Raw genomic sequence first — 123,726 nt, forward strand, 5'->3', positions numbered from 1 at the left:
GGTTGATAGAAGAGATAGAGAAGATCCAACGGAGACCAGCGTGCTTCGTTACAGGATCATTTAGTAATCGCGAAAGCGTTACGGAGATGATAGATAAACTCCAGTGGAAGACTCTGCAGGAGAGACGCTCAGTAGCTCGGTACGGGCTTTTGTTAAAGTTTCGAGAACATACCTTCACCGAAGAGTCAAGCAGTATATTGCTCCCTCCTACGAATATCTCGCGAAGAGACCATGAGGATAAAATCAGAGAGATTAGAGCCCACACAGAGACATCCCGACAATCCTTCTTTCCACGAACAATACGAGACTGGAATAGAAGGGAGAACTCAGGGTACCCTCCGCCACACACCGTCAGGTGGCTTGTGGAGTATGGATGTAGATAGATGTAGATGTAGATGAATGTATCTTAAATTCAGATGTTAAAATTGCTATTCAGTATATTATTCCACAGAAGTGTCATGTAGTTTCCTCTGTGTGACAGCATATCAGTCCTTGGCAAGTGTGTTTTGGCGCGTTGCATATCAAATCATATGTATTTTAATAAAGTGTATATACAGTTCTTGACTCCTTTAAAGTGTGATACAAAGAGTGAAGATTGCCTATGGTCAAGTGCAGCTAAACCTGTAAGTTAGATCAGTAGTGCCATGTGTGTTTTGTCATGCTGTACAACAAACATTATCTGTTTTTGTACAAAATACAGAACATTTTTGATTTGTTGAACATGTGGTACAATGATCAAACTTTGTTCATTGCGAAGTCCAGCTTAACCTGTAAGTAGTGCCAGTAAGCAAGCCATGTGTTTTCTTTAGTATTATAGAATTATTATGTTACAACTGTAGCGTCATGTATTTTGTACTCATATAAAAGAAATTATTGTGTATTTTGATAAAAAATATGTTATTTTGGTGCAAGGACTAATTTTCTTCACAATCAGAGATCTGTGTAGAACTTACTCCATCACTGACTTTGACTGAGCAGCGTTTGCATGTTGTATTTGGTCTCTCTCAAAGTTTTGTAACTTCGAAAGTGACCAAATACAACATTTTGAAAATATATAGTCCAAATGATACAATGCATCAAAGACTTTTACTATGGTTTGTTGTGATCAAGTGTTGGAAATTGTGACATTGGTAGATAAACATGCCAGTGGAAGAAAACGACACATAGATCTGACATCAAACGTAATTTTAAAAAAGCGATATTAGTCAGTAATATTGTTAATTACATTTTTTATTGACTCATTATCTTCTTCCCCCCTAAAATGGTGCTGGACCAGATGGTGAAAGTTTGTTATTGAAATATAGCTTCATTTAAGCCTAATAGGGAATGTCAACTGTTACCAAACTGTCTGCTTAGAATATTATTTTAGCCATATGTGTTTTGTACTGTTATAGAACAATAATACTGACAGTTTAGTTGTGGAAATATAATTGTGTCACTTAATTTGAGAGTAAAGTCATGTTATGGACCTCAGTTGTATTTTAACCTGTAACTTACACAATAATTGAACTTCTTAAATGAATGCAATTGTGAATCAGGAAAACCATCAGCTTTAGAATGGAATGACACAATGAAAATTTGTGATGGACTGAGTCTCGAACCCGGATTTTCCACTTTTCGTGAGTGGTCGCCTTGCCATTTGGCTATTCGTGCATGACTCACAGCCAGACCCAAACTTCCATATGTCGTCAACCATGCATCTATGATCTGTTCAAAAAATGGTTCAAATGGCTCTGAGCACTATGGGACTTAACTTTGAGGTCATCAGTCCCCCAGAACTTAGAACTACTTTAACCTAACTAACCTAAGGACATCACACACATCCGTGCCCGAGGCAGGATTCGAACCTGCGACCGTAGCGGTCGCGCGTTTCCAGACTGTAGAGCCTATGACCTGTTCTCATACATCCATTACATATATTCCTGTACTGGTCAGACATTGTATTTGAAAGTTTCTTGCCTGGTTTTGGCAGATAGATACGATATTGCAGTGCTGTATTATTCTGATTATGATGCAAAGTTCCTCTGGACAAGTGTGCAATCAAAATAACACAGGCACTGCAATATCGTATTTTATAATTGAACTCTCCAGTAGCTGACAAATTATTGTAGTCAACAAGTGTTTTTTATAGTTATAAAACCATAAGACAAACAGTTTTGATATGGAAATATTTAATTTGGGCTCCACTGTGCACATTGTATCTGACGTGGTACAATACTCAAGTGCCCTTCTTCCCAAGTGCAGCTTAAGGTGATATTGTGTGTCCTATGTCGACAATGTTAAATTATCGAATTTTGTGACCAATTATCTTGGACACTTTTTAAGACACCAATTTAAAATTTTCTATAATTATTGAATGCACCTTACTAGATTCACTGAACTAGAATTATTACTAAAATTGTATTGTGGGGCATGTTATCTTTTTTTTTTAACACTCAATTTTTTGACAGAATTTTGTAAATAAATGAACATAAAAGCAAAACAACTAAGGATATTTTAATTACTCTAGTTCCATATGTGTTGAATCTCACACTTGGCATGCTATGAAAAATTCATGTCTCTACCACCAGTACTTTTCTAGAAAATGGGTCATTTATTGCAAAAAATGTGGTTCAAAGATATTGAGGTTTAAAACCTTTTTGTTACAAATTCTTATACAGACTTACATCTTTTATGCACTAGAATTGCCCTGCCCCATAGTCTGTGTCTTCTTCGGTGTTACAACAGACCAGTGCTTGCCTCCTCCATTTCTTTCTTGCTTCTTTTGTCATTTGCTGAGCAGCTAACTCTGCTTCACGTACACGAAGCTCATCCAGTTCCTGCAGTCCTTTAGCTGTGTTCTGTCCAAATATTAACCCTAATTTCTCCAGAATCAAAGGTTATTATAGCATCAGACACTGCTAACTTAAGAGTCATAAGGCCAACAAATACATTTTTAGGGTCTAGTGCAGCAGGGGATACAACCCGTCGGCTTTGAACAATGACGTCATTCCTTAGTCATAGATCGTAATGTCTTCACTTCGAGGCATAGATAATAAAGCAGTTCTGTGTTCTAATAAGCACTATCATTAAAATAATTGAATGTAAATCTAAAAGCGATCGCTTGATATTGGGTATATCATTTTACTGATTGCTTAATGAAGTAGGATCAGTTTATTCTATCTCGTGAGATTTTTTTTTTAAAAAAGCCAAAAAACTCTTATTACGTACTGAAGGGAGCTAGAACACTAAAAAGAATCGCTTCTCGGCTTTTGACAAGATATTGCTTAATAAAGTAGGATCAGTTTATTCTATCTCGTGAGATTTTTTTTAAAGAAGCCAAAAAACACTTATTAGGTACTGAACGGAGCTGCTTAATGAAGTAGGATCAGTTTATTCTATCTCGTGAGATTTTTTTTAAAAAAAGTCAAAAAATCGTTTCTTTACTGATTGCTTAATGAAGTAGGATCAGGTTATTCTATCTCGTGAGGTTTTTTTTTAAAAGCCAAAAAACTCTTATTACGTACTGAAGGGAGCTAGAACACTAAGAAGAATCGCTTCTCGGCTTTTGACAAGATATTGCTTAATAAAGCAGGATCAGTTTACTCTATCTCGTGGGTTTTTTTTTAAAAAAGCCAAAAAACACTTATTAGGTACTGAAGGGAGCTGCTTAATAAAGTAGGATCAGTTTATTCTATCTCGTGAGATTTTTTTTTAAAAAGTCAAAAAACACTTATTACGTACTGAAGGGAGCTAGAACTTTAAGAACAATCGCTTCTCGGCTTTTGACAAGATATTGCTTAATAAAGTAGGATCAGTTTATTCTATCTCGTGAGATTTTTTTTTTTTAAGTCAAAAAACACTTACTCTTTTGACAAGATCAATGTTTATCTCTCTCGCATTCCTTTGTTTCTCAACATTCTCCTCAGCTCTTTCATCTCTGTAATACATGCTCTCTGGCGACTTGTGACGTCATTGTTCAAAGCCGACGGGTTGTATCCCCTGCTGCACTAGTCCCCATTTTTAGGCACACAGCACCACAGAACATTATTGACATTCTAAGTCTTCCCATGTAAACACTTCTTTAGTAGCTCATGATTTGCCAAAGCTCTGTAAATAGGTTTGATTGCCTCCATTAACGCCAAAGGAAGAGAATGTTTATGTGTAAATTCATGCAGGGTGCCAGAAAATTCAGCTTGCCTATATTTACACCAAGTGTTTGGTGGAGATGGACACAAAGCATGACATGGCTTTTTATCAGTTGATATTCGATGAAAGAAAGTGCTCCACACAGCTCTTTTCGTCTTCTCTAAATTGTCACAGCTATCTCTAATGATCTATGCTTAGACATTTTATTTACGTATAAAAAGGAATAGAAGATAGCTTACTAAAAATAGGCGATAATCACACTACTTTCAACGAAAACTAGTATCATAAACAAAGGACTGATTTGTTTATTCGTAATGCCAACTTCTGAGACGTAGCAGTAGGCACAAAACAAAGCAATTCACAGCCTTCTAGACTGTGAAGTTCCCAAGATATGACTGCTCAACTGTGGCAGTATATGCATAGCCACGAAGTTTGAGTCACACATCAACATTCAAAACAATATTTGAAGGTCTCACAATTGTTTGATTTTTATGTATTATACACCAAAATGTTCAGGAAAGCCCAAAGGACATTACAGACTATAAACGAGAAAATGTCAAATTTCAATGAATTTCACGTAACCAGTAAGTTAGATCAATAGTGTCATGCATCTTTTGACAGACATTTTAGATTTGTGAAACTGTAAGTTATATCAGTCTTGTCAATATCTTTACATATTTTGATATATAATTTAGAAATTTTGTAAATGTTAAAATATTTAATTTGAGGATTAATCGTGCCTTGCACCTAGTGGGGTAGAAATATCAAACATTGCTCATTGCCAATGTGGAGGTACAGAGGACAAGATGGGATACATACGGATTATTTTTGGAAGATCTAAATGTGTGTGTGTGTGTGTGTGTGTGTGTGTGTGTGTGTGTGTGTGTGTTTGTGAGTCAGGTTTCTCTTTCACACAAATCCAGACTTGACAAGGCTCTGATTCTACTGACAAAGCATGCTGATGCACTTCCACCTCCACATGCCATAGTTCACTGTTGACAATCACATGCAGATGTTACTCCAGGATAGATCCTGATTGGGTGTTTCATTTATGCAGTTGAGGTTGTTCAGGTGCTTTTGAACATGGCCAAGATAGCAGCTTTTGGGCTGTATATTGATTGTCTGTTTTGTTTATGCATTTCACGTTGTCAGATAGTTTTGATTAAGGCAGCAATACAACAAGATGTCAGCTCTGTGGCTACATACCAATTGACTGTTTCGTTTAAAATACTGGGCTGTGATTGGAAGACCTAAATATGTGTGTTGGCTTAAGAACTCTATGATTGGCAAAGGGGCATAGCTTGATATATGTTGAAAAATGGTGCCAGAGGGGGATATACAATGATTGGCTGTTTTGCTTCAGTGGGCAGTAAAATAATGGGCTGTCAATGGAGGAGAGGGAAGGAGAGAGCACGATGGCTTAATGCACACAAGGTTAAGGTCAAGTTCAAACGCCAGTCACCACGTTCCAAATGCCCATTTCCCTCATACTAGTTTGAGTATATGGCTTACAAGGATGAGGAATATGCAAGCATGTTAGTGTGTTTTTACGATGTGAAATTCAAACTTAACTGTTTTGTGAATGGCTGTAATTCTACTGGGCCCCTGAAAATTCTGATGTTCATGTGAGCAAGACAGTGAATCTACGAGGACTTAATGTACAGCTGATCTGTCATAGTGTGGTTTGATCGGTCTCTTCTTCTTCAAAAGTATCGTAACTGGTCAGGAGTATCTAGATATTCGGAAAAAATTACATACTGTCCATGTAGATTAAGCAGCTGATTGTTCTTCATGTTTTACAACATAATTTCATGAGCTTTTCACATTGTAGAAACTAGCCAGCCATGGCCTTCAGACTGTGAAAAGATAAAAAGAGATGACAAAGAATCATTATATAACCTAAAAAGTCTGTCAAGTAACAATTTATGCCATGATAAAAGAGAATGAAATGTTTTGTATTCCAGTCTTTGATCACAATATCAGTTCTTTTGATGATGACCGGTTTCAGTCCGTAATGACCATCCTCAGATCTTTTCTACACCACGTCCTAAAGTGATAAGGCCATAATGGCATCGTCATACCATATAAATATAATCAGCACAGCATCGTCACATAGATCTAAAATAAGGTGTGGAATAGGCCACATCGTCCACACAGTCATTATTGCAACTGGGTGCTGAAGTACTGGTACGTCATCAGAAGTAAGAGGCACTGGACTGACATGTGGTTCTGAAGGCCTGGCAGAGTCTTGGGCGGGCAGATCTAGTGTTTGGTGGTTGGAGACAGCTGCTGCTGAGTGATGTGCAGCAGTTGTGGGGGTGTCCTCATTAGCTGCTCATGTGCCGGCACTGGTGTGACAGAGGTCGGTGTACGCAATAGTCGCCGTTTTAAGCTCCTTCAACAATACCTGGCACTTAAACGTGAGGTCCAGTGCTGTTTCAGAGGTAGGAGTAGCAGGTAGTGGAGTCTTGTCAGTCGGTAGGTGATCACTGTTTAATCCACTGATCAGCATGCAGCCATCGCGATGTAGTAGTAGGGCCATGTCCAGGTCCAGCAGCAAGTTGTAATCCCTCAAAAAATCTGCACCCAACACTGGCTCTACGGTGTCGGCCACAAAAAACGTCCATGGGCGAGGGGTGTGGTTGTCCACTTTAACTGTAATAGAGGATGTGCCTATCATGGGAATCACTGAATCGTTTACAGCGCGTTGTTGTATAGCGGATGGTGTACGTTTACTAGGTGCCAGCTTAGGTGGCAGCGTGCTAACTTTGGCACCTGTGTTGACAAGGGAGTATGCTCGTAAATGAAGAGCCACACGCTGTTAGAATATAGACATGGGATATGAGTGTTGTCGCCTTGAAGCAAAGAGAGATCTGATGCGCCTGCTATAACTGCTGTAACAGGTAGCATAGCTGAGAGACAACAGCAGGATGCATCGGCACTGAAGCGTGCGTGGAACCAACAGGGATGGTGCATCCAGGTAGGTGCAGCACCCTGGCTGGGTGAGATGTTGTGACTGTTAGGTGTGGATCGACGGCCGGGCATGAATGCAGCTGGTGGTTGTTTACATTCCTCTACAAACACGGCATCTGGGTCCATCATGGTATCTGATTGTTGGTGACTCGCTGCAGCGGTGTCTTGCGAGGCTGCCGCGTGCACGGCGTGGAAGGGCTTGGCTGAGGTCAGAGTGGCTCGGCGACTGTCGGTTAACTGAGCGCTGCGCAGTGAGCACTGTGTGTGGTGGTATCCGTGGGTGCGGCCAGTGTACAGGCTGACACGGGCTGGTCGTAGATGCGAGCAGTGTTGGCGTTGGTACCGCAGCCAATGTGAGTGTTTATCAAGATGTGATATTGAATGAGGGCAAGCATCCAGTTGTCAAGGTGTGTCGGTAATGTGGGTATCATGATCGATTGTCACAGGACGCATCGTGGGTGTCATGGCTGGTGCGTCGGTGTCGTGGAAGACGGTGTTGTAGTGGGGTACCGAGGAACGTGGCGCGATGGATGGGTCTTGGTTGGTGGCAATCGTGACAGATGGTGCATCAAGGTTGGTCACCCAACGTGGCAGCCGTTGTAGGTACTCCTTGTGTTTCCGCAGTGCGTGGTTCGCTGTTGCGGTCAGGCTCACCGTATTAATACGCTGAGGTCGTGAGGTGTGAAAACCTTGCCCTGTTGGAGGTAGGGACAGAGTGCCTACTTGTTGAGTGACGTCACGTGGCAGGCGTGGCCCGGAGCGCGGCGCGCCTGTTGTCGGTGTGACGTCGTCGCAATAATGTGACGCAGGTCGCGGCGCGGCCTAACAAGTGTGACTTCACCTGTGTGATGTACGGTATCGCGCGGAACGTAAAGTTCTGGCGTAGGTCGTGGAAAAACATGATCTGGTACAGGAAGGTCACTTGTAGGACGGATTTGTTCGCAAAAACCCGGCAAGTATCGGTTCTCTGCAATGGAAGGCGGTCGTATATGGTGGCGACTGTTGTCAACAATTGCGATACTCTGAAGGGTATTCGTAATTTGGTATGTTGCACATTGAATGTCGATACGCGCTGAGTAATTAGAATGTAAATGAGTGCGGTGTAGTTCATTAACAATGTCACTGATAGGTATGTAACTGGTTAGGTGGGAGGTGGGGACGTGTATGCTCACTATTGATGTAGCACCACCTTCACGGATAACATCGTACGTGATTTGCGATTTAGTGTTCGTCTGTTTGGTGAGAAGTAACCATGCCCTCGTTTGGCTGTTGTTGTAACAATGGGAACATTATCGACCGTTCGAGAACCACAGTTGCACTGTTTATATCGTTTGGGAATCGGCGAGAACACCACATAGATGCACAAATAAATCTCCTGTAGTGATGCCACTTCGCGGCACTGGTGAACGGCAGCGTGCCGGCGCAAATATAACTATTTCTCGGCGCGGTTGAAAAGAAAATACCAGAGTGTGGCTAGTGGGAGTAGTAATTACTACGAATACTTTTATTCTCGCAGCGTATAAGCAAAGCATGTAGCATAGAGCACATGCTACAGAGGACTGATCTGGCAAAGATACAGTTCTTATTGTTGTGGTAGGGCAGCATTATTATTGGGGGGTAGAGCCAGTGGTTCTACGTCCCCACACGGGTATTGTTGTCAAGGCTTAATGAATAGTTAATTAATAATTAAACTTAGACCCTTTGTTCTCATTTATCAGTTGTTAAGATTAGTTCCCCGTTTTCATTTGTACTTTCATTGCACATCTTGAGTTCTGTACTGAGAACCATTTTATGAGAATTGTAAGATACTATCTTGCATTGCACATTCAAAGGATGGCAAATGAAATTTGATTTTTGACAGTTACATCATTATTCCTAATAGCAACAAGTTGCAGAGCAAATGGGCGTTCCGTGGGTAGGCCAACAAATTTAATTACCATCAAAGTTCATGTACACTGTAAGGCATAGCAATTTTCGGAGCGTGCAGGTGAAAATCATATCATTTAAGAGTCTTAATACCAGTAGACAATTTCAGTAAAGTGCTATGTTACGAATTTTCAAGCAGTTTTATCGGAGAGTCAGATGCGCTAATTTTTATGTTCATTTGCTGTGTAATTACAGTAACAGTTCTGGAACGATGAATGTTTGCAAGACTAAATATAAAGATTAGCAATATTCAGAGCCAACATTTTAATCTGTCATTTTGTTTCGCAGTCAGATGGCATATGTAACTTTCGTGGAAAATGGATTGCTTTCTCTCAGACGAATGGTTTGATGTACCAGCTAGTCTGGATTTCGCATCGTGTAACATGAACTCCACATATTTCCGTACAAATATAAAATTTTCACGTAGTTCTGTTGCCCTGCAATGTTCTTGATACCACACATTTCTTGGATATCAACTTGGCACTTACCAACACGAGCTAAAAAAATATAAGAAACTTTCACATCGTTCCTTCCAACCCTAGGCACGCAGCATGGCCACATGAACCAGGCGCCTCCTACGGAGGTCTACACGCAGCAGTATTCACTGAACGGTCGTTGAGGAGACACTGTTGGTAGCCCCCTGATTCATCTGGGTGGTCTGTTACTCAACAGTCACACGTCTGTTCGCCCGTACACATCTCCACAGCTGTTGTTCATCCCTGCTGTTTATGACCCGTGGTGCACCACAGTTCAAAAATGGTTCAAATGGCTCTGAGCACTACGGGACTTAACAGCTATGGTCATCAGTCCCCTAGAACTTAGAACTACTTAAACCTAACTAACCTAAGGACATCACACAACACCCAGTCATCACGAGGCAGAGAAAATCCCTGACCCCGCCGGGAATCGAACCCGGGAACCCGGGCGTGGGAAGCGGCACCACAGTTCTCTCGGCCCAAGTTTTGGAAGAACCATTTTGCCATTCATGGTACACTTTAACCATGGTGACATGCAAACAGTTTAAAAACTTAGCCGTTTCGGAAATGCTTCCATCCTTGGCCCAAAATCCAATGATCATGCCCTTCTGGAGTCAGATAAAACGCTCCGTTTCCGCATCACAACAATGACTGCACTGTTTTCCAAATCCCCCAACACATTTTATATACTGTTCGTGCTGCCTCCTGCCATCTGCGACTGGTTATTGCACGGTGACGTCGAACATAGATGTTGGTCAAATTAATGTGACTGGGCTCTGTATGTTGTTCTTTCGAAATACGTGTTCGATTTTGTCGGACGCCCTACATATAGCATGATAGTAAACTTAACTTTCTTCCGTGGATCCCGTATTTGTAAAAAGTTCTTTTTCGTAATTTGCTACCTGTGGATCATGGGGTCTCAGGTTCGATTCCTGGCCGGGTTGGGGATTTTCTCTGCCCGTGGACTGGGTGTTTGTGTGGTCCTCATCATTTCATCATCATTCTCATCATTAGTGACAGTGGATAGATTGCACTGTAAAATGAAATGATCGTACGGCATTGATGACCGGGAGACCCCATGCGGTGTGTTGGACCGCCGAAATTGCAAGTCCTTTCTAGCTGACGCCACTTTGGCGACTTTCGAGTCAATGATGATGAAATGATGATGAAAGAGACACAACACCCAGTCATTTCGAGGCAGAGAAAATCCCTGACCCCGCCGGGAATCGAACCCGGGACCCCGTGCACAGGAAGCGAGAACGCTACCGCAAGACCACAAGCTGCGGACTGTGAAAAAATTGAACTGTGAAAAAAATTGGGACTTTGTACGGGCGCTGATGACTGCGCAGTTGAGCGCCCAAAAAACAAACATCATCATCATTTTTAGTAATTTTTTGCATAGTGTATCTTGAGTTATTCAGACACGGATTTTGGCTACTATTAAGGCCTTGTATATATATGAAATGTTTTACATGCAACAAGACAGATCCCTGCTTTACTACCATAGAATTGTCAAGTTGTACGTGGACGACATACTACCTGAGCCTAGGTTGAAGAGGTCCTATTGAGTACTCACCTGGCACTCCTGATTTAACGTCTATGGACTTCCACCCATGGGGGATCATCAAGGATGACGTGTATCAACGCAAAACATCTACAGTGGACTAACTACATGAAAAAATCATAGCGTCATGTGTTGTCACTACAGGCAGCTGGAATTTGGTGTGCAGTTTGGGCCATTAGCGTCGCTTAGAAGGTGTTGCTGCTCATTTCAAACATATAACGTATATCTCTGATTAGAATGTGACTCACAATAATTTTATTACCTAAAGATTTAATACGTAACAAGAAAAAAATCATAAATGATCTTACATTTTTTATCTACTTTTACACAGTCACCAACCTTCTCAACACATCTGTCCAATTGTGGTATCAGTTTCAATATGCCCTGTTCATAGTAGTCCGTTTCATTGAAGGATAGTTGTCTGTGAACTGCTGATTTCACTTCCGCATTTGTTGCAAAGCGTTGGCCGGCCAGGAATTTCTTCATGGTACCAAATAAATGAAAGTCTGACGATGCAAGGACCGGGCTCTGTTTTTTTTTTTTTTTTTTTTTTTTTTTTTTTTTTTTTTTTTTTTTTTTTTTTTTTTTTTTTTTTTTTTACAGGGGAACCAGCATATTTCCACTCCACAGAGCCCTGCTTAGTTTTGGGCGTTTAGTGGTATGCCGAAGACTCGTCACCAGTGACGATTCCTTTCAGTAAGCCATGCCCTCCAGCAGTGTCATGACTTAAGTGAACCAGCCCAGTCGTCACTAATTTCAATGCGTCGTTATGAACAATGTCGTACATCGTACCATAGTAAATGTTGACTTCTGTGATAAGGTTCGCAGTTTTACACGCTGGGCATTCAAATTTGCTGTCTCAACGGCTCCAACATTCTGCGGGATGCAGCTGTTGCCGGCCACCTGGAGCATCGCGAATCGCTAAGGTTTACATGGCCGATGTCCACCGCCTGGAAATATTGCTACGCTCCATACAGTCGCTACATACACGCCAAACATGTCCCTGTGAATTTCACTCGGTTTGCGCCCTTTGCCCCACAAATAACGAACTATACTTCGCTGCTCTTCACAAGTTGACAACAGTAACATGCGCGTCATGTTTGTTTCGAACTTCAGGCTTCTCTCGCTAGTATTGCAAACGAAAACAAAATACCCTCTGTAGCGCAAACTTCAAACTACACACACCAAAAAAAGTTTTGCATCACCTCGGTTCCGAGAGTTCCGGAACCCGTTCAGAAAATTGGAACAGAGATCAACATAAACATCATTTCCGCCCTTTTTATTGCTCATGAAAACCACACATTGCATGTTGTAGCACCATACAATGAGACCTTCAGAGGTGGTACACACCGTTACCTCTAATACCCAGTAGCACGTCCTCTTGCACTGATGCATGCCTGTATTCGTCGTGTCATACTATCCACAAGTTCATCAAGGCACTGTTGGTCCAAATTGTCCCACTCCTCAACGGCGATTCGGCGTAGATCCCTCAGAGTGATTGGTGTGTCATGTCGTCCATAAACAGCCCTTTTCAATCTATCCCGGGCATGTTCGATACGATTCATGTCTGGAGAACATGCTGGCCACTCTAGTCGAGCGATGTCGTTATCCTGAAGGAAGTCATTCACGAAATGTGCACGATGGGGGTGCGAATTGTCGTCAGTTAAGACGAATGCCTTGCCAATATGCTGCCGATATGGTTGCAATATCGGTCGGAGGCTAGTATTCACGTATCGTACAGCCGTTACGGCGCCTTCCATGACCACCAGCGGCTTCCGTCGGCGCCGCATAATGCCACCCGAAAACATGAGGGAACCTCCACTGCCAGCGGCTGTCGCCGAGCGGTTCTAGGCGCTTCAGTCCGGAACCGTGATCCTGCTGCGGTCGCAGGTTCGAATCCTGCCTCGGGCATGGATGTGTGTGATGTCCTTAGGTTAGTTAGGTTTAAGTAGTTCTAAGTCTAGGGGACTGATGACCCATAGTGCTTAGAGCCATTTTAACCATTTGAACCTCCACCTTGCTGCACTCGCTGGACAGTGTGTCTAAGGCGTTCAGCCTGACCGGGTTGCCTCCAAACACGTCTCTGACGATTGTCTGGTGAAGCCAATTGCGGCACTCATCGATGAAGAGAACGTGATGCCAATCCTGAGCGGACCAGTCGGCATGTTGTTGGGCCCATCTATACCGCGCTGCATGGTGTCGTGGTTGCCATCGGCGTTGAGAGTAAAGTTGCACATCATGCAGCCTATTTCGCACAGCTTGAATCGTAACACGACGTACTGTGGCTGCACGAAAAGCGTTATTCAATATGATGTCATTGCTGTCAGGGTTCCTCCGAGTCATAATCTGTAGGTAGCGGTCATCCAATGCAGTAGTAGCCCTTGGGCAACTTGAGCGAGGCATGTCATCGACAGTTCCTGTCTCTCTGTATCTCCTCCATGTCCGAACAACATCGCTTTAGTTCACTCCGAGACACCTGGACACTTCCCTTGTTGAGAGCCATTCCTGCAACAATGCGGACGCGATCGAACCGCGGTATTGGCCATCTAGGCATGGTTGAACTACAGACAACACGAGCACGAGCCGTGTACCTCCTTCCTGGTGGAATGACTGGAACTGATCGGCTGTCGGACCCCCTCTGTCCAATAGGCGCTGCTCATGCTTGGTTGTTTACATCTTTGGGCGGGTTTAGTGACATCTCTGAACAGTCAAAGGGACTGTGTATGTGATACAATGTCCACAGTACCGTCTATCTTCAGGAATTCTGAGAACCGGGGTGATGCAAAAGGTTTTTTGATGTGTGTATATCGTCGCGAAATTTCAGCATTGCAACTGCAATAGCGGAGGAGAAAAAATTGTTGTACTTTACTTTCTGATCCTCGTTAATATAAGTGAAATGTTTAAGAATGTGTGAACTACCAGTGGATAAATTTTCTTAAGGAGTCCCACTGTATTTTAACACGTTACGAATTTCGACAAGACACTGCTTGACGCTTTCGATGAGATGTGTGTAATGTCTGTTGTGTGGCAGAGTATGCGAGGCAACATCCGGTTCTACAAGGTGGGATTCCGGCCGGGCCCGCCGCAGCTGCGCGAGTTCTCGCTGCAGCTACGTGAAGGGCAGAGCGTGGCGCTGGTGGGGCCCCCGGGCTGCGGCCGCTCGCTGCCCGTGCCGCTGCTGCTCGGCTTCTACCGGCCCACCTGCGGCACGCTGGTCAGTCACTCATCTCGCCCTAACTCAACACCAACACAAGTACACTTACCAGTAGCTAAGATAAGGGGATCCAATACCGACCCCGCTTCTAATGTCGTCCCCCCAAGAAATTTTCGGTTTCCACAGTTAATAACAAAGGTTTAGCTGCGCGTATGTGCGTATTGCGTGGCCTCTGTCCATTGTACGTATTGTTGAGAGAGCTTGTTGTGTAGAGTATGTGTAGCTTGCGTGTACGAAGGAATGCACTGTTTTATCCTGAGGGGAGTTAGTGTAACAATCAAGTTAATAGCCCGCAATTGCTAGTGCGAGCACTGAATTTTGTTCAAATATTGGGCTATATTTCAGTCGTGTATTGTAGCAGCAGAAATGATGAGTTCTAGTGCAGCATTACAAAGTCAAACAGAGTCTATGACAGTTGGCATCGAGAGGAAAAAAATCAACGATTTGTAAACATCAAGGATCACATGGAAAAACATCCCACCTACAGTTTCATTCCTGACAAATACACGGCAGAAATTAAGGCAGTATCAGACTCCGAAATTCGCTTTAATTATTTGAAAAAAACTGAGAAGTTGGTGGAATTCATCCTTATCCGTTTGATAAGTCCATTGATCATAGTGACATCTATGAAATGGCTACAAAAATTTGCAGGTACATTTCAAATGGACCATAAGATACTTCAAAACGAAATTATTACTCTGCACTGCGACCTATTTCTAAAAGCAAGGTCATCCTTTGGTCTAGATATATTAGCACTGCTTTCCAATGAGAAATATCCAAATTTTAAGAAATATGTTGAAAAACTGCATTCGTGTTTTGGTTAAACATATTTATGTGAATCAGCATTCTCCTACTTAGAACAAACAAAAAGTAAACCCCTTTCCCGCTTGATAGACGCTCATACATTGGATTCTTTAAGTTTGGCAATTTCCAACTACAAACCTGATTTTGCTAATCTAGCGGAAGATGCTCAGCCACAGTGCTCACACTAATATGAAAAAGTATTTATTAAGAATAATTTTCAATTTATGTTTTGCCTCCTTATAAGATAAAAAATACTACCTAACTGTATACCGAACTATTCTGTTTCATTTAAAATTTCAAGAAGTGTGTAAGTGGTCGATCGGACAGCGTTTCGTAAGTAAACACTAGATCATGGGTATAATCAAGGCGGCCATCCCTCCCTTATAGGATCACTTCGTTGTCCGTTGTCTGTCTGTCTGTCCGTCCGACTATTAAAAACCATTTTTCTCAGGAACAGATTGACGTAAAGATTTCAAATTGGTGTCACGTATTAAGGTCCACGGTCTCTTATCGTGTTAAAAACGTAACTAAGCTAACGCAGTCAAAAGATGTGGCCATTAAAGTCACTTACCCATGCAAACATTTAGGGTACTTCCCCTTGACATAAAATCGTGAAATTTGGCAAGAAGCAAGATTTCATAGTACAAGTTACGGAGAAAACCGAAACGAAAAAAAATTTTTGTCATTTGTTATCCGACTGCCTGTCTGTCCGTCTGTCCACCCGTCCGTTAAGGCCCATTTCTCAGGAACGAGTAGACAAACCAAGTTGTAATTTATATCGGATACTATTGTCTCTTGGAGGTGTAATAAATACTATAAAACATGCGGCCATTTATTCTCTTGTTTTGATACTCGCAAACTCAACAGCGAAATCTATAGGGCCCTTACCACTGACCTAGAATCATAAAATTTCGTAAACAGCAATGTTTCGCAATACAAGCAAAGAAAAAATCCGAAAAATGTTAATTTGTAGTTATTTCACACAAAAAATGTATTTATTTGGTCATTTGTTATCCGACTTCAAACTTGAAACATTCCCGAAAGTCTTCTGGAACAGATATTTTGCCAGTATCAGTGTCGAAAACGGACAAAAATGGTCGAGATTCTCGGTTCCCAGGACGGATGCATTGTCTATATACATAATTAAGTTTGTGCAGAACCCATAGAGTGCGAATCCTGTCTACACCTGGCCAATTTCTTATCGTGTTGCGCCCAATCCAATAACACGCCATCTGCACGGTCAAATGAGATCCACTGACGATATAAACACGTATTCTACATAGATACCCCGTACAAGAAACTCTTCGCACCTGGGAACAAGCTGTGCTGCCATCACCAATACTTTACCTATTTACGAACTCTGAACACAATGCTTTGGCCAATAATGCTGAAAGGCGACTCGCAACTTAATGGAAGAACTGGAGCCGAACAGGTATATGGAAAACATTAAAAGTTCCTTACTAATTTCAGTAAAGCAAATAATATGTTCTAACAACAAATTGTAACAGTGACAGAATAAATAAAGTAAAAGGTAATTGGCTAGTTAATTCTACTGTTTAAAATTGTGCCGGTTACCCTTCCGTGTAGCTGGAAGATGCACTTACTTATGATACCTTCATAGCACTTTCAGCGAGATGACGTCAGGCAGCTCCTCACCTTCTCTGATATCGTTTCCCCACTAAATTCTCCGGAAGAAAGTTTGCAGTTGTGGCGGAGCCAGTAATTTATAATGACTTTGGAGATAACTGCTCAATGGTTCAATATTAATGTCACTAATATATTCCTTGCAAAAATAATAGCTTACTCAAATGATATTCTAAAGCATTGCAGTAGCGTTAAAATCAGTGAACAAGAACGTCCTTCCAGGAAGTTTTTGGTGGCACGTGGTTCATTTTACAAGAAGGTGGTGGTCCTTTCCTTTATGAGCCGCAGCAGATGACAGCCATATCTTCTACTGAAAGTAGGACCCATCTAATCCTTGCAACATAGGTGACACTACAGCAGAATTAGCTCATAATACCGGGCCACTGGATGCACCATCAGCGATGACAACACCAGTCTCATTTGCCGGAGTGTGCCAATAAACTCCCACTGGCTGCCGCCGCCATTCCGCATCTCACCCGTACTCAGAGAACCCACTCCCGTGTCTCTTCCACCACTCTGCTATGCCCACCGAGAAATTTTCTCATCTGTCATCCTCCACCTTGCTTCTTCACGTTCGTATTTTAAATCTTTGCTTGGTTCAAAATAGTACGAAAATTTAGTAGTTATTATCTTAACCTAAAATAAATCATTACACTCGTCTTCAGTGATAAATATGATACTATAAGAGCTTGCGTAATATAAAAGAGTTGTCTGTTTGAATTTGGCTTTCAGGTTTCCTACCAATGACAGGCTTCTTGTTTCATCTTAACAGGGGACCTTACTGACTAGCGCTTTCCGATTTTCTTCATACTTGTAGGATTTGAGGTTCAATCCCCAGTATCAATTTCTTAAAGCAGTACTATGCAATTCTCAAAAAAAGAAAAAAAATCACCTTTGAAGATCAGAATATTTCCAAGCGCTACTACGAGGTTGATTCAAAAAGTAACAGGAAACTATTTTTGCGAAGCATATATTTCACTTACACATACAAACAAGACGCCGTTTTTCAACATAACTACCAACCATTTTGATACACTTCTCATACCATTGCACTAAATTTTCTATTCCATCCGAATAAAAGGTTTTCGGTTGTAGCCGCAACCATGAGTGCACCACTTCTTTGATCTCATCATCACTTTCAAATCAGTGTCCTCTGAGAGCCCCCTTCAGAGCTCCAAATACACGGTAATCCGAAGGTGCGAGATCAGAGCTGGAAGGGGGATGCAGTACGATTTGAAATCTCAATCTCCGGATTACGGCAGGAGTTGCAGCGGCGGTGTGCGGGCGAGCGTTGTCGTGAAGAAGAAGAACGCCTCTAGACAGAAGCCCTCCGCGATGGCTCCGTATTGCTGACTTTGCGTCATTCTCCAACATGGTGCTGTACCAGGCGCTATTCACTCTTGCACCTCTCTGCTGATAGTGCTCCAAAATCGACACATTCCTATTCCAGAATAGGGTGAAAAGGACGTTTCCATCAGAGAGCTGACACTTGAATTTCTTCTTGGCTGGAGAAGATGTATGTCGCATTCTGAAGACTGTCTTTTGCTTTCTGGTTCATAGTGATGGACCCAAGTTTCATTTCCCGTGACGATACATGACAGAAAGGAGTGTCCTTCAGTGTTATATCGCGCCAGAAATGATGTGACAGCCTGAAAAGGCACCATCTTGTTTTCACCAATGAGCAACCTAGGCACCCATCATGCACACAAAAAAACGGTACTTGAGAACCTCACTTACAACGATACGAGTGGTCCAACACTGATACTCAGTTCCCTGGCTAAAGCTTCTACAGAAATACACCGGTTCTCACGAATCATGGCGTCAGCGCCTCCAACATTCTCGTCTGTAACGGTCGTGTTGGGACAACCAGAGCACTGCTCATCTGTGAATGGCATACGTCTACTTTTAAAGGCTTCTACCCACTCTTACACTCTTGTCTCATTAGTGCAGCTATCTCCGTGCCTTTTCAACGTGCTTCTGTGGATCTGTCGACGTTTTACGCCCTCCGAGCACGAAAATCGTATTACTGCTCATTGTTCTCCTACGGTGCACACAGCTAGGGATGCGACCATTTTCTTTCAACTGCCTATCCTATTCAGCTTGTCATGCCGTCTGTCGGCATTTGCCTGAATTTCCTCAAAGCATGCATCTTCACTTTCTGGGAGTTTCAAATACTTGACGTGTTAATTGCATTTAATACTGATAGTTTCCTGTTGCGTTTTGGATCTCCCCCACTGCAAAACTTTTGCAATCAGTCAGCCATTTTGTCGGTACCTCAGGACATAAAATCCGGTTGGTCTAGTGGATGTTTGCTAACAATGCCCAGGAAGACTTCTTACCAAGCAATTCGGCAATACCGACTCAAAAAATCTAACTTCCCAAAGTCACGAATAAGAACTAGAAACTTCAGTAGCACACAGTCCTAAAAACAAATCGCCGGGCACTGATGCAATACGCTCAGAGTTTTATCAGATTCACTAAGAAAAAATGAAGACTAAATTATTATACATATACAGTGAATTGATTCCTTATGTAGAAATCCCAAAGGACTCTGTGAAATTAAATGTTGTTCTGGCACACAAAGAATCACGCAGTATTCATCGGAAACCTCAGACTCATAATGTTGCTAACAACGACTATAAGATTATCGCCCATATACTAACTCGAAGGCTCAAGACCGTTATTAATCGACACAGTATTATTGTAATTGGAGTCGTGAGTCAGTCGATGTTGCAGAGGGAAGAAAGGACGAGACAACTGCAGTTATGCAATGAAAATTGCACTAACCATAGTTATTGCAGTTACGAAGTGTATGGTCCATAATACAAGCAGCTGACCCCAAATTCTTCATCTGCTGTATCTGTTTCTCTGTTATTTTTTCCAATTTCAGCCGCCGTGTGAGTTTGCTTATAGCTGCCGTCGTCATGTGCTGCATATTCTTTTTCATTCTCCAGTCGACCAATACTCATATTCTCTGTTCCTTTTTCTCTGCGACAATAGCCCTTTTCAATACATTTTACATGTTCGCAAGCTTTTAACCAATCATGATAGGTAACCTTAGATACAGACTTTTTGATTATTTGTTTTTAGGGTATTTCAATTAAGAACCGTTTTTTCTACAATTTTTCGTTTCATTGAGGTCCAGATTAGCTCTATAGTGTTCAATGCACAGTTGCATGGTAGGAGCTTTAGAACAGTACATCACTCTATTCTGGAAGAGCCATTCGGTTCTGTCCCTTCTGCAAATTGCAGTAGTGGCGGCCTTATGTGTCTATAACACGGCACGTTATCAGAACAACAACTCTACCAGCTGGGACGATAGGAATCAATTTCTGCTCTAACCATTTCTCTTTCTAACCCATTCATGTCATCATGATAAATCTGTGATTCAGATTTCGAATCATTAATTAACTCTGCTCCCTCTATGAAACCCATTGCTCCTACAGCTCTTAAGGCCTATACTGCTACCAGCACTTTTTCAACGCACAATACGTGTGGACCGCCGGTTCATTTAGCCCGTTTCATTTATTTCTGGTGCTCTCAAGTATTTTGCATGCTTTGCAACGATGTCAGAACTTCCCACCATTTCTTCAATTTCCCACCAAAATTCGAAATTCCGCCAAAATTCGAAATTCCTGCCAATAGGGCTGGTAGGGGAGGGAGAGGGCAGGTGGGGATGGAGGAGGGGTTGGTGATTCACATGGCGGCAGGGGAAAACCCATGACATGATCTGATGGTGGGGTTGGGGGATGAGGGGTGTGGGTAATTAATTCATCAACTTAATTAATTTACATATCAATTAGTTATCAAAAGTGTCCTTGGAGCCCCATTTCCCCATTACTCAAGATCATCATCTGTATTCTGTGTTGTGGTATTTGTGTGGAAGACCATCCCATTCGGAAGCAATACCATACCTCAATTTATAAACCATGAACAGTTTTCAACATGGATATCATTACCATTACTTGTGGGTGGCTGTAGAACCTGGACCGATTTTCATGTTGGTTGAAAGTAACATGATCGTTGCGATCACGTTTTTAATATCGGGTCACTTATAAGACAGTCACATCTCTCTTCCTAAGAAGACTGGTACCACTCGCAAGAAAAACAAATGAGACATGTCTAGCCGTTGCAGATTTTTGCTCTGTATTGTTTCATGCTACCAGCATTCAGTTATTGGCGACGTATTATACGTAGTAGGTTATGTATGACAGAATCACTGTGATTGGCAGGCTAATAAAGTTTGTGATGGGGTGTACAGTTACTGCGGTCATTGTTCTGACATGTGCAAAGAAAATAACTATGCCCATTTGTAAGGGAAGTATGGATTCAACATGGGAGACTGCAATTTTAAAAGACTGATAGCCGTAAGAGGGATAAGGGATTTACGTGGAAAATTATGTCCTGTCACAAGAGGGATATAGATATTAATATTTCCACAGCCACAGCCTTCAGGAGGATCTATTCCCAATACTTCCCTCATTGCCGAATGTCATCAGATTGGGGCTGGAATCGTAATATTTAATTGTAATTACTGAGATAAATATATGGCTGGTTTCCTAGAATGACACCATTTGGAGTGCGGGGCACATGGAAAAGGTGGCCCATGACCAGAACAAATGGACATTTCCGGCTTAAGGCTCTCGCGAGTGCCGGGTGCGAAGAAAAGTTCTGGCCAGCCAGCTAGTTGATTCTTGCCCACAGCTGCGAGGGCAAGTCCTGGTAGCAGTACTCTCTCTAGCTGAACAGCAAACTAATACTCAGTATCCCTAAGGCAACCTTCATGATCATATGTGTTGTGATTATTCTCCTTGGAAAATTGACAAGATTCAATCAGGCGAGTGTTGGTGCTAGACGTACTTATAAAATCCGAATCCCAACCATTCCGGTCATCTTATACACCCTTCACGACCAGGTGGTCCTCTCTGAGAGGCTGAGATGAGCGTGCCAGGGCGGCGACTAGCGGCTAGTGACATCTGGTCTGGAGTGCATCGTGTGGACATGGGGACATGATTGCACAGTATGTTTGAGTGTTTCAGCTAACTCCAACACCCAGTCGTGACAACTGCTGTGGATTGTATCATGGTTTAAGTGTGTTGTTATCTCACTACATCGCAGTGGACTCTGTCTTGCAGTGGCGCTTGTTGTTATTGTCTCTATCCCATCACGCAGTAGACTCTTCCTCCTCATTCTGAATGTAATAGAGAGGACCAATTTAGGAATTCTATAATGCTTTAAAAACTCAATCGCAACATCAAATTCCCGACTAATCAGTTTATTGCTTCCAGTAGTGGTAATGCGAGTACTCATTTTTCCAGCCTATTCTCCAAATTGTTTAAGGACATAGCATGCAAATGAGCTGAAATTTGGAAGTTTCAGCTGTGCCCAGCGTAATGGACTTATTACCAAACGACTTAACTCTGCCAGCATGCACCAATGCGAGACAAGGGGAAAAAATTCAGAAGGGGGAACAGTAGGGTTTGGAAATTGGCCAGTTGTAGGATCGAATCTCACCAAATATACCAGTCCTAGTATCCGCCAATAGGGTGCAAGGAAAAACTGGCTGCACATAAAGGATATAATTTAATTAATTAGTCAATGAACCTGATAGAGTGAGGGAATATTTTCAAGACATCTACAGCTGGGGGGAGGAAGGCTTATCATGTATCCACTACTTCATTCAGGACAAAGGTGAGGTTCGTGTGGGACACAACAGAGGCTACCTACTTCTTCTCGAAAGTCTGTTCCATCCGCTACAGGTTTACATAGCAGTGGAAGTGTGAGAACAAAGGGAATTACTGACCACCAACGCCAGGCCTGCATGAGTGGCTAGGGGAGCAGGGGCAGGGGATGGAAGGGACGGGGGGGGGGGGGAGGGCACATCTTGGTATGTGTGTTTTTGCATATATTGGTTCACACAAACAGGAAGCATCCACTTGAAAGAGAGAGAGAGAGAGCATGTATTTCGACAGGTATTTCTCATGTACTAAATACCAAAGGTTTGCCACCACTTGAAGCTTTTCGGGCCTTAGTGCAACTTCGGCCTGTGCGCCACATGAGTCAGCTGGTTGTGTGGCAGCTATCAGCGGTCACGGGACCTGCAGTCGTGGGAATACATGAGGCAAGTGACGTGGTGTGGCCCGGAAAACGTTGTGTGCTTTGCGATCAAAAGCTTTTTAACACTGTAAGTACTTGTTCCAGAATTTAAAAAAAGCGCTGCAATTCCAAACAATGCCTTGTATCCCATAAATTGTTTGATCAGTATTCCACACTCCAGTCAATTTCCCGCCAATCAAATAACATTTCCAGTATCCACCATGAAAAACTGAAGAATGTTGTTGTTGTTGTTGTTGTTGTTGTCTTCAGTCCTGAGACTGGTTTGATGCAGCTCTCCATGCTACTCTATCCTGTGCAAGCTTCTTCATCTTCCAGTACCTACTGCAACCTACATCCTTCTGAATCTGCTTGGTGTATTCATCTCTTGGTCTCCCTCTACGATTTTTACCCTCCACGCTGCCCTCCAATGCTAAATTTGTAATCCCTTGATGCCTCAGGACATGTCCTACCAACTGATCCCTTCCTCTAGTCAGGTTGTGACACAAACTTCTCTTCTCCCCAATCGTATTCAATACCTCCTCGTTAGTTATGTGATTTTCCCATCTAATCTTCAGCATTCTTCTGTAGCACCACATTTCGAAAGCTTCTATTCTCTTGTTGTCTAAACTATTTAGCGTCCATGTTCCACTTCCATACATGACTACACTCGATACAAATACTTTCAGAAACGACTTCCTGACACTTAAATCTATACTCGATGTTAACAAATTTATCTTCTTCAGAAACGCTTTCCTTGCCATTGCCAGTTTACATTTTATATCCTCTCTACTTCGACCATCATCAGTTATTTTGCTCCCCAAATAGCAAAACTCCTTTACTACTTTAAGTGTCTCATTTCCTAATCTAATACCCTCAGCATCTCCCAACTTAATTCGACTACATTCCATTAATCTCGTTTTGCTTTTGTTGATGTTCATCTTATATCCTCCTTTCAAGACGCCATCCAATCCGTTCAACTGCTCTTCCAAGTCCTTTGCTGTCTCTGACAGAATTACAATGTCATCGGCGGACCTCAAGGTTTTTATTTCTTCTCCATGGATTTTAATACCTACTCCGAATTTTTCTTTTGTTTCCTTCACTGCTTGCTCAATATACAGATTGAATAACATCGGGGAGAGGCTACAACCCTGTCTCACTCCCTTCCCAACCACTGCTTCCCTTTCATGCCCCTCGACTCTTATAACTGCCATTTGGTTTCAGTACAAATTGTAAATAGCCTTTCGCTCCCTGTATTTTGCCCCTGCCACCTTCAGAATCTGAAAGAGACTATTCCAGTCAACATTGTCAAAAGCTTTCTCTAGGTCTACAAATGCTAGAAACGTAGGTTTGCCTTTCCTTAATCTAGCTTCCAAGATAAGTCGTAGGGTCAGTATTGCCTCACGTGTTCCAATATTTCTACGGAATCCAAGCTGATCTTCCCCGAGGTCGGCTTCTACTAGTTTTTCCATTCGTCTGTAAAGAATTCGCGTTAGTATTTTGCAGCCGTGACTTATTCAACTGATAGTTCGGTAATTTTCACATCTGTCAATACCTGCTTTCTTTCGGATTGGAATTATTATATTCTTCTTGAAGTCTGAGGGTATTTCGCCTGTCTCATACATCTTGCTCACCAGATGGTAGAGTTTTGTCAGGACTGGCTCTCCCAAGGCTGTCAGTAGTTCTAATGGAATGTTATCTACTCCGGGGGCCTTGTTTCGACTCAGGTCTTTCAGTGCTCTGTCAAAATCTTCACGCAATATCATATCTCCCATTTCATCTTGATCTACATCCTCTTCCATTTCCCTAATATTGTCCTCAAGTACATCGCCCTTGTAGAGACCCTCTATATACTCCTTCCGCCTTTCTGCTTTCCCTTCTTTGCTTAGAACTGGGTTTCCATCCGAGCTCTTGATATTCATACAAGTGGTTCTCTTTTCTCCAAAGGTCTCTTTCATTTTCCTGTAGGCAGTATCTATCTTACCCCTAGTGAGATAAGCCTCTACATCCTTACATTTGTCCTCTAGCCATCCCTGCTTAGCCATTTTGCACTTCCTGTCGACCTCATTTTTGAGACGTTTGTATTCCTTTTTGCCTGCTTCATTTACTGCATTTTTATATTTTCTCCTTTCATCAGTTAAATTCAATATTTCTTCTGTTACCCAAGGATTTCTACTAGGCCTCGTCTTTTTACCTACTTGTCCTCTGCTGCCTTCACTGCTTCGTCCCTCAGACCTACCCGTTCTTTTTCTACTGTATTTCTTTCCCCCATTCCTGTCAATTGTTCCCTTATGCTCTCCCTGAAACTCTGTACAACCTCTGGTTTAGTCAGCTTATCCAGGTCCCATCTTCTTAAATTCGCACCTTTTTGAAGTTTCTTCAATTTTAACCTACAGTTCATAACCAATAGATTGTGGTCAGTGTCCACATCTGCCCCTGGAAATGTCTTACAATTTAAAACCTGGTCCCTAAATCTTTATCTTACCATTATATAAACTATCTGAAACCTGTCAGTATCTCCAGGCTTCTTCCATGTATACAACCTTCTTTTATGATTCTTGAACCAAGTGTTAGCCATGATTAAGTTGTGCTCTGTGCAAAATTCTACCAGGCAGCTTTCTCTTTCATTTCTTACCCCCACTCCATATTCACCTACTACGTTTCCTTCTCTCCCTTTTCCTACTACTGAATTCCAGTCACCCATTACTATTAAATTTTCGTCTCCCTTCACTATCTGAATAATTTATTTTATTTCATCATACATTTCTTCAATTTCTTCGTCATCTGCAGAGCTAGTTGGCATATAAACTTGTGCTACTGTAGTAGGCGTGGGATTCATGTCTATCTTGGCCACAATAATCCGTCCACTATGCTGTTTGTAGTAGCTTACCCGCATTCCTATTTTTTTATTCATTATTAAACCTACTCCTGCATTACCCCTATTTGATTTTGTATTTATAACCCTGTATTCACCTGAGCAAAAGTCTTGTTCCTCCTGCCACCGAACTTCACTAATTCCCACTATATCTAACTTCAACCTATCCATTTCCCTTTTTAAATTTTCTAACCTACCTGCCCGATTAAGGGATCTGACATTCCACACTCCGATCCGTAGAACGCCAGTTTTCTTTCTCCTGATAACGACATCCTCTTGAGTAGTCCCCACCCGGAGATCCGAATGGGGGACTATTTTACCTCCAGAATATTTTACCCAAGAGGACGCCATCATCATTTAACCATACAGTAAAGCTGCAAGCCCTCGGGAAAAATTAGAGCTGTAGTTTCCCCTTGCTTTCAGCCGTTCGCAGTACCAGCACAGCAAGGCCGTTTTGGTTAGTGTTACAAGACCAGATCAGTCAATCATCCAGACTGTTGCCGCTGAAACTACTGAAAAGGCTGCTGCCCCTCTTCAGGAACCACACATTTGTCTGGCCTCTCAACGGATACCCCTCTATTGTGGTTGCACCTACAGTATGGCTATCTGTATCGCTGAGGCACGCAAGCCTCCCCACCAACGGCAAGGTCCATGGTTCATGGGGGGCGGGGGGGGGGGGGGGAACCGATTTAATTAATTAGTCAGTCAATTTGATAGAGTGGGAGGTCGGTTATTTGAACAATCTTAAGCAGCTCATGAATAATGAAAGTGGCACAGCAGGCTATTTCCTGCCAATAGTTTTGATCTATTTAATTAATTAGTTAATTAATTTGATAGCAAAAGTGGCTCAGGATTTCTCAGAGGGGTGAGAGACAATTTAATGTGGCCCAGAAACCCATTCAAATGTGCATGAAATTCAAAAAGTGGCGCTGAAACCAATGGGGGAGGGATGAGGGGGAAACCCCATGACATCATGAGGAGAGATGGGGGTGATTAATTAATTAATTTGGTATCAGCCTGATATAAAGTGGCGTATTACAATAGGTTAAGGACCTGTCAATCAAAAGGGAGCAATAGGTTAAGAGCTGATATGGAGAAGATCAATTGGTTTGATCCTGAATGTATGCCTGCCCCTGATGCAGGCAACCTGCACTAACAAGATGCCCTGATGCTTTTTTGTCCTACTACTTGGGTGGTTTCAAATCAACAGAAGGAGTCAGAAATCTCAAGGCAATTTCTGCCACACTTTCACATTTACACATTGACTCACCTTACTTTGATGATTTCCACATAACCGACTGGCATGTGCCCACCACTTTACTACCATGACTTACATCAGTATTGAAGGTGGACGTGATCGCCTGTTACCAGATATAAACCATCGACAGCGCTCCAAAGCAACCAGTGTGCTCTTTCAAGGCAATGACTGCAATTTTGCTGAGTTAGCTTAGCGTTCCTTGCAGGTGTAATTTGTAGCTGTGGAAGAACAGATTGGAGATCTCTTGTCGTTTACTTAGCTTGTGGACGAGGAGTCATCGTACTTAGCTATTTTTCCTTCCAGTTGCGTGCAGAGGTGAGTAGGGGAATTTGATATTGATTTATTGATACATCTTTAAGTGTTTTTCGTGCAAGTGGTATCGTCATTTTACATATATTGTATAGCTGCATAACAAGTGATACATTCTGAACATGAAAAGGAATATACACGATTTATACTACGCATTTGTAACGATCATTAAATATAAATGCGTCATGCAGAATGGAAAAATGAGAAACAGTATGTGTGACACAATAAAAATGCCGAGGGAAACATTTTAACAAATACAAATTAGATATGCTCGAACGTGTTAATCATGAAGTATAAATACGTCATGAAAATAAAGCACAACAGTCAGACACAATAAACATTTTAAGAAACGCTCAGATAATATAGTGGCCACGTCATACAACAATTTTAGTAGATTAAATCATTTTTATTGCACATTTTAAATTCTTGTATCGTATAGAAGGGTTTTTTTTTTTTGTTCTTGCCACCTTATTTCGATGTTTCTGAAGACGTGCTGTAATACACTGCATGGTGTAGTTGGTAACGTATTAAATAATTGTGTTCCTATATATGTGTTACCACTTTGTTTTTTGTTTTTTTGTTTTTTTGAGCCTAGTAACTGGGATGTCAATCATCTGCCTTTGGTGTATGTCATACTCATAATTCATGGCTGTCTTGGATTCCCTTGATATGCACCATGCAGCTGAGAATATACAAGGATGCGATCATCTGCATTTTGAGCTCTTTAAAGTATTCTCTACACTATATGAGGCTTTTTACTTTAGCAATGCACCGAATGGATTTCTTGTGGCAAACAAATTTTTTTTTTCACTTCAGAGTAATTGCCCAATAACAGTGCTGCAGCATGATAAGAGTTCAGCAGTAGGCTGTCAGTCACACAGGTCCTTAATTTACTCAGCAAATAGGTGGCTTGGACTAACTTTGGGCATATGTATTTAGTGTGACTTTCTCAAAGTAATTTTGGATCATAATGAATGCCAAGTTGTGGAATATGACGCATCACTGTACCTTATTTTCTAAACCAGAAACTTCATAAAGACTGTTATACTCTGGTGGTTGATGTAAGTCCATCAGCAGGATGGATATGCCATCAGTTGCTGCTGAGTTAGTACAGTGAAGTGATACATGTTGTGTCACCATCGGTTGCAGTTTTTCAACTTTGAATTTTAAGATGTAAGAACGACTGTTTATTTTATTATAAAATTCATGTATAACACAAATAGTCCTCAAACGTTTCTACATCCATGTTGTTGTTGTGGTCTTCAGTCCTGAGATTGGTTTGATGCAGCTCTCCATGCTACTCTATCCTGTGCAAGCTTTTTCATCTCCCAGTACCTGCTGCAACCTACATCCTTCTGAATCTGCTTAGTGTATTCATCTCTTGGTCTCCCTCTACGATTTTTACCCTCCACACTGCCCTCCAATACTAAATTGGTGATCCCTTGATGCCTCAGAACATGTCCTACCAACCGATCCCTTCTTCTGGTCAAGTTGTGCCACAAACTTCTCTTCTCCCCAATCCTATTCAATACTTCCTCATTAGTTATGTGATCTACCCATCTAATCTTCAGCATTCTTCTGTAGCACCACATTTCGAAAGCTTCTATTCTCTTCTTGTCCAAACTATTTATCGTCCATGTTTCACTTCCACACATGGCTACACTCCATACGAATACTTTCAGAAATGACTTCCTGACACTTAAATCAATACTGGATGTTAACAAATTTCTCTTCTTCAGAAACGCTTTCCGTGCCATTGCCAGCCTACATTTTATATCCTCTCTACTTCGACCATCATCAGTTATTTTGCTCTCCAAATGGCAAAACTCCTTTACTACTTTAAGTGCCTCATTTCCTAATCTAATTCCCTCAACATCACCCGACTTAATTAGACTACATTCCATTATCCTTGTTTTGCTTTTGTTGATGTTCATCTTATATCCTCCTTTCAAGACACTGTCCATTCCATTCAACTGCTCTTCCAAGTCCTTTGCTGTCTCTGACAGAATTACAATGTCATCGGCGAACCTCAAAGTTTTTATTTCTTCTCCCTGAATTTTAATACCTATTCCGAATTTTTCTTTTGTTTCCTGTACTGCTTGCTCAATATACAGATTGAACAACATCGGGGAGAGGCTACAACCCTGTCTTACTCCCTTCCCAACCACTGCTTCCCTTTCATGTCCCTCGACTCTTATAACTGCCATCTGGTTTCTGTACAAATTGTAAATAGCCTTTCGCTCCCTGTATTTTACCCCTGCCACCTTTAGAATTTGAAAGAGAGTATTCCAGTCAACATTGTCAAAAGCTTTCTCTAAGTCTACAAATGCTAGAAACGTAGGTTTGCCTTTCCTTAATCTTTCTTCTAAGATAAGTCGTAAGGTCAGTATTGCCTCACGTGTTCCAGTGTTTCTACGGAATCCAAACTGATCTTCCCCGAGGTTGGCTTCTACTAGTTTTTCCATTCGTCTGTAAAGAATTCGCGTTAGTATTTTGCAGCTGTGACTTATTAAGCTGATAGTTCGGTAATTTTCACATCTGTCAACACCTGCTTTCTTTCGGATTAGAATTATTATATTCTTCTTGAAGTCTGAGGGTATTTCGCCTGTTTCATACATCTTGCTCACCAGATGGTAGAGTTTTGTCAGGACTGGCTCTCCCACGGCCGTCAGTAGTTCCAATGGAATATTGTCTACTCCGGGGGCCTTGTTTCGACTCAGGTCTTTCAGTGCTCTGTCAAACTCTTCACGCAGTATCATATCTCCCATTTCATCTTCATCTACATCCTCTTCCATTTCCATAATATTGTCCTCAAGTACATCACCCTTGTATAGACCCTCTATATACTCCTTCCACCTTTCTCCTTTCCCTTCTTTGCTTAGAACTGGGTTTCCATCTGAGCTCTTGATATTCATACAAGTCGTTCTCTTATCTCCAAAGGTCTCTTTAATTTTCCTGTAGGCGGTATCTATCTTACCCCTAGTGAGATAAGCCTCTACATCCTTACATTTGTCCTCTAGCCATCCCTGCTTAGCCATTTTGCACTTCCTGTCGATCTCATTTTTGAGACGTTTGTATTCCTTTTTGCCTGTTTCACTTACTGCATTTTTATATTTTCTCCTTTCATCAATTAAATTCAATATTTCTTCTGTTACCCAAGGATTTCTACTAGCCCTCGTCTTTTTACCTACTTGATCCTCTGCTGCCTTCACTACTTCATCCCTCAAAGCTACCCATTCTTCTTCTACTGTATTTATTTCCCCCATTCCTGTCAATTGCTCCCTTATGCTCTTCCTGAATCTCTGTACAATCTCTGGTTCTTTCAGTTTATCCAGGTCCCATCTCCTTAAATTCCCATCTTTTTGCAGTTTCTTCAGTTTTAATCTACAGGTCATAACCAATAGATTGTGGTCAGAGTCCATATCTGCCCCTGGAAATGTCTTACAATTTAAAACCTGGTTCCTAAATCTCTGTCTTACCATTATATAATCTATCTGATACCTTTTAGTATCTCCAGGGTTCTTCCATGTATACAACCTTCTTTCATGATTCTTAAACCAAGTGTTAGATATGATTATGTTGTGCTCTGTGCAAAATTCTACCAGGCGGCTTCCTCTTTCATTTCTGTCCCCCAATCCATATTCACCTACTATGTTTCCTTCTCTCCCTTTTCCTACTACTGAATTCCAGTCACCCATGACTATTAAATTTTCGTCTCCCTTCACAATCTGAATAATTTCTTTTATTTCATCATACATTTCTTCAATTTCTTCGTCATCTGCAGAGCTAGTTGGCCTATAAACTTGTACTACTGTAGTAGGTGTGGGCTTCGTATCTATCTTGGCCACAATAATGCGTTCACTATGCTGTTTGTAGTAGCTTACCCGCATTCCTATTTTCCTATTCATTATTAAACCTACTCCTGCATTACCCCTATTTGATTTTGTGTTTATAACCCTGTAGTCACCTGACCAGAAGTCTTGTTCCTCCTGCCACCGAACTTCACTAATTCCCACTATGTCTAACTTCAACCTATCCATTTCCCTTTTTAAATTTTCTAACCTACCTGCCCGATTAAGGGATCTGACATTCCACGCTCCGATCCGTAGAACGCCAGTTTTCTTTCTCCTGATAACGACATCCTCTTGAGTAGTCCCCGCCCGGAGATCCGAATGGGGGACTATTTTACCTCCGGAATATTTTACCCAAGGGGACGCCATCATCATGTAATCATACAGTAAAGCTGCATGCCCTCGGGAAAAATTACGGCTGTAGTTTCCCCTTGCTTTCAGTCGTTCGCAGTACCAGCACAGCAAGGCCGTTTTGGTTATTGTTACAAGGCCAGATCAGTCAATCATCCAGACTGTTGCCCTTGCAACTACTGAAAAGGCTGCTGCCCCTCTTCAGGAACCACACGTTTGTCTGGCCTCTCAACAGATACCCCTCCGTTGTGGTTGCACCTACGGTACGGCTATCTGTATCGCTGAGGCACGCAAGCCTCCCCACCAACGGCAAGGTCCATGGTTCATGGGGGGGGGGGGGGGTCTACATCCATAAATAGAGTATTTAATGGACAATGTCTGATACTTATATTTGTAACTTCTTTTTTCAACCCATACAGGCTCTGATAATGTGTTGAAAAATTACGTATGACAGTAGTATCAGTTCCCTAAAGAACAGTTACCGTTGATGACCATGCAGCTTTGCTAGAAATGAAATGATAATTAAATGGACACCCTAGCTGCCAAGAGGCGTTGATATACTTCATTGGGGACATGTTGAAAATGTGTGCCCCGACCGGCACTCGAACCCATGATCTCCTGCTTACATGGGAAACGCTCTATCCATCCTTTTTTTTTTAATAATCTCATTTTTTCGCTTTTGTTCGTTGTATATGCTCGGGGCGGACGTCGTAAGACATCCGATTAAGTTCGTTGACGATCGATTAACTCAGTTTTTTTATCACAGAGGGTACGTAACCCTCTGACCGAACACGCTGAGCTACCGTGCCGGCAAGATAAACTTGAGGCAACAGCAAATAAGGTTTTAAATACCCATCTGATCTACCGAGGGCACAGAGGATGTTGCGCCTACACGGACTTATCCCTTGCACGCTCCCCATGAGACCCATATTCCCAACATGTCCACACTATCATTTCATTTCTAGCAAAGCTGCGTGGTCATCAACGGTAACTGTTCTTTCGGGAACAGATACTACCGTCATATATAATTAAAATATGGCTTCCTGGCCATTGACCTTCTAGTGCGACGCACACGCTATGCCCGAACTCGTACGGGACTTGGTAGATTAATCTGCCACGAGTAATGAGTATGATGGGCAAACATCTAGTAGGCGCACTACGAATGTAGTGGTGTGGACATGTTGGGAATGTGGGTCTCACGGGGAGCGTGCAAGGGATAAGTCGCTGCAGGCGTACTATCCTCTGTGCCCTCGGTGGCTCAGATGGATAGAGCGTTTGCCATGTAAGCAGGAGATCGCGGGTTCGAGTCCCGGTCGGTGCACACATTTTCAACATGTCCCCAATGAAGTATATCAACGCCTGTTTGCAGCTAGGGTGTACATTTAATTATCATTTCATATTGCAAAATGGCTGGGTGCATCACATTAACACTGCATGTTTATTTCTTATTATAATTATAAGGTTGAAAACGTAGAAACAGAAAAAAGCAACAGTACACAACTCTGAGCGCTAAGCTATATACATAAGGGGCGTTCAAAAAGAAACGAGCTGGAGGCATAATTACAGAAACCAGTACCTGTGTGTTAGAAGCATTGACCATGGCTGTTGAGACACTTGTTCCACTGTGACACAAGGCGGTGAATGATTGTCTCATAAAATTCCTGGGGCTGTGATGTTAACCAGTTCCGCATGTACAGCTGGACGTCGTCGTCCGAGGTGAATCGTTTGCCCCTCAGAGCCTTTGTAAGGGGATCAAGAAGGCCCCCTTCTGATTCCCTTCCTGCAGCATGGGACAACAGTGAATGCCCAGCGTTACTCGCAAACCTTGACCACCTTTGCCAAGTGATCAAATCAAAACGACCAGGCAATCTCACCCGTGGGGTCATTCTGCTCCACGACAATTCAAAGCCTCGTACGGCCAACACAGCACAGTCGCGGCCCTCCTGCAGAAATTCAAATGGGAGGTTCTCGGCCACCATCTATACAGTCCAGACGTCTTTCCCTATGATTACGCCACTTTTGGTCCCCTTAAAAAGGTGGTTCAAATGGCTCTGAGCACTATGCGACTTAACTTCTGAGGTCATCAGTCGCCTAGAACTTAGAATAATTAAACCTAACTAACCTAAGGACAGCACACACATCCATGCCCGAGGCAGGATTCGAACCTGCGACCGTATCGGTCGCTCGGCTCCAGACTGTAGCGCCTAGAACTGCACGGCCACTCCGGCCGGCCCTTAAAAAGGCTCTGAGTGGCAAACGATTCACCTCTGACGACGACGTCCAAATGTACATGCGGAACTGGTTAACATAGTAGCCCCAGGAATTTTATGAGACAGCCATTCACCGCCTTGTGTCACAGTGGGACAAGTGTCTCAACAGCCAGGGTCAGTACTTCTAACATACATGTACTGGTTTCTGTAATTATGCCTCTGGCTCGTTTCTTTTTGAACGCCCCCTATAAAAGCGTACAAAACTAAAGAACAGAAATGGAAGACAAAGAAAAGGCAAGGGTCGAAAAACGGCAAAAAATTGCGAAGAAGGAAGCAGGCCCTGCAAAGGCAAAACGTACAAATTATGAGATAAAACTTGGAATTTTTTCATCTGCATCGGAAAAAGACTTGGCCAACTTGTGTGATGACAGTGAACTAGATGATATGGATGCTGATTCGAAAGGAGAAGTTGTTCATGTTTGATGACTTAAAAAAAAAAAATGTTCGTAGAGACGCCTGTCCTGCTCGCACTAGAGCAACTTAGAGTGCAGTGGATGGGACAGTCCACATAATATAGTTCCTGTTGATATGTTATATTTTTGGATGAAGCCTAATTTGAATCATTTATAACGCTAAAATAAGATTAAATTGTAAAAAGAACCACATAAAGCAGAAACTTATAATGCGTTGTATAACCCCATTTGAAGTGAAGTTTTACCTGCCTTGTTCGAGAAAGATTGAGCAATGCAAGAATTCCGACAGATGAAGTGTCATATAAAAATCAGTCATCGAAAAATCACGTTACATGAGCATTTAATTTCGGATTTGTGTATGAATGTTTACAATGAAATTCGATTATTTTAACAATATACTCTTACGATTAATAATAAACTTCCCTTAGGTGCTCCAAATCCTTCCATCGTCCCCTAAGGGTGACAATCTGAGCAGTTCTCTTAGGTTGTTCGCAGATGATGCTGTAATTTACCGTCTAGAAAGGTCATCCGAAGACCAGTATCAGTTGCAAAGCGATTTAGAAAAGATTGCTGTATGGTGTCACAGGTGGCAGTTGACGCTAAATAACGAAAAGTGTGAGGTGATCCACATGAGTTCCAAAAGAAATCCGTTGGAATTCGATTACTCGATAAATAGTACAATTCTCGAGGTTGTCAATTCAACTAAGTACCTGGGTGTTAAAATTACGAACAACTTCAGTTGGAAAGACCACATAGATAATATTGTGGGGAAGGCGAGCCAAAGGTTGCGTTTGATTGGCAGGACACTTAGAAGATGCAACAAGTCGACTAAAGAGACAGCTTACACTGCACTCGTTCGTCCTCTGTTAGAATATTGCTGCGCGGTGGGATCCTTACCAGGCGGGAATGACGGAGGACATCGAAAGGGTGCAAAAAAGGGCAGCTCGTTTTGTATTATCACTTAATAGGAGAGAGAGTGTGGCAGATATGATACGCGAGTTGGGATGGAAGTCATTAAAGCAAAGACGTTTTTCGTCGCGGCGAGATCTATTTACGAAATTTCGGTCACCAACTTACTCTTCCGAATGCGAAAATATTTTGTTGAGCCCAACCTACATAGGTAGGAATGATCATCAAAATAAAATAAGAGAAATCAGAGCTCGAACAGAAAGGTTTAGGTGTTCGTTTTTCCCGCGCGCTGTTTGGGAGTGGAATGGTAGGGAGATAGTATGATTGTGGTTCGATGAACCCTCTGCCAAGCACTTAAATGTGAATTGCAGAGTAATCATGTAGATGTAGATGTAGATTGTAAGGGAAACTGGCGATCGCGGCCTCTCTCTTGTGGCTTAAGGTAATGCTTGCCGTGCTTGTGGCAGCTGCTGGACGGACGTGACGTCACACAGACGAGCCTGGCCGTGGTGCGCAGCCAGATGGCGCTGGCAGACGGCAACGCTACCTTCTTCCGTCGCACTGTGGCCAGCAACATCGCTTACGGTTGCTGGGACGCCCGCACTGATGACATCATTTCTGCCGCTAAGGAGGCCGGAGCGCACGACTTCATCACCGCACTGCCAGAGGCAAGCTGGTTGCCACTGGCGCATTTAAAAATTTATTTGTTTGTATGTTATTGGTTGGTGATAAGTTCACAGTATTTTTCCTAAATTTAATGAGCACAAAAGATACACGCAATAGAGACTTTAGTCATCAATAAATATATTCTACTTCCCCTATTTACTATAATCTGCCAACGCTGGGGCAAATTTTCGATTCTGTGGCTGTAGAAAACGCACGGTTTTGGATCGAAGAACTCTTCGAGCCATCATCAGTTGAAACTTCCGGGCTGAGAGGCCTTGGTCGATGTATAAAATTTCCACCTGACGTTTCGTCTCCATCTGCGGGAGACATCTTCTGAGGTCGTCCGGCTACTGGCGACCTCAGAAGATGTCTCCCGCAGATGGAGACGAAACGTCAGGTGGAAATTTTATACATCGACCACGGCCTCTCAGCCCGGAAGTTTCAACTGAAGACAACGCCGGCCGTGAAAGCCTACGTTATACGATCTTCGAGCCATGTTTGGAGTCCATTTTCATTCGAAAATAAAGTTCCTTGAAAGCTGTTCGATAGAGAGCGGAAAAGGTGAAAATCTGAGGCGCGAGATCAAGTGAATAAGGTGGGTGCAGAATAACTTCCCAGCCAAATTTCTGTACAGTGTTTTATGTCAGTCTAGCAGAATGCGAACAGGCGTTATGGGGGAGCAGCACCACCTCACACAGTCTTCCTCGTCGTCGCTCTTTAACTGCGTCTGCAAGACATCTCAGTTGTTGAAAATAAATGTCAACAGTGATATTTACACCTCAGGGAAGCAATTCGTAGTACTTAACACTGTTGCTGTTCCACCAGATGCGTAACATTACCTTTTGTGGATGTGCACAGGTCTTCGTATAGGGAGTTGCTGATTTGTATAGGCTCAACCATTTCTTTCTTTTCCTCATGGTCGCATAAAAACATTATTTCTCGTCACCAGCAACGATGCAGGATAGGAATGGTCAGTGTCATTCACTAGCCAATTGATGATGAGCAAATAGAAAAGCACAATGGTTCAAATGGTTCAAATGGCTCTGAGCACTATGGAACTTAACATCTGGGGTCGTCAATACCCTAGAACTTAGAACTACTTAAAACTAACTAATCTAAAGACATCACACACATCCATGCCCGAGGCAGGATTCGAACCTGCGACCGTAGTGGTCACACGGTTCTAGACTGAAGCGCCTAGAACCGCACGGCCACACCGGCCGGCAGAAAAGCATAGATGGTCACCACTGATTTTTGTGATTTTGGCTAAGAGAGTGTGGTATCAATACACTCGATTTTTGAACCTTCCCCATGGAATGCAAATGTCGCACGATGGTGGTTCGATCACAGTTCATCATATTTGCCAGTTTTCGAGTACACTGACGTGGATCGCTGTGGATTAATGCATGTAAACGATCTTCATCAAATCCCAAAGGTCTTCCTGAACGTGGGAGCCACTAATGTCAAAACGATCCTCATTAAAAGAGAGAACCATTTTCTTGCCGTGCTCTGTCTACTGGCATTACCGTCATATACGGCGCATATGTTTCTGGCTGCCCCGTTGCTGTCACTCTTCTATTGAACTCAAACAGAAGAACACGTCGGTAATATTCCAATTTCTCCACTCGCACTCCATTTTCTAGCGTTTACAGCTCCACTCACTACCTCAAAACGGTAAAATGACAATGTGTAAACTCAAATAGCATCAGTGAACTAAAAATAAAAAAGTTACAGGTAGTAAATAAGCCCACATCAACCGGAATACCAGCATGAAGACAAAAACGCTACAAACTTATGCACTAATCTATTACTTTATATCTTGTTATCTGTAATTTAAACACATTCTGTGTTCATTCTTATTGAAAATTTAACTATCAACAGTCCTTTATTCCTACAGATCAGCAACTAATGACACAAAATGCCCTTTTACCGATAACGCTCTACTTCTGCCCCATCACCACGAGTACTTCTACAATTAATAAAGACTACATATACCCAACAGTATCTACCAATACTACCTGTTTCATTCCTATCTGTCACTGGTATACACTACAAACACTACAGCTGATTGAAACAGATTATGACCGGTTATAATACCATAATTTGTCTGCCAGATTCCACAAACGCATTCCATCGCTCCTCAGTTCGTAGGCACACCTTTGTCGGTTCGTCAGGTGCTGCGGGGGCCGTTGTAGTTGCACCTGCCTCTACCGTTGTCTGCAAGCTCCCTGGTTGCAAGAGATGACTCTCGTGTTCTGAGGGAGCATTGTAGTTGCTCGTGAGGAACGTAACAACTTGATGCCTCAAGTTAACCCTGTTCTAGTTTCTTGGCTTCACTCCTACCCTGGTGTTGTTGTGATCGCCATGATTGCACGGTTGGCTGCTCATTTGTAGCAACAGTTAACCTCAGCTGTATTTGCTGAGTTGCTTCTCGATCTTCCATCGCAACCACACATAGAGTAGTGGACGGGAAGCGATTGATAAGGTGTAGTGCAACCTGAAGCTTTCTCAAAAGAGCGTCTGTGATATTGTCTCGCAACGCAGCATCTCAGTGACACTGACTCTTCTGTACCAATTCAGTCGTTTTGTAGTCAGTCATTAATCATAATCTGAGAGGAAACTTATTCGACCCCACACTCGAGATGAGGCTCTATAGTCCACCATTACCGTATAGATCTGGTGTCTGTCTTCTCCTTTTGAGGTCACGTTTCGTGCTTTAGTGTCGAATTTACAATTCCTGTATGTGTTCTGTCCACAGTTCGATACATGCACCTCTGGAATACCGTTATTTTATTTACAGATTGAGTTTGTAAAATATGGCATACACTGCCTGACAAAAAGTGAAGTGCTCATAAGACATGATTGGATGTCACTGTGGCATCATACACGTCCACATAATTACGAGTATGTAAATAATTAGAGTTGCAATTATTTGTGATAAGTAGAACGGCCGCTAGAGTGCATTGATACTGTTTGTGTTAAGTGTTGTTACCAGGCCTGGTAGTATAAATAAGGGGCATAAACAGTGTCAGATGTTCAGATGTTGAATGAACACTGTGAAGGAGACAGAGATGCCACATACTCGTGTGAGACAGCATTATCAACACCTGACAGAGTTTGAAAAGGGTGCTATTGTGGGTCTCGACTCAGCCAACTGGTAGAATTGTCTATTATCCAGATTTTTGGGGTATTTGGATGTGACAGTGTCCTGACTTTGGACTACAGAAGTTCGCCTGCCATCCGAGAAAAAGTAACGTACTCCTCAATACATTCCGTGTCATCCTACACAATTGGTCAGGAACTAGGAACTGCCAGTTTAGGGAATTACCGTCCTATGCGTAGGCTGCTGTTGACATCGCAACACAAACGTCTGCATTTGGAGTGGTGCAGTGACTAGATAGCACGGACAGCTGTTGAGTGGCGTCGCATTGTGTTTAATGATGAGTAGGCATTCTGCGGTACCACGGATGACCGTCGTTGGCGAGTACGGTGCCAACCTGGGGAGATGTCCATTTCTTCCAACGTTTCTAAGAGGCACAGCGATGTTACTCGTGGTCTCTAGGTGTGGGGAGCCACAGCGGATGCACCACAGGTCATGGCTGGTAGTGAGTTAGAAAACTGTGATGGCACAATAGCATGTCACGGACATCCTGCGTCCTCATGTGTTATCTCTCAAGTGACGTTATCATTGTGCTATTTTTCTACAGAATAATGCTCGTCCACACTTGGCACGTGTCTGTATTAACTGTCTGCGTCTGTTGAAATAATCCTGTTGCCAGCAAGATCCTCATGTTTGTTCCTGAACATATGTGGGAACAGCTCAGACATCAGTTCCATCCCAGCGCCAATATCCAGGATGTCAAGGACCAGGTACAACAGTTTTGGGCCAGTTTGCCTCAGGAGAGGATACAACAGCTTCATGGCACTCTTCACAACGGAATCAGTACATGCACCGAGGCAGAGGGTTTGCAATGTCATGCGGGCAGTTGAGCTCATACTGCCAAGCTCTTTGTAAATGTGACTCTATTTTGTAATCACTGAAACAACATTGCATACTCTCTCAACCTGCAGAGTTTCATTTCATTCCTCCTCCCCTTGTGTATGCTTCAACTTTTTTTTATGCTGTGTATATTCATAAATTCTGTTTATCCATTTCGATTCGAATTTCTAAGTTGATCATATGGCGCCGTCTGTGGGTGAAAAGCTATCTCTCGTCTAATGCTGCAAATGAAAAATGGTTCAAATGGCTCTGAGCACTATGGGACTTAACATCTGTGGTCATCAGTCCCCTAGAACTTAGAACTACTTAAACCTAACTAACCTAAGGACATGACACACATCCATGCCCAAGGCAGGATTCGAACCTGCGACCGTAGCAGTCGCGCGGTTCCGGACTGAGCGCCTAGAACCGCGAGACCACCGCGGCCGGCTGCAAATGAAACCCAGTGGTCATAACTCATCTGGATAGCATAGCTATTGGTAAGCTAACAACTACGAGCAGATTCCTTGGGGAAAATAAATAGGGAAACATATATACAATATTAGTTTTAAAGAGCTTTTTGAATGAGCTAGGGGTCACATAAGGTCCAGTCTGAAAATATGTGTACGTTAACAACGACGAATTGGACGCCATTCGCGATAAAGTATCAAAAATTGGCTTAAAGGTACACTTTCGCAAGGCACATCACCTTACAAACGGTGTTGTGGGTACCACACCGCTTCCTGCATTAAACATAAGTTCATACCCTGAAATTGCTTAGAACTTTATAATCTTGGACTTTAGCACGTTTACACGACCTGTTAGAAAACAGCATGCAAGAACAAAAGTCAGGTACTAATCGTCGCTGTTGGCGCAATAACGACGTTTTCTAAGTGTTAAGAGAATAGGTAGCTGCCTGTGTGTTAGGCATACCACGCTACATTTAATGTGAACTGATATTCTGAGATAGTCAGTGCGGCTCAGGGACCTGGAGACGAAATCAACGGACGATGTTGTTCATGTTTCGGTTCAAAAGCATGTAACTGATCTCTTATTAATAGTTGGTAGTGCAGGGTGTACAAAAAAAAAAAAAAAAAAAAAAAAAAAAAAAGAACTTATGACGTTTCTAACTTCAGCATTTTATTTACAGTGCAGCAATTCATTTCTGTCTGCTCTTTCTCTCTCTCTCTCTGTGTGTGTGTGTGTGTGTGTGTGTGTGTGTGTGTGTGTGTGAGAGAGAGAGAGAGAGAGAGAGAGAGGAAATGGAGGAAAGGGAGGGGAGAAGGACGGAGGTGAGTGCTTGTTGCCTGCAGTAATTTTCCAGGTCCCTGTGTCTGTTGCTTTTGTAAAAGGACATTAGCCAGGGTACCATTTCAACTATCATGCTCGGCTGTAGTGTGGGCTGCCTAACTCTGATGCGAAGAGTTATTCGTTTTCCAAGTAAAAATGGTTACCACCTTGTGCGAACGCAATGTTTTTCACTGCTTAGCATACAAAAGTGAAATACCCTGTTACACATAATTGGGTTCTGATCGGCTTGCAAAAATTCAAATGGCTCTGAGCACTATGGGACTTAACATCTGTGGTCATCAGTCCCCTAGAACTTAGAACTACTTAAACCTAACTAACCTAAGGACATCACACACATCCATGCCCGAGGCAGGATTCGAACCTGCGACCGTAGCAGTCGCGCGGTTCCGGACTGAGCGCCTAGAACCGCTAGACCACCGCGGCCGGCTCGGCTTGCAAATCCGCTATCATTTTTTCATCTTAATCACTTCAGTGTCGTACTCTACCTCAGTATAATAGGCTATCTCGATTCCAGCGTGTTCTCCGTGGTGCCGCGAACTGACGTCGAATATTTGAATAGCACACTCGAGGACAAAGACCTCCATTTGCACTTTCCGAACTGGCACGTTTCGGCAGCATTCGAGACCAAAATGAGAACAGTTAATCGTTGTTCTCCTAAAGTTCTCGATTCCCATATGTGTATTTGTTTCCTTTTGTTCCCACTCGCTTGTCACTACGGGAATTCGAGCAACGGCTTTCACTTGTTGTACAAAACAGTATGTTGCACTGAAATAAGTATTTTAAAAACGGTGTTATATAATGCTTACCGATATGCATGCGACAGCATGCGTACCTAACATTAATATGTTCCAAAACGCCACGCATAAAAACAGGACTTCCCGGTTCTCATATCTCGGTCCTGTTGACGATAAAAAGGTAGGGACAAGTGTTCTGAATAGCACTTGGGCTAGGAACCATTTGTATACCCAACAGGATGGTCTTAGACTCACTACCTTACAGTGCAGGGTCGAAGTATGAGTATTACTCTCTTCCTCCTGCTTGTGCAAATGGAAAAAAACCGGTTGGTTCTTTTTCCATTATATGTGGTCTACCATAGACTTGATTGAACTTATGGATACACCTTTAGTTCATTGGTGGTCCCTCGGAAAACTGCAAAAAAAATGGTTTTTACTATAGTTTCGCTGTCACCAGAGGACTAAAACCACAGACGAGGATTCCAAAACGCCTATGCACAGAAAATGGCTGAAGACTTTACGATATATTCCTAAGATGCAGATCTCGAACAACTTTGCAAATTTTATTGATATCTTCATCCGTTTCCAGGATACAGAGATTCAAAGACACGCTACTTGTACACGTAAAATCCAGCATGAAACGAAATCTCAATAATAGATAATCACACCAAAGTCCTCAAATTTTAACTATATATTCTTTAGGTATTTATGTAGAAGAGCTAACTCCCCGTTTTCAAAAATCTTTATCCGTTTTCGAGAAACACTCCAAAAAACTTTTTTTGGGTACCAAAACACAGCTATGTACAGCATGTACGGCTATGTACAACAAATGGTTGTAATTTTTATGGTGTATTCCTAAGATCCCGATCTCGAACATCTTTGAAAATTGTCTTCATATCTTTTTCCATTTCCGAGATACAAAGATTCAATGTTACCCTACTTGTACACGTAAAATACGGTGTGAGGCAAAAACGTACTGTATAAAATGACGTAGCACGGAGAAATACACTGCAAAGTGTCTTCTCTATCATCTAGAATCCCATGCCGTAATACTGAAGCAAATGCGATTATTTTTTTATATGGAGATAATGGTGGAAATATATATGTACACTCCTGGAAATTGAAATAAGAACACCGTGAATTCATTGTCCCAGGAAGGAGAAACTTTATTGACACATTCCTGGGGTCAGATACATCACATGATCACACTGACAGAACCACAGGCACATAGACACAGGCAACAGAGCATGCACAATGTCGGCACTAGTACAGTGTATATCCACCTTTCGCAGCAATGCAGGCTGCTATTCTCCCATGGAGACGATCGTAGAGATGCTGGATGTAGTCCTGTGGAACGGCTTGCCATGCCATTTCCACCTGGCGCCTCAGTTGGACCAGCGTTCGTGCTGGACGTGCAGACCGCGTGAGACGACGCTTCATCCAGTCCCAAACATGCTCAATGGGGGACAGATCCGGAGATCTTGCTGGCCAGGGTAGTTGACTTACACCTTCTAGAGCACGTTGGGTGGCACGGGATACATGCGGACGTGCATTGTCCTGTTGGAACAGCAAGTTCCCTTGCCGGTCTGGGAATGGTAGAACGATGGGTTCGATGACGGTTTGGATGTACCGTGCACTATTCAGTGTCCCCTCGACGATCACCAGTGGTGTACGGCCAGTGTAGGAGATCGCTCCCCACACCATGATGCCGGGTGTTGGCCCTGTGTGCCTCGGTCGTATGCAGTCCTGATTGTGGCGCTCACCTGCACGGCGCCAAACACGCATACGACCATCATTGGCACCAAGGCAGAAGCGACTCTCATCGCTGAAGACGACACGTCTCCATTCGTCCCTCCATTCACGCCTGTCGCGACACCACTGGAGGCGGGCTACACAATGTTGGGGCGTGAGCGGAAGACGGCCTAACGGTGTGCGGGACCGTAGCCCAGCTTCATGGAGACGGTTGCGAATGGTCCTCGCCGATACCCCAGGAGCAACAGTGTCCCTAATTTGCTGGGAAGTGGCGGTGCGGTCCCCTACGGCACTGCGTAGGATCCTACGGTCTTGGCGTGCATCCGTGCGTCGCTGCGGTCCGGTCCCAGGTCGACGGGCACGTGCACCTTCCGCCGACCACTGGCGACAACATCGATGTACTGTGGAGACCTCACGCCCCACGTGTTGAGCAATTCGGCGGTACGTCCACCCGGCCTCCCGCATGCCCACTATACGCCCTCGCTCAAAGTCCGTCAACTGCACATACGGTTCACGTCCACGCTGTCGCGGCATGCTACCAGTGTTAAAGACTGCGATGGAGCTCCGTATGCCACGGCAAACTGGCTGACATTGACGGCGGCGGTGCACAAATGCTGCGCAGCTAGCGCCATTCGACGGCCAACACCGCGGTTTCTGGTGTGTCCGCTGTGCCGTGTGTGTGATCATTGCTTGTACAGCCCTCTCGCAGTGTCCGGAGCAAGTATGGTGGGTCTGACACACCGGTGTCAATGTGTTCTTTTTTCCATTTCCAGGAGTGTGTGTGTGTATATATATATATATATATATATATATATATATATATATATATATATATATATATATATATATGTAGATAATGGTGGAAATTGCTTAATAATTGCTTGAATAATTGGAAAAAATTGATTGGAAAGAACATTTGAAAGAAACTTGAAGGTAATTTATGAATCCGTACATGATCCTGGGTGACTTTAATCGATACCAGTATTAACATACCTTCAGTACCAATACATTCAAGGTCAGTATTCATAATTTGCATTATGTACTGCTTCTCATTAATTCCACTGTGCGTAGTCTTGACTATAACAATGCCGATGCAGGACCGCTCGTGCGCTGCTCGCGCAAATTCCTCTTGTCTGCTCTGAACTTCCCGATGCAGGATCTCAGCGGAGGGCGAAATGATGAACAGACAGGGATGGACGTCCCAAATGTGCGAATTAATTTTACTTTTCCAATAACTTTTCATAACCCTTTCAATGTACGGTTGAGATACAAATTTTTTACAATGCTGGTGCAACAGACCCAAGCATGTGTCCGTATCACCACTTTCTGGAACAAACAGGTGAAGAAACAGGAATTAATAAATTGAAGAGCTTATTTCTAATTTTGTTTCCTACAGATATTTAACTTTGTATCAAAACATTAGCCTTGCCACAAAACAACTCGTTAATTTATCTTTGTCAGGTTCTATGACCCATTTAGTTTACACATAGTTTACGTGTATAAAAAGAAAAGAACGAAAAAAATAATATGATTCAACACAAGCTCCTTATCCAAATTTCACTGACCAATACATTTCTTTTCATAAGAGTTACATGCCCTGCTGTAGAAGTGAAAGGAAGCGAACCAGCTGAAAAATGCTCCTATCGGAGCACGAAAAATGCAGATATGTTCCTGTTTATTTAAAAGACTCTGGTTGAAAAGTAGGGTACCAGTTGCTGCATTCTACCTTCCTCAGCACCTTTAAAAATTTTCTCAAAAATTTTGGCATGGGAACATACTCGCAGGAAGATAGCAGATAGTGATTGTGTTATAGAAAGAGTGGACGAGACAATGGCAGTGTGAGAGAAAGAGAGGTACACGATGGCAGTGGAACATAATTGACAGTAACAGAATAGTGCTAGGAAAAGAGTGAAAAAGAGTGAAAGAGACAGTGCTAGGGGGGAGGAATGAAAGAGAAAGAGGAAGGCAAGAGGACGACAGTGACAGTGATTGAAGAGTGTAGTAGTAAGACAGAATGAAGAGGACTGTGACTGTGACACAGGAGACAATCACAGAGAGACACAAAGAGGTAATGACAATGAGTTTGACTGAATGAGTGAGGGAAGGGCAACTAGAAGTGGATGGGTATGAGTGACTTCCGATGACAGACTAATGGGTGCGAGCGAGTTTCAGTTAAGGGAGCTAGTGGGACTTTGAGGTGAGCTGGATGTTTAAAAAAAAAACATGAAATGTTCGCATGGCAAATTTGTTGGGAAAATTTTTAAAGGTGCCGAGGAAGATAGAATGAGGCAGCTGGTACCCCACTTATCAGCCAGAGTCTTTTAAATAAACAGGAACATATTCGCATTGTTTCTGCTCTGATGGGAGCATTTTTCCGCTGGTTTTGAGTACACTTTAACATTTTTCACTGAACAGTCTTCAAATTCCTTGTGGTAAGTTACTTCTATTCAAAGCATCATATAATGAAATCAAAAACTATAATAAACAAATAAATCAATTTTTGTTTTTCCATAAAAACGCATAAGAAAGACTGCATAACAAAAGAATGCTAATCCGAAAAGATAATAAAATATTACCCGAAAAATTTACTTCAAACATTAATGTAGCTCAGGTGAAACAGGCCACCCACACATCTACTGCCGATTCATAGTGTCAAAGAGCACAATATCTCGGCGCTCAGACGTGTCGCAATGGGCAGGTGCGCTGACGGGCTGACCTCCTGGGGGCGCTTTTTTTACATCCCTCCACTCTCCCCCCCTGCCATTCCGCACGCAGTCCGCGCTCGAGGGCGCGTGTCAGTGGCCGCGGAGGTGATTGCGTCGGCGTCAGTAGCTGGCAACGATCGCCAGGGTGCCTATTCTGTATCTTTCCGCCATTGTGCCGATCGTTTCGGTACTCAAGAGCACCGAACGGTCTAGTACTCGAATTAATGTCCCATTTTTATTCAGTATGCATTTTGGTAGCGATATCGTTAGAGTCTAGAGAATCGAAGCGCTGTTGTCGGTTCGCGTCGCGCAAGCCAATCAAAAGCAAGCGGCCGCACATCCGCGCAAGCGCACTGCAGCGCGCACAGCGCAACGAACACAAAGCGGCTAGCAGACGACACTGGTGCGCTATTCTTCGCAGTACCGAACTTGCGTTTTCGCAGTACGAAGTGTTGCTAAAATACCAGCGGAAATGTCGGACGAAAATGAGGTTAGTAGGTTCCCAGTTCAGTGACACTGAAAGAACGTTAAGGATTGCTATTGTGATTGTCGTTTATGGGTATTTTATTTGAAACAAAAACAGCAACCCTGGGTATGTAGAGGCACTTATTATTGAACAGTTTTGGCCAGTATTTGTAGCCTGTGCTAAAAATTGTAACCATTAGGTGATGACTGAGAGCTATAATTCGAGAATGGAACAGTAGAGAAATGGTCTGAAAGTGATTCGATTTCATTTGTAGTTCAGTCTTTCGATTTAGTGTTCTTAGACTGAAGTCATGGCATCGAAAAAACTCATTACTGTCAAAGCACGCTCTTACATGTAAATGAAGGGCACATATACTGTTCAAACCGAGACAGTAATGAAGTGGCATCTTGCCTCCTCCTTTAACAGTATCAGGCGCGGTATATCCATTTCCATGATTCTCAGCAGAAATGCATAGAAATTTTTACAGTTTCCCTGACCGTATGTTTCCATGCATGCATAATAACGATAGCGTTTTTGACTGTATTCTGCAGATTGTCGTAAATTCCGCATTGTGTCATCTTATTCTCATTCACACTGACATCGTGTTTTGGATTTTACATTTCGGAAAATGAGTTAGGAATAGTGTGTAGTACCACATTGCACTGATACATCTATAAAAACACCCGAAAAATTTATTGAAAGTTTCAAAGAATAAGAAGATAAACAGAATGTGGTTATAACTCGCTCCTAGAGATCCAAATGATTAAGTAGCCCATTTTCCTATATGATACGTCAACGATTTCGGTCTTAAAAAAAACTGAAAAAACGCATTTTCGAGAGCTCCTGCAGTTCGTCGAAGTTTATAACATGCATCTCATGAATGAAAATGTTTCGTATATGGTGCTACAGTCTAAAAATTACGGCGGAGATCTTTCATCTCTGTCTACTGTTGTTGGGGATTCGATCGCAGATAAAGACTTATGATAAGCAAGATTATGAAGATGGCTGCTGCTAGTTACATTCCCAGTAATTTAAGTTGTGCTCTTAGATTCCTATCTAACCGCATACTCGGAAATCGGTACATATTCGGAAAAAATGGTGAATTATTTCTGACAAGAAAAAATAGAAAGGTCACTGTCGTTTGTTTCACTCACAGCAATTTCATCTCCAACAATTTCATATTTCGTATTTTAAACACACAGAAATCACGAAATCATTGCTGAGGAAGTGCGCTCTTACATGTAAGTAATATTGCAGAAAAATCTTAATTTACACAAATAACAATGTCTCCGAACGTGTTGCATATATGAAGAGGAAAAAAAATTTTTGCACCCATCTGTGCACAAACCCGTGTTGAATTCTTCTTCTATTGCAGAGGAACGTAGGCTGACTTCATTGAGAAAAGATGCTGCGTAAGTCAGAAATGCGTAATAGTTTGGAAGGTTTCTAATATCAGGCTTCACATAATTGCTTTCCATTGTTACTTGAAAGTTGTAAACACGTTTCGATAATTACTAACTAAACTATTTGTGGGAAAAAGTACACAAAGTCACTAGTAACATCAGTTCACACTCATTTAATATACGTAAGCAGAGCCGATGTCTTGCTATTTAATGATCTTTAAACTCTTATTTGCATAAAAATAAGATGCATTTTGAGAGAATATTAACCAAAAACGTTTCCTTTTTGGATGTAATCATTCACAGTAACAACCTAACCATATTTCTAACAAAGGAAAATAGTCTATTATGAACTCACTTTCCAAACGGATGCGTCCTCTGGTGATCCTTTAGTAACACAATCACTAAATCAAAAGCTAAAACCGTTAAATATGTTTAAAATAACAAATTACATAAACCACAGCTCACCGATCGACAGGGCCACACCGATATCCAAAACCTCTCAGTACAATTGTCGTAAAATCGGCAGGAGGAGCGATCGGTAACAGGTCTCAGAAGCTTACTGAATAGCATATTCCGATAAAGAACCGAAAACGACGTCACTACCGAGGCTCACCTACTACACCGATCGTCATGAACGATACAGAATAGGGCCCCAGGTCTCCTCGGTTGCAGTGGCGTAGCTGTGGTTACTCCGACGCCCTGCCCGCCAGAATGCTGTGTTTGCAGCGTGTCTTCTTAATAGTGGTGTGAAAAACCTCTGCTTCCGCAACTGCGGAAGTTCTGCACAATTTTTCACATCTGCTTTCGCATCTGGTTCCGCATTTTTATATCGGAAGTCTATCGGGACTTTCAAGAATGGCGAGATCGTCGATGTGCGCATGTATGAGCCCAACGTGCCGGCTACTGCGCACACAGGAGTTCGTCGGGTGGGGCCTGTAGCAAGTCGACATATGCCCGCAGTGATTGTTGCGCTTACTTGATTATTATGCAGTGATCTCTGTCCATCGCCGCGAAAATATAGCATTTTCTCGTTCGTCAGTCTTCTTTATGTTGCTGTGTAATATGACTACATTGTACAGTGTTTTTAGTCAGCAGGTTTGTGGTGTAACGTTAGTTAAGACTGTAATAATGAAACCAAAAACCGTCTTATTTGGAACTATTTTGTTGAGATTAATTATTTGAGTGCCAAATGCAAAATCTGTGACAAAGTATATTCTCGAAAAGGGTGCACGACCACTGTATTGAAGAGTCATCTTAAATCATTAAATGTCGTGAAATTTGCAGAGTTTGACAAGTTAGACGCAATTATCAAATTTTCAGTGGAGGTGAAAAGAAAGGTTAGTCAATATTTATATAATAATGTAATTGGTACTAATAATATAATTCCATTATTATTGGGCGAGCTCCGTCCACTGCTTGTGCAAAGCTGTTTTATCCAAATGATTCACAATACGATAGATAACATTTGAAAGAGCTCACCCCACCCTTAGTTCTGGTTGGGTCGTGTTGGTGTAAGCCGATAGAAATGTGCCTTTCCTTGCTGCTGCCAGCACTTAACGATATAAGAACATAAGTCTGTGGCACAGAATAAAAACACTACTGTACTATGTGAGCTGCACACGAGTTTATGTTGGCAGCACTCCATGAAATTTAAACTAGTTTTACGTCCCTGTATGGCATCCAATCTGAGATGAGCATTATAAAAAGTTATCACACGGAGTGATTTTTTCCACTGCATACAAACTCTAGGGACTGATTGATGAGAGGATACAGAGCAAAAGAGGTCTAACAAACTTACGACCAGAAATGCATGGTTTCCAGGCAGGAGACCATTTATTCAATCATACAGTTACAGAGACTGCGGTCTAATACACGTTGTACCATGCAGCCACAGATACAGTATGTGTTGAAAATGGTTTCCATATGCCTCGACACATGCGTGTAAGCACCATAACAATTTTTTGTCTCACATGTTCACATCGGCCAGGCTGTATCTGAACACTGTGAAAAGCAGCATCAGTATGCTGCTCCAGTGTCTCCACATCTGGAATGGGCTGTGCATACGTGATACTTTCTAGATAGCCCCATAACCAGAAATCGCACAGGTTGAGGTCCGGTGAATGAGCAGGCCACGCAACCAGACCTCCTCGTTTGATCCACGACAAAGTGGGCTGGAGTATCATCACATAGCAGCCACATAAACCTTCGAATTATCAATGGCACTTCTTCCAGCAGGGGAGGCAAAGTCACTCACAAGAAACGACGATTGTACCGGCCTTTTTAAAAGCTGTGGAAGGAAGACTGGTCCCAAAATACAGTTGTCAGTTATACCGACTCAAACACTTTGGCTGCTCCAATGCTGATGATTCGCTGTCATCATACCATGGAGGTTTTGCATACTATCCCACGGATGACTGTTATTACAGTTAAAGATACTACTTCACATAAAGGTAGTCTCATCCGTGATTAGGATGGAAAACACAAATCTTGGAATCTTTGTCACCTGGTGAAGAAACCAGTGACAAAACTGCGCTCAATGTGGACAGTCTGTTGCCACTAAGCCCTGCACACGATGAAGTGATAAGGGTAGTAACGATTGTCATGGAGAACGTTCCACACAGTCACCTGGCTTACCTGGTACTGGTGTGCCAACTGGCTGGTACTGACACGGTGGTCGCCTTCCTCAGTGTTAATCACATTTTCCTCCAAGTCCGGTGTCCGAACGCTTTGGGTATGTTGTTCATGATTTCCTGCTTCTTGCAACGACCCTGTCCCAGGCAAACGGCGCAACACTGTTGCAGACATGTCCATGACATATGGTTATGCCAAGAGAGTTCCCCCAATCACTACCCGCCATGGCCTGAAGTCATACCCAATGGCTGCCCACAGCACGATACCAGAACGCCATTATGCCTCTCCAAAATAATGGAGAAATGGAACCCCTACCTAGATCGCCAAAAACTCGCTTCGCTGGCAATGGCCATATGTGGCAGTGCACAACTACTATTCGTTGCTGATCACAATACGACGCCATTCATCAGAAATTTATGCTTTCTGGTAACAGCACCACTCCAGATGCAGCCAATTGTGTTGTGGTGTTAATGGCAGCCTAATTGTGGGACAGCAATTCCCTAGTATGGCTGCTGCTAGTGGTTGATCAGTGGTGTGGGATGACACAAAATGCAGAGAGTACATTGCTTGTTCTTGGGTGGGAAAAACAGGTGTGAAGGGTTTACAAAGTGCTTGGTGTAGAATATTGTGATCCTTCCTTGTGGTGGTTAGATGTGATCGACTGGAATCGCAGTGACGAATCTGTCTGTCCTCACGTTCTCCTGTAGTCCAACATCAGGCCACTGTCAAGTTCAAGTGCCCTAAAAATCTGGATAATGGATGATTCTGTCAGCTGGCCAAGTCGAGACTCACATTGGGGCCCCTCTCAAACACTGTCAGGTACCAATAACACTGTCTCACATGAGCTGTGGTGTAGCTCTGTGTACTTCACAGCGACCATTCAACATCTGATACTGTTTTACACCCCTTATGTACCCTACCAGGCCTGGTCCCAGCCGTAAACACAAACAACACTAATACACTCTGGTGGCCATTCTACTCATCATTTCCAAATCCACAAATGGTCTGTAAATGTATGAAGTTACGTTGGTATCACACCATGACTTCTGGGTGCTCTCCTTTTCCTTTTTTTTTTTTTTTTTTTTTTTTTGTCAGGCAGTGTAGCTGAAATAATTTTTGCATTGAAATTTAATAGATAATAAAAAAAAATTTGGGTTAAATTTAGAGATGAAGAAGAAAAACTTGCAGTAAATGTTACAACAACAAGCTTTACTTAACAGTAGTTCAGTTCGTTTACACAAGTGATTTGCTTAGAAGTCAGGTTTCATTCAGGTTACCGACATGATGGAATACTTCCCACGAAATTTACTGAATCTTAATCCATTACATTTGTTCATAATGTCTCATTACATTAATTCCACTGAATTCTTTAATTAATATCTTTCTTTTTGCTTCACTTTCACTTCTTATCTGTCATTGACACTTATATCACTTTAATAAGCACAATAGTCAACACGACTCACTTCACTGAATATTGTTTCTGTAGCCCACCACACCACACATTTGAACTTGACGCTGGATATCTACCCTCTAACCGCTACTTAAACTGACTAATGGCAAAACGCGGACACGCTCAGCTTGAAAAACACTGCATTATCGAGACGACGTAACCCAGGGGAAGCCCACCTTCCGAGGATCTTGACACACACAACGTAGGTGTTCCCGGAGGGTAAGGGAGGCGAATGAGGGCAAGAGGAGACACTTCTCCCCTGTCCTCTGAATCTGGAGTACAGAATTTTTATTCATTAGGGAATTCTCATACGCTTCCAGAAGTAATTTCCCATGATTCCAGGAAACCTCTTGTTTAGCCAATTGTAGCATAATGTGACTCAAGGCATGATACGTTTCGAAACAGATCAACTCATCTATATCACAAATGACAGTTTCAGAGTCTTACCCCTCCATCCCTCCTCCCTCCCCCCCCCCCCCCCCCACACACACACCGGATAAATTTCTGCAGACTCTCATGCTTACAGAGTGTGTGGTGTGGTGCAGGGCTACGCCACAGTGCTGGATGGGCGGGTGACGCTGACGCCATCGCAGCGGCTGCGGCTGTCGCTGGCAAGAGCAGTGCTGCGGGACGCGACAGTCCTGCTCGTTGAGAACCTGCGCAAGGTCGAGGACGATGACGCAGAGGCGGTATGCAGTGTTTACCTCACCGAAAAAAAAAAAAAAAAAGTGTGTGTGTGTGAAATCTTACAGGACTTAATTGCTAAGGTCATCAGTCCCTAAGCTTACACACTACTTAACCTGAATTATACTAAGGACAAACACACACACCCATGCCCGAGGGAGGACTGGAACCTCCGCCGGACCAGACGCACAGTCCACGATTGCAGCCCCTTCGACCGCTCGGCTGATCCCGTGCGGCTACCTCACCGACTTTCTTGTCTCAACTGACTACTCGCGACAAGGGAGTCTACTGCAGCGCCCCAGGCGTTTTATTCCTGTACGGTGTCTCGCCTGTCATGAGCGATCGTTTTCGTTTACTCCACAGCGCCAAAACAGCATAATTATGTTGTGAGTGTGTCTGCTGTGCAATTTTGCGCCTTGGTAAAAGCAAAGCTATACGTTACCAGCGCTTCTTTACTAAAAAATCGAAATATAGTAACAGAATGTAGGGGCAAGCATTGATAATATTGTGTAGAGTGAATTAAAGATGTTTCTCCTTCACATCTCCTCCTGCACAGTGGAGGAATGCTTGAGTAGCGATAGTTAGTCATTTTAAAGAAAAAAACGCTGTAACTAGATAGCATGTAGCCATACAAACATTATTTTTAGTTGCGTATAACTTTCCTACCTTTTTCTGTTCGTACGTTCCACATCATAATGTTTGTCGTGAATCTGATCTATGGAACAAGTAACTAACTAAATAACTTTAATAATTATGTAAGTAAAATTCATAGTCGATAATTTTCACAAAGGTCATATGGTAAATTTTTCACACTCTTGAGAGCAGAAAGAATAGGAAATGTTTCGTCCAAACATTTCAAAACATCTACATTCATCTTCTCGCAAAACTATACACTCACAAAAACCTACAAAAATATTTAGAAGAAGTAAATGGTGACTTTTCGCTTTATTCTAAGTAATTTGTTTTCTTTCTAAGGGGCAAATATCAACGAAAATTATGTTCTTTAGACAGATACGCCTTTTTCACGTATGAAGCAGTTTTCATTGAAAAGCGTTCATCTATTGACATTCTTCTTTATGAATTTTGTAGGCTTTTTGTTTGCTAAATGGAAGCACCTATTTGCTTTCAGGTATTTCATCTCTTTTGTGGGAGACCACTGTTAGGAAAATTACCATGTCCTCGTGAAACCTTTTCAACGTGCCACGAAAAAAAAGAAGAGATTAAGAAGACAAAGTATTAAAGTACAAAATCCACGACCATAGCAGGAGTGCTCTTGGTGAAAATAAGCTAACTTCTGATGATAGCAGACGATGCTACAGTCCCATGTTTCTGCGCATGCGCAGTCAGGGAGATAGTCAAGATTTAGAGTGGACACAATCAAGTAACAGTTGGCTGCACTGAACCAGTCGCAGTTTATTAGCCGTAGAGTTGCTAACGAGAGCATGACGAGCATCCACCACAAGCAGTAGATTTTGACCAGAAAGTCACTTGTGTAAAATGGTCCTTGCGGTCCTTCCCAACACTTTGAAGCAAGCACACTCCATCACTCGTGTTTACAACATTATAATTTGCCCTTTCCAAAGAAGGTAGTTGCCGACAGGTGCTGGGAGGATTTATGCACAGACCAATTAAGGCGGGCCTAAGGTGCTGAGAGACAGCGTGCTGTCAACAAAGACATGTTCATATAGGTCGTTGGAGCACCAAGAACCTCAGGTTAACGGCAGAATTATACCACTTTCGTTTAGGGCCAGAGACTATTACACAGTACAGGTATTCAATGCAGTGGATACTATATTCATTCAGGCATATTCATATTTTGTATTGTAATTTGCAGTATGCCATTTCTAGACAACGGCCCATTGAAGATTTATCATACACACATCACACTTATAATCAAATGTCAGTTAACGACGCATTAACGATATAAGCCATCAAGAAGTACTGTGATAACCAAGTTGAAAGACGGAAATTGCATGTCTGCAACATAGCATGATGGATAATGTTGTGGATTACAGAGATGAAGTAAGTATAATAGCAATGAACTGGTTGCTCCATTGACCACTCACATTTAGTGTGATGTAGGAGAAGTTTTATTTGTCCTTGGATCATATTTTATAATTACATTAGACATGTCACGATCATACATCATAAAAAGAAACTTAGCAAGCTGTCAATTATCTGGATGCAGATTATCCATTTTACAGATTATACGTGCATAGTTGTATGATTTTTGAAAAAATAAATCACCCCAAAAGTATCTATTACAATTATCGTGAATATTATTGTTTAGAGTAACTGTGGTGGATGTGACTCATTTTTTACCATCAGGAGATGAAACGGGGCGTAATGTCAAAGTTGGACACTGCTGAAATATTTTTCTCCTGTTTCCCATTTCACCTTCTGGTAGATGTGGGGACTCTGCATCTACATACATACCCTGTAAACTGCTGTGACGTACATGGCAGAGGGTACTTACCATTGCATACGAGGCTGTCAAAAAGTTTCCTTTTGAAGGCTAGACAGTCCAGAATCACTATGCCATTCATGCAAAATTGCCATTAGCATTGAGTTAATCATACCACTGATGCTCAAGGTTGATGATGCCTGTTTGATACAATGCCATGTCCATCTCCATGAAGAAGTCTTGTAACTGCCTGCTGCACATCCTCATCCAACAGGAATCGTAGACCCTTCAAAACACTTTTTAAGGGACCGAAGGCATGATAATTGTATGGAGAAAGGTTGGAGATAGGGTGGGCACTCGAGTGTCTACCATGTGATTTGGCATAACTTCTGCATAACAACAATTACAATATAGGGACTTGCGTTATCATTAGGCAGGAGCACCCGCTGTCACAGTGAAAGGGTACAGTACCGCCCGACATTGAAAATAGGTACAACATACTTCATTATTCTTGTCAGAACAACATATTTTTTGTAAAAATAACTCAATTTAAATTAATACAGCGAAGCCGGATACCAGTGTGGGAAAGAATGACAATTTATTTATTTGATTGATCACATGTGCACTCCCACAAAATAAATCCCTACATCCAATTTGGAGAGATCTGTGAAATGAATGAATGTATGGTTGTCTGCTAACTGCAGATGTGAATATATGATCATCTTTGAGACGATCCTTTGGCCACCTTTGGTGGAGCCAAAGAGATGAAACTTACCGGAGCTTTGAGCGCCTGAAATGTGGCTGACCAATACTGTAGCATGGTCTTCCCCCACCTCGACAGAGGTGCAAGATGACCTGAAGAACGGCCATGTTTCGGCACTCTGCCGCTGGATCTTGTGCTGTTAAGACCTGTCTTAAGTGTGTTCCGTAAAGACAAGAGTGTGGAGACATGGTATGCATGTGGAATATTTAAGAGTAGTTTGAAATAATAATTTCTCCATTTCAGGAACTTTTGTGGGGAGAATTAAATGTCAGGCAGGTAATATTAATGGGATCATAGTAATCTTCGGAAGTGACCAACGGTCACAATGAAACCACGTGTAGCAATAAGTTGAAATACTTCCGTGTGCTTAAGTTAAGCTGAATTACTAGCGTGTGTACTATAAGTTGAAATATTAAAGAAATAGCATGTGCAGGACTTGAAATTTGAGGCGAGTACTTCCACGTGGTGAGTACTGTGTGTGTCTCAATCTGTGTATGAGACAAAGGATAAAGAGAAGTACTCGTCCATGGTATCAGTTGAGGACTCGTGTGTGTGATGAATATGTTCCTAATATTACTTTGCGTGTTATGTTTCCTTGTGACGCTTGATTCAAACTATAATACTCTGAGAGATAAGAAAGGTGAGTCAGCCGTCTATCCAGCAACGCCATTTGGCTTGCATTGCACAGGAAGACGTGCATATATCTCCAGAGTTCATAGTAGGAAAGTAGAATTACGAAGTGGGGCAGTGTCGTGTGAAACTGGGATAAATATTAATTGAAGTGGGAAAGCTGAAAGTGATAATGTTGTGACTATTCCCTGTGTTGTATTTCATGTTGTAGTGTGGTGTATGTCATGTAATTTGAGTATGTGTGGTTTGCATGGGAGAGTAGCAAGATAGTTTCGTTCCTTTTGTACTGCTCAGTCTGGAGGAAAGTTTCGTGATGATGGTTGTGAGAGTCGAAGTGTGAGATATACCAAAAGATCCACCATCCTATCCAAAAAGTGCACTGTAGCGTTAAATAATTACGAGACCATAAGGTAGAGAATCACCAATGTAAAGCCATGCCCACTGGGCGGAATTTCTCATGTGTTATTGTTGTAGGTTATAGAATTTGTGTGTTTAGGTTATAGAATTTATCGGAATAAATAAGATAGTGAAAAGAAAAAGATTGGTGGCCTTTTCCTTCGAATTGTGTATTGTCATGATATCCAGAATTTATAATGTGTGCGCCACTCATATTCAGTGCGATGGCCACGTGTCAATAAAAGCCGTTAAATAAAAAAAAAGAAAATGTGGTATTGCCAGTGTGTGGTGAACAGTCAGAGTTCTGTAAATTACTGATAGTCAGATGTCCGTTTCCGTTGCGTATTATTCATATAGGAGGATAATTTGTAACTTAATTGTGAGTACGAGAGTTCATGTTACTCGATAAATAAGAATGAATCCACTCGCTTGGCAAACCACTCATCTTGCAGGCCTGACTGCTTGATGCCACAGTATGAGCAAGGCGTGTGGGTGCCTCTCTTAATTTCGACCCTGCCAGGATATTTTTTGCTGTTAGGGTTTGCTGTTAAGATTTTTTTATTTGATGGAATATATTGTGATGGCGCTAAGAAGTAAAAATTTTTTTTGTTTGCAATTTCTTTCTGGATTGGTGAGGATCTTTTATTTTTTTTATGTAATTAATTGCTATATGGTCCAAGGCTGGAATATCGTTGCATAATTTTTTTTGCGTAATGTCCGTAGTAACTAGGTCACAGTCGAAAAGTGTAGTCACCATGGAGAATAGTGATTCTGGGGTGAACGTAGCAGTGCAGCAGGAAGTAGGTGTCGACCTTGGGTTAATGAGCGAGAACGGTAAACACTCGGAAGGGGCTGAATTGTTCAGTGGACCGCGGCTAGGTGATCCTTTAAGCGGAGGGCTTTGTCCACAACTGGGGGCTTTTCCTGACGACGTGGGCGAGCCGGGACTAGGTCAGGTATACAGTGAAAGTGAAGCTACCCCTGGCGAAGCTACGGTTTCTCAGGCGAACGAGGTGAGCGCACCGAAAGTAGCAAATGACAATGTGCTACTGCAGTTTTTACAGAGGATGGATAGAGATAATAAGGAGAGAGATAGGTATAATAAGGAAAGATTGGAAGCGATGGATAAAGATAATAAGGAGAGAGATAGGGAGACTAAGGAAAGATTGGAGGCAATGGATAGGGGAAATAAAGAGGCAATGAGGAAGCTACACACAGTTATCGATGAGCGTCTATCCACAGTTCATAATTGGTTAGATGAGGGGGAGAAGAATCTGGATGCGTTGAAGCAAGTATGTGATGCTGTGAAAGAAAAAGCCAATAATTTGGAGTTACGAATAAGTGCAATAGAGAGTGATATTACAGAACGTAGGGACGTGTTGCCAGATGAGCGAATCAAAGAGATAGTGGAGGACTTACTTGCAGATAAACAAGGGGCATTAGACAGCGTGGAAGCTCAAGTCACCCAGCAGGAAGTGGCGCTAAATAAACACAGGGATGAAGTTGCGGAGGTAGTGGTCAGAATGAATACGATTAGCGCAGGTGTAGAAAAGATCAGTATAAGAGGCAAAACAGGCTCTGACAGTACGCAGCGAGAGGTTTATGCCGACCAGGAGGAGATACAATCACTATTACAGTTTAAAGAGGCACAATTAGAAACAAATAGGAAACATAGGCAAGAACTAGCACAGTTGCAATTAGCGTGCAGAAGCGAAGGTGAGACACCACCAGGTAGACTGCAGAGGGAGAGTGAGATAAAAACGAAAATAGGCAGAAAGAGGAAGACGAACTCAGAGAGTTAGAAGAACAGTTGTGTCGGATAAAACAGGTGGCAAACCCAACTGGGTATAGTCCAAGGTCGGAAAACATAAATGCAGAAGAAGAATGTAGGAGGCACTTCGTGTCGGTACGAACGTGCACTTGTTTTCCGGATCCCGACAATTACCAACATCCATGCCTGTGGCTGTCTCAATTTCAAGATTCATTACCTTCATCGTGGGGACCGCTCCTCAAAATGAAGTTTGTGTGTAACCATTTGAGGGACGAGGCTAGAGCAAAAATGCAGGAAGTTATTAAAGACTGTAGTAGTTACAAGATATTTTGTGACAAGTTTTTAAATGAATTCTGGTCAAAAACTAAGCAGGACCAGGTTACGCAAAGCATATTGATGATGTCAAATTGTAATGAAGGTGGTATAAGAGATCCAGTAGCATGCTATCAGGAAATGCTGAGACGAAATAGGTATTTGGATGTGCCATACGAAACTGGGGAGCTCATTAGGATCTGTATAACGAAGTTGCCAGTGAGATTGTGCAGAGATATAGTGATAGCAGGCAGAGGCTTAGACGATTCCGCGTCATTTCGGCACTTGTTACAGGAACTGGGTAATGAGAGCAATATCGTGAACGGAAACATGACTCATAGGTCAGACAGAGTCAAGGATAGGAACGGCAGAAACTATCAGAATGACAGGAGAGCATGGAATCCTGGCATTTCTTTCTTGTCGTAATAGATTGATGGATAGGAGAAACTAATCCAACATACCAGCCCTCAGCATCTTGCCTTAAAACACATGCCGCTGGCAATGAAAATTGTCAATGTAGCAGACATACTCTACTGATATGTAGGAATGCAAATACCATACTTCTGATCACAAAAAAAAAATACCAGTAACGGCATCTGTTAGGCTGGTCTCTCAGAGCAAAATTTGCAAATTTTTATTTGGAACACTAATGTAAAAGGACTGTTTCCTCAAAACAAAGCAGTTGCTAAAAAAAAAAAAAAAGTTATGTAATAATGCCAATGAGTCCAGTTTAATTAGTGCGATTTGACTATTGCAGGTACTTAACACATAATGTAAAAAGTCAACATTGTGATCGAAGTTTTTAGATTAGCTGCCATCTGATCTATAGTATGTCATTGTCGTGGTGCTGCGTATGGTTGTTAAGAATCTGGTGTTAGTGAAAGAGGCCATTAGCACCAAAGTTTCTAACACTTGGGCTGTCCCATCTCTCCCAGCTTGTATACTCTCTGCACACATTTAATTTTCATGTAAGCTCAGATTCCTAACTAGCAAATTCTTTGCTGTTTATAGTAGACCACTCAGAGTGAGGTGGATTGTCCATGAAAATGCTGTACTGATTGAGACAATCAAGGGAAAACAATCGTGTGGGCTTCATCACATTTCTAACATCAAATTATGGAAAAGGTAAGTGTAGATCGAAAGTAGGCAAGTTATGGTAGGTAGTCAGTGTATTTATTTGTGGTGTGTAATGTTGTGCAGGGTCAAATCGAACATAAGAATTTTCAGGCGGGATGTAGGAAGTATGATGGAGTAGACTGGTCGAATGAGTCATGAACAGGAGTCGACAGAGTGGTATTGTATGTATTGTTTGTCATATGAATAAGGATCAAGCAGAAACGACGTGATGATTAATGAGTGGATAAATATGGTAGATAGAGAAGCGACGTGATAAATAGTAGTGGATAAAGGTGATATTTAAGAAGAGAAGCGACGTGAAGCAGTGTGATTAATAGAGAGAGATTCGACGTGACGAAACAGTGGTAAATAAAGGTGAGTAGAACTAATAATGTGGAGATGTCTTAGATGTATGTTACAGAGAGGCCTGTGTATGCTGCAATCGAGATTGATGCGAATGGCGAAGGAAGACCAGAAAATGACGGAGTAATCGATGGCCGGAGAGCCAAAATACGAATGAAGAGATGAGGACAACTGCACAACGTGAAGGGACATAAAGGGAGTATGAGATCCAGATGGTGAAAGTTGTGGAATACTGACGTAAGATGTAATATAAGTGTAAATCTAGTTCTTACCATAACATTTGCAATATGAAAAAAATAACTTTTGTTGTTGTTGTTGTTGTTGTTGTTGTTGAAGCCTGGTACCAGTATAACTAATCAAAACGGTACCAAGAATGTGTACAGTTATTTTGCAGGATGAATAATTTGTGTATTTTTTGTTCTTAGATGAAATGTCGCAATTCTAAGTTGATATTTAGCAGGATGAATAATCGGTAAAGTGAATGCAGAGGTAAGCCGATGGAGAGAGGTGCCAGAGTGAAAGGACGAATTCAGAGACTGGAATGCTATCTCCGAAACAGCTTCATGTGTTATGTGGTTGAGTATAAGGGAGCAAAGGTTAGTGTATTAATGGATTGAATGAGAAGGAAAATGTGATGTCTGGTGAGTGAGAGTCATAGAGTAGTGTGATCAATGCGCACACTCCTGTAAAGGGGATGCTACCGATCCATAACTAAAACATTATTGCTTTATTGTTTGATTTGGATGAACCTCGATGGCAGGTCAGGATCTGACATCATGTGGATGATTCATACATGTCCTAGAAATGTTGTTACATATAATAAAAAGGTAAAATATATAAAGAGATACTAATTTCAGTCTGTCACAAGCACAAAGGAGCATTGTATGTTGTATGTTTAGAGTCATCAGTTTCTAAAATGTTTATTGTGTTAGGATGTTAAAGTAGTTTACTATTTAATAACATGTGGTAGGTAATTGTGAGCTGTGTAGATTATTTCTTATTTTTTTGTTAGAACACTTTCAAGGGGTATTAATTTCAGTCTGTCACAAGTGCAAAGGTTCACTGTATATCGTAGTTTTAGAATCAACAGTTTCTAACATTTTCACTGTGATAAGATGTTAGAGTAGTCTACTATTTGATATTGTAATTATGAGCTGTATAGATTGTTTCTTATTCCTTTTTTTTTTTTTTACACTTTCCATGTTTTGTATGAGGGACGACAGGTACAATCAATAGCACAAGTGTGGGCTGAATATAGAAAAGAGATAAACGTTGATGTTGTATGTGTAGAAAACTAGGGTGTATGATTTTATGTTTTTTAGAACAAAGATTCTTTTATTACCAATGTATCTAATAGATCATACATGTAATCAATGAGTATTTAAATACTGTAAGAATATCCTTTTGTCTGTAATGTTGCGAGATGCACGGAAGGGTCTGACTGATTGGGTGTCGTAGCGCTGAGGTGCCCACGCAGAACGCGCCCATAACTACAAAAAAAATGCGGGAGGCCAAGCTGACGTCGCCATGGGAGAGGTGACAGAGCCGCGGCACTCCCCACTCCACTGCCGGTCGGGGTACACTCCACGCGCCCGCTACAGCAGGTCAACGGCCTGGGGCGACACGCACGTACCACTGGCCATTCATAAGTTCCGCCACCCTTACGACTGGGGAAAGTATCCCGCGGAGGCAACAGCGGGTGGTTTCTTCTGCTCTACAGCTCGTGCGGCGGCACCACGGCAGAATGAACGATGCGGGGCAGAGTCCGGGGGGCATTTTTTTACCAGCAACTATTAACTAGTACAGGACTGTGGAGCCGTGAAACAAGATGACTGCTCATATGTCTCCATAAGGTGGAAAGTGAGGGACTGGTGCTTCCACGTTGTGAGTGGTGGAAAAGATTTTCTCTTTAGCAGACAGGACGATTGTTTTGTTTTGTCTTGACCACTGAACGGTGGGATCTATAAACTTTTGGCAGTGACTTGTTAAGTGTGCTTTGTGAATTGCATGTGGGACGCTTGGTATACTTAAAGAGGACAGTTGTCGTTTGGTGACTAATTATTGTATGAACGCAAGAAACTAGAGTGGGACATTGACATTTGGGTTTGTAGTAGGAGACATTTCTTTAATTGGTGTGGGAATAAGTGCTGTTTGTTGGAACTTACAACTTTTAATTACACCATGAACTGAAATGACAGAACCGTGGGTAATAATAGTTGTAGGGCCATTTCTGGACGACCAGATTCGTGTGGATGGTACTCTGAGAGTGACTATGAGATTTGTGTTTAATGTGTTCAAAATGCCGATTTGAGTGACTTAAAGACTTTCGTCCAGGTAACCATGGGAGAGCTTTGACGCTGAGACAGTGTTTCTAGGGAACCTGTCAGCAACTTTTTTGACCCCAAGAAAATCACAGAATGAAATGATTCCGTGTGACTCGCAAGATAGGGATTAATGTATTTGTACTTGTAATTGTGTAAATTTTTTTATATGTTTCATTCCTGAAGGGACAGCAAGTGTAATTGTATTTCATTAACATTTGTATTTAGAATAGTTAGTGTTTTTTTTTGTTTGTTCTGGGTTACCAGTTCACGTAGCATGTTTATTAGAATATTTGGTACAATGATGCTTTAATTATTAGCCAGTGGCGTAATACTAACGTAGCGGCTGTTGTTGCATTGGTAAGTAAGGTTGTCGCAGGGGACACGAGTTTGCATTGCACAGCAAATATCGGAATTAACTGATGCATTTTGATATCGTGGACAGTAACGATGTTGTTGGTGTGTTGACTGAAGCCACTTATTTTCATTATCACAGTGGTGATATTTCACATTAAAGTGCAACGAAGGCTAGTCGAAATGCAAGTTCTTGTCGTCTGAATGTGTAACAACAGAGAAATGAGCAGTAGAGTAAGATACAAGAGCTACTGGTGGATTCAAGCACTTATTGCTAACTATTTATTACATGTATTGATCAAAGTTGATGGACTGACTAGCTCAGCAGCAGGTATTTGTACTGGTGGACAAGGATAAGGTTAAACTCACAGTCGAGTAGTGGTGGCAATTGCTTAAGTGATGATAGTTAATGAGGTATGACATGATGTCTTAGACTGACTATATTACGTAACCAGTATGTAACTTGTGGTATATATCATTGTTTTTCTTCTCAGTTTTATTTCTCTGTACGTTTGATGTATATTTTAGAATAATGGTATGGAGCCTGACATTATACATGTAACTTGTGTACGCAATTTTTTTTCTTTTGTTGATTTTGTTTTGTATTTAGACTTTGCTGTGTAAAGATTATTACAACGCAATTTATGAATGTCAGATTACTTGTTCTGTGTTTGGACGGTTAGCTATTTAAAATTTTATGAGTACAATTAGTATTTTTTTATTTGTTTTAGAATTATTGAAGTTTGGATTACTCATAAAAATAACGAAGATCTCAGTAACTAAGCAAATTTTTATCTCAACATTATTTTTTATTTGTATGAGGTAATGTTTTATTTGTCATGTGGATTGTTGTAAATTTGTATATGTACGTTACTCCGGATTGTGGAGAGTACAATAATGCAACAACTGTGTCAATAATTTGGTAAAGTAACAGCATTTGGTCGTCTATTTGAGGTCACCAGGGGCTAAGGTCCCCTCCTGGTTATTATGATGACTTGCTACGTTTGTTCTAATACAGCTTTCTTAAAAAAATGCTCGGAACTACCTCGCATTGCAAGGATAGTGCTGTGCCATTTTTTTCTGCACGGGTAGCCGGTGGTGAAAGGGTACAGTACCGCCCGACATTGAAAATAGGTACAACATACTTCATTATTCTTGTCAGAACAACATATTTTTTGTAAAAATAACTCAATTTAAATTAATACAGCGAAGCCGGATACCAGTGTGGGAAAGAATGACAATTTATTTATTTGATTGATCACATGTGCACTCCCACAAAATAAATCCCTACATCCAATTTGGTGAGATCTGTGAAATGAATGAATGTATGGTTGTCTGCTAACTGCAGATAGTGAATGTGAATATATGATCATCTTTGAGACGATCCTTTGGCCACCTTTGGTGGAGCCAAAGAGATGAAACTTACCGGAGCTTTGAGCGCCTGAAATGTGGCTGACCAATACGGTAGCATGGTCTTCCCCCACCTCGACAGAGGTGCGAGATGACCTGAAGAACGGCCATGTTTCGGCACTCTGCCGCTGGATCTTGTGCTGTTAAGATCTGTCTTGGGTGTGCTCCATAAAGACAAAGGAGTGGAGACACGGAATTCATGTGGAATATTTAAGAGTAGTTTGAAATAATAATTTCTCCATTTCAGGAACTTTTGTGGGGAGAATTAAATGTCAGGCAGGTAATATTAATGGGATCATTGTAATCTTCGGAAGTGACCAATGGTCACAATGAAACCACGTGTAGCAATAAGTTGAAATACTTCCGTGTGCTTAAGTTAAGCTGAATTACTAGCGTGCGTACTATAAGTTGAAATATTTAAGAAATAGCGTGTGCAGGACTTGAAATTTGAGGCGAGTACTTCCACATGGTGAGTACTGTGTGAGTCTCAATCTGTGTATGAGACAAAAGATAAAGAGAAGTACTCGTTCATCGTATCAGTCGAGGACTCCCGTGTGTGATGAATATGTTCTTAATATTACTTTGTGTGTTATGTTTCCGAGTGACGCTCGATTCAAACTATAATACTCTGAGAGATAAGAAAGGTGAGTCAGCCGTCTATCCAGCAACGCCACTGGGCTTGCATTGCACAGGAAGACGTGCATGTATCTCCAGAGTTCATAGTAGGAAAGTAGAATTACGAAGTGGGGCAGTATCGTATGAAACTGGAATAAATATTAATTGAAGTGGGAAAGCTGAAAGTGATAATGTTGTGACTATTCCCTGTGTTGTATTTCATGTTGTAGTGTGGTGTATGTCATGTAATTTGAGTATGTGTGGTTTGCATGGGAGAGTAGCAAGGTAGTTTCAGAGGTAGTGGGTTATGCGTGTTCCTTTTGTACCGCTCGGTCTGGAGGAAAGTTTCGTGATGATGGTTGTGAGAGTCGAAGTGTGAGATATAGCAAAAGATCCACCATCCTATCCGGAAAGTGCACTGTAACGTTAAATAATTATGAGACCATAAGGTAGAGAATCACCAATGTAAAGCCATGCCCACTGGGCGGAATTTCTCATGTGTTATTGCTGTAGGTTATAGAATTTGTGTGTTTAGGTAATAGAATTTACCAGAATAAATAAGATAGTGAAAAGAAAAAGACTGGTGGCCTTTTCCTTCGAATTGTATATTGTCATTATATCCAGAATTTATAATGTGTGCACCACTCATATTCAGTGCGATGGCCACGTGCTGATAAAAGCCATTAAATAAAAAAAAAGAAAATGTGGTATTGCCAGTGTGTAGTGAACAGTCAGAGTTCTGTAAATTACTGATAGTCAGATGTCCATTTCCGTTGCGTATTATTCATATAGGAGGATAATTTGTAACTTAATTGTGAGTACGAGAGTTCATGTTACTCGATAAACAAGAATGAATCCACTCGCTTGGCAAACCACTCATCTTGCAGGCCTGACTGCTTGATGCCACAGTATGAGCAAGGCATGTGGGTGCCTCTCAACAATTTTTCCGGACAGTGGTTTTCGACAGACATGCTGTCCCATAAACATTCTTCATTCTTCGATGGATGTCTGTCTGTGTTTCCTTCAGCAGCCAAGGAAAGTATAAGAAAATGTTGGTCCTGTTTGGACACATTTGGTAATAACATCGCCATAGGTCACTTTTCCTCATTTACCATATACGTCCCAGAAAGACACAAATGTGACATTAATCCCTTGCCTACATGTTAGTGCTTATGTACCGACATCAGAGTCACGTTACGTTGCGTATGCACTGCAGCAGTGCCCTCAAACAGAAACTGTTTGATTGCCCCTTACGTAATTTATTAGTGATACTTCCCATGCCATTCACTTATGAAGCAATGAAAGAATGACCATTTAAATGCCCAGTGCACACAGTAATTATTCCAATCTTGTCATCATGCCCCTAAGTGTGAGATATTTAGCGGGTCATAGTTTATTCTTAGTCATCATTTAAAGCTGGTTCTTGAAACTTTGTAAGTAGGTTTTCTCAGGATTGATTGTGTCTATTTTCAAAAGCCATTGAAGCCAGGGAAAAATTAAAATTATTCCATAGCGCAATGTTGAATAATAGACAAAATCTCAAGCTAAAGGAGGCCTTCAAAATTTATCAAGAATACTATAAAAATTTATTAATACAAGCCATGAGCATCTATGTTGCAAACAAGCTTCAGGCTTCACACAATGTTACTACCGGTGTCTGGGGAGTGATAAACAATTTTAGAACAGGCAGACACAAATTTTATATTGATTTATTGATCACAATGGGATGGTAGTACAAGACCAACTTGAAATTGTTAATATATTCAATGAATATTTTTTTCTATAGGGGAAACAGCCAGTGACAAACATAATAACCTGCAGAATAATTTTAAAGGCACTCCATCTGAGCATAGCATATATCTAGCCCCACAAATTGCAAAGAAATAATTCTACATCTACATCCATACTCCGCAAGCCACCTGACGGTGTGTGGCGGAGGGTACCTTGAGTACCCTATTGGTTCTCCCTTCTATTCCAGTCTCGTATTGTTCGTGGAAAGAACGATTGTCGGTATGCCTCTGTGTGGGCTCTAATCTCTCTGATTTTATCCTCATGGTCTCTTTGCGAGATATACGTAGGAGGGAGCATTATACTGCTTGACTCCTCGGTGAAGGTATGTCCTCGAAACTTCAACAAAAGTCTGTACCGAGCTACTGAGCATCTCTCCTGCAGAGTCTCCCACTGGAGTTTATCTATCATCTCCGTAATGCTTTCGCAATTACTAAATGATCCTGTAACGAAGCACGCTGCTCTCCATTGGATCTTCTCAATCTCTTCTATCGACCCTATCTGGTACGGATCCCACACTGCTGAGCAGTATTCAAGCAGTGGGTGAACAAGCATACTGTAACCTACTTCCTTTGTTTTCAGATTGTGTTTCCTTAGGATTCTTTCAATGAATCTCAGTCTGGCATCTGCTTTACCAACAATCAACTTTATATGACCATTCCATTTTAAATCACTCCTAATGCGTATGCCCAGATAATTTATGTAATTAACTGCTTCCAGTTGCTGACCTGCTATATTGTAGCTAAATGATAAGGGATCTTTCTTTCTATGTATTCGCAGCACATTACACTTGTCTACATTGAGATTAAATTGCCATTCCCTGCACCATGCGTCAATTCGCTGCAGATCCTCCTGCATTTCAGTACAATTTTCCGTTGTTACAACCTCTCGATAAACCACAGCATCACCCACAAAAAGCCTCAGGGAACTTCCGATGTCATCCACAAGGTCATTTATGTATATTGTGAATAGCAACAGTCCTACGACACTCCTCTGTGGCACACCTGAAATCACTTTTACTTCGGAAGACTTCTCTCCATTGAGAATGACATGCTGCGTTCTGTTATCTAGGAACTTTTCAATCCAATCACACAATTGGTCTGATAGTCCATATGCTCTTACTTTGTTCATTAAACGACTGTGGGGAACTGTATCTAATGCCTTGCAGAAGTCGAGAAACACGACATCTACCTGGAAACCCGTGTCTATGGCCCTCTGAGTCTCAATAGCTTTCTAAATTCTTCCAGTTCCACAGGGCATGATGGCCTCACTATTAATGAATTAAAAGTATGCAGACAAAATGTCTCTGTACCTCTATCTGTAGCAGCAAATAATATAATAGAATCAGGCACCTTTCCAAACAGACTAAAAATAGCTCAGGTAACACAATCCTTACAAAAGGTGACTAACTCAAAACTACAGACCAGTCTCATTATTTCCTGTCTTTTCCAAAATATTTGAAAAGGTCATATACAACAGAATTATAAACTTTCCAGGTGCACAACCTAATGTTTCAAAATCAAAATGGGGTCTTAAAATGTAAATCAACTAGCACAGCAGCTGCTCAGTTAATTGAAGAGATAATAAATGACATCAAGAACTTTTGGCTGTGTGAATGCCTCTGTCCTATTAGATAAGCTATGCCATGGACCTTGCCATTGGTGGGGAGGCTTGCGTGCCTCAGCGGTACAGATGGCCGTACCATAGGTGCAACCACAACGGAGGGGTATCTGTTGAGAGGCCAGGCAGACATGTGGTCCCTGAAGAGGGGCAACAGTCTGGATGATTGACTGATCTGGCCTTGTAACACTAACCAAAACGGCTTTGCTGTGCTAGTACTGTGAACGGCTGAAAGCAAGGGGAAACTACAGCGGTAATTTTTCCCGAGGGCATGTAGCTTTACCGTATGGTTAAATGATGATGGCGTCCTCTTGGACAAAATATTCCGGAGGTAAAATAGTCCCCCATTTGGATCTCCAGGCGGGGACTACTCAAGAGGACGTCGTTCTCAGGAGAAAGAAAACTGTCATTCTATGGATTGGAGCATGGAATGTCAGACCCCTTAACCAGGCAGGTAGGTTAGAAAAGTGCACTAAGCGGATTCAGAAGGATGTAGGTTGCAGTAAGTACTGGGAGATGAAGAAGCTTGCACAGGATAGAGTAGCATGGAGAGCTGCATCAAACCAGTCTCAGGACTGAAGACCATAACAACAACATGGAACATTGGCATCAGAGGTACTGCTCATGGCCTAATACAATTTTACATGAATAATTGAGAAGAGTTCATACTGCTTAAAACTGAAAGTGGTGTTCACAAATCCAAAATCACTAATATAAAATATGGAGTGCCCCAGGGCTCAGTACAGGGTCCACTTCTGTTTTTGATTTACATAAGTGATGTAAGATATTGGACTCAAAGTTCAAAAATACACTCCTGGAAATGGAAAAAAGAACACATTGACACCGGTTGGTCAGACCCACCATACTTGCTCCGGACACTGCGAGAGGGCTGTACAAGCAATGATCACACGCACGGCACAGCGGACACACCAGGAACCGCGGTGTTGGCCGTCGAATGGCGCTAGCTGCGCAGCATTTGTGCACCGCCGCCGTCAGTGTCAGCCAGTTTGCAGTGGCATACGGAGCTCCATCGCAGTCTTTAACACTGGTAGCATGCCGCGACAGCGTGGACGTGAACCGTATGTGCAGTTGACGGACTTTGAGCGAGGGCGTATAGTGGGCATGCGGGAGGCCGGGTGGACGTACCGCCGAATTGCTCAACACGTGGGGCGTGAGGTCTCCACAGTACATCGATGTTGTCGCCAGTGGTCGGCGGAAGGTGCACGTGCCCGTCGACCTGGGACCGGACCGCAGCGACGCACGGATGCACGCCAAGACCGTAGGATCCTACGCAGTGCCGTAGGGGACCGCACCGCCACTTCCCAGCAAATTAGGGACACTGTTGCTCCTGGGGTATCGGCGAGGACCATTCGCAACCGTCTCCATGAAGCTGGGCTACGGTCCCGCACACCGTTAGGCCGTCTTCCGCTCACGCCCCAACATCGTGCAGCCCGCCTCCAGTGGTGTCGCGACAGGCGTGAATGGAGGGACGAATGGAGACGTGTCGTCTTCAGCGATGAGAGTCGCTTCTGCCTTGGTGCCAATGATGGTCGTATGCGTGTTTGGCGCCGTGCAGGTGAGCGCCACAATCAGGACTGCATACGACCGAGGCACACAGGGCCAACACCCGGCATCATGGTGTGGGGAGCGATCTCCTACACTGGCCGTACACCACTGGTGATCGTCGAGGGGACACTGAATAGTGCACGGTACATCCAAACCGTCATCGAACCCATCGTTCTACCATTCCTAGACCGGCAAGGGAACTTGCTGTTCCAACAGGACAATGCACGTCCGCATGTATCCCGTGCCACCCAACGTGCTCTAGAAGGTGTAAGTCAACTACCCTGGCCAGCAAGATCTCCGGATCTGTCCCCCATTGAGCATGTTTGGGACTGGATGAAGCGTCGTCTCACGCGGTCTGCACGTCCAGCACGGACGCTGGTCCAACTGAGGCGCCAGGTGGAAATGGCATGGCAAGCCGTTCCACAGGACTACATCCAGCATCTCTATGATCGTCTTAATGGGAGAATAGCAGCCTGCATTGCTGCGAAAGGTGGATATACACTGTACTAGTGCCGACATTGTGCATGCTCTGTTGCCTGTGTCTATGTGCCTATGGTTCTGTCAGTGTGATCATGTGATGTATCTGACCCCAGGAATGTGTCAATAAAGTTTCCCCTTCCTGGGACAATGAATTCACGGTGTTCTTATTTCAATTTCCAGGAGTGTAGTTCTGAATATGGATGATACATCCATCATGTACAAAAAGGAATCATTTAACAAACTAGAGACCCACCATAATAATGCGACAATTCAAACTGTTCAGTATTTTAATGAAAGTCACTTAAATGTAAGCAGTAGTGAAACATGTCTCATGGAGTTTGAACGACTGTAGTTTTAATGATGAAATTAAACTATACATAGGCAATGAATTAGTAAAAATGGAGTTTAGTGTAAAATTCTTCACTTTAACAATTCAAAGCCATCTAAACTAGAATACACATGTTGACACTCTAGCATGTAAGTGTCTAAGAATGCATTTGCAACTAACATTATTAGCAAGTTCTACAAAGTCACTGTTGTCCTAAAAACTGCATGCCATGCATTATTTTCCTCTCACCTGACTCATGGAATAGAAATTTGGGGAGCTGCAATCAAAGCAAATCTATATAAGCTATTGCTACCCCAAAAAAAGGGCTGCAAGAATCATCTGTGGAGCAAAATGTAAGGAATCATGCTGTAGTTTGTTTCCAAAAACTGGTGTACCACCCGTAGTGAACATGTGGATTCTAAAAGCCATATTAAATGAAACAATGGAAAATCCAGGAAGGAACATAACAATATTATGAAAAGGGTAGTTGCTACTCACCATATATTGGAAATGCTGAGTCGCACGCGCACGCAAATGCAACTCACACACACGACTGCAGTCTCTGGCAGCTGAAGCCACATTGTGAGCAGCAGCAGCATTGCATGATGAGAGTGGGGGTAAGGAGCGAGCTGGGGTAGGGAGAGGGAGGAATAGCATGGTGGCATTGGGGATTGTGAAGTGCTGCTGAGGAGCATGCAGGGACAAGGTGGAGAGAGGATAGGGCAGCTAGGTGCAGTTGGAAGGTTAAATGGAGGGAAAGGGAGCGGTGGGGGAGGGGGGCGGGTAGTAGAAAAGGAAAGAAGTAAAAAGACTGGGTTTTGGGTGGAATGGGGAGCTGTGTAGTGCTGGAATGGGAACAAGAAAGGGGCTGGAGGGTGAGGACAATGACAAATGAAGGTTGGGGCCAGGAGGGTTACAGGAACGTAGGAGAGTTCCCACCTGCACATGTCAGAAAAGCTGGTGTCGGTGGGAAGGATCCATGTGGCACAGGCTGTGAAGCAGTCATATTAAAGCCATATTACTTGTTAAAAGAATGCAGCCCAACATTTGTTCTTATTTGTATCAGTCCAATACCAGAAATAAAGAAAAATTTCATACCAGCAGCCACTGAACAGAACTTTACGAAAAGGGTCCACAATATGCAGGTTTAAGGTTTGCTAATGCACTGTCCAATAAAGTTATGACCCTACCCACAATGTAGCTTAAATTTCAACTAAAGGAGTTCCTGTTACAAAATCCCTTTTACACATTAAAAGAATATCAAACTTATATGCAGAACAAGAAGTGCTTCAAATAATATGTAAATAGTGTTAAGCACACAATTTTATTTGTAATTTAATCATTATGTTAATCAATGACATATTCAGAAGAATGTTTTACTGTGCTATGTATCAAGAATTGTAACTGTTTTTATACATATAGAATGAGACATGCGACACAAATGTATATAAATTGCCAGTTCGTTTCTTTAAAACATCTCAATGAAACTCTCCCATGGGTCAGACAAACTTGTGACCATCATGTTGCCGTTTTCTGCATATGTTCAGTATCCCCTGCTGGTCCTGTATGATAAAGGTCCCACATACTTCAGCAATGTTCTAGGATGGACCACACAACTGATTTGTAACTAATCTCCTCGGTAAACTGATTGCATTTCTTCAGTAGTCTAAGAATAAAATGAAGTCTGTCACTTGCAATACCAACGACTGAATCTATGTGACCATTCCATTCCATATCCCTACAAAGTGTTATATCGATGTATTTGTATGAGTTGACTGATTCCAATTGTGACACATGTATTATGTAATCTAGTTATATTTGAACTTAAACATTACTTATCATTTAAGTTAATAGGTTTCAGTAACATCAAAACACATTTCTATAAAGCCTGGATGTCAATCTTACTAGTGAGTGGTGTCATCATTATCAAAGTTGTCTATTAGCTCAAAATGTTTCTGCCATTAGGCACTGTAGTAGAATTTTCAATTAGTCATAACTTCTAATAAACATCTTTTTAAACAAAACTATGTACAGTACAAAAAATAAATATTATCAGTTGTTTATTATGAGCAGATGGGAGATCCCAACTTCTTCTGTTTCAATCACCTCCATCTACCATTAGCTGCCCTTTTGATACACACTCAGATTTACCACAGAAATCTCACTGTTATAAATTTCAGGTTTTAAGCAGTTTTCTGTATCTAGTGTAATGTGAACTCCACAACATTTTAGAAGTGCTTCAGACACAGACACTTTGTTAGAAAGCTGTGGCAGTTAATAACACACACACACACACACACACACACACACACACACACACACAGACACAGAGTCCGCTATCTGGGTAGCACTCTCTGATGTGTAGTACACACATGACCCATTTAGAGGAATCTTACAGTTTCCAGTCTTATGGTGTCACAGGACTTTCAAAGTCTCTGGTTCAATTCCTGAACTTGATTCAGAACCAGGAGGCCACAGCCAATTCTGGGAATAGTTCCGCAAATTATGAGCTTCACTGAAATCCATGTGTGAGGCTAGTCTTCTCAGCCTTCTCTGGTAGTTGCTGGTATGAAACAAGTATGAAGTCGGAGCCAGCTCCAGCGTGTGCCACAGTCTGCAGTTGTTTGCCCCCACATTCCCTCAGTGTCTGCCAGAAATGCCCCTTCAACATGTTGAATGAGGCCTCCAGGCATACACACTAGATGCGCCTGGTGTTCCTTCCCATCCGTTGTTGCCATTTCCCTAAAGGGTACCATTATTAATCACAAGTTCTAACTCCTGACAATTAATATATCCTATTTGTTGGTATTTGATTTCTCTTGAAAAAGATAAGATACATCAGGTTTCCCAACAGGTGAAGTGAGTCTCACCAGCTCACTTTCAGTTTCAGCTAGTTGTTTAGGAAGATCAAAATAAAACCCTGAGTTCTACCTGATCCTTGTCTCCCCTGTACAGGGTGCTTAGCCCACCACCGACATGCCAATCACACTCAAGTGGACAAGTACTCTGTACTTGATATAGAGGAGATGGGATGTATTGCAATCTGCCATCTGCTTTACTTACAACTGACATTATGTTGTCATTCCATTTCATATCCTTATAAATCATTACACCCTGGTATTATTATGAGTTGACTGATTCTAACTATGGCTTAGTGATATTATAATCACAGGCCAACTGTTTTCACTTTGTGAAGTGCAAAATTTCACATTTCTGAACATTTAAAGCAAGCTACCTACATTGCATTTCCAAGATCTAGATAACATTTGTGCAGCTTCTTTATGACAGTACTTCATTATAGGCAAGTGCATCATCTGCAAAAAGTTTGATTTTATTATTAATATTGTTTGTAAAGTCATTAATATACAACATAAATGGCAAGGGGCCCGACACCCCTCCCTGGGGTACATCTGAAGTTACTTCTACATCTGATGATAACTCTCCATCCAAGATAACATGCTGTGTTCTCCCTACCAAAAAGTCCTCAATCTAGTCACAAATTTCATTTGATACCCCATATGGTCATAGTTTTGACAATAAGTGTAGGTGTGGTACTGAGTCAAATGTTTTTCAGAAACTAAGAAATACTGCATCTACCTGGTTGCCTTGATCCAAAGCTTTCAGTATGTCATGTGAGAAAAGTGCGAGTTGCATTTCACATGATCAATGTTTTCAAAATCCATGCTGGTTGGCATTGAGGAGGTCATTCTGTTCAAGATACCTCATTATGTTTGAGCTCAGAATATGTTCTAAGATTGTACTATAAATCAATGTCAAAGATATCGGATGATAGTTTCGTGGATCACTTCTACTATCCTTCTTGTGGATGGGTGTGACCTGTGCCTTTTTCCAAGAACTGGACATGGTTTTTTGTTCAAGGGATCTACAATAGATTACAGTTAGAAGAGAGGCTAACTCAGCCATAAATTCAGTATAGAATCTCACAGAGAGCCCATCGGGGCCTGGAACTTCGTTCAGTTTTAATGACTTCAGTCGTTTTTTCAATGTCACTGACAATACTATGTATTTCAGTCATCTTTTCAGTGATATGAGAATTATGTTGGAACAATTCTCCTGCATTTTCCTTTGTAAATGAACTTTTGAGAATGGTTAGTGAGTGATGGGACACTAACTTTGGTGCCAATAAGAGCCTCTCAATATGACCAGAATTTCTTTGGATTATGTGAAAGATCTTTTGGCAGCATTCTGCTGTGGTAGACACTGAAGGTTTTTTGCATTGTTCACGTGATAGCAAAACATGTTTCCTTCACTCCTCTATCCATAGCCCTACACCTATTATACAGTAGTTCCTGTTTATTTAGAAGTTTTTTTACAGTCACTGTGAGGGCTACATCATGGATGGTTCCTACCATGTCTGTCAGGTGATAGTCAACTATTCTTTTAAATCTGAGTCTTACTTTCATTATATGTTCCTGCCCTGAGATAAAAGTTTCACGTTCCTCATTGGGTCATAGCAATACTACATCAGTATCTAGTTTATTGGACATATAAATCTTTCTGCTTGTTTTACTTTCCTTTCGTACTTTCATAATCATTGTTGCTACAACTGACTCATGGTCACTGACACCAGTTTCAATGTGGACATCCTCAAAGAGGTCAGGTCTCTTTATTGCCATGAGATCTAATGTAAACTGCCAAGAGCTGATAATAAAAATGTCTTTATTATACAGCCTATTTCAGTTCATCAGGTATTCTTTCTCGGGACAGTCCTGCAGGTAACTGAGTATATATGTGTGTTTGGGAAGCACAGGAGCACAAAAGTTTTTTTTTTTTAAATTAGGTGACTCTCCATCCAGTCCAGATAATGATAGTTATAGAGGCCTGGAAGTGTCAGTATAAGATGCAAAGAAATGCCCCCTACAGGCAAGAGTGTAATAACCCTAGTAATTAAATACCACACCATTCTAATAAAGTGCCAGGGCTTGAAGCACTTCTAAAAAGCTGTGGAGTTCACATAAACACTAGATACAGAAAACTGCTTAAAACCTGAAACCTATAGCAGTGAGGTGTCTGGGGAAAATCTGGATATATATCAGAAAGATAGTAGTTAAAACAGAGCAAGCTGGAATCTCTGATCTGCTCTTAATAAATGCCTGCTCATAATTATTTTTTGTATTGTTATTAGTTTTGTTTAAAAACATGTTTATTAGAAATTATGACTAATTGAAACTTCTACTACAGCATCTAATGGGGAAAACATTTTGGGCTAATAGCTTTGATACTGATGACACCACTCACTAGAAAGATCAACTTCCAGACTTTATAGAAATGTATTTTCATTTTACCAAAACCAGTTAACTTAAAAGATAATTACTGTTACAGTTCAAACATACCTGGACTACACCACTGATTTTACATCACCCTGTACATTGTTGTTAATATTTTAATATTTGCAACAGCATAGAAGATGATGTATAATCAGTAGTCCAAAGAGTATAAAAATCTATGTGCCATTACTATTGCAAATAGTAATACAAATTACATTGACAGTAGTAAAAACTTATCATACACTGCTTAAAATATTACAAGGCATAACAGTTAGCAAATCGTCATCTCTGTTTCTCAGTGATATACGATGCTGCAGTAGCTGTAAAAGAATTTTGCCAGTGTCTACTCCTCCAAAATTTGCTGCAACTTGCTGAGTTCTTGACAGTGCAGCTAATGATTTGGTATTGCCAAGAGCAATTTAAAGAAATTCAATTTGACAAAATGAACTCTTTCAAAATTACAGTACGTATTTATTGTATAAGACTGTAACAGATTTGGCTGACAAAAATCTGTCAGGAAACTGAGGCTCTCTTGGCTGACTCTCCACTGCTTGTATATATTTCTAACAATCACTGCTTACGTCATCCATTATTGGAAATAGAAAATTTATCTTTTACAATCAAAACCTTGCTGGTGTATACCAACTGGCTACATCCAGTTGCACATTAATTTGTTCCTCTCACATTGCAACAAATTTTTACACAGCTTTTAGCATTTAGTATTGAAATTCATAAGATATTTGATGGCAATGCATTTTATTAAGTCGCTTATATCATGAAGGTTATTAGCTGGAAAATGTTCCTAACATTTGCATGAGTTTATTCCGTAAATAATAACAAAAAGTTAGTTTCACTTCCTCTAAAAGGTATTCTGGAATTACAAAATGAGAGTTTAAGTTTTTATGTTCAAATATTGATTAGTAACAGCCAATCAGTACAGAGATATATGAATGCTTGCTAAGTTCAAAATGAAATTAATGTCAGAATATGAATCAGTATAATAAATTAAGTTCTAAAAAACCAGATAAATGTAATAAATTGTTACAAAATTTATAGAAGCCAATAAATAGGGCAACTTGTCTGAGGTCAAATTTCATCTCATATTTATCCTAATGGTCATATATTGGTATGTTTCATGCTCTCCTTCCATGAAGAAATGTTTCCTATTGACAAAGTAATTTATGTTATTATTTGGCAACTGTTATGACTTGTGGATTTCATATTACTTGCTGCCTTTGATTTTACATTGCTTTTTATACTGTTGTAAATATTTTATGATACCTGATGTTGGTCTGCGGGCCAAAATTGGTTGCATAACAAAGAAATTTTTATCAGTAGCTCTTGGCAGTTAATCAAGATGTTTTTCACACCCCAGAATCATTGATAAAAATGCATGAGAACTTTCTAATAAATATAAAGCCTATAATCCCAGATTTCAGGAGGAGGCAAACACCCCCTCTTGTCTTTGTCTCCCACCCCTATCGAAGACACCTATGTTTCCCAACATGAGAAGGGTTCTAAATCAGCTTTTCTAGATAATTTTCAGAGTAGTGTTTCACAGTACAGAGCAGGTGAGCAAAGAACCTCTTAATGAAGTCAGGATAGCTGTTTGGAACTTACGAAGCATCTTCAGTGCTAATAAAATATTGTTAGAGTTCAATCAATTATTACAATGTTTACAAGATGCTGCTGTTCTGTACCATGCTTCGATCAGCTACATGTTGGATTCTAGCTGACGTCTGTAGAATCATTTCAGCATCCGCAGGTCCAGGCGAAGTGTAGCAACCTTGGTGGTGTGGTGAGTTCCCAGCAAGGAAGCATGGCTGCTGCACAGTGTGAAATGGCTTCATGATGGCTGCTGGAGTATCCTTGGTCCCACTCTGAATTTTACAATGACCCTTGTGACCCATTAATGGTGTACCAGGTGTCAGTAGTCATGTGGTTGGTTGATCTCCTCCCTACTGGCCTGGTAGGTTTCTGCAACCTGAGGCACCTGTGCTGTACAGGACTGGGGCCCAAAGAGGCCCTGTTGCTGGCTTCTGCATTGAAGTTTAGCACTGGCAGCACGCCACATTATGGTTCAAATGGCTCTGAGCACTATGGGACTTAACATCTGTGGTCATCAGTCCCCTAGAACTTAGAACTACTTAAACCTAACTAACCTAAGGACATCACACACATCCATGCCCGAGGCAGGATTCGAACCTGCGACCGTAGTGGTCGCGCGGTTCCAGACTGAAGCGCCTTTAACCGCACGGCCACACCGGCCGGCGCCACATTATCGTTTTGTCAGAAGACAATCAGTTTCTCCATTAGTAGATGATATACAGGAAGTTCATCAGGTCATGACTGTTATCTCTAGTATATCTTTGCCTAGTTTGTAGACTGCCCTGGAGCAGCTAGGACATAGATTAACTACAGTATCATAATTGTAGAATCGAGTTCTATTACTGTTAATGCCATCAGTCTTAATGACCAACTCTTGATGAGAGCTGAAATGCAGGAGTATTTAAAGAGAGTTAGCATGAGGCTATGACATGAGGCTATGACATGAGGCTTTGTTCGTAATGATCACGTGTCGTCGTCATTCTGCTATATTCACTTAACAGGCTCTTAACTGTTATGTCAGTTCTTTGCTATGTGCTCTTGTGTAAGAGATGGAGTTTTTTGCACCATGTCTTACAAGCTAATGAGTACGCTTGTCTTGCTTCCTTTGGTTTTCTGTCATAGTCTTCTTTCTGCTGAATGCATATTCTCATTTGGCAAATAGTATCATTATGTGTTATGGTTCTGACCCACTTGTGACTTACTGTCTTGCTTCCTGCTTCTGACTCTGTCTCTGGCATGACTTGATTTCACCTGTGGCAAAGTTAATGAGTTTTAATAAATATTTCTGATTTGCTACCCCTTACTATTCTTTACTGTAGTTATAAGGTTGTGTTGTCATGCTCACCACTATTAAACAAATCTATAATTAGCCCAACTGAAAGTCAGATGATTAAAACCTCCTCCAGTTGTTGCAGTATGATTGGGGAGCTTAGGTATTAGTGAACTGAGGTTTTCTCTCAAGTTTTCAGTTACATCTGAAGATGAGTCTGATGGTCAACAGAAGGATCCAGATATAATTTTATGCCCACTCCTCATATTGAGTCTTGCCCTAACAGACTCACATGCAGCTTTAGTTTTTATCTTGGTAGAGCTGAGTTTCTTGTCTGTTGCAACAAATAGACCACCTCCATTTCCCATTAGCCTATCCTTCTGATGTACACTTAAATTTACCCCAAAAATCTCACAGCTGTCAACTTCAGGTTTCTACCAGCTTTCTGTACCTGGTATTGTGTGAGCTTCACTGGTTTTTAGGAGTGCTCCAAACTCTGGCACTTTGTAGTGAATGCTTTGGCAGTTAATCACAAGGATTTTAATACTGTCACCTGTTGGGGGGGGGGGGGGGGGTATTTCCTGGGATCTGTCACTGATACATCAGGGTCAGCCACACCTAGTGGAGAGTGGCCTAATCTTAAAAAAATAAATAACTTGAGTGCAACCCAGACACAACAAGCTAGGTGGACAGCAGCAGCTGACTTGTAGTGTGTGCCTGACCTGTTTAGGGAGTCCTACAATTTTCAACCCTCCTCCCATGTTTGAAAACAGCTTTCACACTGGGGCTGCATTGTAGCTGGTACAGTGTTTTACAAAACAGTAAACAAAACAACTGTTAACATTGGCCTGCTTTTATCTTTTAATTTCTGGCTCTGTAAAGCTAAAAGAATTACAACTCTCTAAGAACTGAAGCAGTTAGTACACAAAAAGAGATACCTATTAAAGCAACAAAAAAACCTAGGACAAAAGTTACTAATTTTCTGAAACTTTTCAAAAAATTTCAAATATGTATGTGTTTTTTGATATAATTATATACTGAGGTAAGGGAATGATTGTTTTTGAACAAGGATACTGTTGCCAGTTGTTTCTTAAAAAAAAAAAAAAAAAAAAAAAAAAAAATCACGAATTCAGTTTACAATTGGCTATATAGTATAAGTTTTTTGTTGCAATTGCAAATATTCAAAAATACACAATATATCTGGAGACATGCAAGTATTGACAGAGTTAATGCAGGCTGCGTAAAAACAACACGAACAGTAAGATATAAGAATCCAGAATTCAAATCAGCACATGAATCTGGCACATGTGATCTCATAGAAAGGAAAATTTAGAAGTTGGCTTATATACTGAAATAACAAAAGTCATGGGATTCCTCCTAATATTGTATCAGATCTCCTTTTGCCTGTGTAGTGCAGTAACTCAATGTGGTATGGATTCAACAAGTTGTTGAAAGTCCCCTGCAGAAATACTAAGCCATGCTGTGCCTATAGCCATCCCCAATTGCAAAAGTGTTGCCAGTGCAGAATTTTGTGCATGAATTGACCTCTCAATTATGTTGGGTGATGTGGATGCCCAAATTATTCAGTCAAACTTTTTAAAATTTCCGTCGAACAAACCAAAAACTGTAATAACTTCAAGTTGAACAAATATATTTCAAGGAAGATGCAATACATGAAAGTCACAGACCAAGTAAACACAGTAAGACGTATGTACACTTTAACAGTCAAATCATAACTGAGTCCAAGTCTAGGGGCCGCTGGCTGGCTGGCCGCTTAGGTGGCGCTGCTGCTGCAGGGCTGGCAGACAGCACCGCATGTAGAGGATGCGCGTAACTGCGCGGCGGCACTTTGAAAGATCAGCAAGTCACAACACTTTTCCCCCCTTTGAATTTTTGCACAGGTCTTGATGGAGGTGGCCTGTAGATTGCTAACGTCCATAGGTGTTGTTTGATTGGCCGTAAAGTCTCGAGGAGGAGGCTTCCCGCACGGACAGAATTGCCCCCGATGATAAAGAGTCGAGATGACAGCAGACGTAGGGGTCGAATCTGCTGGGGCCCCGTGCACCAATCTGCCCATTGCGGCAAGTCCAGTTGTTATAACAGGAGACATGGGCGATGTGTCCGCATCTGTAGGAGAAGGAGGCGAGTAAAGTTGCTCCGACGAATGATGGTCATCTGGTTCCTGCATGGGCACGTCTCCTGGTGGCGTCAGTTCTTGTGGTGGCACCAATATGATGGTGAGAGGACTGCGTTGTGAATAATAAGAGATTACAGTATCCCGAGCGTCAGGTAGAGCCGAAGGTGGTGTAGCGGCATCTGGAACAGGCGTTGCTGGCACATGAGGCCGAAGCTGGTCCGAATGACGCACTGCAACACCCGTGTCCATCTGGATTTCATACAGGCATCGGCCATGGTGTCGTAAGATGCGGCCAGCACTCCATTTTGGCCGCCTGCCATATCCCTGTAACCACACAAGGTTGTCGGCGGTGAACCGGCCAAGTGAAGGTACCCGCGGCCGTGAGGTGGAAGGCCACAGAAGATGAAGTAGTGTGAGGGGCTGTCGGCCATGTAAGAGCTCAGCCGGGCTGTGGTCGCCCATGGTGGTGAAACGGTAAGAAGCTAGAAATTGGAGAAGCGCACCGTTTGACTGTGGATGGAACGGAGGGACCGCGACATGCATGACGCCATGACGGGCACAAAAATCCGCAAAATTGGAAGAGGCAAATTGTGGACCATTATCAGTAACAAGAGTAGAGGGAAGGCCTTCCATAGAGAAAATTTGAGCTAGAGCATTGGTGGTTGCTGCAGTGGTAGGCGACGTGCAACGGACAATGAAAGGAAAGTTAGAGTAGGCATCAATAACGAGAAGCCAATAAGTACCTAAAAAAAGGTCCCGCAAAGTCAGCATCAACATACTCCCATGGCTTCTCAGGCAAAGGCCACAGTGACAAAGATGACTTCAGGGCGGCGGCCTGTGACGCACAAGGGCTGCAGGCAGCGACCATGTGTGCAATTTCAGAGTCGATGCCGGGCCAGTACACATGGCAGCGCGCCAGAGATTTTGTGCAAGACACACCCCAGTGCCCTTGGTGAAGGAGGCCCAAGACCAAAGCACGGAAAGACGCAGGTACCACAACACGCGGCGAAGCATTGTCGGTGGAGAGGAGGATAACACCATCCCTAGCCGTGAGGCGGTAATGCAAAGCGTAGTAGTTCCACAACGGTTCAAAAGTCTTAGCAGACGGACGATCTGGCCAACCCTTCTGAATACAGCATAAAACCCAGGAGAGGGTAGGGTCAGAACCTGTAGCAGCCGCCAGCCGGTCCCCGGTGATGGGGAACCCATCCACAACCCGCTGCTCGGCAACATCCAGGTGGAAACACAAAAGTTCGTCCCTATCGAATGCCAGATCAGGACCCATGGGAAGGCGAGACAGTGTATCAGCATTCGCATGTTGAGCCGTCGGCTGGAAATGAACTCATAATTGAAACGAGACAAGTAAAGAGCCCAACGCTGGAGACGGTGTGCAGCCTTGTCGGGAAGTGACGCTGATGGATGAAACAAGGAAACAAGTGGTTTGTGATCCATAACAAGATGAAATTTGGATCCATAGAGAAAAACACCAAACTTATGAAGAGCATAAACAATGGCCAAAGCTTCTTTTTCAATTTGAGAATACTTTTGTTGGGCATGCGTGAGCGTTTTGGAGGCATAAGCAATGGGTTGTTCAGAACTGCCAGAAAAATGATGCGCAAGGACTGCACCGACCCTGTATTGAGAGGCGTCCGTGGCAAGAACAAGATGTTGGCCAGGTCTATAAGTAGCCAGCACGGGGTCTGTTTCAGCATAGCCTTCAATTTCTGGAAAGCCGCATCGCATGATGCGGACCAGTGAAAAGGCACGTTTTTATGCAACAGGCGATGCAACGGCTGAACCACCGAAGCAGCAGATGGTAAAAACTTGTGATAGTATGCTATTTTCCCCAAGAAGACCTGCAGTTCCTTAACAAATGTAGGGTGAGGAAGGGCATCGATCGCAGCGACAGTTTGCTGAAGCGGATGAATACCATCCTGAGAGAGTTGAAACCCCAAGTACGCGACAGATGCCCGAAAAAATTTTGATTTCTGAAGATTACATTGAAGATCGGCGGTCTGTAAGACACGAAAAAGTGTGCGGAGATTCCAAAGATGTTCTTCAGTGGTGGAGCCAGTGACAACAAAGTTGTCCTGGTAATTTATACACCGAGGGACAGTGAGCAATAATTGTGCCAAGAATCACTGAAAGAGATAAGGGGCGCTGGCAAACCCAAATGGCAATCGTTGGTATTGATAGAGGCTGAAAGGCGTGTTAAGGACCAGAAACTGCCGGGAAGCAGCGTCGAGAGGAAGTTGATGATAAGCTTCTGACAGGTCAAGTTTAGAAAAATACTGGCCTCCAGCAAGTTTAGTGAACAATTCTTCAGGTCGAGGCATAGGGTAAGTGTCGATAAGGCATTGAGCATTTACAGTGGCTTTGAAATCACCACAGAGACAAATATCACCATTTGGCTTAGCAACAACAATGACAGGAGAGGACCACTCACTGGAAGTGACAGGAAGCAAGACCCCTGAAGCAGTGAGACGGTCCAGCTCCCATTTGACCTGGTCACGAAGGGCCACAGGAATGGGTCGAGCCCGAAAAAACTTAGGCTGAGCAGTGGGTTTGAGTGTGACATGAGCTTAAAAGTCGTTTGCACGGCCTAACCCAGGAGAAAAAAGGGACGAAAATGTCGTCGACAAGGAATCCAATTGAGCATAAGGAATAGCATCAGAGATGATATTGACAGAGTCATCTATGGAGAACCCAAAAACGCGAAAGGCATCAAAACCAAAAAGATTCTCTGCGTTACTATGGTCGACCACAAATATGGGAACAGTGCGAACGACAGAGTTGTAAGATACCTCAGCATCAAGTTGTCCCAAGAGAGAAATCTTCTGTTTATTGTAAGTCCGTAATTGCCTAGTGACAGGTGACAGGATTGGAGAACACAACTGAAGATACATCTGAGAATTGATGATAGTGGCAGCAGAACCAGTATCCACCTGCATGCGAACATCTCGACCAAGTATTTGGACAGTGAGGAATAACTTCCCTGAAAGGGAAGAAGTACAATTGACAGACAACACAGAATCAGAATCTGCATCATGTTCATGAACATCATGTATGCAGTTGGATTTGCAAACGGATGACACATGACCCTTTTTTTTTTTGCATTTGTGACACACGGCCCAACGTTGTGGACAATCTCTCATGAATGTTTTGTAAAACACCGCGGACATGAAGTAAGTTGCCCTGGGTTTTGCTGCAGTTTTGTAGAGGTTTGTTTACAGTTAGGCCGAGGCCGCGTTTGGGAGCGTACTGCAGCCACGTCGACCGGTGGGGACACGCCACACGCTTCGTCAACATTGCACAGAGGTTGTATTTCCCCGACGTCGCCCCATGCCTCTATTTGCGCTCCAGCAGCGCGAGAAATTTCAAAAGACTGAGCGATGGATAGGACTTCATCTAGAGTCGGATTTGCCAACTGATGGGCACGTTGCTTAACTTCTTTGTCGGGTGCCGATCGGATAATAGCACCCCGTACCATGGAATCGGCGTAGGATTCTTTGTGAATTTCAGTAACAAATTGACACTTTCTACTGAGGCCGTGAAGTTCAGCAGCCCAAGCGCAACAGAATTGATTCTGTTGTTTTTGACAACGATAAAAGGCAACATGAGAGGCTACCACATGCGTTTGCTTTTGAAAATAGACGGACAGAAGTGAGCACATTTCAGCAAAGGACAAAGACACAGGATCTTTCAAAGGAGCCAATTCCGACAAGAACCGATACATTTGAGGTGAAATCCATGAAAGAAACAGAGACTTATATGTTTGTTCGTCCGCGACACGAAATGCCAAGAAGTTCTGTCGAAGATGTTTTTCGTAATCAGACCAGTCTTCCACCGTCTCGTCGTAAGGAGGAAAAGTAGGTAGAGACGATGACGAGAGACGCCCCGCATTTGATGCCGCGATGAAATCACAAATTGCATTTGTGAGAAGCGTTTGCTGTTCTATGAGACCTTGCAATAGTTGCTCTAAAGTAGCCATGGAAACATGTGGGTCAACGATGCAAAATAAAAATCCCATCCTCGTCGCCAAGTGTAATAACTTCAAGTTAAACAAATATATTTCAAAGAAGATGCAATACATGAAAGTCACAGATCAAGTAAACAGAGTAAGACATGTGTACACTTTAACACTCAAATCATAACTGAGTCCAAGTCTAGCGACCGCTGGCTGGCTGGCCGCTTAGGTGGCACTGCTGCTGCATGGCTGGAAGACAGTGCCGCATGTAGAGGACGCGCGTAAATGCACGGCGGCACTTTGGAAGATCAGCAAATCACAACACAAACAATTTTGGCCAGGTGACATGGCCCATTGCTGTCCATAAAAATTCCATAATTGTTTGGGAACATGAAATCCATGAACGGCTGCAAGTGGTCTCCAAGAGATTCTGTTGGACCAGAGGACCCAGTCCACTCCATGTAAACACAGCCCACACTATTATGGAGCTACCACAGCTTCCACAGTGCCTTGTTGACAACCTGGATCCATGGCTTCATGGGGTCTGTGCCACACTCAAACCCTACCCTCAGCTCTTGGCAACTGAAATTGGCACTCATATGACCAGGCCATAGTTTTCCAGTCATCTAACCTCCAACCAATATGGTCACAAACCTAGGAGAGCCACTGTTAGCAAAGGCACTCTCATTTGTCGTCTGCTGCCATAGCCCATTAATGTTAAGTTTTGCTGCACTGTCCTAATGGATACATTTATCGTACACCTCGCATTGATTACTTTGGTTCGTTCATGCACTGCTGCTTGTATGTTTGCACTGACGACTCTATGCAAATGACTCTGCTCTCGGTCCTTAAATGAAGGCTGTTGGCCACGGTGTTGTCCATGGTGAGAGGTAATGCCTGAAATTTTGTATTCGCAGCACGCTCTTAACACTATGGATCTGAGATTATTATATTCCTTAATGATTTCCAAAATGGAATGTCCCATGTGTCTAGCTCCAACTACCATTCCACATTCAAAGTCTGTTAATTTCCATCATGTGGCCATAACCACATTGGAAACCTTTTCACATGAATCATCTGAGTACAAATGACAGCTCCACCAAAGCCTTACCCTTTTATACCTTGTGCATATGATACTACCACCATCTGTATATGTACATATCACTGAGGAGGAAGTTCGGGTCGGTTTCACCAAACAACATTCCCATTTTACAGTAATTCATTTATTCACCTCTTTACACAAACATGGCTTACAAAGAACTGAATGGTGGAACTGCACAAAGATAATGTTTAGCTTAGTTCAAAGACGATACTTAGATGGATACTAGTGTCGACCTCATTGGCGCCACATAGCCCCCCCCCCCCCCCCGCTCCGCCTGCATTACGCAATACTCTTGAAAGGCCGGGGGGGGGGAGGAGAGGTGACTATGGCGTCGTCAGGGGTGGTCCGTGGGAGTCGGACCACAGCCAGCTCTACAGCATCGTCGGGGAGGTGAGTGGGTAGGTGTCGTGACGGATGGTCCGGCCAACGAACCTGGAAGACGTTGAAGCGCGCCGGGCGTAGTACTGGGCGTGCTGGACGAGCGGGGACCGACATGTAGGCCAGTGGTTTGCAGGAGGAACGGAGTGACGACGGCGATGTCTCCGGTGGGCGTGGTGAACACACGAAGCATGTCCAGGTCGATGTCGGGCGAGAGGGGAACACATTTCACCAGGTGGCAGGGAATGGCGGAGGTTGTGTCATGAGCACCAGATGAAGGGAAACACCTGACGAACAGTGTATCATCGCGTTGTATTATAGAGATGTCGTGGATTATGTCCGGGGGAACAGGCACAAACACCTCGAGCGAGGGCACGTTCAAGATGAGGGGGGGGGGAGGCATGAGAAACCTTGACAGGGTGAGGCAGGCGAAAGGGGAGAGGTCGAAAGCACCGGCAAAGGGCCCGGCAGTGAGGGAGTGATCGTAGGTAAGCTCGACGTGGGGAGAATGTGATCACTTGATGGAGTGCGTGAGACCGGAGTAGAGGGCGATGTCGGAGAAGAGCTTGACGATTGGAGCTGGAAGTCACTCAACCGAGTGTGTAAGTCCGACGTGGAGGGAGTGGTTGGAGCTTCATGAGCCACGACAGTGATTGGCGTGGTCGTGGCCTGAAAGGGGGGAGAAGCGGGCTCGATATGAGCAGGCTTAAGTCTGTTGAGAGTGACTGTAACAGCTGAATCTTTTATCTGGATGTCATAGGTGTTGGCTGAGCGCCAGAGAACTCGGTACAGGCCGGTATATGGAGATTGGAGGGGAGCACGGACAGTGTCATCTCGGAGCATGACGTACTCGCAATTGTCCAGAGATTTCGCGACGTGAACCTTAGGGCGGGAATGGCTGGCGGGCAGAGGGATGTGCAGGTTGATGAAGTGGCGTCTGACGCGGTCCACGAAGGAAGGTAAGTCAGACTGAGGGAGAGAAGCGGAAGGGCTCACAAGTTCGCCAGGGAGAACAATGTTCTGGCCGTATATGAACTCGGCTATTGTGCCTTTGAGGTCTTCCTTATAGATAGCACGAATGCTGAGTAGCACAAGGGGAAGGGCCTCCGTCCATAGAGAGTCATGGCATTGAAGAGCCGCCTTGAAAGCGCGGCGCCAGCGCTCAACTAGCCCATTACTTTGCGGGTGATATGCTGTGGTATGGATGCGACAGATGCCGCAAATGTTACAAATCTCGTTGAACAGGGCTGACTCAAATTGTCTGCCCTGGTCAGTCATGATGGTAGCTGTCCATCCAAAATGCGATACCCATGACTCGATGAAAGCTCGAGCAACAGTTTCTGGCGTGATATTGGGGAGGGGGACAGCCTCGACCCAGCGAGTTGTTCAGTCGATAGACGAGAGAACATAATGAAAGCCGTTAGAGTGGGGTGAGAGGGCCAACAATGTCAATATGAATTTGTTGGAAACACCCAGGAGGGATCGAAAAGGCACCAAGGGGGGTGAAGTGTGCTTGTGTACTTTGCAGCATTGGCATGCGACGCAGGAGTTGGCATGAGGGGGTGTAACGTGCCTGTACTGTCGTCGCACCAGATCTCACCAGAAATGCCAGGGAAGGTGATGCGGACGAAGTGTAGTGAAGAGGTAGAGTCTGAAATCAGGTTTTGCGTGTCCTCGTTAGCGGGTTGAAGGTTAGGCAGCTCAGAGAGGTCTAACAGCGAATGAACGGCGTCGACTTGTGAAAGGAAATCAGCAACTATATTTTCAGCACCCTTTATGTGTCTGACATTGGTGGTGAACTGAGATCTGAAGTCCATGTATCTGAAGTGGCGAGGAGGTGGGTCAGCTGGCGGGTTTGTAATGGCCGCAGCCAGGGGTTTGTGGTCTGTTAAAACATAGAAAGGGTGTCCCTCAAGGTCAGCCGGAGCTCTTTGAATGACGAAGGTCTGGGTTGGTTTAGTATTGTTTGTACTTTCTCAGGGGGTGGTGAAATGCCGCCGGCAGAGACCCGAAAACCAAGAAAAGTGACAGCGGGTTGATGAAGCTGCAATTTGTCCTGGTTGTTCTCAATGCCTGCTGCCGTGAGAGTGTTCGTAACAGTTTGCACATGTCAAATGTTGTCCTCGAAAGAGGAGCTGAACACAAGAATGTCATCAAGACATGCAAAGCAGAATTTTAGTTCGAATAGCACTTTGTTGATGAAGCATTGCCAAGTCTGGGTTGCATTTTTCAGACCGAAGGGCATGAATCGAAACTGAAATAACCCAATCGGGGTGGTGATTGCTGTCTTCTCGATGTCTTCAGGTGCCATGGGGATCCGGTGGTAGGCCCATTTGCAATCAATGACAGAGAACGTGGTCGCACGTGCGAGGGAACTGGTAAAGTCAGCAATGTTGGGTATGGGGTAGGTGTCCATAATTGTTCGTGCATTTAGTCGGCGGTAGTCTCCGCACATGCGCCATGACCCGTCTTTCTTGGGTGTCATATGTATGGGCGTAGACCAGCTACTGGCAGAGGGTTCAATGACGCCGGAGCTTAGTAGTTCAGAAATCTGTTTTTTAAGGTCGGAGAGGTACTTGGGACAAAGTCAACGTGGTTTACTGGAGATTGGGGGGCCTGGCGTGAGGTGAAGCTTGTGAACCGTGCCATTGGCGATGACGGAAATGTTGCCGGCGGCACAGGAGGCGGTTTGTTTACAATGTGTGGCGGGCGGGGCAGGCGAGGCGTGGTCGTGGTGTTCGGAGCCACTTGGCAGATCCGACGGAAGCCGAGATGGCAAAGTGTCCCTGGAGTCAACGTGACAAGATGGCCGCCGGCCCAAAGCAGTGGCACCGTGGTCGGGTGAGCTCGGTAGAGCTCGTGAAGTGTTAGTGAGCCCATTGTCCAACGACACAGCCTGTGGCAGCACGGTCGCATGCGAAGTGCTAGGCACGAGTGCACTGTTTGTGTTGTCAGTGGTGGTTGCACGGTGGCGCGCAGGAGCCAAAGTTGCATAGTTTGAGGTGCTGTCCATGAGGGGAGGGGTAGGAGCTGTCAGTTCAAGAACACATGACACTCGTCGCGCATGCACCCTCGTGTCCAACTGAGTGTCAAATGCCGCCGTGTTAGAGGGGTGAGTCCTGTGGAATTGTCAGTACACATTATGGTAGACTTGATAGCACAGTTGCGAGGGGTAGCGGGAGGTAAGCACATGGAGGCTCGATTGCTGGGACTGGAAGCAGATTCGGCGCACTTACTGACCTTGCTTTGTACTTGCTGCAGTATCTGTAATTCCTTTGCTGCGTCGGAGAGCTGCAGCTGAGTTTCGTGGAGCCAAAGGGAGAGCTCGAAGTTTTCGTTGCGTAGGTGAGCGATGTTTTTGAGCTCGGCAAGGCACTTATGCGTGGTTTCTTGTAACATCGTCGACAGAGACGAGCATGTACGGATGAGATGAGCCCGGATCGATTTATCACGGGGGCGTTTGCTCGACAGAGCACAGGGGAAGTGAGTCTTGGACGGGTGATGAAACACGGTGTTTCGCACTAGGTCCAGTGAAAGTTTGTGGTGTCGCAAGAAGTCAATGCCTAGTATAAGTTCGTCAATTTTGCACACTAAAAAAGTCCACATGAGTTTGCAGTTTGCAGAGAGTGAGACGACGTGTGAAGTTTAACCCGAGCATTGTAGTTTGGTTGAATTCACGGCTTGCAGTGAAGTATGGTGAGGGCAGATGTTCGATGATGCTTAGGACGTGGGCAGCAGTGAAACATCGGCGCCTGTGTCCACTAGGAAAAAGTATCTCGACAAAATGTCCTTAATGTAAAGTCATCTACAATTATCCGGTCGTTCCCAGACAGAATGTAGCACTGGGGGTGCCTGTCATGTTGTGCGCAGGTGGTGTTTGGGAAGTAGCAGGGTGGTCTGCAGTTCTGTGGCACCTCACCAAACCGTGTGTGGAAGTAACAGTACAGGTGGTGCGGTTGCATTTCCTGCGGAACGTTTGATGCCAGTGGCGGTGGCCGAGGTTCGGTGTCGCAGCAGGCTCAGTTGCAGGAGGGGGCTTGTCAGCAATTGTCACTGTTTGCTCGACAGGTTCGGGAGGCCTCTGAGCCAGAGCAAAGCAGATGTGAGGAGATAGTTTATCTGACCAGATGGCGAGGAGAGCTGTGTCAGAGTAGATCGGCGCTGACCAAGGCGCGTAGCCGTCTCCAGAGTTGGGAAGGTCTGTCGTTGCCTAGTTGCTTGACATGGAGCACTTGCCGTATTGCTGCCTCTGTTGAGCGTGCAAGCCGACGTAGAGCTGTCTCTTTGGCTAGAGTGTACCGGGTAGATGAGTCCGGGGCGTCGACCAGGTCAGCAATCAAGTCCTCCTGGTCATGCAGGTGGTTGATGAGGCACAGAAACCTGGCTGACTTGTTGAATTTGTAATGGTTGAACACTTTGTCCACAATTTTGAACCAGGTTGTTGCTCTGTCGGGATTAAATGGTGGCAACATCAGTAAGCATTGTAGAATGTTCGGAAGAACAGGTTGAGTTGAATTCATCGGGGCACTGCCTGAAACAAGCTGTTGTTGCTGTAGTATTCCAGGAGAGTGTGCCTCCCAGGGATGTGGTGACAACAGCTGGTCGGGTGGCAGTGTGAAGGTGACGTGTTGTGGTTGAGCGCGATCCGTCACGACACGGAAGGCCGACGCGGGTGAGACACCGTAATGTGTCGATTGCGGTTGCGGAAGCTCAACACGTTGCGGTTGTGTTCGGATTGACGTGTCGCAGAAGACCGACGTGGATGAGGCACCAGGATGTGCCGAGAATGGTAGCGGAAGCTCGACTGATGCCGGTTGTCCAGAAGCACAGTGTGGAGAATGATGTCGAACGTCGGGTGGAATGTGTGAATGTTCACTGTTCATAGTCACTCCATTCAAAACGGTGTACGGATAAGGTGAATGTTGTGGGACAAAACACTGAGGTGTAGCAGTGGGACGGAGATGGAGGTCAGGCACAGATAACAAGTTATTGTTCCTGTTGCAGGCCGAGGTATCAAAGCAGGAAGGCATGTGCTGATGCTTAACTAAGGCAGGTGCGGGTGTGGTCAGATGCTGAGGAGGTTGACTTGTGAACAAAGCAGTTCCAGCCACGTGGCAGGAATCCGCGTGGTACTGCACGGATTGTAGCGTGGCAAATCGTTGTCCTGGCAGTGGTAGGTTATCCAACGAAGCATTTGCAGAAATCGGCATTGGTGCCGCACTGCACGGAGATCCGTAAGAGGTAACTGCACCGTCTATGAGGGAGGGCACATGTGGTGGGAACAAAGACGTCAGATAGCCAGAGTCATGCGCACTCCTAACCTCACTTATTGTTGCAGGCTCGAAAAAGCCCGGTGAAATCGGCATAATCGACGAGTGAGAGGCATCGTGTTGCAGTCCTGGCAGGTGCACATCGCCCGCAACACGATGCATGTCGATCACAAAATCCGGCGTTAGGCATTGGGCCGAAGTCATTGTTCGAATGCTGTGTCGAAGTAATACACTCAAACATAACCATCGCGGAGGCCGCAGACACAGTAAAACGGCAAAAACAGAAGACATTACAACTCGGGGTCACCAGTGAGGAGGTAGTTCGGGTCGGTTTCACCAAACACCACTCCCATTTTACAGTAGTTCATTTATTCACCTCTTTACACAAACAAGGCTTACACAGAACTGAATGGCGCAACTGCACAATGATGATGTTTAGCTTAGTTCAAAGACGATACTTAGATCGATACTGGTGTCGACCTCATCGGCGCCATATCACTATCCCATGACTTTTGTCACCTCATTGTATATGTAAATGAAAGTGCAAAATTCCATGGATTTTTTTCTTAGCTGAATTTGTGACAACCTCTACACTGATGTGCCAAAGATTAACACTGCAGCATTTTATCACAATCAAAATTGTGAAAATTGTGGAGCAGCAACAAAGCACGTCTTCCAGTTGAGGCGGCTGACAATATTTTGTAAAATGGTTGTGGCTGATTTCATGACTCTGTATGTGCCTAGTCCAGCACTTGTAGCCTGTAAGGCATGTCCCCCTAGGGGTGGATGATGACACTAAATTAATTATTGAAAAGAAAAGAAAAATATGATTCAAAGATTAATTAATATACTGAAAGAGAAACAAAACAAAAAACAGTCTCACACAATAAAAAATTTAAATTTAAATTTACATCCATATAATGCACATATTAATAGGAACAAATCAGTACTGCACAATGCATTTAATAATTAACTTTCCAGTACCATTTTCAAAACAAGATCAGTAATTATTAATGACTCACTTGACCATGGCATGCAAAGCACAGTTTTTTGAAAGGGGGTTTAATACCAAAAATAGACACACTGAATTCTTTTTATATGTTTAGCTGAGACTTATATTTTTTTTCTTCTTCAAAGCAGCCAGTGTAGAAAATCTGGTTTTGTGTTTTCAGTGCAGAAAACTCATCATCCAAATCTGCCCAGAATTCAAAGAGTGATTTATTACTAAATTGCCTTTTCATTTCATCACTCATATTTCATCATTCATTTTGAGTTCATCACTTCACTCATGTTGTCATTGCGTGAAGAAGGGAGGGAGGAGGCATGATGAAAATTATGATTGAAAATTGGGTCACAAATGCTGAAAGGTTGAGAAATGTTGGTCTAGCCGCTTCCCTAGGGGCAAAAGATCAATAATTTTGACTGAAATGCATTAATTCATGATGAAAATTATTTGGCTATACTAATACTTTGCCTCTCTGGATAATGAGAATGAAAACAATTGCAAGGAAAAAGTGAATGAAATACAGAAACAGTAAAATAAATGGTTATTTTTTCCAAAAGTGAACTGAAAGCAAGTAATATGAAATACATTGTATTTTTAGTGTAATTTTGCAAACAAATTATCAGTTTTCAGTGGTCAACACATAAGTAAAGCAATGAGTTTTCAAATGCAGCACATAACATATTTTGCCAATAGAGTAAATAGCTGTGGTAGCTCCTGTCCCTTTGTTGTATGATGAAGGTATAGAAACCATCAACACGGGATGCACTGTAAAATAATTTATTCATTAGCTGCAGGAATATACAATGAACAAACCTGAGAAAGCCTGTGCAATGTGAAGTTGGCAAAGAATTTAGAGCAAAGAGTCTACAAGCCAAAACTCAGAGTAGTTGTTTTTTTGTGGTTGGTAGTTGTCACAGAGCCCCTCCCCCCTCTCCAGGCAGTGTGGACCGCAGAGGAGGAACTGAATAGGAGATGCTTCCATGACAAAATCTTAAAGCCACATTGGTGGACAAAGACGACATCCCACATAGGATGGTCGACTGCAGTGAGAAACACAGTGCTGCAGGTAAAGAGGGATGGCAATTGAGAGGATGCTGTCACTTGAGATTTTGACTGCTATGTGTACCACTTGGTGTTTGGAAGGAACTCAAAGGGGTCCAATAGCTATATGTGAGTTGTTGTTGTGTCATGTTATGCTTGTGGAAAGATGATGGAACCAAGGCCAGCGAATCTATAGAAACAGCCAGACATATGTCATCAGCTAATGGCCAGGCTTGCTTTACCCTATTCATCGAAATTGTTTTTTGTTTACCATTTAGCAGCATGTCTAATGTCTTCTGCCCATGGTTGAGAACCTTGTGAGGGCCCAGGTATGTGGGCTGGAGGGATGCATGAGCAGAGACATCACAAAGCATAACATAATCATAGAGGAAGAGTTCTTTGTCAATGAAGACTCATGGTACTGAATATGGTTTTCTCCGAGGAGTACAGATGTGTGTAAATGTTCATGTATTCTATCAACTAGAGCGGGGAGTTTGTCATCGTTTCGGAGGTGAGAGTATTCAGTGAATTTGGCAGGAAGGATGAGTAGTTCACCATAGAAGATGTCGACAAGCAATGCTTATAGCTCCTCTTTGTGCATTGGTGTATATTTCCAGGAAGATCCCTGATAGTGCGCCCAACCAGGAACTGCCCAGGCACATGAGTGCTGGCTTAAGGGTGCGGTGCCAGTACTCTATGAGGCCATTGCTCTACAGTTGGCAGGCAGTGGTGTGGGCCTCACCAACACCACACAGTTTGGTGAACAGAGAGGATTTGATCGGTGGGCCTCATTATTGGTTATGGATGAGACACAACAGAAGCGAGAAATCCAGGAGTTGACGAAGGCATGGGTGGCTGAATCAGTCATATCAGGTAGAGGGAAGGCTCTGGCTCACCTTATGACTCAGTTGATGACAGAGTATATATCAAAAGCCCTCAGAGGGAGGGAATGTGTCAATGCTGTCAATATGTAAGAGACAAAGGTATCCTTTGCGGCTGTGCATACTGTCCAACTTTACTCCTCTGGCAAGGGATACAGGCACACATCCAATTGCTCCATTGTTCTTAATTACCAGCCAGACTAACTGTCTGGTAAGCAGTTTCAGAGTGGCCTTGATGCCTGGAGAGGGAAGTTCATTGGAGAGGGAAGCAGAACTGTTTGGAGAGTTCTCTCTGAGGTGTTGCACATGGTGGGGCTGAATGAGCCTCGTAGTAGATGTCTGAAGAGTCGGTGCACTTTTTGTGTCCTTTAGCATGTCTGCAACCTCAGTGTCATCAGTTTGCCATCGTCAGAACTGCACATTTAGCATGTGAATACTGGCTGATTAGATCCATGTGTCACAGGCATCAGGGAGGAACATCTTTGCTAGGATAGCAGACTGCACCAGCAAGCTGCCAGTGGTCAGTAAAGATAGTAAAATCATTAACTCCAGTATCGTTGTGGAAGTGTCTGATCGCCTCATAGACTATGAGGAGTTCACGTTTGAACGCTGACAACTTGTGTTGGGCAGATGAAAGTTTTTTCGAGAAAAATCTGAGAGGCACTGTTGTATTGCCAATGTGGTGGTGCAACACCACACCTCTGTGATACCACTCACATCAACAGTCACCAAGATGCAGGTATCAGGCACCAGATGTTCCAGTGTGACAGTGTGGGTGCAGGCAGATTTGAGAGTGTTAAATGCTTGATCAGAGCGTCAGTAAACAGTGACTGGGTAGAGGCAGCATAAGGGAGGTGATGATGGTAGAAGTTTATAATGCCCATGAGTCTTCACAATTCATGGTAGTCCAGGGGTAGTGGAAGGTTATGAATAAACTGGATGTGGTTGAATGGTGGTCATGCCCTCTGCTGACACAATATAACATAGGAAAGTTACTCCATCAAGAGTTAGTTGTGACTTCTCGTGGTTGATTTCAACACTGTTGTTATGGACTGTGGCCTGGACTTGAGTCGATGCTGTTCGTATTCCTTGATGATGATGATGATGATGATGATGATTGGTTTGTGGGGTGCTCAACTGTGCGGTCATCAGTGCCCATACAAAGTTCCAATTTTCTACACAGTCCAATATACCACTTTCACGAATGGTGATGACAGCACAAACACCCAGTCCTCGGGGGAAGAGAAATCCCCAATCTGGCCAGGAATTGAACCCAGGACCCCATGATCTAGAGGCAGCAATGTTAGTCAGTGTTCCTCAATAGTGGAGAAAAAGATTAGGATGTCATCTCAATGGGCATCCGTGAATTGGAAGTTGAACAATGAAGAATTAATAAACTGCTGCCATGTCTGGGCTACAGTTTTAAGATTGTATGGCATGAAACGGTACTCAAAAAGTCCAAAAGGAGTTTTTAGAGCAGACTTTGGGTTGTTAATCTAGAACATGGGAATATGGGGTAAGCTTTGTGGCAGTCAAGTACACTGAACACTCACACTCCATTGAATATTGGGATGAAGTCTTGAATATGTCAGATTTGATAATTGTCTATAATAGTATGAGGGTTCAGAACACTATATTCCCCACATAGATTAAATGAACTGTCTTTCTTCTAGATGAGGTGCATGGAGCAAGACCAATTGCTGTGTGATAGTGTCTAATTCCTGCTTCAAGTATCTTGCTGACAGCTGTTTTAGTGTGGTGCAGTTTTCTGGGATTGATGCAGCAAGCCTTGTGTCATACAGGTGGTCCCCACATAGTACTGATTTTGTGACAAGTACCATTAGTAATCACAGCTACTAGTTCATCATTTGAGCCTGTGAAAGAAGTGTCACTGTTGTCTGGAAGGAAGCGTTGAGGAGCAAAGTGTCACTGGCCTTAGAGGAGGGAACACCAGAGGGAGGGAGCATGTAGCTGCCAGAATGTCATTGGAGTGCAACGAGTGCATGTTGGTGAACTGACATAGCATCTGATGAGCATACTAGTTGTGCAGTTGCTGCATCAATCAGTTGACAGAGTATAGCATTGTGAGGTCAGAGAGTGTTGGAAGCAGAGCACTTGAGCATAAGCTAGACCAATATGCAGTAAGTTGAGCTGTTAAAGTGCAGCTCTTTGAGAGAAAGCCAAGGAGGGAATACATTACGATTAATAATGGAGAAGAGCTGAACAAACCCAGGTGGAGCAAGGAGGAAGATTGGATATTGATAATAAACCGAAATGTTTAATACAGTCTATGTCAAACCTTGGTTCATTGACATTTGTGACATGGAAAGTCCAGATAAAATTTAGATCAGAAGTGAGATGCACCTGAAGATCTGCTGCACTGAGGACATTGAAACTTGAGTTGTAGAAGGACAAAGTTGGTTGGAAATGTTTAAGCGGGGGCTAATGAGATAGGTGTGTGATAGGCTTTGCACCTATATCAAAATCATTCTTTTGTAAGGTGCAATGTGGTCACAGGGCAGACCAGGATGCCTAAACCAGTCTGCAAGCAGAGTTTGGTGGTGCACAGCAGAGGAGGTACTGGTATGTGAAGTACTCTGTGCCAGTTGTGCATTTTCTGTTGGCTTCCAAGTGGAGCTAGCTGTGTGTTCAGTTGAGCCTTTGGTGGTGATGAGAAATGGTTGTGGTCTTGGTGCAGATAGTGTGCAGAGAGGGGGGGGGGGGGGGGGGGGTCATCATCAGATATTACCAACCCTGTCCTCTGCACAACTGGCAGCGTTAGTAAGAAGATATCTATGCTGGAGAATGCTGTATGCCTGATCTGCAAAGCAGATTGTATGGAAGCTTAACGAGCCACAAAGTCCATAATGTGATATCAGGTATGAATTATACATCAACCACTACCCACAGGTAGCACCAGAGTTGGGATAGTGTCTGCAATCCCAAGCTTTCATCATGTGTAGTGTGATGATTAAGTTAGGATGGATGGTGCAACAAATGCTCAATTATCATATCTTTGGCAACAGAGTAGCTGCAGTAAGTAGGCAGGCGGAGAACTAGATCACTGATGATGCCCATCTGGTCATGCATGTGGTTGATGAGACAAATAAAATGTGAGTAATCACCTGCTATGCCATGGAGGTCAAAGGGGTTGTCAGCAAAGGTGAACCAGACCCGAGAGACCCTTGCAGCAAGGGGGGGGGGGATTGGCAAAATCTTGTGAGGTTGACGTGGTGGTCACACACAGTATATGATGCAGTAAGTAGGAGTGGGTGGTTGACCCATGTTGCAGGAATGACCGTGATTATTGATTGCAGCAGCAGTGTGCTTTGATGCAGAGTAAGACTATGATGTGATGTGTTGCCTGAGGCCTCCATCAGAGTGGGGGGGGGGGGGGGGGGGGGGGATTTAGTTGAGCAAAACCACAGATGGACACCATTGGTGGCTGTGAAAGGTGATAGCGGAAGTTCTATAGCATACAAAATTGCAGAATGTACAGTATCTTGAGGATCATGTTGAGTGTAGTAGTTCACAGTTTGGTGGCCACTGAGTGCTGATGGCAATGACTGTAGCACATTATCACCACATTATGTGGTAATATCAAGTCTGAAACACATGTATTCATCAGGTTGTATAACTTGAGGAATGCGAAGATCAACATGACCTTGCATAATCACCGAAGACAATGTACTTTGTTCACTCTATTGTGAACTCATATAGGTTAGAGAGCTCACTTGTGTTGCATGAGGAAGGAATCATTCCTGTTCCATTTTGAAAGTGGTATGTTGTGGGTGGTACAGCTGAGATTCACAATACAAAGATGGAATGTGATGAGAGAACATGGGATTTGGTGCATTTTATAGTGAATGTCCCATAGCTCATAATGTTCTCACATCACACGTTGAACAGTCACCAGAAGAACGTGCAAAGAAACAAAAGCAAGTCTGGGAGCATTTGGTGGTAATATCACCTGCCATTCCATTCTGTTCTGTTATGCCCATGTGCACTGTGAACTGGCCTTAAGTCACAATGGAAACTCAAAACAGTCAATTTTTGAACAACTGAAAAACACTGTATTGCATTTGCAGCTACTGTTTTCAATCCACCTTTAAAGTACTGTTGCAGCATTTCTTGTCTTGCTCAGCAGCTAGTGGAGGCAGCACTGCGACGTGCCTGCTTGGGCCGCACCTGCGTACTGGCATGCCAGCAGCCACAGTGTGCTGCAGTGCGTGCTGCACAGTGGGTGTGTGTGATGCGCGCTGGCGCCATTGCCGAGCAGGGTCCTGTTGCCTTCTTAGCCGCCAGCCGTTCACTGTACCGGCGACTCTGCTACAGCTCTACTGTCGACTGACCACTTCCTTTGTAACTATTCCTACAATAAAATGGTACTAATAAAGATATGAAGTTACACACAGTGTTTGAAAGGAATTGAAGGTGATATGAGACACTGGCCAACTAATTAAAATTGCATACAATTTAAGCGCTACTAGTCCACAGCAGATGTGGAACCAGGCTGTGGTTCTGGAAAGCTGGGGACAGGTTCGCAGTTTAATTTAACTTTCAATTTGCCACAGATGTCTTCAGTATGATAACAGCAACATTAAAATATGTAAAATATTTTAATAGAGTAATAATTCTCTTACACCAGGCCTTAATATATCACTTTAATATACCTTCGAAAAAATCACAGTTCCAACAAAGCATTTCAAAAGCAGTCTTATGAAAATTTGAGAAGTACATGTGTTTTGCAATTGATTTAAGAATGGTAATAGCTACAAACTCACAAAAATTTAATGACATCAAAATTTACACAAGATGAAACTCAATGGTGCACTCATTGCAATCAGTATTTCACTTAGCATTATGAACGTGAACAGAGATGTGCAAACTAAAGCTATGCAAGTGCCTAAATGAGAGAAATGATGTTTATTTCTGTCATTTGTGCCTGAATTTGGGAAACAGGTCTTTCTGTTATATATTTCTTAGTTGAATATCTTTTCTTATCTGTTTTGCATTACTCTACTTCCTGTAGTTTGTCTGTTCTACCTGTGGAGTCACAAACTGTGTTAGATTTCTTGTCATGAGTAAGAGAGTCCACCTGTGCATGTGCACCTTTATCTGGCTGGAATGTTCTGCACAGGTGGTCAGGACACAAACCTGTCCACATGGGGAAGAAACAGTAACATATCTTATGTTACACATAGCTTTCAATTTTCCAGAGTTCTTGGCCATTTTCAAGGCTTTTAGCTTTCATGCAGGCCAAACAGTGCAGTTATTGCCATCCTTTGGTTGTCCTCTGTAGCCACTGGGATCTGTGAATAAGCTCTTTTGAAGTCAATCATGCTAAAGATGGTTGCATCAGCCAGTTCCTGAGAGAAGTCCTGAATATTGGGCACGGGGTAACTATCAATGATGGTGCATGTGTTCAAATGTCTATAGTCCCTGCACACAAGCCACGTTTTATCTTTTTTTATTCTTATAGTGATCAGTGAGGCCACGCACTGTCTGATGACCTGATGGTGCCCTCGTGTAACAGTTCGTTGATAGCAGCCTTGGCCGCCTTTAGTTTGTGAGGGGTGAGGGGCCAGGCGGTAGGGCCAGCATTGGACTGGTGGGCTGGGGGTAGTACTAATTCTGTGTACAGTACCATCGTGTATGATGTTATTCTTTCTACGGGGCTGATTTGGAATAGCATTTGAGGCACACAATCTACTCATGGAGGCGATATCAATGTTTACAGTTGACCCGCTCATGAGAGCAAAATCACTGTTTTCACATGGCCCAATCACCAGACGGAAGAAGCACTGGACTGACCCGTGGTTCTGAAGGTGTGGCAGAGTCTCGGGCGGGCAGCTCTCATTGTTGCTGGTGTGACGACAGCTGTTGTTGTGTGATGTGCAGCAGTTGTGGGGGTGTGTTCATTAGCTGCCCATGAGAGCCGGCACTGGTGTAGTAAAGGTCAGTGTACGCAGTAGTCGCGGTTTTAAGCTCCTTGAACAATGCCTGGCACTTCAGCATGAGGTCTGGTACTGTTTCAGAGATAGGAGTCTCATCCGTCAGTAGGTGGTCACTGTTTAATCCACTGATCAGCATGCAGCAGTCACGATGTATGAGGGTAATCCCAAAAGTAAGGTCTCCCTTTTTTTTTTATAGGTACATAGACCTGTTTATTTCTACAATGGTTTACATCAGTTTACAGCTTGAACATTTAGCTATTTTTCAACATAATCATTTCTGTCGATGCATTTTTGTAGACACGGTGGCAGTTTTTGTATGCCCATGTCATACCAGCTCGCCGCCATGCTGTTCAGAAAGTTATGAACCTCTTCTTTCACCTCGTCACCAGAGCTGAATCGCTTTCTGGCCAAATTAGGGAACAGGTGATAGTCACTCAGAAATTGATGGTCTCTCGCTCCTTTGTTCATTGTGAATCTCGATCTGACCAGCTGCAAAGTCTCTACACCACTTATGAACATTTTTGACATCCATGCACGACTCATCATACACTTCAATCAATTGGTGATGGATTTCACATGGTGCAGTTCCCTTTGCGTTCAAAAACTAAATAACTGTGCGCAATTCGCACTTGGCTGTAACATCCAACAGGAGCTCCATTCTCAACGACTGCCAAGCCAAGACTGAGCGCCTCAGCATGGCGTGCGCTTGTTTACACGCAGTGTGTGAAGCACTCTTCATAACAAAGTGACCAACTGCCACACAAACAGAGTTCTGTACTTATAAAAAAAACTGTGAATGTGGGTCTCACGGGAGGCATGCCAGAGACAAGTCCCTGCAGTCGCACTATCCTCTGTCCCCTCGGTGGTTCAGATGGATAGAGCATCTGCCATGTAAGCACGAGATCCCGGGTTCGAGTCCCGGTCAGGGCACACATTTTCAACTGTCCCCAGTGACTTACACCAATGCCTGTCTGCAGCTAAGGGTATTCATTTCATTGTAAAATCTGCTTTAATTGAAAAGTACCGATACAAACAAAATTTCATGTTCGAAAACTTTTTTTAATAATTTTGTTACACACTGTTCACAACGGAGTCAAAGGAAATGGCCATTGTTGAAAACTCATTAAAAAATGCAATATGGCACGATGTCAGAAATCCGAGCTTGGCAACAGTTGAATGTAACGTGCCGACTCGTGAACTGGCAGATGGCTACCGAAACAATGAGGTTGGAGTCCCACTATTAAATAATGATGACACTGGTAATATAACTAATCGTGATGACACTTTTATGATGATCGATGAGACAATTTCTCGGTTCTCAGCAGGAAACATTTTTTCAAATAGTGAAACTGAAGTGCACGGCAGCGAAAATTCCTTTGATTATTTGCTCACAACATCGCGAACGCAAGAACAGGAAACAGTTCATAAAAGCGATGTAAATACAGGGTTATTACAAATGATTGAAGCGATTTCACAGCTCTACAATAACTTTATTATTTGACATATTTTAACAATGCTTTGCACACACATACAGAAACTCAAGAAGTTTTTTTAGGCATTCACAAATGTTCGATATGTGCCCCTTTAGTGATTCAGCAGACATCAAGCCAATAATCAAGTTCCTTCCACACTCGGCGCAGCATGTCCCCATCAATGAGTTCGAAAGCATCGTTGATGCGAGCTCGCAGTTCTGGCACGTTTCTTGGTAAAGGAGGTTTAAACACTGAATCTTTCACAATAACCCCACAGAAAGAAATCGCATGGGGTTAAGTCGGGAGAGTGTGGAGGTCATGGCATGAATTGCTGATCATGATCTCCACCACGACCGATCCATCGGTTTTCCAATTTCCTGTTTAAGAAATGCCGAACATCATGATGGAAGTGCGGTGGAGCACCATCCAGTTGAAAGATGAAGTCGGTGCTGTCGGTCTCCAGTTGTGGCATGAGCCAATTTTCCAGCATGTCCAGATACACGTGTCCTGTAACGTGTTTTTCGCAGAAGAAAAAGGGGCCGTAAACTTTAAACTGTGAGATTGCACAAAACACGTTAACTTTTGGTGAACTGCGAATTTGCTGCACGAATGCATGAGGATTCTCTACCGCCCAGATTCGCACATTGTGTCTGTTCACTTCACCATTAAGAAAAAATGTTGCTTCATCACTGAAAACAAGTTTCGCACAGAACGCATCCTCTTCCATGAGCTGTTGCAACCGCGCCGAAAATTCAAATCGTTTGACTTTGTCATCGGGTGTCAGGGCTTGTAGCAATTGTAAACGGTAAGGCTTCTGCTTTAGCCTTTTCCGTAAGATTTTGTAAACCGTCGGCTGTGGTACGTTTAGCTCCCTGCTTGCTTTATTCGTTGACCTCTGCGGGCTACGCGTGAAACTTGCCCGCACACATTCAACCGCTTCTTTGCTCACTGCACGCCGACCCATTGATTTCCCCTTACAGAGGCATCCAGAAGCTTCAAACTGTGCATACCATCGCCGAATGGAGTTAGCAGTTGGTGGATCTTTGTTGAACTTCGTCCTGAAGTGTCGTTGCACTGTTATGACTGACTGATGTGAGTGCATTTCAAGCATGACATATGCTTTCTCGGCTCCTGTTGCCATTTTGTCTCACTGCGCTCTCGAGCGCTCTGCGGCAGAAACCTGAAATGCGGCTTCAGCCGAACAAAACTTTGTGAGTTTTTCTACGTATCTGTAGTGTGTCATGACCATATGTCAATGAATGGAGCTACAGTGAATTTATGAAATCGCTTCAATCATTTGTAATAGCCCTGTATTGGTGAGACATACAATTTGACACAATTTGTGCAACCAATAACACAACAATATAATGGAAGGAAACATTCCACATGGGAAAAATTATATATAAAAACAAAGATGAGGTGACTTACCGAACAAAAGCGCTGGCAGGTCGATAGACACACAAACAAACACAAACATACACACAAAATTCAAGCTTTCGCAACAAACTGTTGCCTCATCAGGAAAGAGGGAAGGAGAGGGGAAGACGAAAGGAAGTGGGTTTTAAAGGAGAGGGTAAGGAGTCATTCCAATCCCGGGAGCGGAAAGACTTACCTTAGGGGGAAAGAAGGACAGGTATACACTCGCACACACACACACATATCCATCCACACATACAGACACAAGCAGACATATGTCTGCTTGTGTCTGTATGTGTGGATGGATATGTGTGTGTGTGCGAGTGTATACCTGTCCTTCTTTCCCCCTAAGGTAAGTCTTTCCGCTCCCGGGATTGGAATGACTCCTTACCCTCTCCTTTAAAACCCACTTCCTTTCGTCTTCCCCTCTCCTTCCCTCTTTCCTGATGAGGCAACAGTTTGTTGCGAAAGCTTGAATTTTGTGTGTATGTTTGTGTTTGTTTGTGTGTCTATCGACCTGCCAGCGCTTTTGTTCGGTAAGTCACCTCATCTTTGTTTTTAACAATAACACAACAATTTACACAGCAGTTCACAAAACATCAGCAAAATACAGGACAACAGCTTACACAGCAAAATCAGAAACTTTACAATTTCACAAATGGTATCGGTCAACAGTTCAGTGAGGTGAGGTGGGCAAAACTATATGTACTGAATTATCAGGCAAACTATCCGTGAAGTTGACAGAGCTCGGTAAACAACTGAAATAAAAAAAATAATTACCGACCTGTCCCACAAGATGAATACGTTAACAGAAATATAACATCCACAGATCATAAACAGGAACAACTTGCAAGTGAGTTACAAAACCTTAGTGAAGCATATTCTCAAATTCAGGAGACGCAATCCCAAGTGGATGCGTCGGTAAAATATGTGATGAACACAGTCAGCAAGCTGCAAGACGCATGCAAAAACCTGCCTACAGAAATACCCAAGTTGAGTCTAAGAGTAGACCAGTTAAGTTTAGACTCAGAATTTGCCAAAAAAACAGAGATATAAATTATGTGCAGATGTAAAGGAAATAACTCAAAAAGCTGAAGCCAGGATGTTGGATAAGGGCAGCACCCTTTCTGAAAAGGTAATATCAGAGTGCAAGATTTATGTAGATACAGTAGAAGCAGCTCTAAAAGAGAAAGAAAGTCAATTTCTAGCTAAAATAGATTCAGTTTTAAAGGAAGCAGAAGAAAGGTTACGAGGTAGTATTGCTGCTAAAACTACTGAAATTCTAAAACATTTGGCAGAAAACAAACCCATGCTTTTACAGAAGTTAGATCCTTTCACTGATTACTCTCAATACATGGCTAGCCCATTGAAGGAAAATAGCGAAGGTTGAATAATGCAACAACACTTGCTGGCAGCTGCACCTGTCGAGCAAGCGCAGTTGCCAAGCGCTATGCCACAAACGAACATAAAAACACCCGCCACTGACAGTGTGGCATGTTTGTCAGCATTACTTGCAGATGAAGGATCATTACTATGAACAGTTAGAGAGAACCTTTCTGGATAAATATTGGTCTGAGGCTGTACAAGAGAGGCTCAGACGTGAAGTATTCAACCCAGCTCCATTCAATAGCAAGTATGGAAGCTTAAGGGGATATTTTGAAAAATATTTCAATAAAACCAGATACTGGACAAACCCGATATCACAAGTAGACATTTTCCTGCCCACATCAGGGAAAAATGCATTACCATCCCAGAACACAACACCGAACACTTTCTATCTGTACTGGACCAATAGATTTGATAGGGGAGAGTCGGTTAAAACAGGGTACTTAATAAACAAAGTGGCATATGTAATGAACTGTGTGCACCAATCTGTTGAATTTTTAATGACTAATTGACCAATATGTCTACTTACAATTGGGCATGAAAAACATACATTTAAAAAGAAGCCTCATCACAGAAAATAATTTTTTACACTTGTTTCAACTACCCCATTTTATCAGACTAGCTGGACAAAACAGGGTACTATGTTATAATGAAAATTTAAAAAAAACGCCATTTACAAACCCTGACAATCACTTCATGTACAAAAATCACATTTATATGGTTCATCATCATAATCATCATCATCATCAATGCCAGCGTATTGTTCATGAGCCCATTCACTACACTTATAACACTCCACCCAGCCTTCTTCAGACTTAGAATTGGAGAAAAGTTCCTTACAACAAATGCAAGCTGTATTATCATCTTCTCCTTCCTCTTCTGATGATGTGTTATGCTCCTGCACTTTTCCAACTTTCTCTGCTTTCTTCTGTCCAACATTTCTGACTTCAGTAGACCTCGAAATGTTAGAATGTAACCCCATTTGAAGTTTCCTTTTGGGAGTCTTCCCCTTTTTCATGGAAGACTAATTCTTCCTTATAAGGTGAACTTGTAAGAACAGTTGTCTTTCCTCTTCTTATATCACATTTTTGTTCCTTTCTTTCAACTATCGGCACTGCTATTATGTCTTTCGGAGAGACGTAGAAAGCTGAAGTTGAACTGGGAAGACCCTGGTGTGGTTGGAAAAGATGTTTATATATTTAATAACTCTGAAGTAGGTTCCAAAGGTGGGATATCACCTTTCTGCAACAGTGGGTCAGAGACTGTTATTTCAGCAGGCTGATACATCCAATCAGGGAAAATGTCTGCATCCAATGGGAAGATTCCAGCTTTCATGAATGCTGTCCCATACAGCTCTGCAACTTGATTGATGGTTATCACTCATCCAGGATGACACTGAAGCCATTTTTGAACCTCTTGAGAGTAATAATTACTCAGTGGGGCAATGAATGCAACATCCAGGGGCTGCATTCGGTGGGTGCAGTGTGGTGGGGAGCATAAGATATGAACATGGTTTTCTCTAGCCATATCAATAGGTTCAATACTCTTTGTGTGTGTTGAATGACCATCCAAGGGCGAAATAACAGGTTTCTCTGCAGTTGGATTAGAAAATTCAACAAATTGTTGAAACCACTTAAGGAAAATTTCTTTCTGCATCCATCCGCTATGGTGGAGCATTATCCAGCAGCTCAGGCTTGGCTCTTTGTCTAGGGAACATAAACATTGTGTGCATATAAATTCCAGAAGTGCTCATACAGGCTACAGCAGTCACTAAGATGCCTCTCTCCACAGAAACCAAACCTCCAACTTGACTTTTCCCCTCAACAAGCACGTTTGATTGCTTATTAGGGACTGTTGTTATTCCCGTCTCATCCACTCTATCTGCTGTGAAGTTGTACCTATAATAAAGTTCTAACAGCAAACCAAAGAACTGCTTCACCACTGCACGCTTAAAGCCCATTGCTCTGGCAAGAGATGTTGGCTCGGCAGAATGCAGGCTTATTTCCGGATTTCTCTTCAAAAACGAATAGAACCAGCATATACCTGCCGTCTTCTTAGTCTTGCTGAAGTTAGGCGGCAAGTTATTTTTTCTCTGCCAGTTCGAAAGCACGACTCTGCACCCCATCGATGGTCAATCCAAACAATCTGATTTCCATTAACAGGATATATTCAGCCAGTTCATTTCCCTGCTCCTGATTAAATACAGGTTTGTAGCAGCCTAGACCTAAAACAACAACAATAATAACTACAACAGTTTAATTAATTTCTTCTAAAATAGTAAATAGGCCTACCTTTCTTTGTAGCATCCTCTAAACACATTCTACTCCGGGCCTTTTTTACGCATGCTTCCAGAGTACTCTGAGGAACCCCCGAAGGACCTTGATGCTTTCAAATAGTCCATTGTTTGGGCCAAAACTGCCACTACTGCTTCTTTCATACTCTCTTGACTCCATGACTGTGTCAGTCTTCCTTTTATAAGTTGCCATAATTATAGCATAATTTAAGTTAGATCCTGATAATGATAATAATAATAATAATAATAATAATAATAATAATGATGATGATGAAAATAATAATAAATTTTCTAATTGAACAAACTAAATAAAGAACTTGAAAATCGCAAATGGATATTTTTAAATCAGTTCGATAAAACGGGGTACTACCCTGTTTTGTCAAACTTAGTGGCACCCTGTTTTATCAGACAACGCAATGTTAACACTCTGCTGACCGGCGACACCACAGTGGTGTCATGAGCACAGCATCACGCAGTGGCCGGTGACAGCACTTTAGTATCTTTTTCATTCTGTTGGTGTTTTGTTTAGGTAACAATAAGTTACACATGTCAACAACTTTTTTGTTTTTATAACTACTTGTGCACTTTCATCAAGGTAGACGAAAGAGACGATACGATTATTTACGATGAATGCGCGGTTGTCTTGTCTAACGTTCCGGACGACTTGGCCGATTGGGAAGAAGACATTGGATATCGACAAAATGACAGTGAAGCAGAATCGTCGGAAGATAGTGAAATGCGTCCAAGAAGAATTTGATTAACGCTACGGTTGCCAACTGATTCGGATGAATCACACGAAGAAGACAGACTACAATTTACTGAGGACTAATAATAAATTTTAAGGATATCCGGGTCCACACATATTTCCCAAAGATACACAGAGTGTCGTGGATATCATAGAATTATATATTGGGAATGATTTATTTAAATATATTAGCAACGAAACAAACAAGTATTACAGTCAAAATTGCAATAGAAGGAAACTGTATTTTAAAAAATGCCAAATTTGTCGACGTTATGGGACCTGAACTTAGAAAATGGAAAAAAAAAAACGCCGATATTTTGCAAAACAATGTCCCACTACCGATTCAGACAAGTATTATAATTTTTACATTTTATGACAAAAACAATAAACTGGATAATACCAACCGGCTTTCCAAAGTGCAATTCATAATTGATTATTTTTCCAAAAAGTTAAAAAAAAAAGTTTAACCTAAGTCAAAATATCTCAGTTGATGAAGGAATGATAACGTGGCATGGACAGTTAAATTTTAAAGTTTACAATCCATTGAAAATTACGAAATATGGCATACTCATTCGGATGCTGTGCGATTCGAGTATGCGATACAGTTCCTCATTCAAGATATATTCTGGCACTCGACAATCTTTAGCAAAAACAGTGGTGAAACTATTGATACCTTCTTATACAAGGTGGCATCACAGCTACATGGGTAATTATTATAACAGTGTAGAACTTGCAGAGAAGTTACTTGAAAAGAAAATTCGAGTTTGTGAAATGATACGGCAAAATAGAGGATTTCCTGAAAAATTAAAGCGCACAAAAGTCAATGTGTTTGAGACTTGTCATCAACGGAAAGGTGACAAGCAGCCGGCGACAAGCGAAGTAATCCAAATTAGCGCTCTCGGCGCCAAGCGAATAAATTTGTACGAGACATGTGGACAGCAAATTGTTAAGAACAAGTTGATTTCAACAGCCCTTGGGCAGGACAAATATTTTGAAACACTCAACGATCTGTAGTGCGGACAACATTTAACTTACATCATACTTACTTTACAGTCTTCAAAATAGTGTCTTGCAAATATAAACACACAATTCGCAGTTGAACATTACAACACAGCATTGTAAAAATATATTTTTACACTGAGAGAACTCACGGTTGCTTTCAACAGACTGCAGTTACTCTAAGAATGAAGATCATAGATTGGGAAAAATTGTACTATGTTTACCGGGAGATGGCAGCACATATCAGACGAGAAAAGTATGATACCCTGTTTCATCAGAGTCTCCCCTATGCGAAGAGAGACCAGTACAACCCAAGCCTGTTACTACGCCAATTGCGCCACAGAGATTTACAGACCAACAAGTAAACAATGTGTTTGTAGTATAACACAAATGGCAACCTTACCCCACACATATCTATGGTAATGGTAAAGGTAATCACAACGGCAATGGAGAAAGCCGTAAATTCAAAGGTGGCTATAAAAGAAATGGGCAAAGATTTAGCAAAAACAACTACAAAGGGCCAATAACGTATGGCCAACCTGTACAATATGCACAGACACAAGCTACTGGCAATAATTAGCCGATCACTTGGCAAACGCAAAACAACAGACAACCGAATAACCCACAGATGGTGGTAACACACATTTGCGCATAATGCACAGTGGCAAAGAGAATTTCAGTCGAGAGCCTCACAGGATACAAATTGGTGTAATCGAACACCAACAGTCCACATAGTGGAAGTTACGCCTAACCCAGAGACTGATGTCGCCGCAACGCCGGAAAACTTGAACAGGTCACAGTAGGTCCCCGTTCTGTGACCTTGGAGGGGAGTGGGGGCACGAGCTTGATCATCACTTGCTCTATCAGATACGATCATGGTAATGATGTGGGAGATGATCTGTATCAAAGTAATGAGGGTACACAGAAAAGCTTGACAGAGAACAAGATACAGCTACTATTAAAGCTAAAATATTTGACCTTGATGTACCCATTGTGCTTGACACAGGTGATACAACTAATTTGAAGTAACAGGGATTCTTTGAAGAACTGAAGAAATGTGGACATATACCCACACTGCCAGTGCAAAATCGCAAGGCACAAACTGCCAATAGTCAGAAATCGAAAGGAGTCACGATACAAGCCTTAATTTCCGTAAAATTAGGACAATTTTCTGTATGATGCAATTTTTTGATAGTAGAGAAATTAATAGTTGATTGTTTAATTGGTATGGATACATTTAGGACATACAAGTACAAACTGATATAGGAAAAGGCCAATATCATTTCACAGTAAATAACCAATTATTTCTAATAGTCCAATCAGGGGCAGTACTAATGATTGTAAAACTGAAGTTACTCATGACTTTGAATTTCAGCTGGCAAATCCCATACTTACGTTTGTCAACACACACAATAATGAACAGTTGTCAGCAGAAGTAGTAAACATGGACACAATAAGCACAAAGGCAAGTGAATCAAAGTGCTTGTCTGAAGAACAATAAGTGGAACTTAGGGAACTGACACTTGCTTATATACATGTATTTGAAAAAAGACCAGGAATCATTAAGGATTTTATGTACAAAATTGAAGTTTATGCTCACGAAACTTTATGTTCTATCTTTTACCTCATACCATGGACAAAAAGGGAAACAGTAAGAAAAGAGATTAACAGGATGCTTGAATGGAGCATAATACAGCCATCATTTTCTCGTTATGGTAGTCCTATTTTGGTCAAGAGTAAGCCAGATGGTAAGTTGTGCTTGGTCCTCGACATATGTAACATTAATAAGATTATTGTACCAGTCCGAACACGTCCAACCAATTTAGAGGAACAGCTTATGAAATTCCATGATGCTAAGTTTATTGCTATAATCGACCTCCAGTCTTCATAAGGGTGAATAAAACTACATGAAGAAAGTCTGAAGTATACCGCCTTCGTATGTGTGGGTAGAAGCTTTGAATTTCAAGTATATTACCGTTTGAATTGAACATAAGTGCAGGTTTGTTTATTTCGCACTTGACAGAGTGCTTGGGCCTCAACTTTTGAGTAAGGTAACAGTATACTTGGATGACCTTTTATTTGTTACACCCACTTGGGTTCAACACTTAAGATTAATTTAACAAGTATTGAGCTGTTTTTCCAAATATGGAGTAAAAGAAAACCTCAAGAAATCTAATTTTGGACAGGAAGAGGTAAAATCCTTAGGAGGCACAATCTCTTCAGAAGGCATACTGCCAGATCCTAAACAACTTTATGCCATTAGGAACTGCCCTGTTCCCCAGAACAAGAGACAATTAAAGACATACTTAGGCCTAGTGTCATTTTTCAGGAAATTCATCCATAATCAACAAACAGTGGTGCTTTGCTCAATCTTCTCCGTAAAAACAGACCTTGGTTATGGGACACGCAATGTCAAACCGACTTCGGAAAAATCAAGCAAGCCTTATTAAATGCTAATATTTTATCTCAACCAGACATGAAGAATGATTTTTATGCACCAACGTCGCTTCTCACAGTCTGGGTGGTGCCTTTTTCTAATTGTACAAAAAGGAAATCTCATCCCTAAAGTAATTAGCTTCGCCAATCACAGCTTATACAAAGGTGAACATTCATATTTAGTCACGGAGTGGGAGGGTTTGGCTGTAATTAGGTACTTTAAAAAGTTTGAATATTTCCTTTGGGATAAACACACAAAAGTATACTGTGACTATCAGTCCCTATCGTTTTTGTTAATTTGTAAATTGCTACACCGACAAATAGCCAGTTGGTGTATGTGTCTTCAAGAATTCGATTTTGAAATAGTATACATAAAAGAAAATCAAAACATAATAGCTGATGCTCTTTCTCAACTACCACAAAGCTTAGAGGAATTCAACAATCTTTTTGAGCAGGAAGGTGAAATAAGAACTATGTTGATGGACGACAAAACACGCCGACCATACTCTCTCCACACGTGTAAACACATGGAGCAATTACATCAGGAAGACACACACTGGAGTAAGGTAAGGGAAAAACTTACACATAATGGTGATGAAAAATTAAAAAGGTTTTTGAATATTCACAAAGGTGTTTTGTTCCATAGGAACCCTCCCAAACTAGAACAATGGCTCGGGGGCCAGAGGAATATGAGTGTGATTTTATCTTATACACACAATACTTGGTGTCACTATGAACAGCAAAATGCACAAATAAAAAAGGTAAATATTATAAAATTTAAAATTTTCCTGGCGAATCAACTGTTCAAAGAGATTTTGGGATTGCAGCCAGTTGTCGTAAACTTCATTCCATGATATTTCAGCTGGACAACTGCCAGCCACCTTCATGGGAGCCGAACGAGGACTGCCGAAGACATTCTCCGCTCCATCTTACTCACTCATGGTACTGGCGCGTATGCGTTGAAGTCGCGGAGACAGAAGGACCACACCGCCCAGTGGCAGTGCTCTCGCTGGTGCAACTAAAAGACTCAGTGGTTACCAACTGAATAACGCATGGAATCCCATCATCTCTGAAATTTGCTCGAGACGAAGATGCCAGAAGACCGATAGCTGCGGCCAGCAACAATACTGAAGGCAGCCGAGTCTTGCAGTTCCACCAGCGAGGGAACTGCCACTGTGCAGTGTGGTCTTTGTCTCCGCGACTTCAATGCATACACGGCAGTATCATCAGTGCACTATATAAGACGGGAAACGCCAACCCCCAAGATGACCCATGCAACTGCTAGGGGAAAATCTCCCCTGGAGAAACACTGCAAGATACCTCGGTGTGACACTGGACGAGAGATTAACTTGGAAGTGCCACATCGAGGAGTTCTGCAGGAAAGCCCTTGGCAGGATGCAGGTCCTTTATTCCATCTTGAACACCTACAGTTCACTTGACCCCAGCACTGGAGCAGCGGTCTATAGAAGCCTTATTAGGCCGATACTGGAATACACGTGCCCTGTATGAGGTTATGCTGCCAGATCGACAATAGATCGCCTCCAAAAAATCCAAAACAGAGCCCTCCGTCGGGCCCTACGTGTCCCTCCACGTTTTCCCCACAACAAACCCCCACGCTGTTGCAGATATAGAAACCCTACAACTGGCAGAGCAGTTCTATGCCAAAGCCAGAACCCCACAAAATGAGCTAATAAATACTCTAGGTCAGTATGACCAAGAAACTGATAGATGCAAGCGCCCTAAAGCACCACTCTCCAGAGTAGCGACAATAGTAACTAATAGCTCTCAACAAAACAGAACAACACCCACAGCAGCAGCAGCAGCAGCAGCAGCAGCAGCAGCAGCAGACTTCAATGCATACACGGCAGTACCATCAGTGCACTACATAAGACGGGCGTGCGCGCACACGCACACGCACACGCAGTTACAACGAAGGAAATGTCCTAATGGGACAACAACCTTCACCACAACTACTTCCTATAGAAGAGGAAGATATTAGAGAGAAGAGGATCGACGCAGTCTTCGTCAGTCCTTGTTCGGCTCACTTGAAGATGGCTGGCAGCTGCCCCCGGAATATCGTGAAATGAAGTTTACGACAACCAGCTGCAATCCCAAAATCTTTTCGAATAGGTAAATATTGTTATTTCTCCAACCTTAGATGAAGAGTGGTAAGAAGTGTATTGTTTGCCAGAAAGAAAAAACATTCTAATATCTCCAAACATATAGAACTACATCCCATTGTGGCTAAGAAACCTCTAGAAAAGGTATCATTAGATGTGGCTGGACCCTATCCCAGAAGTAAAGGAGGACTAAACATATAGTATGCTTATATGATAATTTCACAAAATACGTAAAACTGTAAGTGGTACAGAAAGTTACAGCGAGTTCAATTATAAGGTGCAATAAAGAGGATTATTTTGCAAAAGTATGAAAACCAGAAGTCATGTTAACAGATAATGCCTCATATTTTGTTGGATGTAAATGGAAAGAGTTTGTAGATTCCAACCAAATCACACACATTTTAGTATCCAAATTTACTCCCAAAGCATCCCCCAAAGGATTCAACAGGTTTGTGAGGACCTATATACCTCGAAAGCATACCAAGTGGATTGAATATGTCACTCCTGTCTTACAAGTTGTTAACAACCTTCCCCATACATCAACTGAATTTACACCAAATGAGCTGATGTTCAATTGAAAAAAGTAGATGATTGGCAAAAACCTTTGCCCATGACCAATACCGGAATCATCACTAGGTGATAAAATATGACAAGCAGTAACCAACCTCGAAACCTGCACTAAATGTAAGGAAGGAATTTATGACAAAGCTGCAACACACAACACAATTTTATATAGGACAAAAGGTGTTACTTAGAACACATCCCAAATCCACAAAAATTGAAAAATTGAACTGTAAGTGGCAACTACTATACACCGGACCATACATAATTACTAAAATGTTCTACCCGGGAGCATACAGACTGGCATACACGAACACAGGTAAAGACAAGGGCATTTACCCACACATGAGAACGTTTATACAGGATGGTCCATTGATAGTCACTGGGTCGAATCTCTCACAAAATAAGCACCAAATGAAAAAACTACAAAGAACGAAACTCGTCTAGCTTGAAGTGGGAAACCAGATGGTGCTATGGTTGGCCCGCTAGATGGTGCTGCCATAGGTCGAATGGGTATCAACTGCGTTTTTTTAAATAGGAACCCCCATTTTTATTACATATTCGTCTAGTACCTAAAGAAATATGAATGTTTTAGTTGGACAACTTTTTTCGTTTTACGACAGATGGCACTGTAATAGTCGCAAACATATAAGTACGTGGTATCACTTAACATTCTGCCAGTGCGGACGGTATTTGCTTTGTGATACATTACCCGTGTTAAAATGGCCCGTTTACCAATTGCGGAAAAGGTCGATATCATGTTGATGTATGGCTATTGTGATCAAAATGCCCAACGGGCGCGTGCTATGTATGCTGCTCGGTATCTTGGACATCATCCAAGTGTCTGAACCGTTCGCCAGATAGTTACGTTATTTAAGGAAACAGGAAGTGTTCAGCCACATGTGAAATGTCAACCATGACCTGCAACAAATGATTATGCCCAAGTGGGTGGTGTAGCTGCTGTTGCAGCTAATCCAAACATCAGTAGCAGACAAATTGTGCAAGAATCAGGAATCTCAAAAACATCAGTGTTGAGAATGCTACATCAACATCAATTGCACCCGTACCATATTTCTATGCACCAGGAATTGCATGGCAATGACTTTGAATGTCATGTACAGTTCTGCCACTGGGCATAAGAGAAATTACGGGACGATGACAGATTTTTTGCACACATTCTATTTAGCGACGAAGCGTCATTTACCAACAGCAGTAACGAAAACCGGTATAATATGCACTATTGGGCAACGGGAAATCCACGATGGCTGCAACAAGTGGAACTTCAGCTATCTTGGTGGGTTCACGTGTGGTGCGGCATTATGGGAGGAAGGATAAATGGCCCCCCATTTTATCGATGGCAATCTAAATGGTGCAATGTATGCCGATTTCCTATGTAATGTTCTACCAATGTTACTACAAGATGTTTCACTGCAAGACAGAATGGTGATGTACTTCCAACATGATGGATGTCTGGCACATAGCTCGTGTGCGGTTGAAGCGGTATTGAATAGCATATTTCATGACAGGTGGATTGGTCGTCGAAGCACCCTACCATGGCCCGCACGTTCACCGGATCTGACGTCCCCGGATTTCTTTCTGTGGGGAAAGTTGAAGGATATTTGCTATCGTGATCCACCGACAACGCCTGACAACATGCGTCAGCGCCTTGTCAATGCATGTGCGAACATTACGGAAGGCAAACTACTTGCTGTTGAGAGGAATGTCGTTACACATATTGCCAAAAGCATCGAGGTTGATGGACATCATTTTGAGCATTTTTGCACTAATGTGGTTGGTTGGTTTTGGGGTTTGATGGGGGCCAAATATCGAGGTCATCAGTCCCCTGTTCCAAACAGACATACTTGTAAAAGGCCTATACAGCAAGAGCGTAACCTCTGCACCCAGAGGGCATTAATGTGCTATTTACAGGTAATCACGCTGTAACAGCATGTGTTCTCAGAAATGATAAGTTCACAAAGGTACATGTATCACACTGGAACAACTGAAATAAAATGTTCAAACGTACCTACATTCCGTATTTTAATTTAAAGAACCTACCTGTTACCAACTGTTCATCTAAAATTGTGAGCCATATGTTTGTGACTATTACAGCGCCATGTATCACAAAGCGCAAACAGTGGTCCAACTAAAACATTCATATTTCTTTACGTACTACACGAATATGTAATAAAAAATGGGGGTTCCTATTTTAAAAAATGCAGATGATATCCGTTTGACCTATGGCTGCGCCATCTAGCGGGCCAACCATAGTGCCATCTGGTTTCCCCCTTCAAGCTAGACAAGTTTTGTTCTTTGTAGTTTTTTCATTTGACACTTATTTCGTGAGTTATTTGGCCCGGTCATGATCAATGGACCACCCTGTATATTTCAGAACGGCTGTATAGCCTCTAAGTTGTATAAATGTATAATAATATCAGATTTAGGACTCTGTAAAATCACATTCCAGAAATTATGTTGTTAGTTGATAAGGAAAATTTTTGTTTGTGTTTTTTTTTTCTTATATGTCAAATGTGTAAATGATAATGTGAACGGATGTAACAACGAAGAGTTTTACTTTTGTGTGTCTAGAAACGACGGTACTTTAAATAAAATGCTTCAGCTTGCGTGTAGCCCAGTTATAAACAAATTAACGAACTTGTGAAAAACACGGTAGTGCGCAATGCACTACACAACTTGCCGCGACATTAGTGCAGAGCGACGTAGCGCATGCACATCGGGGAAAAATCTAGTCAACAAACCGCAAGCGCGTGCGCACTAGATAGACAGCTGAAAGTGTTGGAGAACCCGAAACAAACAAACCCTATGAGCTAAGGCCTGCACCAGCATTTTTAAAGCCCATTGCATAAACAGGGATATAGAAAATTAATGGAGAGTCTGTACTACAACTACGAGTATCTACACAATAAACACAAAGATAAGCTAACGTACTATATACATGAAAGGGATCCCAAACTATGAGATATTTACTAAAGTTACACTACTATACACATTAATCTACATATTTACAAATTTGAGTATTGAAAGTACATGTACTAATTATAACTCAGGGACCAGGAAACTCTTGCTGCAGCTAAACAAACGAGTACACTATAAGTGGTAAACTGAATAAGAGGTCACATCACACCTATAATATGCTTTATCTTTCAGATTTATAAGGTATGTCAAGATGCACACATGACATTAAATGAGTTTGTGATAGCACGACTGCGCACGTAAATGAATACACTGTTGAATATATGAAAGAGGTATTAGTGACCATCAAGCCACCATACATTATCTATGAAGACTTAGTTTTAAGTTAGTATTAAGTTTTTTCTTCTAAGGAACGATGCATCGACACGTCCTAAAATGAAGAAAGATAAGTGCTTGTCGAGTGTTAGGTACCATACAAACATAAAAATGTCCGCACCCCAAGTAAATACAGTTGTCAGTTCATGATATGTATGAATGTGATCGAGTGAAAATGTGTGTGGAAGAAAACAGTTTCAGTAAGTCACATATCACGATGCTGAACTAAGGTGGAGCACTACCAAATAATAAAAGGGTCGAAACCTAACTACTGCGAGCGTTGACTACCCATGAAGGCGTCAAATGCCTGATTAACATTGAACTTTTTTTTTGCACGTTTGTTAATTATGTAAACACTACTTTACGCTCTTTGTACATGACATATAGTACTGATGATACAACTCTGTATAACTCAGCATATTAAATGGTTATCCTTAATACAATGAACATCCTGTCACAAGGGGGGCACTTTTGTGGTTCTTCTGTGGGAGTTTCTGGGTTTGAGATGATGAGGAAGTAGCTCTGGTTATTTGCTTCTGTACCAGGTCGGGAGGGTAGTTGCGGGATGCGAAAGCTGTTGTCAGGTTGTTGGTGTAATGGTTCAGGGATTCCAGACTGGAGCAGATTCGTTTGCCACGAAGACCTAGGCTGTAGGGAAGGGACCATTTGATGTGGAATGGGTGGCAGCTGTCATAATGGAGGTATTGTTGCTTGTTGGTGGGTTTGATGTGGACGGATGTGTGAAGCTGGCCATTGGACAGGTGGAGGTCAACGTCAAGGAAAGTGGCATGGGATTTGGAGTAGGACAAGGTGAATCTGATGGAACCAAAGGAGTTGAGGTTGGAGAGGAAATTCTGGAGTTCTTCTTCACTGTGAGTCCAGATCATGAAGATGTCATCAATAAATCTGTACCAAACTTTGGGTTGGCAGGCCTGGGTAACCAAGAAGGCTTCCTCTAAGCGACCCATGAATAGGTTGGCGTACGAGGGGGCCATCCTGGTACCCATGGCTGTTCCCTTTAATTGTTGGTATGTCTGGCCTTCAAAAGTGAATAAGTTGGGGGTCAGGATGAAGCTGGCTAAGGTAATGAGGAAAGAGGTTTTAGGTAGGGTGGCAGGTGATCGGCGTGAAAGGAAGTGCTCCATCGCAGCGAGGCCCTGGACGTGCGGGATATTTGTGTATAAGGAAGTGGCATCAATGGTTACAAGGATGGTTTCCGGGAGTAACAGATTGGGTAAGGATTCCAGGCGTTCGAGAAAGTGGTTGGTGTCTTTGATGAAGGATGGGAGACTGCATGTAATGGGTTGAAGGTGTTGATCTATGTAGGCAGAGATACGTTCTGTGGGGGCTTGGTAACCAGCTACAATGGGGCGGCCGGGATGATTGGGTTTGTGAATTTTAGGAAGAAGGTAGAAGGTAGGGGTGCGGGGTGTCGGTGGGGTCAGGAGGTTGATGGAGTCAGGTGAAAGGTTTTGTAGGGGCCCTAAGGTTCTGAGGATTCCTTGAAGCTCCACCTGGACATCAGGAATGGGATTACCTTGGCAAACTTTGTACGTGGTGTTGTCTGAAAGTTGACGCAGTCCCTCAGCCACATACTCCCGACGATCAAGTACCACGGTCGTGGAACCCTTGTCCGCCGGAAGAATGACGATGGATCGGTCAGCCTTCAGATCACGGATAGCCTGGGCTTCAGCTGTGGTGATGTTGGGAGTAGGATTAAGGTTTTTTAAGAAGGATTGAGAGGCAAGGCTGGAAGTGAGAAATTCCTGGAAGGTTTGGAGAGGGTGATTTTGAGGAAGAGGAGGTGGGTCCCGCTGTGACGGAGGACGGAACTGTTCCAGGCAGGGTTCAATTTGGATAGTGTCTTGGGGAGTTGGATCATTAGGAGTAGGATTAGGATCATTTTTCTTTGTGGCAAAGTGATATTTCCAGCAGAGAGTACGAGTGTAGGACAGTAAATCTTTGGCGAGGGCTGTTTGGTTGAATCTGGGAGTGGGGCTGAAGGTGAGGCCTTTGGATAGGACAGAGGTTTTTGATTGGGAGAGAGGTTTGGAGGAAAGGTTAACTACTGAATTAGGGTGTTGTGGTTCCAGATTGTGTTGATTGGAATTTTGAGGTTTTGGAGGGAGTGGAGCTGGAAGTGGGAGATTGAGTAGATGGGAGAGACTGGGTTTGTGTGCAATGAGAGGAGGTTGAGGTTTACTGGAAAGGTTATGAAGGGTGAGTGAGTTGCCTTTCCGGAGGTGGGAAACCAGGAGATTGGATAGTTTTTTGAGGTGAAGGGTGGCATGCTGTTCTAATTTGCGGTTGGCCTGTAGGAGGATGCTCTGAACAGCCGGTGTGGATGTGGGAGAGGAAAGATTGAGGACTTTTATAAAGGATAGGAGTTGACAGGTGTGTTCACTGGCTGAGTTGATGTGTAGGAGAAGGATTAGGTGGGTGAGAGCAATGGATTGTTCAGTTTGGAACTGGTATAGGGACTGATGGAAAGACGGGTTGCAGCCAGAGATGGGAACTTTAAGTGTGAGGCCTTTGGGGGTAATGCCAAATGTCAGACAAGCCTGAGAAAATAAAATATGCGAGCATAATCTGGCTAGGGCGAAGGCATGTTTGCGGAGGGAGTGTAAATAAAACTTAATGGGGTTGTTGTGGGGGTGTTGTGAGGGTGACACGGTATTAGAAGGTGGAAAGTGTAACATGAGGAAAATGAAAATGAAAATAAAAATATATGGGGAGAGATAAAGGTGAACTAGAAAGTAACTGGAGATCTGTTGTGAAAAAAGGCGAAAAAGTGTTGGTTAAAGCTGGGCTATGTTGATCCTGTGGTGAACTTGGGTTGGTAGACAACGATGTTGTGTTGCCACCAAAACACGTTAAAGGATGGAGAAATTCGGGAAAATTTCGAAAAAACTGCATGTAAATGTATTAAAAGGAGTAGTTTTGTGGCGGCAGATTATGAAAATGAGGTTAACAATTGTCTGGCGCAGAAATAATGACGTTAAAACCTGTGGGAAGCGGCTAAAAATTATCAGTGATGTGGGAAAAACGGAAATGGAAATAAAGCGAAAGTTATAAGAAATAGCCGAAATGGTTGTTAAATAGGTGAAAGGAACTGTTTGTGAACCAGAAACGGTGGATTTTATAGCAGCGGTAGTGTTGAAAGCGGAAAAAAAAAATTTTTTTTCGTTATGGTTTGGAAGTGGGTGACGTATTATTGAGTATATATAGGCCAGATAAAATTGTATAGTAGATTACGGTAAAAAGGAGAAGGTGAATACAAAGTGAAACTACTGGCAAAAACAGAAAGAGAAAATAAGATGACAGAAAAGATTTCGAAATGCAACAGTGACAATAACAAACATAATTGTTGGGTTCAAATTAATGATATGAATATAATAGAGGGAAACATTCCATGTGGGAAAAATATATCTAAAAACAAAGATGATGTGACTTACCAAACGAAAGCGCTGGCATAGCGATAGACACACAAACAAACAAATATACACACAAAATTCTAGCTTTCACAGCCAACGGTTGCTTCGTCAGGAAAGACAGACAGACACACACACACACACACACACACACACACACACACACACACACACACACACACACACATATACAGACACAAGCAGACATATTAAAAGGCAAAGAGTTTGGGCAGAGATGTCAGTCGAGACGGAAGTGCAGAGGCAAAGATGATGTTGAATTACAGGTGAGGTATAAGTGGCGGCAACTTGAAATTAGCGGAGATTGAGGCCTGGTGGATAGCGGCAAGAGAGGATATATTGAAGAGCAAGTTCCCATCTCCGGAGTTCGGATAGGTTGGTGTTAGTGGGAAGTATCCAGATAACCCGGACGGTGTAACACTGTGCCAAGATGTGCTGGCCGTGCACCAAGGCATGTTTAGCCTCAGGGTGATCCTCATTACCAACAAACACTGTCTGCCTGTGTCCATTCATGCGAATGGACAGTTTGTTGGAATTAAGGGTAATAATTTCTCTGTTCTTTACTTGCTGATGAGTGCAGGCGCATGTAGCGCTATATCTTTACCTATAGTAGCTGTGTTTAGCCCGCTGAAACGTTTAGCCACCGATAGGGGCAAGATTCTGTAAAAAGGTGTGTATCATAAGAAACTTACATTTAGAATATAATCATATATGACAAAGTGCACTATTAATTTTGTAGACAGCTTGCCCAACCATAATATCTACTTTTTCAGCAAATTTAGCTTTTTTTGACGCCGAGAATGACAATGGTTAGTGGAAGCTGCCAACGCTATGAGCATAGAAATTAAATATTTCAGCAGCCTGCCTACACTGCAGAAGAAAGTAAAGTATTAACAGGAAATAACATTAATCCATTTCTCTTTCAGTAAAATTAGCAGATGCGGGAGACAATATTTTATTTCATTGTGAATTTTTAGCTAGACATTGGCAAAGATGAGCAAAGACTGCACTCTGAATTTCATATAAAATTTCAAAGCAAATAATTAATTTTCATAAGATTCCTGGTGGGTTAGGTCTGATCTGACTATAAAATATTCAAACAGTTACCTTTTGTGTGTGTCATTCTAGAGCAGCTTGGCAAAAATATTTTATCATGCCAAATAAATCCACTGCATATTTTTCTTCAAGTGTAGCGATATAAGATATAACGTGTTTGTAACTGTTAGCAAAAGTTATAATAACCAAAAGCAATTGATATAATATAGCAAAGAATAGTGGACAGTTACAAACTAATTTACCATTTCTTTATGTAGTCACACCACATAACACAAATAATAAATTTTGTATAATTCACACTGATAGAAAATTTCACCACAGGATTAACTTCATGTTATTATTCATCTCTCTTAGGCAATGTTACAGAGTATGATTTAAAATCAAACTTGTATTGTTATGTTGTTGGAAATTCAATGATATTCATCTGAAATTCTTATTATTTACCCCTGTAAGATGCAACATAATGTAATACACAAAACTAAAATCAAACAAAAGGAGAGACAGAATAATTTGGCACCGCAACGTCCAGCAGGAATAGCAGTGGCCACATACCTGAGAATATAATATTTTGTTGTAAATATACAATATTTACATATATATGTGAGTGCTTATATTGTGTGTATGTGAATATATATGTAACAATGGAAACAATCAATTATTGATAAAATTATTTAATTGGATAGATACAAAATGTACTCACCAAGCGGTGGCGTAACACACACATGAAAGACTGTTGCGATTGACAAGCTTTCGTGGCTCCTTCAAGGGTTGAAGGGGAAGGGTGAAGGAAAAGGACTGGAGAGGTCTAGGAAAAAGAGGTAGATTTTGGGAAAGTCACCCAGAACTGTGGGTGGGGAGACTTACCGTGCATAATAAGAAGGAAAGACTGATTGTTGGGGACTGCATCGGGCGAGATTTGAAAACCTGAGAGCTTAAAGTGGAAGATGGGGTAATATTCAAAACAAAGATTACTACTAAGATATCAAAAATGAGTTAATAACAGCGAGAAGCTTGAAGTGCATTGTACATAACAGAGGTGAGAGGTGGGAGGGGGCAGTGAAAAAGACAGGAAAGACAATGAAAGATGTATAAAACTAAAACAGAGTGAAGCAAAGAGTAGTTACAGTAAATAAAAGTTGAGACAGAAGAAATTAACGTAAATTAAGGCCAGGTGAGTGTCAAGAACCAAGGACATGTTGTAGTGCTAGTTCCCACCTGCAGAGTTATGAGAAACTGATGTCTCGGGGAAGAAAGTGTATGTTCTGCCAGTTACAGGGCTATTATAGGTGGTGGTAGGAGGGCAAATCTTGCAGAGGGGAAGGACACAGGGGTAGCAGCCATAGCTTATGGAGATGGGTGCAGAAGCAGCATAGGGTCTGACAAGAAAACTGCAGAGATTGGGAGGGGACACAAAGCTATTCTAGTGTAGTGTGCAAAAAGCTTAACTTAGAAATAGGTTTTTGAATTTATTTGACCTTAAAAATTTTCCAAAACATGTATAAT

At 42.5% G+C, this 123,726-nt stretch overlaps 1 protein-coding gene across 1 annotated transcript; it reads left to right on the forward strand.

Annotated features, from left to right (window-relative positions):
* Nucleotides 1-14,101: 14,101 nt before the first annotated feature.
* LOC124789031 (ATP-dependent lipid A-core flippase-like) lies at nt 14,102-113,617 on the forward strand. The gene is made up of 4 exons (XM_047256319.1): nt 14,102-14,281; nt 35,526-35,726; nt 52,701-52,844; nt 113,540-113,617. Exons 1-4 carry the CDS (start codon nt 14,102-14,104, stop codon nt 113,615-113,617), a joined length of 603 nt encoding a protein of 200 aa, XP_047112275.1.
* The last annotated feature ends 10,109 nt before the right edge of the window (nt 113,618-123,726 follow it).

The sequence above is a fragment of the Schistocerca piceifrons genome, chromosome 3, assembly GCF_021461385.2.
Source record: "Schistocerca piceifrons isolate TAMUIC-IGC-003096 chromosome 3, iqSchPice1.1, whole genome shotgun sequence".
In the NCBI taxonomy this organism is placed as follows: domain Eukaryota; kingdom Metazoa; phylum Arthropoda; class Insecta; order Orthoptera; family Acrididae; genus Schistocerca; species Schistocerca piceifrons.

Bases quoted from the DNA above. Each gene is read 5' to 3' on its own strand.
- LOC124789031 (XM_047256319.1), top strand. From the start codon at position 14,102: ATGCGAGGCAACATCCGGTTCTACAAGGTGGGATTCCGGCCGGGCCCG. The intron at 14,282-35,525 runs GTCAGTCACTCA...TGCTTGTGGCAG, and splicing joins GGCCCACCTGCGGCACGCTG to CTGCTGGACGGACGTGACGT. The intron at 52,845-113,539 runs GTATGCAGTGTT...CAACACCCACAG, and splicing joins AGGACGATGACGCAGAGGCG to CAGCAGCAGCAGCAGCAGCA.